General features: G+C 40.8%; 1 protein-coding gene and 1 long non-coding RNA gene across 2 annotated transcripts; one reads left to right on the top strand and one right to left on the bottom strand.

The window, feature by feature from the left end:
* Positions 1 to 42,230: 42,230 nt before the first annotated feature.
* Positions 42,231 to 104,307, top strand: LOC132393222 (uncharacterized). The gene is made up of 6 exons (XM_059968206.1): positions 42,231 to 42,279; positions 49,608 to 49,940; positions 89,197 to 89,277; positions 92,080 to 92,163; positions 94,136 to 94,211; positions 101,310 to 104,307. Coding segments are annotated over exons 1-6 (624 nt in total). The 3' UTR covers positions 101,311 to 104,307.
* LOC132393223 (uncharacterized) lies at positions 97,136 to 121,879 on the bottom strand. The gene is made up of 3 exons (XR_009511799.1): positions 115,826 to 121,879; positions 115,116 to 115,141; positions 97,136 to 97,256 (listed from the first exon to the last, which is right to left on the bottom strand). It is a non-coding gene; the product is annotated as an uncharacterized LOC132393223 (long non-coding RNA).
* Positions 121,880 to 136,518: the final 14,639 nt, after the last annotated feature.

Genomic DNA, 136,518 nt, shown 5'->3' with positions numbered 1-136,518 from the left:
AGAATTGTCAGCATGGCTTTGTGAAAGACAAGTCATGCCTTACGAGCCTGATTGAATTTTTTGAGGCTGTGACTAAACATGTTGATGATGGTAGAGCAGTAAATGTAGTGTGTATGGATTTCAGCAAGACATTTGATAAGGTACCCCATGCAAGGCTTTTTGAGAAAGTAAGGAGGCATGAGATCCAAGGGGACATTGCTTTGTGGATCCAGAATTGGCTTGCCCACAAAGGCAAAGCGTGGTTGTAGACGGGTCATATTCTGAATGGACGTCAGTGCCCAGTGGTGTGCCTCAGGGTTCTGGTCTGGGACCCCTACTCTTTGTGATTTTTATAGATGACCTGGATGAAGAAGTGGAGGGATGGGTTACTAAATTTGCTGATGACACAAAGGTTGGAGGTGTCGTGGATAGTGTGGAGGCCTGTCAGAGGTTATAGCGGGATATTAATAGGATGAAAATATGGGCTGAGAAGTGGTAGATGGAGTTCAACCCAGATAAGTGTGAAGTGGTTCATTTTGGTAAGTCAAGTATGATGGCAAAATATAGTATGAATGGTAAGACTCCTGGCAGTGTGAAGGATCAGAGGGATCTTGGGGTCCGAGTCCATAGGACACTCAATGCTACTGCGCAGGTTGACACTGTGGTTAGGAAGGCATAAGGTGCATTGGGCTTCATCAATCATGGGATTGAGTTTAGGAAACGAGAGGTAATGTTGCAACTATATAGGACCCTGGTCAGACCCCATTTGGAGTACTGTGCTCAGTTCTGGTCACCTCACAATAGGAAGGATGTGGAAACCATAGAAAGGATGCAGAGGAAATTTACAAGGATGTTGCCTGGATTGGGAAGCATGCCTTATGAGAATAGGCTGAGTGAACTTGGCCTTTTTTCCTTGGATTGACGGAGGATGAGAGATGTATAAGATGATGAAAGGCATTGATCATGTGGATAGTCAGAGGCTTTTTCCCAGGGCTGAAATGGATAGCATGAAAGAGCACAGTTTTAAGGTGCTTAGAGGTAGGTGCAGAGGAGATATCAGGAGTAAGCTTTTTCTTTAGAAAAAGCAGAGTGGTGAGTGTGTGGAATGGGCTGCCAGCGATGGTGGTGGAGGCGGATACGATAGGGTCTTTTAAGAGGCTCCTGGACAGGTATATAGAACTCAGAAAAATAGAGGGCTATGGGTAACCCAATGTAATTTCTCAGATAAGGACATTCTCAACACAGCTTTGTGGGATGAAGAGCCTGTATTGTGCTGTAGGCTTTCTATGTTTCTATTTGCTGTGGCTCCCTGGAATGTGATACCAGGTGGCCAGGAAATTGAGAGTCAATGTGACTTTAACCTTCATACTAATAGCATTCCATGACAGGTTATGGTTGAAGGTTGACTCACAGGAGATCATATATCTCTGTGGTATGGTTTTCTTTCATAACCCGAACTAGTAAATAAACCTGATTAGCAAAGAGAAAGGATTCAGTGTATCTGTAGTCTTGTTAGAGCAATTTTTTGGATTAGCAAATAACTTTGATTTCAGTCACTTACCTTCAGATTCAAATATGCATTGAAGATTAAACTCTAAATGCAGCTTAGAACAGTAAGCTGTAGCCAGACAGACCAGGAAACAGGCACTTAACTAATTGTCTGCAAATGTATGAACCCAATCAACTTCCCATTGCATGGATACAACGCTAACTAACACTTAGTCAGGATGCGATGGTGGGAAGATCCAGGCATCTGAAACTGTTACATGTAGTTCAAAGGAAGCATTGTAAATATGAATATGTTTGAATTGTCCTAAATTTTTCTTTGACCTTTAGCACATAAAATGCTGTATCGTGCTGAGTCAGGCAGACACCTGGAATTTCCACTGTACTCCTAGAGTCTTCCACAGTGAAGACGGATGCAAAGTATTTGTTCAGTTTGCCACCATTTCCTTGACTCCCCCCCCCCTCCATTACTATCTCTCCAGCATAGTTTCCCCACTGGTCCAATATCCTCTCTTGCCTCTGTTACGAAATCCCGTAACTGGATCACTTACCAGCAAAGATAGAGAGGTCCATTGAAGTCTGATGGTACTATTTTTTAAAGTTTTTATTTATGAAGGGGCACAAAAATAAGATTAATACAAACATTCAGATAATATACGTTGTCACTACTCAATCTAAAAGCGTGAGTCTAATAATAACCATCAATAAGAAACAGCTCGATCGTTTGTCTAGGGGATAATATATTGTCCAATGGAAATATACAAGTCACTCAATTCCTGCAGGTTTCAGCCTTTTGTTGGGGGGGGGGACCGCTGGGTTTTCACTTGTTGGAGAAAGAGAGAGATTGGTGAGAAAAGAAACTTGCCCAGGTCTTTTATGAAGCAAATCTGTTGAATCAGGGGAGCGGGCTTCCCCGTTGTTAGCTAAAAGCGGTTTTCCGTGATTCCAGCCACGGATTCCAGGCACGGAATCCAACACACGTGGCTTCCTTCAAATGGCTTCCCGCTACTATGGGATCGTTAGCATTTCTTCTGGTGCGTCTAAAGGGGTTGTTCCCCCCAGACCCTCTTTTATACTTCCTCATGGGGTCTCAGATGTCAATCAGGTTGGGATGATGCAATCTCTCTCTCAACCAGCCCACTTTGCCCGAGGACAATGGTCAATGTCGCGTTATTTTCCATCACTGGGGAACGAGGCATCCGGCACATCTCTCTCCCATTTCCTGGGTCTACTGACCGCCCCACAACTAGTGCTCTTGCGATTCTCACAAAGGAGGGGGCTGCGGCCATAACACCTCTCATTTAGAGTTTATGTATGTGAAGAAACTTTTGGTATCCTTTTTAATATTAGCAGCAACCTTACTTTCGTATTCTATCTTTACCTTCTTAATGACTTCTTTAGTTGCCTTCTGTTGGTTTTTAAAATCTTCCCAATCCACTAACTTCCCACTAAGTTTCACTCCATTATATACCCTCTCTGGCTTGTATGTTGGCTTTGACTTCTCTTGTTAACCATGGTTGTGTCATCTTGGCTTTAGAATACTTCATCCTCTTTGCGACATATATATGCTGAGCCTTCCAAGTTGCTTCCAGCAATTCCAGGCATTGCTGCTCTGCTGTCATCCCTGCCAATGTTCTTTTCCAATCTATCTGGACCAACTCCTCTCTCACGCCTCTGCAATTCCCTTCATTCCACTGTAATACTGATACATCTGTCTTTAGTTTCTCCTCAAGTTTCCGGTGAATTCAATCATATTATGGTCACTTTCCTTTAAGAGTTCTTAACCTTAAGCTCTCTAATCAATTCAACACCTAATCCACAATAGCTGATCCTCTAGTGGGCTCAACCAACACTATCTAAAAAATCTTCTTGTAGGCACTCGAAAAAATTCCCTCTCCTGGAATCCAGAACCAGCCTGATTTTCCTCATCTACCTGCATATTGAAATCCCCCTAGTATTGTAACATTGCCCTTTTGGCATGCATTTTCTATCTCTCTTTGTAAATCACATTCTTACGAGTTTGTGGGTCTGTATACAACTCCCATCAGGGTCTTTTTACCCTTGCAGCTCCTTAGCTCTATCCACAATGATTCAACACCTTCCGACCCTATGTCACCTCTTTCCAATGATTAGATTTCATTTTTTTTTAAACCAACAGAGCAGCAACGATCCTTCTGCCTTCCTGTTTGTCCTTTTGATACAATGTGTATCTATGGGTATTAAACCCCCAGCTCTAATCCTCCTTCAGCCATGATTCAGCAATGCCTACAAGATCATACCTGGCAATCTGCAACCAGGCTTCAAGTTCATCCACCCTATTCCATATCTGTGCACATTCAAATCTAACACCCTCAGTCCTGTATTCATCCTTTCCACCTTTTACGTTGTGACCCATCCTGTTGACTGCAATTTTGTCCTATAAACAGTCACTTCTCACTACACATTGCTTCTGTTTGTAATCCAGCTCCCTCATCTTCAGCACTATCATTTGCCTTTGGGTTTGCATATCCCTCTTGGTTTCCTTTAATATTGCTGACAGATCAGTAGGTTGCTTTTTAGGTGGCTTGTGGTCTGTCTGTCTTTTAATTAGAGCTAATATAAAAACGTTCTGCATGAAAAGGTGACAGAGTGGAGCTACATCTCTACCAAAGGAGGTGTAAGGTGCTCCTTCCACATCTGGCCTGCAGTTCACCCTTGGGCAAGGTGTAGCACCTGCTAGCCCCCGATCAGGGTCAATCTCTACCAAAGGAGGTGTAAGGTGCTCCTTCCAAATCTGGCCTGCAGTTCACCCTTGGGCAAGGTGTAGCACCTGCTAGCCCCCGATCAGGGTCAATCTCTACCAAAGGAGGTGTAAGGTGCTCCTTCCAAATCTGGCCTGCAGTTCACCCTTGGGCAAGGTGTAGCACCTGCTAGCCCCCGATCAGGGTCACATGAAGCTATAGGAACAGGTGGTAGTTGGTTGTAGAGCAGCTGGTGCACATTACAAGTCCTGGTTATGTGATCACTGATGCCAGGCAGGCAATATCTGAAGAGCATTGATAATGGATCGGATCACCTGCCTTGTAACAACACTACCCAGAAGAAAACAATGGCAAAACACTTCTGTGGAAAAAATTGTCAAGAACAATAATGGTCAAGACCATGATCACCCTCATCATGACATGGCACGTAATGATGATGATGAATATAAAAATTCTGTACATGAAAAGGTGAGTGAGGAATGATGTGCTGGAGTAGGCTTTGGTTGATAGAGTTGGATTCAAATGGTACGCCCCGGTACACCTAAAAAATCACTTTTGCTCCTAATAGATTTATCTGCAATAAATTCCAGCTGAAATTGCCACAAAATTAGTCTGAATATCATTGTGATCTACATTTCTTGTCTGACCCTTACCCATTGTTAGACATACTGTATACCTAATCCACATTTCCACCAGATATTAAATTATTAAATGATAATCAGCTCATAAGTGAGGGACATAGGCCATGTATGCTGAATATCTAGTACTTTCCACACATTTTTCAGATTTCTAGTTTCCATAGTAATTTTGTTAAGGCTTGTTGCTCTGCTGTGATCCTCCAGATGGCAGTACAACTTTAAACTACATTTGATCAATAGGGTTTACTAGGAAATGTATGATAAACAATTGTTTTAATATATGCACAACAGCAGGTAAAGAATTTTGGACATGAATTCATAAAGCAAACATTGGCATTGGCAAACAACAAGATATTTCCTCCAAAGCAACTATTTGTCCAAACTGTTTCAATAAGAGCTTCAATTAGCAGTTAGTTTATTGAATTGACAAGTGAATTTGTTCATCTTGTTTAAAGAGCATGGGATTGCTTTGCATTTTCCCGCATCACTTTGTATTTTATTAATTCTACAATGTGTAAACAGAAGAATACAAGCTACTAAATACTGTCCTATCAGTATAATTTTCTTTAAAAAGTTTGGTAAAGTTGTACATTGCTGTGATCAGTGACATAAAATAACTTACAACTTCATTCTTTTAACATGTAGTCATATTTTCCAAATGAACCATCATGACAATGTAGGATTTTGTGATTAGAATACGTAAGAGTAATTTTATGTGCTTAACAAAAGCCGCAGCCCTTTATTTCTATTATGAGCACACCAAAAGCAGTTGCCTTACACTGGAATCTTTACATCAGACTCCATCGCTTAAAATTAATGTAACTAAATGATAGTGTTTGTGAATTATGTAAAGCAGTTTCTATTATAAAGAATATGTGTCATCTGTCACCCACTGCATTACCCTACAAAAGGATTTATGAACATTAGTGAAAATGTACTAATATGCATAAGTAGGAGTGTTCCACAGTGGAAACGTAAATAACATGTCCAAAATCCAAAATAACAAACACACTTGTATACCGTCCTCTCTAAACACAAGATGCTTAAAAGCACTTTCAGCCTATCATTCATTTATGAGCTGTAACTGTTATTATGGAGTGAAATGCTACAACAAAGAATAATCAATGGGTGATCAACCAGTCTGATGAAAAGACAAGCCAAAGTAATGACATAAATCATCATTTTTATAAATAACCATCTGGGTTCTTTTTTATCTGTGTGAGAAGGTAAAGTGAATCTCATCCAACGGCCATTGCAGCACTCAATAGGTAATGCATTCAAGCACCTACAGGGAAATGTGTCTAATATGTGGACTGTGAAATAAACCTAGAATCTTGAAAGTCTGATTCATTTTGTAGTTTGAAAACACACAAAAATTGAACAGAAGTGCCAATGTTACTTGTGGAGTGTATCAGCACTCTATGATCGCCAAATCTAAAACAAATTTAATGACCGTATTTTGGCAGATCAGACAGCAACAGCGAGGGAACAAAGTTAATGAATCTGATGCAGGGTGTTTCTCATTAGTCTTGAGGAGTGGTCACTGAGCTGGCAGGTTACTGCTGCTTCTCTCCTTTGCTGCTTCCTCACTTACTAAGTAGATGAAGCATTTTCCGTTCTTATAGCTGCCATAGTACTTTGCTTTCATAGAGCATGCAGGCAGCTCTAGTACTCCTTGTATGCCATTTACATTCCAAAATGATTTCCTTTATAGTTTGGTTACTTTGTTCTAAAACAGCTTGGATTGTTAAAAATGATATTTATTTCAAGTGTTTATTGGAATGACTAGAGCATGAAAACAATATGTGTACACATTGTGGCAGATGGTTTGTCTTGATATTTGGTGATCAGGCTTCAGCTAAGCACAATCTGCAAGATATGAACACTTGATTTGCTGATGAGCATCATACCCATTGCAGCTGCTCTGCTGAACTGTACTAGCAGAGATGTTAAAAACCTGTGGTGACTGCAGATTGCAGGTGGTGGATTATAAAAATAATAAGTAAGCCATGGTTTCTAGATTGAGGAACAATATGGATATTCCAGTTTGAAAAAAGAACTTTTGAATTCCCGTTACCGGACAATTTCAATATTCCAGTTGGACTTCCACTTGAGCAATGGAAGGGACTAGTGAGGATTCTTGATAGATGATCTTGAGTGGTGATTTCCTCAGTGAAGCCGATTCTGATGTCAAGGAACTAAGCAGTGAAGGACCTTTTAATTGTAAGTTCCATCTTGCCTCTTGACATTCACAGATATTCAGCACCTTCTATCAATTAAACATATTAAATGCTAAGCTATGATAAAGAAACTAAAATGCTTACAAATACTAAATAACACTTAAACAATTGGATGCATTTCAATTAGCTTAGTTAAATAAGAAATTGCCTCTCTGCCTGGCAGTTGTTCCTCTTTGTCAAAACAAATAGAGTTGTGAATCTTGCAATAGATTAGCACATTTCTCAGTGATATAGTAGAAATTTACCCTGCACCATTGTTGAGCTACAACAGAGTTGAGGGGTCTGGGGAGAGGGTAGGAAACTGGTAATGATGCCCAATTAGGACCAGTCATGATTCTTATTAAAGGGTGGAGCAGTTACGAATGACAAATTACCCACCCCCCCCCCCCATACCTGTTTCTTATTCTTTAATGTTCCATTTTATATGCCATTTTTATGTGGATGGAATGGGAATACTGGTAAGAATCCACAGGGGCAATCTACAAACTCAACACAAACCATACTAGAAGTCAAAATTGAATCCACGTTGCTGGAGCTGGGAGGTGGCAGCTCTTCTCCCCATTCTCCCCATGGATTTCCACTTGATCCGAATTCTAGCCTAATCCAAAACCACTTGATGTTGAAAGTAAACAATCTGGCCCAGACATCAAAAACACAGCAGCTCTACTGCAGGAAGAGCTGAAAGCAAAGCTTGCCTGCCTTGCTGAGCTCTGTTCATTTTGCATGCATTCTGATTCTCTCCAGACCCATGTGAACTGGTTTGAGGTAGAATTTGCATCAAATATCTAATGTTAACAAGGTTTACATCAGCTAAGAGGCAACACTTTGGTGCTAAATTGTGATCAATCCCTACAATCAGTATGATGCCACTAGAAAAACCTGAAGAAACATGGACTTCAGTGCACATAGAATATCTTCCACTAAGACTCTGATCATAATATCACTATACGACAGTCATCTGATAAATGCAGGCAGTCAAGACTGTTAATCTACATTGTACTATTATCTTTCTGGCATTTTTGCTGAATTGTTTTAATTTCATTTCACTTTTCCCCCCTCCAACATCAGAATGGTCAATGAAATCCATGAACACAAACTCATTATTCCCCTACTTTACACTATTCATTCTTAGTCATCTTCTATCTTTGCACTTTACTGTGGTGCAAAACAACAAACTTCATGGCACAAGTCAGTGTAAGTAAATCTGATTCTTTCTCAGAAGTTTTGCATGTATGTTAGTAACCTTCACGCTAAAGTAAATACACAAACTGTAAATCCTGACAGTGATGATTATACAAAACTATTGGAATAAAATCCATATTTCCTTTGTTCAAAATAAGCAGAAGTTTCTTTACTGCAGGTAGAAGTTTAAACTTATTTATCCCCATTCTTGGTTGGTGATGTTAAGATTATGCTTTGCTTCCATTAATAGTTTCACAAAGAGAAATTTATTTAAAGAGCAATGTAACAAAACATTAAATGCTAGAAGAGCAGAAAAATCTATCTTCATATTACTTACAAATTAACGTCTCTAGCATTTGTAAATTGGCAGCAAAAGTATTCAACATCAATGTATCAGTCTTTGTGAACAACTTGATTATCAAAAAAACATTTGCCAATTCCTTCATTTAGTCACTATCTGAGGAGACTATTGTTCAAGCCATCTATTCAAAGAGTTATTTTTAATCTCCAATGAGTGTGTTAACAGATGGACAATTTTTTGAAGTTCGCCTTTCTTCCTTTAACTTTTGTTTACTTGCTGTCCATTTTAAGATTCCTTCTCAGTTTGTTCAATTTACACTTTCATTACCTTCCAATTAGCTTGTCTTCCCCTCTTCCTGCCTCTTTCTGAATCTACACATCTTTCAATCTTATAGCTGAAGTATCAAACATTTTCAACTTGTATCCTGCTTCTTTTAATCTGTATTATTTTCTCTTTCACAGTTTCTCATTTGATACTTTTATTCTTAAAGGCACCCAAATGTTAGTTAGGAAAGCACTTTCACTTTTGTGCAGTTGGTGAGTCTCAGATAAGTTCATCAAGTAACTAGAGATGAATACAAAATAAAACTACTGCAGATGTAGTTGCTGGAAATATTTTGCAGGTCAGGTACCTTCTCTGAAGAGAGCAGTGTTAATACTTTAGATCAGCCTTTCTCAAACGTTTTATCCTGGAGGAATCCTTGAAATAATTTTCAGGTCCAGGGAATGCCTATGTAAAAATTATATCTACAACTCACGGTAGTTAGTGTGATCAGTAAGTTAGAGATAATAATCCAAAAATAATTGTCAAAGCTCTTTTGAGTGGAGAATGAATTCTTAGCCAACCTTTCTTAAAAAAAGTAGTTAAACTTGGCTTACCTTTCTTGAAATTCATCTCTTTCTTTCCCTTTCATACATTTTAAAAGATCATCAGGCAAACATAATAAATTTCTGTTAAATAACTGGCTTAAGCCAAAAGGTGATTTAATTGTTTTAAAGCTAGGCTCAATAGATACAATCTAAATAAAGGTTGCAAGTTGTTTTTAATTAATGCTATTTACAGCATGAACACTTATTGACAACGTTGAAGCAGTGTGTTGTGATAACAATCCAAATTTTGTTTTACAAGAGAAACAAAACCTCTCATACAGCCAACCATTGATGGGGCACCATCAGTACAGATGCCAACACAGATCCTCAAAGACAGACCTTTTGTTTCCAGATATGAAGACAAAGTATTAGATATATCTTGGCCATTGCTTGTTTTGCAACAGAAAAAGTTTTCTTGAATTTCACCATTATTTACAAATCTTACAATTGCTACAACATGACATTTATTGGTGAAATCTGTTGACTGATCAACCTGAATAGAGAAGCAAACACGAGGAAATCTGCAGATACTGGAAATTCAAACAACACACACAAAATGCTGGTGGAACACAGCAGGCCAGGCAGCATCTATAAGAAGCACTGTCGACATTTCGGGTCGAGACCCTTCATCAGGACCAGCATTTTGTGTGTGTTGTTTGAACAGAGAAGCTGTGGTTTTTCAATTTATTGCACAAAACCTTCTCAGCGTCATCTAACATCAAAATGTTGACTTATCATACTATTTCAGAGTAAAATATTTTCCCCATTTCTCATACAACATCTTGCCCTAGCATTTTACCCACTATAATTTTATATGCTGGCATCATTAGGTTCTCACCAACTGTGTGACTTATCATTTTCTACGTAATAACTTCTGCAACTAAATAGCTTGCTTCTGAATTCTTTTACTGTGACTTTATTAACAAAAGCTTTACTCTGTTTGTTTTGAGATTTCAATAGCCGTTTAAATTAATCAGCACTTTTATGTGTCATATGGCTGTGATATGTAGCTAAGTGTCTTTTCAATTGTGCTGGAGCCATTGCTGCATTTGTAATTTGTCTGTCACAATGGAATAGGACAACTTGGATCCCCAGTCCTTGTAAAACACATTGATAAGTAGCTTTCGTTGTAAAGTCGGCTTTTTTTTTGTGTCTGTTTGTTGCAGAATAAGAATTGCATAACAAATAACTAAATGAGAAAACCACAAAAAGATACAAAAAGCTCATAGTACAGTTCACTTCTAACCTACCTAATCCACCTTTTGCAACGCTTACAACAATATCAAAGTGGAAGCCGAGCAGTTGAGTTGGGTCACATAAAAATTCCTTCTTTAGAATGAAAATTTCTCTCCAATTTTCTACCTCACTGGTAGTTAGTTTGCTCCCATAAGTCAGTCAGTGGCACATCAGGGGAAGTTGGAGGAAGGTGATTCAGGAGGGAGAGGTTGATGTCATAGCCCAAGTTGGGCAAGTCCCTTCAATGTTCAGAAAATGCACTCCTCAGTCTGCCGCCTTCCACTCTGTGCAATACAGCAAACACCAATTATCATCCTCCACCTCGAGCAATACAGCACTCATCGATTATCACCGGCCTCCCCTATATTGCATCAAAACTGAGAATGGACTCAAACAAGTAAGCACAGTTCTACTGTGCGCTGCCATACTGGGCTGAGAGACCCCTTACAAGATTGCTAATCGGGCTGCTCGGTTACTGTCGACCACTGGTTAGCATCTCGCAATGCATGAAGTTCAAAATACAATGTTTTTTTTAAACTCACAGTCTCTTGCAGAACCATACAGTTCCAGGGAGTCATGATTGAGAAACCCTGCTTTAGATCAATCACCTTTAAGGGCTTGTGCTAAAGCATCATTGACCTAAAAGAATAAGCCCACAGATTAGTGCCCGAGTTGCAGACTATTTGCTGATTTTTCTATTTTTGTCTGTCACCAAGCACCTTTAACCTGGAGTGTACAAAGCTACTCATGACATCTTGAATCAGTTATAGAACTAGTCATAGAACTCTACAGCACAGATTCAGGCCACTTGGCCTATCTAGTCATGCTGAGCCATTAATCCCATCAACCTGGAGCCGGACCGTAGACTCCATATCCCTCCCATCCATGGACTTATCCAAACAAGAGAAAATCTGCAGATGCTGGATATCCAAGCAACACACACAAAATGCTGGAGGAACTCAGCAGCATCTACGGTAAAAAAAAGTCAACATTTCGGGCCAAGACCCTTTGGTAGGACATATCCAAATTTCTTCAAAATATTGAAATTTAATCCACATCCACCACTTCCACTGGCTGCTCATTCCGCACAGTCAGAATCACTGGACTGTAATTTCCTGGCTTATTCTAGGATCCTTTCTTAAACAATGGAACAACATTATGTTTTCCGACTTCAAAACATTGAACCAATTCAAAGGAAGACACGGGAGTCCGAAATGTGAGTCTAACTTCCTATTTACATTAAGTGAGGCACACAGGTATCTCATGACAGTGTGATGACATATGCTTTCACATATTTATACATATAACCCAAAATGAACTATTGAAATGAAGAATGCTTTATCAGACAATATATTTACAAGATTATTGAAATAGACAACAGTCCTCCCTGCTTAGCTATAAATCCCTGGAGCGTAGAAGAATGAGAGGAGACTTGATAGAGGTATATAAAATGATGATGGTAATAGATAGAGTGAATGCAAGCAGGCTTTTTCCAGAGGCTAGGGGAGGAAAAAAAAGAGGACATAGGTTAAGGATGAAGGGGGAAAAGTTTAAAGGGAACATTGGGAGGGGGGCTTCTTCACACAGAGAGTGGTGGGAGTGTGGAATGAGCTGCCAGATGAAGTTGTAAATGTGGGCTCACTTTTAACATTTAAGAAAAACTTGGACAGGTACATGGATGAGAGGTGTATGGAGGGATATGGGCCAGGTGCAGAAAAATGGCTCAGCACAGCCAAGAAGGGCCAAAAGGCCTGTTTCTGTGCTGTAATGTTCTATGGTTCTATGGTAAATTCCAACTCAGTAGAGATTACATCTCAACTATATGCAGAGCAATATAACAAGTATATACAGACATTACAACATCATAAAATTTAAATTGCCCATTCAGGCCTAATAAAGATTTAATTGTTGTGGTGATTTCTTACTCTTGTGGGATAATGTCTTTCCTGCCAAGAGGGATGACTCTGCTTGCCTGGTGAGACTTGTGGCTGTGAAACAATCTTAGGTTCTGGGGCCTCCTCCATGATAATTGTAGGAGTTGACTCCGAGTCTGCAAGAAGTGGTTCTGACAGTTCTGGACACCTTACTACTCCTTCTTTTTTCTTCTTTAGATTGTGTATCTTGTTCTTGGAAGGTGCATTTAATTCACTGGAGTATTCTCTTATTAATCCTTATATTGCTCGCTTTATGAATCAATCTCTCCTCTTGGTTTCCATATTCACAAGATCATCTGATGTATCCATCGTTTTCATATCTTCATCGACTCTTTTCTTGTTGACCTTCTTTCCATGCAGTTGGGTTTGGTGTTTGCATACATTTTTACAAGTAGCCTTTTTGTCTCCCATTTGAAGTTCATAAAATAACCTCAATACACACAGAATAGATTCTGGTTCTTCATACTCAAAAAAGCCAAATGCTTTCAACTTTCCTGAAGCTGCTTGAACTCTCTAGCAGCTTAAAGACAAGCCACATTTTGCAAATAACTGACTGATTAACATATCAGAAGCTTGTGTAACCAACACAAACTATTGTAGTCAGACTAGTGTTTTCATCACATTAGTGACTCCTCTGAGCAGCGTTTTCCTTCCTTGGTCCAATATACTTTCCAGCCAGAGGCACAGAGGTTGGCACTAACACCTCTTTAACCTCCCTTTGTTAATGGTTCGTGGTACATAGCATGAAGACATTTGTGGCATCATCTACTACCTTTCTTAATTCACTTTTGATTGGCTCTATTTCAGGTGATGTGGCATGCAAATAGTGGATGAACCTCCAATCAGTTTGGAGTTGTCTCAGTTAAACATGCCCCACAATGCTGGTCATCCTGTTTCTGCCACATAGAAGCTGAATATGGCTTGTTGTTGTTACATTTCACTTTTACAAACGTTATTACCATAGGAGTTACCTTTTCTCCAGTATAAGTTCTTAGTTAGATATCTACAGGCTTTAGTTCAGTATCTTTGAAATGGCATTGAAACTCATTTTGTGGAATGACAGGAACAACTGCGCTAGTGTCCGATCTATTTTAAGTAATTTCCCATTCAGTTTTGGTGTAAACCATATTGCTTGTCTATTAAAACACACAAAATGCTGGTGGGATGCAGCAGGCCAGGCAGCATCTATAGGAAGAAGTACAGTCGATGTTTCGGGCCGAGACCCTTCATCTCCTGTTGTGTTCCACCAGCATTTTATGTGTGTTGCCTGAATTTCCAGCATCTGCAGATTTCCTCGTGTTTGCTTGTCTATTGTTAATTTTCACACTATGACGGTCCTGTGTCTCTCCCATCATTATCAGAATTTTCATCAACAGCATCCAGATTACTGCTCTTTTTGAAACTGAAACTTGACTTCATAAACTTTTTCTCTTCTCTGCGCAGTCTGTGTATTTTTGTCTGCCCAACATGTTTTTTATAAGTGTCCTACTTTGTTGCATTTTCTGCAAGTTTTGCCTTTAAATCTGCACTGATCCAGTGTATGTAAGTTCCTGCCACAATGGTAACACAATTTGTTTGGCTAGGCAGGTTTCTGTTCAGACACTGCAATTTTCTTCAAACTCACTTTCATTTCTGACTGCAACTCAATTGCGCCTCTGTCTGCTGTTTCCATTGTTACAGCAATTTTAACTGCTTTTTTAATACTGAATTGACTTTATTACATACGTCCTTCATATACATGAGTAAAAATCTTCATGTTACATCTCCGTTCAAATGTGCAATGTGCAATTATAGTAATTAACAATAAATATTATGTACAACAGGATAGTCAATATGACAGAAATACTGTTGCATCAGCATGAGTTAATCAGTCTGATGGCCTGGTGGAAGAAGATGCCCCAGAGCCCATTAATCCTGGCTTTTATGTTGTGGTGCTGTTTCCCAAAAGGTAGCAGCTGGAACAGTTTGTGGTTGGGGTGACCCCGGTCTCCAATGGTCCTTTGAGCCCTTTTTACACACTTGTCTTTGTAAATGTCCTGAAGAATGCGAAGTTCACATCTACAGATGCACTGGGCTGTCTGCACCACTCTCTGCAGAGTCCTGCAAATGAGGGAAGTGCAGTTTCCATACCAAGCGGTGATGCAGCTAGTCAGCATGCTCTTAATTGCACCCATATAGGAGCTTCTTAGAATTTGGGGGCCATACCAGACTTCTTCAACCACCTGAGGTGAAAGAGTTGTGCCTTTTTCACCACACAGCTGGTATGTACAGACCATGTGAGATACTCGGTGATGTTTATACCAAGGAAGTTTAAAGCTGCTCACCCTCTCAGCCCCAGATCTATTGATGTCTATAAGGGTTAGCCTGTCTCCATTTCTTCAGTAGTCCACAGCCAGCTCCTTTGTTTTTGTGACGTTGAGGGAGAGGTTGTTTTCTTGAAACCACTGTGTCAGGGTGATGACTTCCTCTCTGCAGGCTAACTCATTATTATTTGGAATTAGGCCAATCAGTGTAGTGTTGTCAGCAAAGTTAATTAGCAGGTTGGAGCTGTGGGTGTCGACACAGTCATAGGTATACAGAGAGTAAATGAGGGGGCTTAATACACAGCCCTGAGGTGCACCTGTATTGAGGGTCAGAGGGGCAGAGGTGATCTGACAGGAAGTCCAGGATCCAGCCACGCAAGGCAGGGTGAAGGCCAAGGACTCTGAGCTTCTTGTCAAGCCTGGAGGAAATTATGGTTTTGACTGTAGTCCAAGAACAGCACTCTCACATAAGCATCCCTCTTCTCCAGATGTATGTAGACCTATGGCTATTGCGTCATCTGTCGATCAGTTGTGTCAGTAGGTGAATTGTAGGGGTCCAGTATGGATAGCAGCATGCTGCAGATGTAGCCCTCGACAGCCTCTCAAAGCATTTGCTTATTATTGAGTTGAGTGCGACAGGACAGCAGTCATTCAGGCATGTTACCTTGGTCTTTTTAGGTTCAGGGACAATGGTGGATGTTTTGAAACAGGAGGGCACCCTACACTGGGAGAGGGAGTGATTAAAAATGTCTTAAACACACTTGCCAGTTGTGCTGCACACATCCTGGGTACCCGCCCTGGGATGCCATCCAGTCCCACACCCTTGCGACTGTCAACCCGTTGGAAACACCTGCGTACTTTGGCCTCAGAGATGACCAAGCTGCCAGTCGCATCATCTGCAGATCTCCTCAGGGGCTCCGTATTGATGACATTGAATCGAGTGTGAAAAAAGATTTAGCTTGTCTGGAAGAGAGGCATCGATGTTGGTAATTCCACTGCGTTTAGCTTTCAAGTCTGCAATGGTGTGCAGTTCTTATCAATAATCTGCATGTGCTGTTGGTGAAAGTTGAGTCTGAATCTTGTGTCTGTTTTGTTGTTTTGCTGCTTTGATGACTTTCCACAGATCGTAGCTGTATTTCTGGAGTTCGTATGAGTTGTACTTCAGTTAGTAGCCATTTTGAATGCTTTCTTGTATGATTCCATGAACTAATTAAGCCATATCTTCAATTCAGCCATGTACACTTAAATGGACTCCCCTTTATTTTGATTCAGCTTATGAAACCTAAAGTGTTCTGCAATCACATGGGCTTTTGTTCTAAATGTTCTTTCACCATTTCAGTAAAGCTTATTTCTGCTGCTTTGGTTGGAGCAGTTAAGCTTCGAAATATACTATTTGCCTTTAAATCCAATGCACTCAGCAAAATTAATACTCATTTCTCATTGGCTATTTCATTTTCTTCAAAATACTGTTCAATTAGTTCAGTATACATGAACCAGTTATTTCTTACAGAATCAAATGAGCCAAATGTTCCAATGTAGCCAGCCTTTCCTGCTCTGTTTTTATGATTATTATCACTCAGTACTCACTCAATATGAAGTGAAGAGTGAGTTCTTTCATTTTCTGATTTATTTATTTTATAAACTTGATTGTGTCTTCCTTTCTGAGGAACATCTGCTGCACTGCCTTTTTTAAACTCAACATGTGCAGTGCTGCATATTTTTTTTAGTTTGAACACCTTGCTATGCTTCACCACTGTTATGTTTTGTAACTTCAAAACATTAAACTATTCAAACGGAAACATGGGAGTCCGCAATGTGAGTTTAACTTTGTGCTTGCTTTGAGTGAGGCATATGTGTATATCATGGTAGCATGACGACATATGCAATACTTATAATCTGTAATGGAATATTGAAACAAATAAGAATGTTTAATGAAACAACATATTTACAAAAATATTCTTCCTGATGGCTGCAATGAGAAGAGAGCATGGTCTGGATGGTGGGGGCCCTTGATGATAGCTGCTGGTTTCCTGCGACAGCACTCTGTGTGGATGAGTTCAGTGGTGAGGAGAATTTATCCATGATGAACTGGCCCATAGCCATTACTTTTTATAGGCTTTTCCATACAAGGGAATTGGTGTTTCCATACCAAGCCATGATACAACTGGTCAATATACTCTCAATCACACATCTTTAGAAGTTTGTCAAAGTTTTAGATGACATACTGAATCTTCGCAAACTTCTAAGGAAGTAAAGGCACTGCTGTGCTTTGTTTGTAATGGCCCTTATGTACTGGATCCAGGAAAGATCCTCTGAAATGATAACACCAAGGAATTTAAAGATGCTGGCCCTCTTGACCTCTGATCCCCTAATGAGGTCTGACACGTGGACCTTCAGTTTCTTCGTCCTGAAGTCAATAATCATAGAAAGGATGTGCTGAAGCTGGAGAGGGTTCAAAGGAGGTTCACTAAAATGAGTCCAGGATTGAATGGCTTGTCATATGAAGAGTAGTTGATGGTTCTAGACCTCTATTCACTGGAATTCAGAAGAATGGGGGTGACCTCATTGAAACCTATTTAATAGTGAAAGGCCTTAATAGAGTGGATGTGGAGTGGATGTTTCCTATGGTGAGAGAGTCTAAGACCAAAGTACATAGCCTCAGAATAGAGGGATGTCCTTTTAGAGCAGAGACTAGGAAGAATTCCTTTAGCCAGAGAGTGATGAATCTGTAGAATGTTTTGCCACAGGCAGCCGTGGAGGCCAAGTCTTTATGTATATTTAAGGAAGAGGTTGATAAATTCTTGATTTGTCAGGGCATGAAGAGATATGGACAGAAGGCAGATTGCAGGCTGAGAGGAAGATTGGGTCAGCAATGATGAAATGGCAGAGCAGACTCAATGGGCCAAATGATCTCTTTCTGCTCCTATATCTTATGGTCTTATTATCATCTCCTTGATCTTGCTGACATTGAGTGAGAGGTTGTTGTTGTGGCACCACTCAACCAGATTTTCTGTCTCTATTCTAAATGCTGATTTTTCAGCACCCTTGATTTAGCCAACAACAGTGGTATCATCGACAAACTTAAATATAATACTGGAGCTGAGCTTGGCCTCATAGTCACAAGTACAAATCAATTAGCGCAGGGGGATAAGCACAAAGCCTTGTGGTGCACCTGTGTTGAGAGAGATTGTGGAGATGTTGTTGCCAATTTGATCTGACTGAGGTCTGCAGTGAGAAATTGAGGATCCACAAGGATTCGAAGCATATTGATTAGTTTTGAGGGGATGATAGTATGGAATGCTGAGCTGTATTCAATGAAAAGCATCCTGATGTATAGATCTTCGCTTTCTAGATGTTCCAGTATTGGGTGAAGAGCCAATGAAATGGCATCTGCTGTTGAGCTGTTGTGACAGTAGGCAAATTGGAGCAGATCTAAGGAGTTGATTTGTTTCATCACTGACCTCCCAAAGCACTTCATGATAGTGGATGTAACTGCTGCTGAACAATAGTCATTGAGCCAGGTTACCAGGTTCTTCTTTGGCATTATGGAAACTTTCCTGAACACATTTGACAACCTTACCCATCCAGTCCTTTTATAGTATGGGATTTCCAGTTAATATGGGGAAAAAGTTAAAATCACCGATTTTTAGAACCCTATTTTTCTTGCAACAGTCTGCAACCTCTCGTCAAATTTGCTCATCTAAATCCCACGGACCATTAAGGTAGTCTGTCATCTAATCCTATTAACATCATTATACCCTTCTTAGTCCTCAGTTCTATCCATAAAGCCTCACTAGATGAGCTCTCCAATCTGTCCTGGTGGAGAACTGCCATGACATTTTTCCTGACTAGTAGTGCCACTCCTCCCCCATTTAATCTGTCCTGCTCTATCATATCTGAAACTACAGGACACGGAACACTGAGCTGTCAGTCCTGCCCCTCCTACAACCAAGTTTCACTAATGCCTGCAATGTTATAATTCCATGTACTGATCCATGCCCCAAGCTTATCCACCTTTTGTACAATATTCCTTAAATTGAAATATAGGCACATCAATTATGTATATGTATTTAAATTATGAAACTTGTTTTCATTTTCAGACATAATTACTGTATACTTCAGAAAAGAATGAGGAACAAGTTCCATAAACACGACTACTGCTTCTGAAAAGCTTAAAAAATTTACTATCAATCAGCATGAGTTAATAGTTTCCAGTAATACATTCTGTAATATAACTTTTTTTTTGATAGAATGTCACATTAGTAATCAACAAATGACATCTGTATTAAAATCATACAAGAATTACTCTATCAAAGTTAGAGAATAGGATATACTAGAGTTTAAAACATATTGCATGTCTGGCATATCTAAACTTTTGATCAATGTTGACTGTATAGTTCATAATACTCTTGACTGAATTGGGGGTGGGGTGGTTTATTTTATAGATAGATAGATAGATAGATTGATACTTTATTCATCCCCAAGGGGAAATTCAACATTTTTCCAGTGTCCCATACACTTATTGTAGCAAAACTAATTACATACAGTATTTAACTCAGTATAAATATGATATGCATCTAAAATCACCCTCCCAAAAAGCATTAATAAATAGCTTTTAAAAAGTTCTTAAATAGTTTACTAAAGTGCATTGAGTGGTAACTTAAGCTCAGTCCTAACCCCGGCACTTTAACATGTCTTGTCCCTGGTGGTTGAATTGCAGAGCCGAATGGCGTTGGGGAGTAATGATCTCTTCATCCTGTCTGAGGAGCATTGCATTGACAGCAACCTGCCGCTGAAGCTGCTTCTCTGTCTCTGGATGGTGCTGTGCAGAGGATGTTCAGGGTTTTCCATGATTGACCGTAGCCTACTCAGCGCCCTCCGCTCTGCCACCGATGTCATACTCTCCAGTTCTGTGTTGGCAGTCCAGTCTAGCTTCTCGTCTAACTGCACTCCCAGATACTTGTAGGTCTTAACCTGCTCCACACATTCTCCATTAATGATCACTGGCTCCATATGAGGCCTAGGTCTCCTAAAGTCCACCACCATCTCCTTGGTCTTGGTGATATTGAGACGCAGGTAGTTTGAGTTGTACCATATCACTAAGTCCTGTATCAGTTTCCTATACTCTTCCTCCTGACCATTCCTGACACACCCCACTATGGCCGTGTCATCAGCGAACTTCTGCACATGGCAGGACTCCGAGTTATATTGGAAGTCTGATGTGTACAGGGTGAACAGGACCAGAGAAAGCATGGTCCCCTGTGGCGCTCCTGTGCTGCTGACCACCGTGTCATTATGGTATAATCCTGGAAACTGTGTGCATAAATCTAAGCAGATGCACATTACGGTCCTGATGGAAGGATAACTTTTAGGTGAGATATTATGTTAAAGATCCTAGCTGCTTTCTTGAATGGTTATGAAATATCTGCTAGCACTATTTTTATAAAGAATGTGTCTGCTAACCACTGTCTTCTATCCTTCAGTTAACCACCGTAAGTCATTTATTGGTTCCCAGAAGCCTGTTAGAGAGTTGATACTATAGGAAAATTTAATGATCCTCAATATCGAGAGCTGTTAAGTAGCTTCTGCAGTGTTTTCTTCAAGTACAACAGCATTCCAGAGTGTGTGATGGAAAACGTCAGGCCAGAACTGGATGCAAAGTGCAAAAGTTGTTGGGGTGAGGGAGAAGAGTCGGGGCTAGGCAGATAAGGTGTGATCACATGATCAGCCTCAGTGTTGAGGCCATTGGGTGGCAAGCTTGAAGTTTCAGGTGTAATCTATACCATGGTAAGAAGCTCCAAATGAAAAGACACAAGTAAGGAAACTTACCTGAGTGGGATTCCCATCCCTGGATTTGGACCTGCTCAGGAAGCAGTACCATTACGGTTACCCTGAGAATATCCATTCAGGACAATGAGACCTAATTTCCAAGTCGGTATTCTAAAAAGACATTATACATGGAGCCTCTTATAACTTTGATTTAGAAACTGTCATAAGCACAAGTTAAATTCCTGGACTGATGTGATTCACACAAGTTCTTCTTTAAAAAGTAACTAATTCCAATGCACACCAGAGTGAGGGAGAAGAGGTTTTGCAGATGAGGAGGGTAGAAACCAACACATTGATGACCATCCAAACTAGACCAGTTGGTATTGTCACACTCATGTTTTTGAATGCTGTCCACAAATTAACTATTGTGTTTTCTAACATTCTAACAGTGAGTACACATCAAGACTTAATAGGACTATCAAAATATTTTTGAGACTTCTTAGAATGACTCCTTTCACTTCCATTTCAATTTACACTTATTTTTAAACTGTACAGCAAAATGGAGGAAAGTCCTTGCCAAAAAAATTGATTTCTTAATTACTGTACAGGGGCTGAATAAAGACATTGGGACAATAATGGGACAATGAATACTGAATACAATACTCCAAATGCTGTCCAACTAGAGTTTTATGAAGCTGCAACATTATTTCCCGACACGAACTCAGTTCTCCGACTAATAAAGATAAGCATTCAATATGCCTTTCTTTTTTAGTCACTTTCAAGGAGATGTAAACTTGGACCACAAGATCCATCTGCATATCACACTTTTAAGTGTCTAGCCATTAGTTTTGATCTAAAGTGCAACACTTCACATTTGGCAGGAAAGAAACTCCATTTGTCATTTCTCTGGCCATTTCAGCAACTGATCTATATCTCATTGTATCCTTTGATGGTCTTCGACACTATCCACAACACCACCAATCTTTGTATTGTTTTTAAATTTACTAATCCACTCATCTACGCTTTCATCCAGGTGTAACACTTACCCAACAGGCTGGTATATTTCTAGGGGAAAAGGAGATCCAGCCACTCACCAACTCCACCTCCCGTACACGCAGGTACCATGAGAATCAAGTTTATGCCGCGCGTACACACACAATATCAAACTCACACCAAATACCGTTATGGAATACACTTTAAAGATTTTACTAAAACTAAAAGAGTACTAGGCAATACAGTATATATGAAGGAAAAGACAATAAAGTAAAAGGTGCTAACTTATCAAAGTTCAGTCAGTTTAGTGCACATCGTTGGAGCTCAACCATTGAACCATTCGACCCCTCGTCACTTTCCTCCGACCTCCATGTCCTCCCACCTGGAACCAACCGGGTGGTCGATCGAGCAGTGCAGTGCACGTCCACCTTCTTCGGCGTCTCCTTCCCGCCTTCCCTGAAAAGACAGTGAAACCCCCAAGCTCCCAGCCTCACAAGACAAAATAACATTCCCCATTGGTCAACAAATGAATACAATCCCCATATCAGCAAGTCCAAAGCTAAACAACTGCGAGAGAAAACACTTATCAAATATAAAAGCATTCCTACTCTAGCAAACCAAAGAAGCCATTTTGATTAACATACACAGTACACTGTACATTCTCCCCCCACCAGCAAATGTCATGCCCTCATGATATTACCAGAGTTCCCCAAGGCTTCTTGCAACACACAAAACCCAACCCAGGTGCAGAAAGCAGCAACATAACTACCCAAAGCAGTAGAAATCACACTCGGTTCACCTGGCACCACATATGTCAACCGCTCTGGGGGGGCGCCTACTCCTCTGAGATCTCCATACTCCTTCTGCCCCACTGGGCTCCCTCTTCATCTGCGAACCCTCTGCCTCGGACACCCCAGGTATACCTGTCAGATCCTCACTCACTCCCTCACGGGGTTCCCCCCTCTCTCCCCCCAATGCTGGCCGTCTCTCCATCTGACCATCAACACCTTCCCTCCTCTCGCCCAATTCAGTAGGGGAAGGGCCAGGAGCCTCCTCTTCTGGTATTGAAACGCCAGCGAATGGGAGCAGGGGCCACTCATCTGAGCTATCATCTTCCGAATCGGTATCCATTCCCGGGTTAAGGACCCGTCCCGTCTCTTCAGCAGTGGGCTCTTCCCTCGCTCCATGCCCTCGCTGAGTCCTTGCACTAGGCACAACCTCCCACTCTGGCTCCCTGTCCATCCACACCACTTGATCCAGGGGCAGCAGGTGATTCTGATGGAGTACTTTGATAGGCCCATTCCCATCCTCAGGTTTCACCTGGTTAACTGGTAGATTCGGCATCTGACTCTCTATTACATAGGGGCTGGCCGCCCATCGATCTGCCAACTTGTGCTTACCAGGGAGTCCCAAATTCCGTAAAAGGACCTGGTCACCCGGCAATAATTGGGCAATCTTCACCTTTTGATCATATCTCATCTTATTCCTCTGATTTTGTTTGGTAGCTGCCGCCTCGGCCAACTTGTACGCCTTCTGTAACTCCCTCTTCATATCGGACACATACTTTAGATAGGGCTTCCCGGATAATTCACCCACTTCAGCCCCAAAACAGAAGTCAATGGGCAACCTCGCTTCCCGCCCGAAAATCAGATAATAGGGCGAGTACCCTGTAGCATCATTGCGAGTACAATTGCAACAGCGAACCAATTGTCCAATATGACGACTCCACTTACTTTTCTGCCCGATCTCCAGCATCCCGAGCATATCCAACAGGGTCTGGTTAAACCTCTCTGGCTGAGGATCCCCCTGCGGGTGATAAGGGGTAGTCCTGGATTTCTGAACCCAAAGCATAGTCAGTAATTCATGGATAAGCCGGCTCTCAAAGTCCCGCCCCTGATCACTATAGACCCGCCTGGGAAGGCCATAATGAACAAAATACTTCTCCCATAACACCTTCGCCACTGTCTTCGCCTTCTGATCCTTAGTGGGAAATGCCTGAACATAGCGAGTGTAATGATTGGTGATGACTAAGACACATTTGCGGTGTTGTTGGTGTCAGGTGCAATCAACAGAAAATCCATACATACCAGGTCCAGAGGTCCCGCACTCTGCAAGTGCGACAGTGGAGCCGCCAACGCTGGCAGGGTCTTCCTCCGGATGCAACGATGGCATCCCCTACAGTATTCTTCGACCTCCCCCCTCATCCGGGGCCAGTAGAATCGGTCTTTGAGTAATCCATAGGTCTCTTCCACCCCCAAGTGTTCGGAATCACCATGCAAGGCCTGGAGTACAGTCTGCTGATACTTCTCCAGCAGGACCAGTTGCCAACGGCGGGGTTGGTCCGGAGGCGTCGTTACCCGGCACAAGATTTGGTTCTTTAACTTCAACCGAGACCACTCCTTCAACAACAGAGGCACGCATGGGTGTTTCGCCTTCTCAGCCAACGCCCCATCCCCCTTCTCGACCGCTCTCCACACTGTGCCAAGACCCGGGTCATTTAGCTGAGCAGCTGCCACTTCCCCCGGACTCAGTTCCGGCAACTGTTTAGTCCGCAGTGCGGTCAGGTCACAGTAAACTAGGGGTATGGTGTCGTCAAAAACCCCCAAAAGGTCCATGGCTCGCTCCAGCCTTCCTCTTCCCTCAGCCTTCACGGTGATAGCAAACTGACACATAGCCTTCACTCCAGGGGCAGGGACACTCTCCCACTCCTCGTCCCTCTCCTCCTCCCCCGGCTCCCGACGAGACAATGCATCCGCATCGACATTCTTGCTTCCTGGGCGGTACCTCAGGCTGAAATCATATACAGACAAGGCCGCCAACCACCGATGTCCTGTGGCATCCAGCTTAGCCAAAGTCAGAATATAAGCGAGTTATCCGTTCTCACCTTAAACTTGGCTCCGTATAGGTAATCACGCAGCTTGTCCACTACCGCCCACTTCAGCGCCAGGAACTCCAACTTGTGAGTGGGATAGTTTCTGTCAGATGGTGACAAGCTTCGGCTGACAAAGACTACCGGTCTCAATGCTTTGCCATGCTCCTGGTACAGAACAGCCCCGAGACCCTCTCGGCTGGCATCCGTGTGCAGCACATATGGCTTCTGGGGATCGGCAGAAGCCAACACCAAGGACTGGATAAGCGCCCTTTTCAAAGATTGGAATACCTCTTCACATCAATCATCCCATCTCGAGCCAAAAGGCTCCGCCGGGTTCTAGTATCCTCCAGCGTCTTGCCTCCGGTCCCCCTTCCTTTTCTTCCCCACCGGGGGATAGCCACACAACAGCTGAGTCAACGGGTGACACATTCTGGCATATCCTTTCATGAATCGGCAGTAATACCCACAGAACCCCAAAAATGAACGCAGAGCACCCACTTTCTGGGGTCTCGGCCAGGTGGTCACGGCCTCTATCTTGGTTGGATCAGTAGCCACTCCCTCTTGCGAAATGATATGGCCAAAGTAGCTGACCGACGACTTGCAGAACTGGCATTTGTCCAGGGAAAGCTTCAGCCCTTCTTCATTAAGCCGGCTTAACACCTTTAACAGCCGCTCTGCATGTTCCTCCAAAGTCAATCCGAACACTATCAAATTGTCCAGGTACACCAGCACCTCCAACAGATTCATATCCCCCACAGTCCTCTCCATGAGCTTCTGGAAGGTGGCTGGGGCCCCAATATGCCTTGGGGCATTCATTCAAACTGGAAGAACCCCAGCAGGCAGATAAAGGCCGTCTTCTCTTTATCGCCCTCTCTCATCGGGATCTGGTAATACCCACTTCTTAAGTCCAGCACACTGAAGCACTTCGCTCCACTGAGGCAGGCCAATGCATCCTCAACCCGCGTGACATTATATTGATCAGGGACAGTTCGCTGATTCAAAATCCTGTAGTCAACACACATGCGCACCCTCCCATTCTTCTTCCATGCCACCACTATTGGGGACGCATAAGGACTTCGAGACTCAGCTATGATTCTGGCTTCCTTCAACATGCACAAGTGCTACCGCACGTCCTCAACATCTGCCAGGGCCAGTCGCCATGATCTCTTTCTGAACGAGGTGTCCTCCGTCACCTGGATGGTGTGGCGAGTGCTTTTGCAGCAGCCCACATCAAACTCGCCCCGAGAAAAAACAGCTTCCATCTTCAGCATCTTCTCCTCTAGCCTGCGTTTCCACTCCGGCAACACAGGGGAATCTCCGAAGTTAAAGGCTTCAGCGGTCAGCTCCCTTTGATGCTCCGATCCCTCCCCGTTAGGGGTCCTCACTGGTGCGCTAGACATTACCGTCACCGGGAACAGATGTGCCAGAGGCATTCCACTCTTAAAGGTGATTTCTCTTGCCGTAGTGTTCCTGACACTTACGGCTATACGCCTCGCATGTATCACCCCTGGTCTCTGCACTTCGGACCTCACCAGCACCCCAGCTGGAAACTGTGTCTCCCCCGAAGATCGTCTGGGGAGTCTACTATCAGGGCTTCACCCGCCAGCACCCCGGGGAATCTGGGGGGTCCCCATCACGAGTGTTACTTCCCCTGGTCAGATCACCTTAGGCCTCGCCTGCGTACACCACACTGTCCCTCGTTTACACTCCGAGTCCAGCCCTTGGGGGGGCACCCCCTTCTTTTGAATACCGCTCGAAACACTGGATACACCGAGAGGGTCTCCAGAAAGTGTTCCCCCCCTTTCTCCTTACAAGCTCCCAGGAACCGTCGCACAACAGGGGAGTTAGTCCCCTCCAGGAGGGCAACACCATCGGTTTCCACCGGGTCCGGACACACCAACACCAATGTCTCAATGGCTTTGGACAATCCCACATCACCCTCCGAGAACTCCAATCTCACCGATAGGAACCCATCGTACGGGTAATCACCCTCACTCACACCCCAAATTTGCAGGGCATCAAATGGGGTTACGGGCAAATGCTTTAGATATTGGTTGTTGAAAGACCGATACAATAAGGTCACCTGCGATCCCGTATCAAGAACGGCTTTTGCGTAAACTCCCTGTATCTGTAGACACACATGGGCACGGGGTCCTACCAACCCATCTGGAATAAAGGCTTGGGCACCCGGTGGTCCCCTGGCTGATTTCTGGGAATGTGTTCCTCCAGAGGCTCCAGTCTGTTCTCTCACTGAGCCTCTCCTAGGTTTTCCGACACCTCTCCCTCCTTAGTCGCGAGGGGGGGGGCTTGCCCTCCGCGGGACACCTTGTCTCTCACAATCCCACCGCAAATGTCCCTCCTCTCCATGGCTATAGCACACCCTTGGCCACCCACAGTCCCGCCTGAAATGCCCCTCTTTCCCACAGTTAAAGCACATGCTGACCGCCGCCCCTCCTCTCCCAGGATGACCCTCACTCCCAGCCCCCTGCACGGGCCGCCCACGGGAGTGAGTACCTTCCCTGTTCTTCCCCTCCAGGGGGGGGGGTCCCTACTCTCCTGGGGGTTTTCAGTCCTCCACCCAGCCACTACTTCCGGTATCGCTGAGGATCGCTCCCAGTGGCCCAAGCCCCTTTTCCGCCCCAACGCACTCTCTTCCTCCTGCACCTCTCTGATCAGTTGCCCGAACGATGGAGGGGGGCCCTACCTATAACCCTGCTGGATAGTCCACGCCACCTTGTCCTCCTCCAGAAAGCCATTGAATATCTGACTCATCCTCGCTCTAGCCACGACAGGTGCCTTCACTACCCCCCTGGCGCTGCAACCCCGTTAGCATCCCCTCCATCTGAAATATGTACTCGGAGAGTTTTTCCCCTCTCCATTGTTCCAGGCGTTGGAACTCTGCTAAAAGCAGCCAGGGTTCCCCTGACAACCCAAACGCTCACTCGAAAACTTCTATACAGTCCTCCACTGAAGCCCCGGGCTTTTCAGCTTTCAACTCCCGGACGGTTTTGGCTGCCGAACCCCTCAAACTTCCCACCAATCGCTGCCTCTTCTCCTCCTCCGAGCCTGGCCACTCCTCTAACATCAAAGACGTATGCTCGATCCAGGTCTCATAGTCCACCTCCCCGTCCGGGGTAGGCTTGGGTCCTGAGAACACCCCCAGCTTCAGCCGTGGCCTCTCGGCCACTCCCACCGGAGTTAAGTGCGGCTGCCAGCTTTGAGGCTTCTCCCCTACCTGGGGAGTGGGGCTTAGTCACGACACCCTCTTCCCACCCCCCTTTACTAGTGATGGACATCTCTCTGGGGGCCACCCCTAGCTCTAGCTCCTCCTCCGGTGTCTCGTCATCCTCATCCTCGGAGAGCCCCCACGGCCCTGCCTCCCCCGGAACACTGACCATCGCTGGCAGTTCCAACGTCATGACGTCAGAACCAACACCCAGCTAGACTCCACCTCTTTACCACACTGTCTAGCTACCAATTCTACCTGCCCAATACCTTTTACCAAACTTAACCCCCACACTAACGTGTCTCCTGAAATTCGAAAATCCACTCCGCTCACCACACACGCACACACTGCACCGGTACATCTTCCAAATCACACCGGCTAACAATCTTGTCTCTGTCCATCTCTGCTCTTCTGCTCTGCTGCCTGCGCAATTCCACAGCCCCTGACAATCCAATCTGGGACGAGCACCCCACAAATGTAACACTTACCCAACAGGCTAGTATATTTCTAGGGGAAAAGGAGATCCAGCCACTCACCAACCCCACCTCCCATACACGCAGGTGCTGTGAGAATCAAGTTTATGCTGCGCCTGCACACACAATATCAAACTCCCACCAGATACCGTTATGGAATACACTTTAAAGATTTTACTAAAACTAAAAGAGTACTAGGCAATACAGTATATATGAAGGAAAAGAAAATAAAGTAAAAGGCGCCAACTTATCAAAGTTCAGTCAGTTTAGTGCACATCGTTGGAGCTCAACCATCGAACCATTCGACCCCTCGTCACTTTCCTCCGACCTCCACTTCCTCGCACCTGCGACCACCCCAGGTGGTCGACCAAGCAGTGCAGCGCACGTCCACCTTCTTCGGCGCCTCCTTCCCACCTTCCCTGAAAAGACCGTGAAACCCCCAAGCTCCCAGCCTCACAAGACAAAATAACATTCCCCATTGGTCAACAAATGAATACAATCCCCATATCAGCAAGTCCAAAGCTAAACAACTGCGAGAGAAAACACTTATCAAACATAAAAGCATTCCTACTCTAGCAAACCAAAGAAGCCATTTTGATTAACATACACAGTACATTGTACACAGGCATTTATATAAATCTCAAAGAACGGAGTTCCCTGTATATTACTCTGCAGAACTCCGTTAGTCACAATCCTCCATCCAGAATAAGTCCCATCTACAACTACACTCTATAGGCAAGCTAATTCTGAAACCAAATAGTTAATTCACAAAGGAACCCATGCATTTTAATGATCTGGATGAGCCTTTCATGAGCAACCTTGTCAAATGCATCATTAAAATCTATGTAGACATGGATGAAGGCTCTTACTTCATCAATCACTATCATCAATTTCTCATAAAACTCACTCAAACTAGAAGAAAGCCACTTAGAAAGCAATGCTTGCTGTCGCTAATTAGGCCATGGTTTTCCAAATGTTAATAAATCCTATCCCTGAGAGCCCTCTCCAGTAACTTTCCTACCACTGTTGTAAGACTCACTGGTCGGTAGTTTCCAGGATTATGGAACATTAACAACTTGCCAGACCGCCAGGATCTCACCTATGGCTAGAGAGGACATACAGGTATTGGTCAAGGCCGCAGCAATATTATCCATTCAAATCTCAAAAACCTGAGGACATATCCTCCTTAATATTTAACTGACCTAGCAGTACCTTACACTTGTCCTAGTATAATAGTATGCTTCATACTGAATTCCCTATCCTCCTCCTCCTTGGTAAATACCAATGCAAAGTACTTATTTAGGATCTCACTTCCATTTTCTATCTCCAAGCACGTTTCCTCCTTTATCCTCGAGTGGTCCTGCCCACTCTCCAGTTATCTTCTTTCTCTTATGTACATTTAGAATGCCTTAGAGTTCTGATTAATCCTCCCTACCAAGAACATTTCATGACTTCTCCTGGTTCTCCTAACTCACTTCTTGAGTTCTTTCCTGGGTTCTTTGGAGTGGAAGCTCTGGTAGCTCATGTGGTTAGTGCAGTTTTATAAAAGAGACAGCAGGAGACAGGATAAATTCAATAATACCCTTAACTATGGAGGGAGACAAAAATATGTGTGACTGTCAGATCTCCACTGTGTTCTTTCTAGGTTCATAAGAAACTATTATACCAACATTCAAATAAATTGATTTCAGTTCCAAATTCTAGACTGCACTATTATTGTAGGCTAGCCATTTATATTTATCCTGTCCTATCCTATTAACTGTTGACATCCTATTAATATTTCTCATTATACACTAGAAAGAGCTGGAGGCAAAGCTTCTTCATTTCAGTGACTTCAACTGCACACCACTTGTGTAATAGCTGGGATTTTTATTGTAGAGGTTGCATCAGGAGATGATACAACATGGTTTTACACACTGTCCAAGAATGTACTTCCTTGGGTAGATATGGAAGCAGCAAGAATGCCTCCTATGAGTTCCCTGTAGCTGCGTTTTGAATGCTCTTTAATCCTGCTTCTGTTCTTTATGAGCATAGAGAACGTCATGAAGTCAAACAACATGGAAGAAGACCTTTTGGCTCACCATATCCATGCCAGCCATCAAACATTTATTGAGGCAAGCACCAAAAGAGAGAGGAATGCAGTGATGGAATCTCAAAAAACTCAGGTCAGGAAGAAATTCATCATTGATCATGAGTGTTCAATCTATTCCAAGAATCATCCATAACTGTTTCCATTGTATCTTGTAATATGTGGAGGTAAAGTAACAGTCAAATTCTTGCATTTATCTGGAGTTAGCGATCCAAGATAAATTTACAGCAGCAACATATACTTCTGAAAATGTCTAATTAGCGAATCCCACTACTTGATTCAACAACTCATCCTTCAAAACAAAATCTTGAGCATTCATTTTAAATGACTTAGGAAACAACAGCTACATAATCTTTAAGGTCTGCATTCAAAATTAATGGCAACAATGGCACTCCAAGAGAAAAATGTAAATTATCCATTTAATAAGCCTGTGGGCACTGCCAGCAAGAGCTTACCCAAGCAGATTGAAACCCAAACTGATTGAAACCCAACCCAAAGATGAGAGCAAGAAAAAAACAAATCTGACCTACCATCAGAGTTAGAATTCTGATAGCAAATATTAGGTGGAGTAGCAAATTGGAAACCATTGCTTTTGGCTGCAAACTATAGGCTACTATTGTAAAGGTAGCTAATATTTATATCCAACTTGGGACTACATAAGGTCATAAATTTTCACTGTAAAAGATTCAAAAATAAATAGGAATTATTTTGTTAAGTGTGATGATTTTGTCTAAATTACAGTAATTTATAGAAATTTGTGGTGAATAAAATAATGCATTGCTTGCAAGAGACTGTCTTTAGTTCCTTGTCAATATGGTGGTGCCTAGTAGCTTGCTTGTGCTTGTGGTTACTTGTTACTTAGGTTTTTGCTCAGTGAACACCTTTTGAACTGTAGCAAGCTGTTACCTTGTGGTTGAAACTTACATGGAAGCAACTATAGAAGTTACAGATAATGTTTAAGTAAGATTGTATAAGAATATGCAACTGATGAGTACTAAAATAATGTAGTTAATATCAAAAGTCTTTGAAATGTTAAAGCTCCAAACACAAAAATATACAGCCAACAAAATATTAATTGGATAAAAGTATTTTTTGTATATCTGATTGCCATTTTAACAAATACCTTAAAGGAACTTACTTTGTAAGAGCATTCTGTAGTTTCACAAATATCCAGGGCAAATATCAAATGGGTGTAAGATTAATGGAGCTAGGAGAGGTCATGGCATAAAGAGTTCCAATCACAGCGAGGTGTCACATTTGTGGAGATGCAGCCAATTAAGGATGGGAGTCTGAAATTTCGTGGGCTTCATTTACAGCATGTGACCATTGGCTGTGAGGGCAATTTGCAATAATGATTGGAAGCGGTTGTTCTATCTATCTCAGTGGTGTTCAAGAGGAGCAGAAGATGAAATAGTTGCTGCTGGTGAAGGGTTTCAAGATTTATTTAATGGTGTGCTAAAAACTGCAGCTTTTCATATACTGCAGGCAATATTATAAAAGTATTAAACTTGGACTTCACCCTTTCCATTCCCCTTCACCAACAAGGAGAAGAAAAATTTAAAGTGGCCTAAGAAAGAAAAACTGAAGGTTGAGAACAATTTAATATTCAGCAAAAAAAAAGGGGCATAAAAGTTGGTTTAGTGAGCATGAATATAGAGTAGGAGACAAAACTTGCTAGGGACATAAAGGCAAACTTTCAAAGTGTCTGCAAGGGTTAGTGACAACAAATATAGGTCTTTTAGAGTGAGAACAAGAAATATTTATAATGGAGAAGCTAAGAAGATGCAGGGCTGTTGAATAAATACTTTGTTTTAATTTAGAGAAGAAAATAGTTTCCAAGAAATATGAGAAAATTAAGAAACCTATGTTAAGAGGGAATAAAAGGAAATTAGTATTACCTTGGAAATATACTGAAGAAAGCAATAGGATCAAGAGCTGAACAGTCCCCAGGGCCTGTGTCCTAAGATTTAAAGGATAGCCATGAAAAACGTGGATGTATTTCTTATCCAAAATTCCATATCTACCAGGCAATAGTTCCTGCAAATTGGATGGTTGGAAGTGGAACCCACTATTTAAAGTTCAAAGATCTAAGTAAATCTTATTATCAATGTACATAGATGCCAGCATATACAGCCCTAAGAATCATTTTCCTGTGGGCATACTCAACAAATCTATAGAACACACACAAATTGCTGAAGGAACTCAACAGGCCAGGCAGCATCTATGAAAAAGAATGCAGTCGACGTTTCAAGCCAAAACCCTTCAGCAGGACTGGAGAATAAAAGCTGAGGAGTAGATTTGAAAAGTGAGGAGAGGGAAGAGAGAAAGGCGATAGGTGAAACTTGGAGGAGGAGGGATGAAGCAAAGAGCTAGGAAGTTGATTGTTAAAAGAGACAGAAGGCCATGGAAGAGAGAAGACAGGGTGTGGAGGAGCATCAGAGGGAGGGGTTAGGCAGGCAAGGAGATAACATGAGAGAGGAACAATGGGCTGGGTAATTGTGAAGTGGTGGGGGACATTACTAGAAGTTTGAGAAATCAGTGTTCATGCCATCAGGTTGGAGGCTACCCAAACAGAATTTAAAGTTTTATTCCTCCACCCTAAGTGTAGCCTTATCTCAACAGTGGAGGAAGCCATTGATGGACATATCACAATGGCAATGGGAAGTGGAATTAAAATGGGTGGCCACTGGGAGATCCCGTTTATTCTAGTGGATGGACAGTAGATGCTTGGTGAAATGGTCTCCCAATCTATGTGAGGTTTCACCCATGTACAAGAGACCACACCGGGAACACCAAACATGGTTAATGACCCCAAAAGACTCACAAGTGAAGTGTCACCTCACCTGGAAGGACTGTTTGGAGCCCAGAATGGTAGTGAGGGTAGAGGTGTAGAGGCAGGTATAGCACTTGTTCTGCTTGCAAGGATAAGTGCATGGAGGGAAATCAGTGAAGAGGGACGAATGGACAAGGAGTCACATAGGGAGCAATTGCAGTGGAAAGCAGAAAGTGGAGTGTGAGGGGAGGGAAAGATATGTTTGGTGGTGGGATTGAGTTGGAGGTGGCAGAAGTTTTGGAGAATTATGTGCTGGACAAGAATGTTGGTGGGGTGGTATGTGAGGACAAGAAGAACCCTCTTCCTGGTAGGGTGGTGAGAGGATTGAGTAAGAGCAGACGTGCCTGACAAGCAGGCATAGCTGGGACCCATGCAAACACCCATAGCTATCCCTATTGTTTGAAGGAAGTGAGAGGACCCAAAGGAGAATTTAGTTAGAGTGAGGACAAGTTCTGATAAGGCAGAGGAGAATGGTGGTGGGGGGGAACTGGTTGGGTCTAGTGTCCAGAAAGAAATGGAGAGCTTTGAAGCCCTGCTGGGGGTTGGAGGTATATGGGGACTGGACATCCATCGTAGAAATAAGATGATGGGGGCCAGGGAACCTGAAATCATTCAAAAGACCAAAAGTGTGTGAGGTGTAATGGATGTATTTGGGAAGGGACTGAACCAGGGGGGATAAAACAGAGACAAGGTATGTACACGTTTGTAGATGTGAGTCAGTGTGGCAGGAACAAGCTGAAACAATGGGACTACCTAAGCAAACCAGTTTGTGGATTTGGGTAGGAGGTAGAAACGGGAGGTGCGAGGTGCAGGAACTATGAGGTTGGTGACTGTGGATGGAAGATCAAAGCTCTCCATTTCTTTCTGGACACCAGACCCAACCAGTTCCACTCCACCGTCACTCTCCTCCGCCTAGTGGAACTTGGCCTCACTCTAAGTAATTTCTCCTTTGGATCCTCTCACTTTCTTCAAACAAGAGGAGTAGTGATAGGCACTCGCATGGGTCCCAGCTATGGGTGCCTGTTTGTCTGCTATGTGGAACAGTCTATGTTCAAAGCCTATGCTGGTGACTGTCCAGCATATGATGATTAAAGAAGAAGAAGTACTGGAGCTTTTAAAGAATATAAAAGTGGATAAGTCTCCAGATCCTGACAGGATATTCCTTAGGACCTTGAGGGAAGTTAGTGTAGAAATAGCAGGGGCTCTGACAGAAATATTTCAAATGTCATTAGAGACGGGGATGGTGCCGGAGGATTGGTGTATTGCTCATGTGGTTTCATTGTTTAAAGGAAGTTCTAAGAGTAAACATATCAATTATTGGCCTGTAAGTTTGATGTCAGTGGTGGGTAAATTAACAGAAAGTATTCTTAGAGATGGTATATATAATTATCTGGATAGACAGAGTCTGATTAGGAGCTGTCAACATGGATTTGTGCGTGGAAAGTCATGTTTGACAAATTAAATTTTTTGAAGAGGTTACTAGGAAAGTTGACGAGGGTAAAGCAGTGGGTGTTGTCATATGGACTTCAGTAAGGCCTTTGACAAGGTTCCACACGGAAGGTTAGTTAGGAAGATTCAATCGTTAGGTATTAATATTGAAATAGTAGAATAGTTTCAACAGTGGCTGGATGGGAGATGCCAGAGAGTAGTGGTGGATAACTGTTTGTCAGGTTGGAGGCCAGTGACTAGTGGTGTGCCTCAGGGATCTGTACTGGGTCCAATGTTGTTTGTTATATACATTAATGATCTGGATGATGTGGTGGTAAATTGGATTAGTAAATATGCAGATGATGCTAAGTTAGATGGTGTTGTGGATAATGAAGTAGGTTTTCAAAGCTTGCAGAGAGATTTAGGCCAGTTAGAAGAGTGGGCTGAAAGATGGCAGATGGAGTTTAATGCTGATAAGTGTGAGGTGCTACATTTTGGTAGGAATAATCAAAATAGGACATACATAGTAAATGGTAGGGTATTGAGGAATATAGTAGAACAGAGTGATCTAGAAATAATGGGTCTCTGAAGGTGGAATCTCATGTGGATAGGGTAGTGAAGAAAGCTTTTGGTATGCTGGCCTTTATAAATCAGAACATTGAGTATAGGAGTTAGGATGTAATGTTAAAATTGTACAAGGCATTGGTGAGGCCAAACGTAGAGTATTGTGTACAGTTCTGGTCATCAAATTATAGGAAAGATGTCAACAAAATAGAGAAAGTACAGAGGAGATTTACTAGAATGTTACCTGGGTTTCAGCACCTAAGTTACAGAGAAAGGTTGAACAAATTAGGTCTTTATTTTTTGGAGCGTAGAAGGTTGAGGGGGGACTTGATAGAGGTATTTAAAATTATGAGGGGGATAGATAGAGTTGATGTGGATAGGCTTTTTCCATTGAGAGTAGAGGAGATTCAAACAGAAGGACATGAGTTGAGAGTTAAGGGACTAAAGTTTAGGGGTAACACAAGGAGGAACTTCTTTTCTCAAAGAGTGGTAACTGTGTGGAACGAGCTTCCAGTTGAAGTGATAGAGACAGATTCGATTTTGTCATTTAAAAAAAAATTGGTTAGGTATATGGACAGGAATGGAATGGAGGGCTATGGTTTGAGTGCAGGTCGGTGGGACTAGGTGTGAGTAAGTGTTTGGCACAGACTGGAAGGGCTGAGATGGCCTATTTCTGTGCTGTAATTGTTATATGCTTATATGGTTACAGCGATGACTCTATTGGTTCTGCTTCCTGCACCCGTGCTCAATCTCACTGTCTATCTCCAGAGATAGCATTGATGTCTATTATAGACCAACAGACTCTCAAGCTACCTGGACTATACCTCATCCCATCCTGCTATTTGTAAAACCGCCATCGTCTTCTCTCAATTCCTCCATCTCCATCACGTCTGCCCTCAGGGTGATGCTTTTCATTCCAGAACAATTAAGATGACCTCCTTTTTCAAAGAAAGAGGCTTCCCTTCCTCCATCTTCAACGCTGCCCTCAACTGCATCTTTTCCATTTCACACACGTCTGTTTTTGCACCATCCTCCTGCCACCCTACCAGGGATGGGGTTCATCTTGCCCTCACCTACCACTCCACCAGCCTCCGCATCCAGCACCTTATTCTCCGAAACTTCCGCTACCTCCAACTGGATCCCATCACCAAACACATCTTTCCTTCCCCCCGCACCCCACTTTTTGCTTTCCACAGGGATCACTCCCTTGTCCATTTATCCCTCCCCACTGATCTCCCTCCTGACACTTATCCTTACAAGCAGAACAAATGCTACACCTGCCCCTACACCTCCTCCCTCACTACCATTCAGGGCCCCAAACAGTCCTTCCAGGTGAGGTGACACTACACCTGTGAGTCTGTTGGGGTCGTATACCGTGTTCAGTGCTCCCAGTGTGGCCTCTTATATATCAATGAGACCTAACTTAGATTGGGAGACCATTTCACTAAGCATCCACACTCTGTCCGCCAGAACAAGTGGGACCTCCCAATGGCCACCCATTTTAATTTTGCTTCCCATTCCCATTCTGATATGTCCATCCATGGCCTCCTCCACAGGATAAGGCCACACTTCAGATGGAGGAATAACTTCTTATATTCCATTTGGGTAGCCTCCAACCTGATGGTATGAATATCAATTTCCGAAACCTCCAGTAATCGCTACCCCCCCCCACTTCACCTTTCCCCTTGTCCCTCTCACATGTTAACTCCTTGTCCATCCATCACCTCTCTCTGGTGCTCCTCCACTCATCCCCCCCTTTTTTTATGGCCTTCTTTCTCTTTCAAATCCCTAACTCTTTGCTTCACCCCTCCCCCTCTAAGTTTCATCTATTGTCTGCCGTTGCTCTCTCCCCTCCTCCCACCTTTCAAATCTGCTCCTCAGCTTTTATTTCTCTGGTCCTGCTGAAGGGTCTTGACTTGAAACGTTGACAGGACTTTTTTTACATTGATGCTGCCTGGCCTGCTGAGTTCCTCCAGCATGTTGTGTGTGTTGCTTGGATTTCCAGCACCTGCAGATTTTCTCTTGTTTGTGAAATCTATAGAATAATAACTATAACAGAATCGATGAAAGTCCACCCAATTAGGACACTCAACCAGAGTGCAGAAGGTACCAAACTGCGCAAATGCAAAAAGTAAGAAACAGTAATATAAATAAATAAACAATAAATATGGAGAACATGAGATGAAATGTCCTTGAAAGTGAATCCATTGGTTGTGAGAACATTTCAAAGATGGGGCAAGTGAAGTTGAGTGAAGTTATCTCCTGATAACTTCAAGAGCCTGATTGCTGAGGGTTTGTAACTGTTCCTGAACCTGGTGGTGTGAGTCCTGAGGCTCCTGTACCTTCTTCCTGTTGGCAGCAGCAAGAAGAGAACATGACCTGACTGGTGGAGGTCCCTGATGATGGATGTGGCTTTCCTGCAAAAGCATTTCATGTAGATGTGCTCAATGGTTGAGAGTGCTTTACCCTTGATGAACTGGGCCATATCTGTTACTTATTGTGGGATTTTCCATTCAAGGGCATTGGTATTTGCACACCAGGCTGTGATGCAGCCAGTCAATATTCACTGCTCCACATACCTATAGAAGTTGTCTACATTTTAGTGTCATGCCAGATCTCTGCAGTCCCAAGGAAATAGAGGTGCTACTGTGATTTTCTTGTAATTGCTCTTATGTTCTGGGTACTAGATAGGTCCTTTAAGCTAGCAACAACTAAGAATTTAAATTTTCTGACCCTCTCCAACCCTGATCCTCTGATGAAGATTGGTTCATGGACCTCTTATTTCCTGAAGTCCATAACCAGTTCCTTAGTCTTGCTGACATCGACGTGTTGATATGATACCACTCAGTCAGATTTTGAATCTCCCTCCTACATGCTGATTCAGCACCACCTTTGATTCTGCCTATAACATCAGCAAACTTGAATACAGCATTGGAACTGTACTTAGTCACACATTCTTAAGTGTAAAGCTGGTGGAGCAGGGCACTAAGCATACATCCTTGTGGTGCACCTGTGATGATAGACACCATAGAGGAGATGTTGTTGCCAACACAAATTGACTAGGGTCTGCAAGTGAGGAAGTCGGGGATCCAATTACACATGGAGGTATTGAGGCCAAGGTCTTGGAGCTTATTGATTAGTTTTGAGGGGATGGTGGTATGGAATGCTGAACAATAGTCAATAAGAAGCATCCTGATATATACAACTTTGCTGTCCAGATGTTCCAGGGTTGAGTAAAGAACCAATGAGATGGCATTTTCTGTTGACCTGTTGCTCGAGTAGGAAAATTGGAGAGGATCTAAGTTACTTCTCAGGCAGGAATTGATACGTTTCATCACCAATCTCACTAAACATTTCACTTGCCTTGATTTCATTGGTCTTGATAGTGTTTTGGAAACTGTGACATGCATTTTGGAGTTTGATCAAAAGATCTAGCACTCTGCCTACCAGGAAGAGGAACAAGAACTGTCTGGAGAAGATCAGAGACAGGGTGTAGGGCCACGATTGACTCCATTTCAAAATGTCGTGGAACATTGAAGCATTGAGGCAATTGTGGAGGAGATGGGCAGTCGCTCTCCACAGAGGCCATGGTTGAAGGGTTGGTAGCCATGTTGGCAGTGTTTGTAAGGCCACAGGTTGATGGCATGGTGGTCGCTCTTCAGGGAAACACTGAGTTCGATTCTGACGGGAAGATTTTTTTAATTCTAAGATTTATGCGATTATTGGACTGTAGTTTAAATTGCTCTCCTCCACTTTGCTGTGTTTTCATTCTCACTGAGGATTAGTGGGTTGACATTCAGGGTGGGTGATAAAATAGTTTTTATGAGGGGAGTGTTTGGGAATCTGGGGTCTAACGTTCTTGGTTTTTCTGTTTGGGCGATCTGTTAGTTTTTGTGTCCGAGAGAGGGTGCTGGATGTTTGATGCTATTGTCGCTTTTCTTTTTTGCAAGGGAGGAGGTTGTGGATTTTAGTTATTGTTGCATTTCTTTTTGTGAGAGAAGGAGTTGAGGGTTAGATGTTATTACCTCAGCCACCATTTTCCATCTGGGTGATCTGTTAGCTTCTGTGTGAGGGAGGGGGATGGGTGTTTGGGGGTTTGTGAGTTTTGTTTCCGTTTCTTTTTCATGCAGGGAAGGCGTTGATGTCTTTTCTCTTTTCTGTATTTCATGACTATTTGGAGAAGATGAATATCTGAGTTGTGTTGCACCTGCATACTTTGACAATGAAATGAACCTTTGATCATTGTGGATCTAGGTGCTCTCTTCTTGGGCACCAGGATAACTGAAGCTTTTTTGAGGCAGGTGGGTAACACAGACTGCTGAAGTGAGAGGTTAAAGGTCTCAGTGAACACACCAGCCAATTGGTCAGCAGAGGTCTTTAGTACGTGGCCAGGTACCCTGAGAGAGAAAATGAGAGCTGTAGATGGTCGACTAAATGAGTATAGTGTGTTATAAAGATTCTTACCTAGTACCCTGAGACAGTGCCCTCTAATCCTAGACATCACCAGCCGCGAGAAACCTCCTTCATGCTTGCAGCCCCAACAAAATTTTGTTTCAACCAGATTTCCTCTCATTCATCAAAATTGCATTGAATGTATTCTAAACAACACAATCACAGTCCTGTCACACCAGAAATTAATTTGGAGAATAATAGTTGCACTCCCTCCATGTCAATTGTTCCCTTTCTTATATAAAGGAAACCAAAACTGCATGTAATACTTCAGGTGTGGTCTTAACAAGGCCTTGTATAAAGTAGCAAGACTTCCATGCTCCTATGACCTCTAGCAATGGATGCCAGTTGATCATTTGCCTTCTTAATTGTTTGTTGCACCTGCATATATACTTGTACATTCATTTGCACATCAACACTTAAATAAATAATCTACCAACATGTTTGTCCTACTGAAATGGATAATATCATTATCATTCTAAGGGTGTTGAACCAGTTGAAGAGAGAGATACTAGACAAAACAGGAGTCAAGCAGTATGGGAGAGTAAGAGCATATGTGTCATGACCATATTAAATGGCAGCATAAGTTTAAAGTGCAAACCGGCCTATTTCTACTCTTTTTATGTTTTCTTAAAATCAGATTTAATTAGTTTTGAGGCAACTTGAATACTTGTTTTCGATAATTTTTTTGAATTTTAGATTCAGCTCCAATATGATTCATTAATATGACCAAACCATCTTGATCTGAGAGTGCTTTAGAACCAATTTATTCAATTACCCCAACCATGTGTTTTAACTAAGCAGGTACAATACTCGAGGTAATTCAGCCTTAAAAGACCTGATTTCAAACTGAATCAAAGAACTGACTGTCTTCTGAGTTTTCCACCATTTCATCTTCTGATACACAGGTGTTTTTGCAAAGAGGTTCTCCATCAGTTAGTCACTTTACGGATTTCTCAGTGGTTTCTTAGGGTAAGTTTTGACCAGAAGATTGCATACCAAACAGGTGGACTTTATTTTTATTTAGTATAAAAACCGTCTTGTTTAGATGTTCCTCTAAGCGCTTATTCGTGTAGTGTCAAAGAGAACTACAGCAAAGAAACAGGCCCTTCAGCCGATTTAGTTCATAACAGTCTGGTTTGCCTTGTCCCATTTACCTGCATCCGGACCATTGTTGGTTTTGCATTTCAAATCTTTTTGTAAGATTTCACAAATCCCTACTTGTAAATAAAATATTCAAGTATGGCAAACTATCTTTTTGATCACTAACTTACCCACACACAACCCCCCACCATTGCAACTATACTGATAACTTTTGGGATATATGTCACAAACTGCCTATCAATTCAATTCCATGTGTTTTCCAGTTTAGTTACTCTTTTGCTACCAGTGTGCATAATTATAATGTGATGGGAAATAAATTCACAATTTTTATCTTTCGCTATTTCCTCCGGAATGAGTAAACCATTATTTTCACTGGAACGAGTAGTTCTATAGAATTCCTCAGAATCTGAAACTTCTTGCCTCCGCATTTCAAAGCCAAACTAGGCCAGCTTTTACCCATCAATTCTCCTTCTATTATTTTAATACTTTTATATTCCTCCATTAAAGATGTTCTAAATTTCTCAAGAAATACATTGCTATCTTTATATAGTCATACATACCACTGAAAGGTAGTGGTATAATGAAGATATGCCTTGATCTTTGCGTTAACCACTAATTACCCACATTTTATCTCTAAGGACATTTTGTTGCACTAGAATGTTGGGAGTTAAGCTTCATTCCATGATTAAATACAGCACAGAACGAATGGGTCCACATAGCCCAGTTGTCCAAACACAAATACATCAGAAGGGCTTGACACAACTTTCAATTAGATTATTTTTATAGGCACTTCATCTTCCATTTAAATAGAAAGTGTAAACTTCTTTATTAACATCCCAGCTATCATTTTTGGAACTTCAATGGGACCCACTCCTTCAACTGAAATTAAGCATTAATGAAGGGATAGGATAGATGTTACAAGGGTTCAATTTGGTTTAATACTTATGTTCTAGTGAAATAGATTTGTAATACACAAAAGGGTGCAGTTTCTATCTTCTCCTTCCTTCCTTTCTAATTTTGATGAAAGGTCTCAGCCTGAAATGTCGTTTTCATTCCCCTCCATAGATACTGCCTGTGAGTTACACCAGCATTTTGTGTCTTACTTTGGATTTCCAGCATCTGCAAGATCTCTTGTGTTTAATACTGACTTGGTAACAGGTAAGAAGAAAATTATTGTGTCTTGTACATTAACTTAACCATTGTGCATAGTTCTGCTCATTAAATATTTATAATCTAAAAATAGTCTTTATACAAGTCAATGGAACTGTGAAAATATGAGAGGTACAATAGCAAGCATTTGTTGAAGTCGTATTTAAATTCAAAGTAAATATTATTTGAAAGGTGTAAATTGGATAAGTAGGTGGGTGGTTTAGTGGTTAGCAGCAGATGTAGCAAGGACTGCAAAGATAACACCCATTTCACAATGATTGTCTCTAAACTAACACTTCCGTCTGTAAAATTTACATGAAGTCCATGAAATACTGTCGCTGAAATTGCCAAAATGTGTTTGATTCTGCATGCAACTGTTCTTTTGGCACTTGGCATGAATGGTAAGTGTTTTGTACTGTAGATTATGTTATTTCCTATATTAGGGTAAAAAATTAAAATCACTGTAAGCTAAGAAAGAATCCAAACTAAAGCCATTAAATATATAGCTCTAAGGAACTTGCCGAGACTATGTAGAACAAAAACTGAAGAGAACCTACTCCCTTATTTTTGTTTTTTGATACTAAATTATTTTGGATAATTAGGAAATCCTAACCCGATTTCTAACTACACATCAGAAAAATTGAGTGATCAATTCTGGTGGATACCTCAATGCTACTTTAACTTCAGATCAAATCTAATGTAAATTCGGCATGATGCAAAGCAAAATCCTAAAGTGTCTGGTTGTCCATTTTATCTCTTGGGATATTTTTGAACTTAGATTCTGTTTGAAAAAGCTATGCAATCCAGATAAAGTTTTATTTGCCCAAGATAACAATCTAGCATGTTTAACTGAAGCAGAGAATAGCTAACATATTGATTGAAAGGTGATTTTAATGGGAATTTTTTTTAAACTAATTGATCAAACCAGAAAAGTATTTATGAATTCCAATTATTGGGACCAAAATAGGATTATGTTATATAATGCCACTCTGAATTTGTCTGAGATCAATATCTCAACTGAACTTCAAATGCAAGTAGCAAATGTAGAGTCAGTTCTTACATAGAACATGCCTTATTTAGGTTGTTGAATCATATTAAATCAAATTAGCTGTTAAAAATCTTCAAAAGGCAGTGCCTTAAGAAGATGGCATCCATTGGTTAGGACACTCACCATCTAGGATATGCCTTTTTGTTAATACCATCAGGTATGAGGTACAGGAGCCTGAAGACCCACATTTAGTGTTTTAGGAACAGCTTCCTTTCTAAACGGTCCATGAACATGATTTTCTTATTCCTCTTCTGCACTATTTATTTATTGTAATTTATATTACTTTTTTATGTTTTGCAATGTGCTGGTATTGGAGAGGATCCAGAGGAGGTTCACAAAAATGATTCCAGGAATGAAAAAGGTTAATGTATGAGGAGCATTTGATGGCTCTGGGCCTGTACTCACTGGAGTTTAGAAGAATGGGGGGGGGGGGAGTGAAATCTCATTTAAGCCTATCAAATATTGAAAGGCCTAGATTGAGTGGATGTAGAGAAGATGTTTTCTACAGTGGGTGAGTCTAGGACTGGAGGGTACAGACTCAATTAGAAAGATATCCATTTAGAACAGAGATGAGAGAGAATCTCTTTAGCCAGAGGGTGGTGAATCTATGGAACTCATTGCCATAGAAGGCTGTGGAGGCCAAGTCAATGAATATACTTAAAGTGGGGTTGATATGTTGCTAGTTAGTCAGCGCATCAAAAGTTACAGGAAGAAGGCAGGAGAATAGGATTGAGAGGGATGATAAATCAGCCATGAATTGTGGAGCAGACTGAATGGGCTGAGTAGCCTGTTCTGTCCCTATGTCTTATGGTCGTATGATATTGCTGTCCCAAAGCAACAAATTTCATGACATATCTCAGTGATAATGATCCTGATTCTGATTCTGAAAACATGCTGGAAACCTTCAGCATGCCAGTCAGTATCCTTATGGAAAGAGAAACAATTAACATTCCTGGATCTTTCATTTGAACTGGGGAAAGTTATTGCTCATAATCTATGATGTCATTGTTCATACAGTAGGCTGATCAACCTATGATTCTTTTTCTGTGGGTTTCAGATGAAGGCTGAATTATTTTCATACTGTATGACATAAGGTCCCTGCAACCTGTTCACAACATGCATTGATGCTTGAGTGTGAATTTAGTTTGGGCTCTTTCCAACCATGTTACTGACATGTGTTTGCTTCATATATGGGTTGAAAATTAGCACTTGCCTTTTAAAGTGACCATAACCTATTAATTTTGAGCTGTAATGTAGGTGATAAATAAGTCTCACCACTAGTTTCTTCTGAACTAGCTCTCATTTTGCACATGGGAAGAAGAGTTGATATAAATGCTTTTCATTTGAAGTAGCTCTTTCATTGTTCCAACATTTGCAATGATGTGACTCAATGGATCTTGGCATCGTTTCAGTCAGAATCCTATACAGTTGAGGAGAAGGGAGAGTAAAATTCTAGGATATTTTCTGATTTACTTTTCAAATCTGACAGGATAAGACCCTGAGGCAGGAATTATGTTTAATCTTCAATATGATAATGGAAGCAGAACTAACTGTATAGTCCTCTCTGCATTGTATGTTAAGCATTAGTTAATTGAGGATGACTATCTTTACTGCTTTCTATTATACCACCACATGTGTTTTTTTAAGAACCAGTGTAACCATGCAATGAAGCAATAAAACCTTCTGTCTTTTAAGGATGTGGGGACATTGGCTTATCATCTTCTATTTATTACTAATAGCTAATGACTTGCATTCATTTCTCTGAGTAAATATTGTCCATAAAATCTGTTAAATTAAAATCCCCATAAAATAGCCAGTTTTATTACATTGTTCACATGTTTGTTGGCCACTAGGGTTGAATCAAAAAGGTTCCAAATACCAATATGTGAGCTCTAGCCTGGATTTTAATTAGCCAAATGTTCACATGCATTAGCAGAGGTTTGACAGTCATGTCAGCAAATATTTGTTTTTTGGTCAGGTGCATTGGTCAATAGCAAAGTCACCCAAATCAACTTATTAATTAAGCAAGATAGCTCCCTTGTATAAAGTCCTGCTTGTGCGATTTATTTTAAATCCTACTAAAACAACTCACATCTGGTCTCATGCTAATTTTGAGAAAAATATACACTGAAGGAAGGTGGGAGTTTACATTTTTCACTGTAGAAGTCATGGAGTCATGGTCATGCAAAATGAAAACAGACTCTAAGATCCAACTATTCCATGTTGACCAAGATTCCCATCTAAGGTAGTCCCATTTACTTGAGTTTGGCTCATTTCCTCCAGGGTTTCCCAACCTGAGGTGCACAGTCCTCTTGGTTAATGGTTGGGGTCCATGGCATAAAAAAACTTTGGGGATCCCTACAACCTTTCCTACCCATGTACCTGTCCAAGTATTTTTTTCAATGGCAGTAATGTATCTCTCTCAACTACATTTTCAGGCAACTCACTGCATACAGAGACTACACACTGGGTGAAAATGTTTCCCCTTTGATTCCTGTTAAATCTCTCCCCCTTTCACTTTAAATTTAGGCTGATTTATTCCTGGTTCCCCAAGAAATAAATTTCTTTCTAAAGAAATAAAATCTATGTATCTTGCATACAGCTCAGAACTACAGAATCTTGCCTGTTTAGTGAGCAAACTCACTGGAATTTAGAATTTAGAATTTAGAAGATTGAGGGGGAATCTTATTGAAACGTATAAAATTCTAAAGGGGTTGGACAGGCTAGATGCAGGAAGATTGTTTCCAATGTTGGGGAAGTACAGAACGAGGGGTCATAGTTTAAGGATAAAGGGGAAGCCTTTTAAGACTGAGATGAGGAAACACTTCTTCACACAGAGAGTGGTGAATCTATAGAATTCTCTGCCACAGGAAACAGTTGAAGCCAGTTCATTGGCTATATTTAAGAGGAAGTTAGATATGGCCCTTGTGGCTAAAGGGATCGGGGGTATGGAGGGAACGCAGGAACAGAGTTTTGAGTTGGATGATCAGCCATGATCATACTGAATGACGGTGCAGGCTCGAAGGGCCGAATGGCCTACTCCTGCACCAATTTTCTATGTTTCTATGTTTCAAAGGTGAATGTCCTAAACTCCTGTTGAACCTAGGCATTGAATTTGGGTCTGTGTTCTCCTGCTGAAGACTCATGAAGTTTGAAGGAACAGGAGTTTCCTGGTTCCATACCGAAGGGCAAGGCCAAGATCCCTTTGTCTGATTTAATGGAGTTGGTTTAAATATATAGTTTAATTAATCGTGTTCAATGTTTTATTTAATTAACAGTATTTAATATTCACAAATTATTTCTGAAGGGCTTTTCAAAGTTCAAAAATTTCAGAAGTTCTACGTAAATTTGATGTTCAATGTTTGTCAATGGCATAGCATTGCAAACATTCAAGTTCAAGGACAATTTTGATAACTGGTAACATGGCCTGAGAAGGCAATTTTACATGCAAAAGCCTTATGCTCCCTCTCACTGCTGGGAGTCAGTTTTCCTGAAGGAAACTGCACATAAGGCTATACTGGGCAATAAAGTAGATTTTGTGGGCAAATGATCGGTGAGCTCTAGTGAGGTGCCAGTTTGCAGAAAATCCAGTCTAAGCCATTATAGGCCAGGTTTCTATTTCTTTGTTTTTTAGGATTAATAAATACATTTTCAAAGATGTGAGCGATTTCAGAAATTTTGAAAAAGGGACCTGAGTATTACATTTTATCTTCTACAGTTATTTTTATGCATTTATTCTAATTGGATTTGTTTTCACTTTACTAGAACTTCCAAACCGTTTGAAATGTAAACATGTCAAAATCAGTGTTTTATCTGCTTCTGGCTCAAACATTGTTTTGCACAGCTTGGGTGTGAAAAATATTCTGAGGTTGATCATGCAATGATAGGTACAGATACAGTTAATTTACGCAAGGAGTAAAACAACTTGTAATACAAAACTTGGGGTTGGATGTGCACTTACCTTGCGTAGATTGGGCTCAGTAAAAAAGACAGACCTGTCCATTCAGAAATGCTACGTTCATGAATCCCACAGAAAAAAAAACATAGTTCTTATGTAATGGGGTACCCAGTTCCCAAATAAAACAAGAATTGGGATGTTCGTGCATTTAGCCCCTGTGGTTCCTATTGTTTGCCAGTTGGAATGAGTTTGATTCTTAATAGTTTCACAAAGAAATCTAGCAAAATATTTATAAGCATGTTTATGAATTATCCTCTTTGGGTCCTAAATAATTTAACTGGCTAGCTATCACTCATTCTGTGCAGGTTCTGGAGGGAATGGCATAATCACAATGATCCTGCAGCAGTAAACTAGTTTTGTATATGAAGATGAAGGTCTAGAATACAAGAGCAGGGATGTACTGCTCAGGGTTTATAAGGCACTTGTGTCACCTAACCTTGAATATCATGAACAGTTTTGGGTTCTTCATCTAAGAAAAGATATCCTGGCATTGGATAGAGTTCAGAGGAGGTACACAAAGATGATTCTGTGAATGAAAAGGAACGTTTGATAACTCCGTGTCTGTATTCTCTGTAATTTAGAAGGATAAAGGGGGATCTCATTGAATCCCTTCAAATGTTGAAAAGATATTTCCCATAGTGGAGGAGTCTAGGACAAGATAGAGAGGCATGCATTTAAAACAGAGATGCAGAGAGATTTCTTCAGCCAGATGGTAGTGAATTTGTGGAATTGTTTGCACAAACAGTGGTGGAGGCCAGATCGCTGGGTGTGCTTAAGGCAGAGCTTGATAGGTTATTGATGGCATCAAAAGTTACAATAAGGCTGGGGAGTGGGGCTGAGGAGGGGAAAAAAGGATCACCCGTGATTGAATACTGGAGCAGACTCAATTCTGCTACTATGTCTTATGGTTTTATGGCCTTATAACTTTAGCCAGATGGAAATAACTCAGTTCCTCTAAAAAAACATTAACATGTTCCTGTCATAATTAGTAACAAAAAAGACTAGTTCCCTATTTATGATTAATTGTATATTTATTCAAACACACTGCTGGTCAATTAAAATCTTACAACCCTGCAAACTTAGTCTTCATATCTGCAACTCTGACCTTATGTACCTCCTCTACCCAACACTGGCAAATCTCCATTCAGCATTGTGGAGTTTGCTTTCCCCACCACTCGAATCTCTTCTAAGATCCTATTAAAATCCCATCCCAATGATTCCTTTTTCTTTGGCTTATGGTTCATTGGGACATAATCTTGTGAGGAAGGTTGTTACATACTATAAGTTAAATGTTTTGATGTTGTAATATGTGAATCATGTTGTCCATTGAGCATCTAATCTGCTGTTCACTTCCAGCATTGTAATAATAGGTTTGCTGGCCTCGAGTAAACATCAGAGCTTATATAAATTGTTCATGTCATAAAGGATTGGAATTTGTATGGAAGGTCCCAAGACTGCTGGGAATCCTAAAAACATGAATAAGAAGCAATTGCAAGAATAGTTACTATTGTAATGTGAAAGCTTGGTGGGCGATAATGGATCAGCCTAAAGGCTGATTTATACTTGTGCATATGGGCTATGCCGCAGCCCTGTCCATAGCCCTGATTTTCACTTCTGCATCGCTCTACACCGTAGCGAGCATGTGTTGGTGTGCGCCAAAACACTAGTTGGCAGTGGGATTTCCATGGCGCTGTGTTGAATTTCTTCATGAGAGACATGGACGTAGAAATGCATTTCAAGCATTTTTGCATGTCGGCAGGTAGACTTGACAATTTGGTTCATCTATTTCGCATTGGTGTACAGACACGGCGGAGAAGAAGCAACCGAAAATGCGATGCTACCAAGCAGATCAATCACAGTTGTTGCGGTCTACGTCTCGAGGATGCATGAGATACTTTTTTGAGGAGGTGCACGTCACCCTACGGCATAGGGTACACAGTACCTGCAGCGTAGATGTGACGCACAAGTATAAATCAGCCTTAAGATTGCTTCGGAGAATAGGAAAATCATCTGGGAGGGGCAACCCATTACCAACTATTTAATGTCTTGATGAAATTTCCTTGATTATAAAATTTCCCTCTTAGAATTAGTTTGAAGGGTTTTAAAATAAAAATGGACTACACAGTAGTATAGTGCTTAGCAAGACCCTTTACAGTACTAGCAACCTGGGTTCAATTCTTGCCGCTGTCTGAAAAGAGTTGGTACATTCTCTCCATGACTGCATGGGTTTCCTCCTGGTACTCCAGTTTCCACTCACAATCCAAAGACATACCAGTTGGTAAGTTAATTTGTCATTGTACATTGTTGTGTGATGTAGTTCAAAGGTCCAGAAAGGCCTCTTCTGTGCTGTATCTCAATACATATAAACATAGGTAAATAAAAGGGTCATAATGAACCTCAGGGTGCAATGTATAAGTGGTATCAATAACAAAGTTAATGCATTATAAATAACAAAGATTCTTGTTTCCAACTCAGATATTTTATGAATTAGAATAAATGCAAGTTAGATCTGCAAACATAAATAGTTTACTCTGGGCTGAGTTCAGAAAATCACCACACCCTGTATCTGTAGGATTGTTTCCCCATTCCTAAGAGCACCACCATACTTTCCGAAATTCCCCATTGAGTGCATGTTACTTTTTACTTGTAAGTCAACAAATTAAGTTTATTCATATCTAGTCCTTACAAACACCATGTCTGATTATTATATATTTCATCCACAGTGCTTCCATGTGTAAATAAGTCAAGTAAAAACGCCACTGTTGGAGAAGCCGTACTCCTAGACCCAGACTGCACAGACTGTAATGCATCTTCAGTTGAATGGAAATTTTCTTCAAACTTGATGAGCAGCTGCATTTCTTCTTATATTGCAATTGAAGAGCCAATTTCTAAAACTATTTTTGGCGTATTTAAGGGTAAAGTGAGCATTCTAAACAAAGGACTTCATTTAAGGCTTTCATCTGTTCGTTTCAACAACACAGGGGACTACACCAGAATTCTTACAACAAGGAATGGAATGGAGCACTGTGTTACCATAACAGTCAATGTACATGAAGGTAAGGATTAAGTACTAAGCTGGAAAGGGCGAATCAATATAATATTATTAACAATAATAATTATTTTTGCAATCAGTGCTTGTTTGCAATTGTTTTATAACAATGAGGCATTTTGAAGTACAGTTTTTGTTGTATTGTGACAAACCCCAATTTATATCATACATCATATTTTTCCGGATAAACGTTTAATGCCTTAAAGACTTATTGGTTTGATAAAACTTTGGCACAGATTTCGGCTGAATTTTGCTATCTTTAACATCAATGAAAACGGGAGAATGTGGTAAAATTCTTCTTTTAATGGTAATTTTTCCATTTTGAGTTATTTCCAAACAATGTGTTATTTATTGATCACAAAGGCTGATGTTTGGCCCTTCCAGCAACCCCCAGACCTTTTACTTTGCTGTCTGCTCGTCAGTGAGAGCAATTCAAGGTGACTCATCTTCTTAAATTTCTTCACCTTTTTGCCCACACCAGGAAATCCCCACACAAAAATATCTAGGTCACAATGCTTAAGCATTCTAATCATTTAGTGCTTGAAATATACTTTGACTGTAATTAAAATACATTGAAATGAGTTAACATTAAAATTTAACCTTGATTAAGTGAACCTTGATTAAGATATACTTGAACCCTTTGTAAATGCTTGCTTAACTGTTATATAAAATAAGGTATCACTTTTCTGTGTCTCCCCTTTCCTTGTAGCAGTCTAGAGCTTTTCCTATTTACTAGACAGTCTTGCATCTCTTTCAGTGCATGTAAAGACTTGTGTTTCTCTCAGCAGCTCTTTTTACAATACCTTTATTGTCTTCCTCATTTGCTCATAGTTAAAATGACAATCTCTGTTCTCTCTCTCACTTTGCATTCCATCCACAAACCCCTCTTTTCCATCTCCTCATTTATTTATGTGATCACTCAGGGCAGGGTTTAAAATGCTAAGATATCTTTTAAATCTTTCTTCACCGAAATTTCTCATTTCTGGATGTTTCACAATCAGAATCAGGTTTGATATTACTGGCATATATTGTGAAATTTGTTAACTTTATGGAACAATGAAATACATGATAAATAATCATATAGAAAAGCATATATATGTCTATTTAAAGTTGGCACTTGGCCAAGTGGTTAAGGCATTGGTCTAGTGATCTGAGGCTCGCTAGTTCGAGCCTCAGCTGTTGTGTCCTTTGTTACGAAATTCCCGTAACTAGATCACTTACCAGCAAAGATAGAGAGGTCCGTTGAAGTCTGATGGTACTATTTTTAAAAGTATTTATTGATAAAGGGCACAAAAAGAAGATTAATGCAAACATACAGATAATATACGTCGTCAATACTAAATCTAATAATAACCGATAAGAAACAACTATCGTTGTCTAGGGGTTACTGTATTGTCCAATGGAAAGATAAGTCACTATCAGTTTGTTCAAGCTGCAGCATTGTTGGGTTTAAAAGTGATGCGGTTTAAACTTGCCCAAGTCTTTTATGATGTCAATCCGTTGAGTCAGGGGAGCAGGTTTCCCTGCTGTTAGCTAAAAAGCCGTTTTCCGTGGTTTCAGCCACCAATTCCAGCCACGGAATTGAACACACGTGGCTTGGTTTCCAATGATCGTCTGCTGTTACGTGGTCACTTAATGTTTCTTCTGGTGCATCTGAGGGGTTGTTCCTACAGCCCCTCTTTTATTCTGACTCGCAGGGTCATAGATGTCAATCAGGCTGGGGGTGATGCAATCTCTCCCTCAACCAGCCCACTTTGCCCGAGGGCATTCACGTAGCAGAGCATCTCAATCCACAAATCTGTCTCCAAGAGACAATGGCCATGTACCGTAGCTTTACATCGCTATGGGGGGGAGAAACATGACATCCTGCACGTCTCCCCCTCATGTCTTGGGCCCCCCTTTTGACTCAACCCAACAGTGATCTGGCGATTCTCACAAAGGAGGGGGCTATGGACATAACACCTTGAACAAGGCACTTAACCACACATTGCTCTGCGACAACACCGGTGCCAAGCTGTATCAGCCCTAGTGCCCTTCCCTTGGAAAACATCGGTGGCATGGAGAGGCGAGACTTGCAGCATGGGCAACTGCTGGTCTCCCATACAACCTTGCCCAGGCCTGCGCCCTGGAAACCTTCAAAAGGCTCAAATCCATGGTCTTGCGAGACTAACGGATGCCTATTTAAAGTTAAATTAAAATAAGTAGTGCAAAAAAAAAACCAGAAATAAAAAAGTAGTGAGGTAGTGTTCATGGGTTCAATGTCCATTTAGAAATCGGATGGCAGAGGGAACTGTTCCTGAATCATTGAGTGTGTGCCTTCTGGCTTCTTTACCTCCCCTCCAATTGTAGCAATGAGAAGAGGGCATGTCCTGGGTGGTGGGGATCCTTAATGATGGATGCCACCTTTCTAAGGAACCACTCCTTAAAGATGTCTTAGATACTACGGAGGCTAGTACTCATGATGAAGGTGACTGCTTTTACAACTTTCTGTAGCTTCTTTCAGTGCTGTGCAGTAGTAACCCCCGCCCCCATACCAAATGGTGAAGCAGCCAACCAAAACGTAGTAGTATTCAAGTGTTTTGATTTTAAATCAAATCTCCTCAAACTCCAAATGAAATTTGCCTTCTTTATAGCTGCATCAATATGTTGCATCCAGGTTAGGTCCTCAGTGATATTGACACTCGGGAACTCTCCATTTCTGATCCCTGTATGGGGAGTCATTTGTGTTCCCTTGCCTTATCCTTTCCGAAGTCCATAATCAGCTCTTTGGTCTTGCTGATGTTGAATGCAAGGTTGTTGCTGCAGCGCCACTCAAAAATCTGATATATCTCATTCCTGGACTCTCCGACCCACTTTTTAACATGACGTTTCTCTAGATCAGGTGTTCACGACCATTCTTATGCCATGGATCCTGACCATTAACTGATGTTTCAGTGGACCCCAGGCTGGAAGCCCAGCTCTAACTGCTCATCCTTTAAGTCCATCACTTCTGAGTAATTTCTCATTTATCAAATCCAATATACTGTTGAACTTGTTTACCATGGTGTATATTTTAATCTTTCTCCCTTTAACTCCAAGAGATAAAGAGAGTAATTTTAATGAAAAATTGGTCCAACCATTGTTTTGCTGGATTTTCTAGACCACACTAAGCATTACCTGATCCCATGTTAGCTTGTTCATCAACAGTTCAAAGATTATCTGATAAAGCAAAGATAATGCCTGGTTTCTTTTTCCGTCCCCACCATTCACTTCATAGCTCTTTTTTTTGTGTCTTCTCTTCCAAATGGTGTATAGAGTAACGAAATGATTGCTCACTATCCTAGCAGTTCTTCACAATGTCCATCCCCTCCCCTTGCTGACTAGTGCAATATTCTCCCACATTCCTTCAGTTCAAAATCATGTCTTCCTCTGGATTTGATTCATCTCCTTTCTTGCTTCTTCAAAACTCATCCTGTCCTACCTCCTGTTCATTTGAAACTAGCATAACTAATCGTTGGTGAACCAACTTCTCTTCCTGGGTATAACAGCTTCTGTTATTAAGTATCACTTCCCTCCCTGTATTGTTTCTCTGCTTCCAAATATGCATCATTGCCACTCTTCAAAAATTCAACCCCACTGTCTTGATAAATTGCTGTGCATCTTCATAAAATCTTTTCTATCCAGTTATAAACTTTGTCAGCTCCCCACTTTCCCCAGAGTTTCATGCTTGAACTTCACCTGGTTTGCACTCGTGCCACAGTACAAATGACTCTGAAGACCCATCTCTATCTATCTTTTGAATACCCAGTCCTCCTCCACCGTATCTCCTCTTTATTCAGATTGGCCAAATTCTTCTTCTACTCCCATTCTTATGTGTGTCCACTAAATCAGTTGGAAATGTTACTTTTCCCACTCCTACGGTTGCCTGTCTCCAATGATATTTTCTCTGCACTGCTAATATCATCTGTTGTCGGAATATTAAATTTTACATGAAAGTAAGTTTTACATGAAAGTAAGTTTTACTTGAATTCAAGTTTTACATAAAAGTAAATGTTGCATGAATGTACAGTAAATATTTAGGTTCATTCTATTTTGATCAAATATCACACTGTGCTGGTGAACGAGCAGGAATTTCCTGTAACTAAATGTTGAGAAGACTGAAGGCATCCTTTTTGTAGCAGAGGGCTGATTGCAGACTGGTAACTGAAGACGTGGTGTTGTGGGTGCATTTTAACTTCCCTTACTGAGCATGTTATTGACAGACTGTTGTTCTCACCTCAATAACTCAGTTGCAAGAATATAATCTAATCTAATGTACATTGGAGGTTTAATCCCTTAATAACATTGTGTTATTTTCTCACAATCATCAACAATTATTACCCCATAAACTTCAGTGATTATTTTATATGTCAGTAAGGCTGTCATCGTGTGAGCAGTACAATTGAAAACTAAAATGAAATTTAAATTGCTCTTGCAAATGCCTCTCCTAATGTGACAATGAAATAAATAACCACACATCCTAAGTACCCACATCTGGCCTTTTTCAACAAAAGAGTAAAGCAATACAAACTTCCAGTGTAGTAGATTTGGTCTTTGGATGACAGTGAGATGGTAAACTGCCTCAGTGACTATCATCTACTGTGATGAAGTGCTTTGACCATTGGTCTGGAAGTATATCAACTCCTGTCTGAGGAGTGACCTGGATCCACTCCAATTTGTCTACCTTCACAAAAGGTCAAAGCAAACACCATTTCACTGGCCGTACACCAGCTCTGAAACATTTGGTCAATGAAGGTGCAGACATCAGGATGTTTTTCACTGACCACAGATCAGAATTCAACCCTATCATCCTGTCTGAACTTATTCCTAAGCTCTAAGAACTAGGCCTTGATACCTTTCTGTACAACTGGATCCATGATTTCCTCACTAACAGACCCTGTTAGGTACAAGATTATCAACATCTCCTCCACACTCCCCATCAGCGCAGGTGTACCACAGGACTTTGTACTTAGCCCGCTGCTCTATCACATTACATTTGTGATTGTATGGCTAAATACAGCTCTAATGCCATATTTAAGGTTGCTGACAACACTACAGTTGATGGCTGAATCAAAGTTGGTGACATATCTGCCTGTAGGATGGAGGATGAAAATCTGATTGAGTGGTGCAACAACTTCTCACTCGACCTCAGTAAAACTGAAGAGCAGGTATCAATTGCAGAAGGAAAAAGCCAGAGTTCCATGAGCCAGTCCTCATTAGGGGATAGACAATAGACAATAGACAATAGGAGCAGAAGTAGACCATTCGGCCCCTCGAGTCTGCACCGCCATTCTGAGATCATGGCTGATCATTCGCTATCAATACCCAGTCCCTGCCTTGTCCCCATATCCCTTGATTCCCCTATCCATCAGATATCTATCTAGCTCCTTCTTGAAAGCATCCAGAGAATTGGCCTCCACCGTCTTCCGAGGCAGTGCATTCCACACCTCCACAACTCTCTGGGAGAAGAAGTTCTTCCTCAACTCTGTTTTAAATAACTGACCTCTTATTCTCAATCCATGCCCTCTGGTACTGAACTCTCCCAACATCTGGAACATATCTCCTGCCTCAATCCTATCAAATCGTTTAATTATCTTAAACGTTTCAATCAGATCCCCTCTCAATCTCCTCAATTCCAGTGTGAACATGCCCAATCTCTCCAATCTCTCTGCGTAAGACAGCCCTACCATCCCAGGAATCAACCTAGTGAATCTACGCTGCACTTCCTCAATTGCCAGAATGTCCTTCCTTAAACCTGGAGACCAAAACTGTACACAATATTCCAGGTGTGGTCTCACCAGGGCCCTGTACAAATGCAAAGGGACATCCTTGCTCTTGTATTCAATTCCCCTTGTAACAAAGGCCAACATTCCATTTGCCCTCTTCACTGTCTGTTGCACTTGCTAATTCACCTTCATTGACTGATGAACTAGGACTCCTAGGTCTCTTTGCATTTCTCCCTTACCTCCCTTACCTAACTCTACACCGTTCAGACAATACTCTGCCCTCTTGTTCCTGATTCCAAAGTGGATAACTTAACATTTATTCACATTGAATGACATCTGCCAAGTATCTGCCCACTCACCCAGCCTATCCAAGTCTCCCTGTATTCTCCTAACGTCCTCTTTGCATGTCACACTGCCACCCAGTTTAGTATCGTCAGCAAACTTGCTGATATCATTTTCAATGCCCTCATCTAAATCGTTGACATAAATCATAAAGAGCTGTGGTCCCAATACAGAGCCCTGTGGTACCCCACTAGTCACCTCCAGCCAGTCCGAGAAACACCCATTCACTGCTACCCTTTGCTTTCTATCTGCCAACCAGTTTTCTATCCATGTTGAAACCCTGCCCCCAATGCCATGAGCTCTGATTTTACTCACCAATCTCCTATGTGGCACCTTATTGAATGCCTTCTGAAAATCTAGGTACACAACATCCACTGGCTTACCCTCGTCTAACATCCCTGTTACACTCTCAAAAAACTCCAACAGATTAGTCAAGCATGATTTGCCCTTGGTAAATCCATGCTGGCTCGGCCTAATTCTATTACTGCCATCAAGATGTGCCACTATTTCGTCCTTAATAATGGACTCAAGCATCTTCCCCACGACTGACGTTAGGCTAACAGGGCGATAGTTCTCTGTTTTCTCCTTCCCTCCCTTCTTGAAAAGTGGGATAACATTAGCCACTCTCCAATCCTCAGGAACTGATCCTGAATCTAAGGAACATTGGAAAATGATTACCAATGCATCCGCAATTTCCTGAGCCACCTCTTTTAGAACCCTCAGATGCAGACCATCTGGACCCGGGGATTTATTAGCCTTCAGTCCTACCAGTCTACTCATCACAGTTTCTTTCCTAATGTCGATCTGTCTCAATTCCTCTGATATCTTATGACCCTGGCCCATCCATACATCTGGGAGATTGCTTGTGTCCTCCCTGGTGAAGGGAGGGATCAGAGGTTGACAGGGATCAGAGGTGAACGGGGTCAGTAGCTTTAAATATCTTACCATACCAAAGTATCTGTCCTGGGACCAACACTTAACTGCCATCACAAAGAAAGCACAGCAGTGCCTTTGCTTTCTTAAAAATTTGTGTGGATTCAGCATATCCCCAAAAACTTTGACAAATTTCTATAGCTGCATAGTATAATCTAACTGGTTACATCACAGTCTGGTATAGAAACATCAATGTTGAGGAATGGAAAAGACTATAGAAAGTAGTGGATACAGCCCATTTGATCACAGACAAATCACAGGCGTACATCCAGCATCAAGGACCACCATTTAGTCCATTCTCTCTTTCTGCTACTGCCCTCGCAGAGTAGATAGCGAATACTTAGGTCTTCACCACCAACTTCAGGAACAGTTATTACCCTCTAAGCATCAGGCTTCTGAACTGGCATTACATAAATCACCATTGTAATGTATGGACTTATTTCTTTTAAAGCCGTGACCACTCCTTCCCCCTTAGCACTACGCATTGATATGTTGTTTGTACATGTACTGTCTATACATGTGCATTCTCTCCCTCTCTATCATTTGTTTCGAATTCCCGTAACTGGATCACTTAGCGAAAAGCTGTTTTCCCGTGGTTCCAGCCACCAATTCCAGCCACGGAACTGAATGCACGTGGCTTGCTTCAGATGACTTCCTGCTGTTACGTGGTCGCTTAACGTTTCTTCTGGTGCGTCTGAAGGGGTTGTTCCGCAGACCTTCTTTTATACTTCCTCACAGGGTCTCAGATGTCAATCAGGTTGGGATGATGCAATCCCTCAACCAGCCCACTCTGGTTGTCCCCTGAGGGGCTTCAATGAATAGTACAGTACTCAATACACAACTTGGTCTTGTGGAGACAATGGCCATGTCCTGTAGCTTTACCTCACCGGGGAAACGAGCCAGCCTGCACGTCTCTTTTCCCCTTTCCTGGTCCCCTTTTCCCAACCCAACAAGTGATCTTGCGATTCTCACAAAGGAGAGGGCTACGGACGTAACACATTGCAATGTGAATACACCAGTTAAAGCCATCTCCCACATCCATGCTTTTATTTAATTGATATGTAGTTGTGCACAGATACAACAAATTGGCGACGGGTACGAACCTGGATGTCAGAAAGTATCAGCAACTGCACCAAACAGTTATGGATGAAATAGCGAGAGTTAAGCAGCACAAGAAGGCCATCACAGATGCTAACAAACATGTGGGTACAGCGTAGAAATAGTGAAAGATACGCTGAATTTAAAGTGAAAACAACCTGGTGACAGCTTCAGTGGGAAAGTTGACAAATTTGATAGCGCTAATGAAGGCTGAGAGTGGTATATTGAGAGGGTTGAACTGTATTGTAACGCAAACAATGTGGAGGAGCAAATGAAAGCCCCTACACTTCTTAGTTTAATGGTTACAAGGACACATAGTCTCAGTAATCCCTGAAAAACCAGCAAGCAAGATGTCAGACAAAGTTGCTACAATTTTACAAAATCACTTGAGCCCTAAATTTCTGACAATGGCTGAGAGATTTAGATTTTACAAAAAGAGTCAAATTTTACAAAACCAGTCAAAAGATGAAAGCCTTTCTGAATATATTGCAGAACTATGCAAACCTTCCCTGCACTGTGACTTTAAAGGTGAATTTTCTGATGCATTAAGAGTCAGGCTTGTATGTGGCTTGCATAGTGAAAGCATTCAAAGCAGGCTATTATCCAAAAGAGACCTAACCTCAGAACAGGCACTAGTGATTACAATATCATTAGAGACTTCAGCAGAGCTACAGAAAAGGAGGTTAGACTGTGAAGTTCACAAAATGTCCCTGAATGGTGCAAAAAGCCAAAGATGTTATCATAACACCATAACCATAAGGCATTTGAGCATCATTAAGCCATTTGGCCCATCGAGTCTTCGCTGCCATTCAATCATGGCTGATCCTTTTCTTTTCCTCCTCAGCCATGCTCCCCAACCTTCTCCCCATAACCTTTGATGCCATGGCCAATCAAGAACCTATCAATCTCTGTCTTAAATACATCCAACGACCTGGCCTCCATGCCTGTCTGTGGTAAGCAACTCCACAAATTCATCATCATCTGGCTAAGCATCTCCGCATCTCTGTTTTATATGGACACTCCTCTGCAGGATATCCCAGGAACACAGTGTTACCTTAATGATATCATTGTGACTGGCAAGAATGATGAATAGCACCAATAGAACCATGGTAAAATGCTTACCAGGCTGAGTGAGTATGGTCTGTGCGCAAACAGAGAGAAATGGGAGTTTTTCAAGAATGATATTTTATATTGTGGACATGTCATTGACAATCATGGCTTACGTGTCACAGGAGAGGACTAAAGCAGTTCTACAGGCTCCCAAATGAGAAAATGTGTCACCAGCCAAGTCAATCTCGGGCCTTGGAAACTTCTACCACCGGTTTCTCACATACATTGCTACAGTGCTGCACACATTGAATGCACTGTTACAGACAGGAGCAAAGTGGGAATGGTAGGAAAGATGTGCAAAGACCTTCAAGGAAACAAAGAGATTCATAACATAACTGAACTGCGTACTGTTATGACCCATCCCTGCCCACCAGACTGGCTTGTGATGTGTCCTCTTATGGCATTGGAGTCATTTTGTCACACATTATGAAAATGGATCTGAATACCCAAATGTATTTGCTTCAAGATCACTGACTAGCACCAGGCACAACTGTGCACAGATTGACTGAGAAGCCCTTAGTCTAGTATGGGGAATAACGTCGTTCTACACACTACCTCTGTGGGCAAAAGTTTATGATAGTGACAGACCACCAGCTCCCTGGTGTCTATTTATAATCTTGGAAAGGGAATTTCAGTAATGACTGCTACCTGGCTACAATGTTGGGCACTATTCCTAGGAGCCCACTATTATGATGTAGAGTTCAAGGGTACCAAACAACACAGCAATGCTGATGGCTTATCACGTCTTCCACTACTGCCAATTGAAGAAGAAAAGTTCTCATATTGTGACCCAGCAGAACTGTTCCATATCACATTGGTAGACAAATTCCAGAATAGAAAAGGAAACAAAGAATAACCCAATATTGTCAAAAGTCTATGAAATCACCATGCACGGATGACCAGCTCATATTAACCCCCTATGTTTCCAGAGTTCTCAGCAAGATGAGTCCAACTATCAGTATGTCAGAGAATGCTGAAGTATGGATCCTATGCTTTTTGTTCCCTCTAAACTGCACACCAGAGTGGTAGAGAATCTGCATGGAGGACACCTGCGTACAGTCAAGATGAAGAGCCACATGTGCTGGCTGGGAATAGATAAACCGAATGAAGACTTGGTCAAAAGCTGTTCAGGATGTCAAAAAGTTTGAAGTGCACCCCACAGGCACCATTACACCCAAGGAAGTGGTCATCGCCACCTCGTCAAAGAGATTGACTTCGCTGGGCACATCATAGACTCCATGTTTCTGATTACTGTGGATGCTCATTTGAAATGGTCAGAGGTTATACCAATGAAGTCAACCACCTCAGCAAAGACTGTTTCCACCCTGAGGACTATCTTCACCAAAAGTGGCTTACCAGAACAAACTGTGAGTGACAACGGACCACAATACATGTCAGAAGAATTCTGACTGTTCATGAAGAAAAGTGGTATCGGACATTTCAGGTCTTCACCACCCAGCAACAAATGGGTTAGCTGAAAGTTTTATCCAAACCTTCAAGAAGTCCATTAAAGCGATGGACAAGGAGGACATTTCTCTACAGCACAAGATGGACAATTTTGTTTTTGTGTATTGGAACTCTGCTCATGCGACATCAAATCAAACACCTGAGATCTTGCATAGACCTCCTGAATCCAGACACCTGGAAGGAAGTACAGATTAAACAGTTCAGCCAGTTGCCAGGTGAAGCAACGAGGAGGTTCTAGATTGGACAGGAAGTCCTATAGTGATTATTGAGAAGACAAGTGGGCATCCAGTAGGATAGCTATAAGAACTGGATCACTGATGTATACTGTGGATGTCGGATATCAAACATGGAGATGTCATGTGGACTAGATACTGCATGCTCAACTGAAGAACACACCTGAGTCGATTGCATCCAACATATGGATCCAGTACAGGGACCAGAGTTACCTCTCAGTGATGCTCATGTCACTGACAGAAAAGTGATACGGGAAACCATGAACGTTATCTTCGACAAGACACCTGCCAAACCTGATGCCACTCTACAGGTGCAGAGGCACTCTCCTGAAAGAATCAGAGGGCCAATTGAAAGTCTGAGCCTTTAGAACTGTGAAGTTAGTTAATGGACTGTTATTGTGAAAACATGTTTATTTAGAATGTAGATTTATGAAAGAGAAATTGATTTTTTTTGTACATATACAGTTTCATGTTGCATTGGTCTAAAGGGGGAGGAAGTGTAATGTATGGATCTTTTTCTTTTTGAGCAATGACTCTCCTTAGCACTGCGTATTGATCTGTTGTCTGTGCATGCATATTGTTCTTTCTCTCTCTCTCTCTCATTGCAATGTGATTATAAATACACTAGTTAAAATCATCTCCCACATGTGTGCTTTTATTTAATCAATATGTAATTGTACACAGACACAACAACCACAACTCTAAACTGATTCTACAACTTAGAGACTCACTTTCAAGGACATTTAACAACTCATGTTCTCAGTATTTTTTTTACTTGTACAATTTGTCTTGTATCTAACACAAAGTGTAGTATCTAGCACGCAGTATAAGGAATAAAGTAGATGAGGCTCAGTTGGAAATTGGCAAGTACAATGTTGTGGAAATAACAGAGACATGGCTTCAAGCAGACAGGGCCTGGGAAATGAATATTCAAGGATATATTTCTTATCAAAAGGATAGACTGATGGGCAGATGGGGTGGGGTGGCTCTGTTGGTGAGGAATGATACTCAGTCCCTTGCGAGGGAGAACATAGAATCAGGGGATGTAGAGTCAGTATGGATAGAACTGAGAAATTCTAAGGGTAGAAAGACCCTAAAGGGTGTTATCTACAGGCCCCCAAATAATAGTCTGGATGTAGGGTGTATGTTGAATGAAGAGTTAAAATTGGCATGATACAGTTGTCATGGGGGATTTCAACATGCAAGTAGACTGGGAGAATCAGAATGGTACTGAACCCCAAGAAAGGCAGTTTGTGGAGTGCCTCCGAGATGGATTCTTAGAACAGCTTGTACAGGAGCCTACCAGGGAGAAGGCAATTCTAGATTTAGAGTTGTACAGTGAACCAGATTTGATCAGGGACCTCGAGGTAAAGAAGCCATTAGGAGGTAATGACCATAATATGATGTTTTAACCTACAATTTGAGAAGAAGAAGGGAAAATCGGATGTGTCAGTATTACAGTTGAACAAAGGGAACTATGGAGCTATGAGGGAGGAGCTGGCCAAAGTTCAATGGAACAACACCCTAGCAGGGAAGACAGTGAACAACAATGGCAGGTATTTCTGGGAATAATGCAGAAGGTGCAGGATCAGTTCATTCCAAAGAGGAAGGAAGATCCTAAGGGGAGTAAGGGGCAGTCGTGGCTGATGAGGGAACTAAAGGACAGTATAAAAATAAAAGAGAAGTATAACATAGCAAAGTTGAGCGGGAAACCGGAGGACTGAGAAGCTTTTAAAGAGCAACAGAAGATAACTAAAAAGGCCGAGAAAAAATGAGGTACGAAGGTAAACTAGCGAAGAATATAAAGGAGGATAGTAAAAGCTTCTTTAGGTATGTGAATAGCAAAAAAATAGTTAAGACCAAAATTGGGCCATTGAAGACAGAAACGGGTGACTTTATTATGGGGAACAAGAAAATGGCAGATGAGTTGAACAGGTACTTTGGATCTGTCTTACTTGGGAAGACATAAACGATCTCCCAGATGTAATAGTGGCCAAAGGAACTAGGGTAATAGATGAACTGAAGGAAATTTATATTAGGCAAGAAATGGTGTTAGATAGACTGTTGAGTCTGAAGGCTGATAGGTCCCCGGGACCTGTGGTTTGCATCCCAGGGTACTTAAGGAGGTGGCTCTAGAAATCGTGGATGCATTGGTAATCATTTTCCAATGTTCTATAGATTCAGGAACAGTTCCTGTGGATTGGAGGGTGGCTAATGTTGTCCTACTTTTCAAGAAAGGAGGGAGAGAGAAAACAGGGATTTATAGACCGGTTAGCTTGACGTCAGTGGTGGGAAAGATGCTGGAGTCAATTATAAAAGAGGAAATTACGACACATTTGGAGAGCAGTAGAAGGATCAGTCCAAGTCAGCATGGATTTATGAAGGGGAAATCATTCTTGGCTAATCTTCTGGAATTTTTTGAGGATGTAACTATGAAAATTAACAAGTGGATGTCGTGTACCTGGACTTTCAGAAAGCCTTCAATAAAGTCCCACATAGGAGTTTAGTGGGCAAAATTAGGGCACGTGGTATTGGGGGCAGAGTACTGACATGGATTGAAAGTTGGCTGGCTGACAGGAAACAAAGAGTAGTGATTAACAGGTCCTTTTCAGAATGGCAGGCTGTGACCAGTGGGGTACCACAAGGTTCGGTGCTGGGACCGCAGCTGTTTACAATATACATTAATGATTTAGATGAAGGGATTAAAAGTAACATTAGCAAATGTTATGAGAATGCAGGGTGACTTGGACAGGCTAGGTGAGTGGGCGAATGTATGGCAGATGCAGTTTAATGTGGATAAATGTGAGGTTATCCACTTTGGTAGCAAGAACAGGAAGGCAGATTACTATTTAAATGGAGTCAAGTTAGGAAAAGGGGAAGTACAACAAGATCTAGGTTTTCTTGTACATCAGTCAATGAAAGCAAGCATGCAGGTACAGCAGGCAGTGAAGAAAACTAATGGCATGCTGGCCTTTATAACAAAAGGAATTGAGTATAGGAGTAAAGAGGTCCTTCTGCAGCTGTACAGGGCCCTGGTGAGACCCCACCTGGAGTATTGTGTGCAGTTTTGGTCTCCAAATTTGAGGAAGGACATTTTTGCTATTGAGGGAGTGCAGCATAGGTTCACAAGGTTAATTCCTGGAATGATGAGACTGTCATATGTTGAAAGATTGGAGCAACTGGACTTGTATACACCTGAATTTAGAAGAATGAGAGGGGATCTGATTGAAGCATATAAGATTATTAAGGGACTGGACACACTGGAGGCAGGAAGCATGTACCTGCTGATGGGTGAGTCCAGAGCTAGAGGCCACAGCTTAAGAATAAGGGGTAGGCCATTTAGAACAGAGATGCGGAAAAACTTTTTCACCCAGAGTGTGGTGGATATGTGGAATGCTCTGCCCCAGAAGGCAGTGGAGGCCAAGTCTCTGGATGCATTCAAGAGAGAGTTAGATAGAGCTCTTATAGATAGCAGGGTCAAGGGATATGGGGAGAGGGCAGGAACGGGGTACTGATTGTATATGATCAGCCATGATCACAGTGAATGGCGGTGCTGGCTAGAAGGGCCGAATGGCCTACTCCTGTACCTACTGCCTATTGTCTATTGTCTTCTTTTGCACATTGGCTGTTGGTCAATTATTGTTTATATGTAATATTTTTATAAATTCTATTTCTTCATTTTCCTGTAAATCCCTGAAAGAAAATATTGCATACTTGCATACTTTGATAATTTTTTTCTATTTATATAGTGCCTTTAGATAGCAAAAATAGTAAATAGTCAATGATCCTGAGACTTTAGGTTGTTTAACTTTTATACATAATTCATAGTTCTTAGTTTTATAAAAAGGGGGAGCAGAATATTGAAGCAGTTTGTTTCTAGTAATTCAGGTGTCGCAACCAAGAGTCAAGGACACGAGGCTTCATACGAAAAATGTTTAGCACTGTAACCCTATTGTTCATAGGCTGCCTACAGATGCCTTCTGGTAGGGAATGAGGATAGTCAGAACAACCTGGAAGCGAAAAAATGCTTTGATAGAATTTATTGTGCACTGTTAATAAATAGCATTGACTAGAGGACTTCAGAATTTCTCAGATATTAGAGACTATAACTTGATGGTTTTCCTGGATGCAAACAAAATTAATAAACCTGCACAGGTCTATCAGACTGTGTGAGATGAAATACACCAAGTGACATTGGACAGTCATACATGGTGTAGAGTTTTGGAAGAACCACTGCACAGGCAGGGACAAAATGCCAGCTTGAGTGTAGATTAGGTTTACATGCAATCTGAGGGTGAACAGATGAGCGTGTGATTCCGTTGCTGTAAGTATTGAGAGAATTACCACCAATCATATTCTCAAAGTAGAGGATCAAATTGCAGACTGTAGGAAATATGTATGTTGCCTGAGATGGTTTCTGGAGCTTATTATGTGGAATCTGATCAAGTAACCTCGTAGGAAGTCAGAAATATTCCACCCACAGACCGTAAAGAAATAGCCCTTGTCTTGGTGCATCTGCATTACAGATTGACTGGTGGTTTTCAGATAAATCAGACCCCGAGAAAAATTATGGTTTCTGGTTTGGTTTGCAACTTGTGATAGGTGAATGTGATGACCACAGGGACAGTGCTGGGCCAGCAACTGTTCATGATATACAGCACATTAATGAAATGGAAGAGGGGACCGAGTGTAGTGTATCTAAGTTTGCTGCTGATACTGAGTGGGAAAGCAGATTGTGCAGAAGATACAGAGAGTCTGCAGAGAGGTATAGACAGGTTATGTGAGTGGGTACATGTCTGGCAGATGGAGTACAATGTTGGTAAATGCGAGGTCATCCACTTTTGAAGGAAAAATGAAAGAGCAGATTATTATTTACATGGTAAACAATTGCAGGATGCTGCTGTGCAGAGCGACTTGGGAGTGCTTGTGCATGAATCACAAAAGGTTGGTTTGCAAGAAGGCTATCAAGAAGGCAAATGGAATGTTGGCCTTCATTGCTAGAGTGATTGAATTTAAGAGCAGGGAGGTCATGCTGCAACTGTACAGGGTACTGGTGAGGCTGCACCTGGAGTACTGCATGCAGTTCTGGTCTCCTTACTTGAGGAAAGATATACTGACTTTGGAGGCAGTGCACGGGAGGTTCACCAGGTTGATTCCAGAGGGGAGATTAAGTCACCTGAGACTGTACTTGCTGGAATTCAAAGGAATTAGAGGAGATCTTATAGAAACATATAAAATTATGAAAGGGCTAGATAAGAAAGTTGTTTCCCCTGGCAGGTGATACTAGAACTAGGGAACATAACCTCAAGAATCGGGGGAGTAGATTTAGGATGGAGATGAGGGGGAACGACTTTACCCAGAAAGTAGTGATTGTGTGGAATTCTCTGCCCAATGAAGCAGTGGAGGCTACCTCAGTAAATATATTTAAGACAAAGTTGGATAAATTTTTGCATAGTAGTGGAATTAAGGGTTATGGGGAAAAGGCAGGTAGGTGGAGATGAGTCTCTGGCCAGATCTGCCATGATATTGAATGACAGAGTAGGCTTGATGGGCCAAATGGCCTACTCCTGCTCCTATTTCTTATGTCCTTATGTTCTAGGCCAAGGCTTTGATGAGACCATGTTAGGCAGTTTTTGATTTTTTTTTAACCAAGTCAACATATAGCTGGAAGCAGTGCAAATACTTGATAGTTTCCTAAGTTGAGATTCAAAACTTAAGAAGAGTGTTTATTTTTTGTAGTTTAAAATAATTATTCATAACTTCATTGAATATTAGAAAACCTTCAAAGGTATTGACACATTCAATGTTGATAAATTGTTTCTTCCGGTTGGAGAGTCTAGAAATAGAGGTAAGGGTCTCACAATGAGGAATTGGGCATTGAAGATTGAATTGAGAATGTTTTTTCACTTGTTACTGTAGGCTTTTTGGTGCCTTTGTTAATTAAGGCAAATAACAGTAACAGCTACTGATAAACTATACTTTATTGAAGTTGGTGAATTTTCAACCAATAATGGTGGTGCTATTAACAATATGTTGTAAGTTATATAGTATCAAATAACAAGTTCTTGAAGGAAAAGGAATTATTATATGTACTATAAAACATCTAATTTTTTGGTGTTTTCTATACTTCAATGTTTTCAAAAGTAGGTTTGATAGGTTTTTGAGCACTAAAGGAAATGAGGATGTGGGAAAAAGGGCAGAATATAGGATTAACCATCAGCTTAATGAATGTTAAGCAAGATCAACAAATCTTTGTGTTCTTTTAAGGCAACATGCTTTGGAGTTATGGAAGTTATTTTCAAGGTAAAGATAGAGGAATAGGTACAGTAATTTTTCTTCAGAAAAGTGGAGTTGATAAATTAAATAATTTGTGTTGAAAAAAATTACTTCATATGTGGCTTTAGCTTGACAGATTAACATTGTTTCTTTTATTTTGTGGAAGTTTCCTCCATTTTTCCTAAGCGAAATAAAAGAACAGAATCAGATATCACTAGCCCATGTCAGGAAATTCGTAGTTTTGCGATAACAGTATATTGCAATATATAAGAAAAAAGAAAAATAAAGTGTAATAAGACATACATACATGAGTTTACTGTCCATTCAGAAATCTGATGGTAATAGGGAAGAAGCTGTTTTTAAAATGTTGAGAATGCATCTTCACGTTTTTATATGTCCTCCTCATTGAGAAGAGGGTGATTGGGTGATTGGGGTCATTAAAGATGGATGGCACCTTTTTGAGGCATCACCTTTTGAAAATGTCCTTGATGTTGGGGAGGCTAGTGCTCATGATGGAGCTGCTGAGTTTGCAACTTTCTGCAGCTGTTTTCTGATCCTGTGCATTGGTCACTCTATACCAGATGCGATGTAACTAGTTAGAATGCATTTCATGGTATGTTTTTAGAAATTTGTGAGTTTCTTTGGTGACACAAGAAGTCTCTTCGAACTCCTAACAAAATATAGCTGCTATTGTATCTTCATTGTAATTGCATCAATATGTTGGCCCAGGATAGGTCTTCAGACATCCAGGAACTTGACATCCAGGAACGAAACTGCTCACCCTTTCCACTGCTGATCCCTTTATGAGCACTAGTGTATTGTTCTCTCAACTTCCCTTCCTGAAGTCCTTGGTCTTACTAACTTTGAGTGCTTGGTTGTCGCTTTGATACCATTCAACCAGCTAATCTACCTTACTCCTGTACATCTCCTCATCTGCATCTAACATTCTGCCAACAATAGTTGTGTCATCAGCAAATTTATTGATGGTATCTGAACTACACAGTCATGGGTGTAGAGAGAGTAGAGCAGTGGACTCGAGGTGCAGTGTCCTTGAGGTGCTGCACTGTTGATTATTAGCAAGGACGAAAGGTTATTTCTTAGCTGAACTGACTGTGGTCTCCTGGTGTGAAAGTCAAGGATTCAGTTGCAGAGAGAGGTACAGAGACCCAGCTTATTTAACATGCACATTATACATTTCCTCTACCTTTTTCATGACCACGTGATATTATTTCTAGCAAGGGACTTTGGAACTATACTTAGAGATGTTCTTTGATGCTGAGATGCATGGAAATATGCAACAAATTTGCTACTGCTTTGATAATCTGTTTTATGTGTTTGAGAGTTAAATGTTGACAAAGACTTCTTCAGCTAGGGTCATGAAATACTATCAACTATCATCTAATACGTGATGCAGTATGCCTTAAATAGCACAGAGATTTCCATCCCAAATGAATTACTCAGATCTTTGGATTGGTCTCAGATTCTGGGCTTTCTGACCAAAGGATCAGTGTGTTTACTGAGCCAGATTTTTCTGGTATTTGGAGACATTTACAGTAAACCTGTTAAACCTCAAATAAACAAAATCAATTTAAAAGTAACTAAAACCAGCTTATGCTCATAAAGACTTGAATATCTTAATGAAGTAACTTCTTGACATGAAGTAACTTCTTGACATAAAGTAACTTGTACGGTTTTTTTTTTGCCTCCTTATCACTTGTCTGAGATCTCCATGAAATTGAAGGAATCTGAAATGCTGCTTTAGGTCTTACAGATTCAGCCACAGAATGTCAAGTATGACTTTGCTTCCTCTCTGCCATCATCCAGCTGCATGATACTGCATTTGTCTAGTTTCGTTCTTTCTTGTACACTTACAGCCCCAGACTTACCTACTATAGCTTTCTTCCTTGGAGGGGTGGGGGTGGCAGTGAAGTGACAGAAGGCTCTCATGGATCTACTTTGGACCTGTACCTATTTCTCATTGACATGTTAACCCTCAATGGTATCGTCCCCATGAAGCCATGAACACTATATCACTGTTCCATTTTGGCAAATAGATTACTTTTCTCTTTGTAACTTCTAGTAACTTTTTAATGTTCTGCATTGTACTGCAGGCACAAAATAACTAATTTCAAGATGTGTGTCAGTAATAATAAATCTGGTTCTGGATTTTACGATTATTTCAATGACTCCAAGCTTTGCATTTCATCATCCCTCCAGAACCCTCCATCCTTTCTTGATAGTCAGTCTGTTGTTCCACCATTCATTTCTGTACAAGTAGCAATCAATGCCTGGCCTTTCTTGACCCCGAGATGAACTTCCAGTTACATAGCTGCATGATCACAAGGTATCAGCCATTCTGCCCTGCAGCAGGCTGCCTGCCTTCCCTGAAGTCCTTTACTCTGCATTTTTTACCACTAGTTTTCATTGTCATCTGAAGCTTTGGTATCGCTGTTCTAACTCACCGATCATTTCAGTGTTTGGCAATATTTTTTATTGGATCTGGCTTTAGAATTTCTTCCTATTTACCCATGACTTTCCTTTTTCTAAAGTCCCAGAATGCTCCCATGATCCGGGTATTTTAAGCAATCTCTATTTTGTTGTATTTACCTATTAGCTGGTACATGCCAAAACCTGTCTGGAATTCCTTTCACAACCTCTTCCTCGAAAATACTCCTTAAAATATTCCTCTTCAGTTGAGTCAAGTATATTCTGATATGGTTCAGTGAAGAATTCTGTTTGCTATTTCTAAAATGTACCCCCCCCCCCCCCGGCTTGCTTTTCAGAGTCTTAAAAAAATGAGGTAGCTATTATCATTGTCAGGCATCTGTGGAAAGGAATAAAGTGTTAACATTTTAGGCTGAGAAGGGTTGTTCCTAATCTGATGAGCTCCTCCAGCATTTTGTGTGTGTTACATTTGATTTTCAGTATCTGCAGAAGCTCTTGTATTTTTTATTATTGTCATTGTGTTTTTTTTTGCTGTTCCTCCTTTGCAATGTGACAAACATTAGATTATAGCGCATGAGTGTTAAAAGTTCTCAAGGAATAGAGCAGAGTAGTTTCTCATGATTTTGTCAGGATGTTGAAAGTTTCCCAGCATGTCCACTTTACAAATGGAGAGTGTGGGACTTGGTGCCACCACGTTTCAATTCACATGAAAGAAAAGAGCGTTCCTATGGTTTCATTCCATAACCACAATGTTGAAAACTGGTCACTAAAAGCAAGAAAACAAAGCAAAATAAGAACAAGCTATTCAATTTTCTTAAGTAAAAATTTGCTGAAGGTGCTTAGAAAGAAGCTTCAATAAAATTAAGCCATTCACTCAAGGCCTGCTAAATTTTGGAAACACAGGTGGATGCACTTGCCCTGCATTACTGGAACAAAGGATGGCTTCTACATAATTAACCTTGTTCCCATTATCATTAAATATTGTCAGTCGTTCACTATGAATCTTTGATCCTGACATTAATGCTAGCATTGGCCGTCCTATTGTAGCAAACCCTCTAGCTCCCCGTGTGCAATCTGGTATTTTTTGGATATGTTTGACATTTAAGAGCTTTATGTCCTCTCATTTCTTTTATTTTGCTTTAGATGGCAGTGTAACTGTTCTCAGCCCTCTTGCTAAAATTGCCATTTGAGGTTCAAATATGAGCCTCCAGGTGGCAGTGCATATGTTTAGATGATTTCGGAAAAATGGAGAGATTAAACATTTTTTAAAATTCATATTTACTTTTGAAGATAGCATGCCTGTTGGATATATTAAAACATATACTTTCTGGTCTCTTAGTCTTCTCTTTGTTAATTCTAATGAAAGGCAAAGATTTTTAGTTCCAATAATAGAGGCTATGTGTGAAGGTAAAAGTAAGATAGAGTAATGTATTTCATTATTCTAGTCTTAAAAATAAATGGTTTAATGGTGAACCTTTAAAAGCATGTTACCTGAATAGTAAATCTCTTATTTAAGTTGCATTTCATCTTTTTTTAAGCAAAACTGCTGACCCCTTTTACCTATTCAATGAGGCAGACTGGTGCTGTTATGCCAAGTCCCAATGCATCCTTGCTTCCTGTTCCCAGTACAGTCACACATAAGTGAGGTGAGTGTTCTGAATGAAAAGAGCTCACTTATGAAAAATCTGCTAGCAGAAACAGCTGATCTGCCAATCTGAAGCATTATAGATAAACAAATAGTCTTGCCAAATTCTCCGGCTAAGATATGCATCTTTCTTCTGTCACCTCCTATTTGGTCCCTGTTTGAAATCCCTTCAGCTGCTGGTAAACCCTAAGTGACAACTGAATCTTATCAATTAGAAAAATAAATTGTACATATTATTTTCATCTAATTCTTAAAATTATATATTGTCTCTAAATTTTAACTACCTCCAAGAGATGCAGACTAGACTAGGGCACTGCAAGCTCTCTTTCTAAACTGCTTCAACAACTGTAATTTTAAATTTGTCAGCTTCCTTGTGTCCTCTTGAAAAAACATGAAGCTTTGGGAATTGTTTTGAGAATGTGCCTGTGGTGGTCAAGTAGTTAAAATTAAATATGGTCAAGTGTGCATTGCCAATGTGATCTGAGGGGAAGGTACAGAAATGAGGGAGGTAGAAAGTATACTACAATAATAGGAGAGTGACAGAAAATGAAGAGGTGATCAGTAAAGAGTTTTGTGAATGCTGAGGCTGCAGAGATTATTTCTATCCTGAAAAACCGGTGAAAAGTTGTGTAATATTCAAGCATTGTGTGCCTGTCCTAACAGTAGGTTTCCTACCAACAACCTCAGCCATCACTTCCTATGGTTCCCACTAATGCCAGAGGATTTTCCTGCAGAGGTTTCAGAATAAGTTGTCACTTGCCACCACCAGAACTGGCATCTCTAGAGGAGTATGGACAAATCCAGTGGTAGATCTTGTCACAGATTTTCAGCTTTACAGCTATCTCCCTGTGGCTAGAATGCACAAACCCTTTGGAGCATGGACTGCTTTTAAGTGATGCTAAGGAATCCCAAGTTCTTCTCCCTACATTTCTTGTTCCATTCATTGTATACCCTACAGAAGTAGCATGATAGTGGATAGATATGAGCTCATAACTATGACTGGAGAAATTAAATCTAAAAGGATATCTCTTGGACCTAACCAGTTCATGCTCAATTTGATCAGCCAAATGCATACTTCCAACATGATATTCGCATAATGACACCTTTTGTTGATCTGTGGGATTATCAGACCAGAATCCACTGAAATGGGTCCTGAGGGATGACTAGACTTCAGATAGTGGACCATGAGTTTCCATTTTTGAACCATCCTGAAAGTGAGAGATGGTCAAAAACCATTTAAATAGAAAAAAGTAAATGATGAATTTTATTGAAGTTCTTAGAATCGATTAAGAATGTAAATCAAAACAAGGAAATTTTTTCCAAAATATATTCGTTGCACTTACCTTGTTAACCCCATTTAGCTGAACTGGGTCATGCTGAGAGTGCAAGTAAGAAGTCCTCAGCTGTCAATGTCCCAAACCTGGGCTTCAACACCATGTCCAGTAGCAGAGTGGAAGGGCAGATGTTTGTTCTTTATGCAGCAGTCAAGATGAGTGGGTCTGCAAGTAAGATATGGTCAGTCGTTCTTTATACAAAATTAGCCATCATCTTCAGTGCACCAGCAAAGTCTTAGGATGGAATAGAATACTTAGTGGTCAAGCCCTCAGGGCTAGCACAAAATTCGTAATCTCCAAATGGTAATGCTTGCTGGACTCCTAAGTGCCTTTAAGATCTGGAGCACCAATATCAGGCACCCCAAGGAACTGGTAAAATACCATTAATGCTGCATCTGCAAAGTCCTCCAAATTAATTTGGTGGATGAATAATTAAATGCCAATGTTCTTTCCCAGGCCAACATTCCCATTACCAAGGTACCAGTGCCCTCTATCTTTAAATTTAGCCAGCCACACTACCCAAATGTCCAGCACAAGGCTCCTGAAGCCCTATCACTGGAAAAGATTCAAGGAAAAGCTACTCCCACCACCACCATTCTGGCTTCTACTCTCCCCGTTTCCAGTCCTGATAAAGGGTCTTGGCCTGAAGCGTCAACTGTTTATTTCCCTCTATAGATGCTGTCTGACCTGCTAAGATTTTCCAGTATTTTGTGTATGTATTAATCAAAAAAGAATTCAAAGCTTATTGCATACTGATGCAATTACAAAGAAGGCACGGCTGCAGCTATATTTCATTAGGAGTTTGAGGAGATTTTGTATGTCAGAAAAAACTCACATATTTCTACAGATATACCATGGAGAACATTATAACTGGTTGCATCATCATCTGGTATGGAGGGGCCACTGCACATGATCAGAAAAAAGCTGCAGAGAGTTGCAAACTCAACCATCTCTATCATGGGCATGAATCACCCTAGCATCAAGGATATCTTCAAAAGGCGATACTTCAAAAAGATGGCAACTGCCATTAAAGGCCTCCATCAGCTAGGACATGCCCTCTTCTCATTGTTGCCATCAAGAAAGAGGTACAGGTTCCTGAAGATACACTCTCAACATTTTAGGAACACCTTCTTCCCCACAACCAACATATTCTGAATGGCCAGTGAACCCATGTACACTATTTTATTTTTGCTTTCTTTGATAGTAAATCTGATTCTGATTCTCATTCTGATTCTGGAAGAGCAACGTCCCCGCTGACTCCTAAAAATTTCTAGTCCATCACTGTTCAAGTGGAGGAGTAACATTTTGGGATGGTATCAAGTTCCTAGACTGCATTGTAAAAAGTACAAAGCAGACACAAATTCCAAGTAAGCTGCTGAGGGAGCATAGATTTTAATTCCATCCACCATCCATGCTGTCAGACATATCCAATTCCAAGAGACATGTGAAGAAACAGAAAGAAATACTGGTCAAAGATGAAAGCAGTTTGGCTTGTGACGCTTGTAGAGCATTTCAACCTTGATTTGTCCTGTAAAACATCTTGTCACTGGAAAAACTAAATAATAGCAATTTACTAAGCAATATATTCACTTTGATTTATTTTATTTATTTTGAAGTTGGCAAGCACAAGATGCTTTTTATTTGCTGTGAGTGTCAAATATTTGCCTGTCAGGTGTGGCATGGCTCTGAACAATTTAAGGTCCTTCTACAATACCTCAGTAATTTCCCTAATTTAACTTTAAAATACCACTTTCCTGTGCTTGTATTATTTTGCTTCTTATTTTCTAAAGCAGTTATGTGCGAAGAATGATCATTCTGTACATAGTTGCGTTGTCTGCCAAGTTATTTTAGGATGTAACACCATCTACCAGTAACTCTATTGGCACTGTTGGAACCCACTTGGACATAAATGACAGGAAAATCTTGGAATTTGTCAGCCTAATATGGATCAAATCTAATTTTCGAAGTGAAAATATAAAACCTAAATGCCTTTTTCTTTTAAAGAAGAATCAATATTGTGAAAATTAACATATAGTTGTTACTGTATGTTCCACTAAAGCATGTCTCAGATTACCACAAGGTCAGAGATGTTGACATTGTTTTGAAATAAATTATGCAGTTATGAAACTTTTATATTTGCTATAAATTTGGTTTGAAGCATGATATTAAGAGTTCAAAAAATCTACATGGGTGATTATTCTTGATATATCACTGTTACTATTTACAATTTAAGTACAATCCCCTTAAACCTTTATTTCATTCTACATCACAAAAGTCAGCAATGCCAATATTTACATAAATATGAATTTTCAATTTGTCTTCGTACTTCCTTACAAGGAAGAAGCAAAAATAACCTCCAAGATTCACCCAGAGACCATATTGCACTTTTAAAAACAAGTAAAATGTTTTAATTATTGTGAAGCTAATATCAATGATATAGAACACATGTTTATTGAAAAATCTCTTGTATCACCCTTTCATACCGCAACATAACAGGATTTCCTCCTTTACCCCCACAACCTTTGCAACTCCCACTCTATCTTCAAGATCTTTTTAACACAAGCCTTTTCACGCAAACTTTTAGTTACCCTTCCTCGTGTTATTTAGTTTAACATTCATTTTAGTTTGATTATACATTTTCTGAAGCGCCTTGAGTTTTTTTTTAATCTGTTAAAGATGCTCCATATATTTAGTCTGTTTGTGTTGGTAGTTTTCATCACATGCATTTTAAATCCCTTCCTTACTTCAACCATTGCAATATTTTGTACTACTGTAGTAATAATATTTAATCCTGTCAGTTTGAGGTTTCCAGTTGGGTTAAACAGTTTCTTTGGTTTTCCCTAACCTTTTGCCACCCAAGCAGCTTCTAGCCAATCGAAATACTTTTCTCAGCTGCTGCTACTAACCACCTAGCTGCTGTTGTGTTGTCAAGGAAACCGCACAAAAACAAATAGCAGTTGTCATGGAAATGTTAGAAAACAACCAGCTGTAGTGTTAATGCAAATGGCACTTTTTTGGTATTTGACTGTAATTAGAATGCACCAAAATGGTTTATTTTACTAACGAAGGAGGCTAAAATATAAACAGGAAATTGTTTATTGGTTACAAAAATGCTCTGACACTGATGGAGTGAAGTCAGGTGTGAAAAGCAGTGGGAAGAATGCCAGTGGATCTAGTTGCCAGTTGACTCCTTATGTGTGCTGAATGGAAATGTTTACTTTTGTGAGAAAGACAAATGAGCAATATCCCTGAAGAAGATTCCTAGACTACGGTATTTCTGCGTATTCAGTATTTTAGCAGAGTGTAAAATGGTAGATCATTTGGAGGGGGAATCAGAGTTACCATTACGGATTTAATGACCTTTGCAATAAATTGTAATTTTAAAAGCACCTGTTTTCTGTCAGGAGAAATGGTTTCTGTGGTGGCACCGATCTGTAATATCTGTCAATGGTGTCAGACAGGGTTTCGGCCCGAAACGTCTTCACTACCTCCTCCCATAGATGCTGTCTGGCCTGCTGAGTTCTGCCAGCATTTTGTGTTTTTATTTTTGTCAGACTTAGTTCTGGTTTTAGGTTTGTAGGGATGGTTCTGGGGATAGTGCAGGAGCTAGGGGTCGGGCTAGGCTTTAGGAATAGAAATGAGGAGAAGATGGATGCCTGGCGCAGTAGATGAGAAGTCTAGGTAGGAGTTCGAATCCAGGTCGTGAGCAGTGCGGTCAACGATCAGCGATCCTGGAGGTCAGGTCAGCAGTTGCTACCCAGGTTTGGCCAGTCCCAGTCCTGGCAATGGGAGTCATGAGGACCAGTGACCCCCCCCCCCCCCACCCCAGGTTACTGGGGTTTGGAAGTTAGGGCCCAAACGTCAAACCTGTGATCAGGTCAATACCCAGACAACAGGGAAGCCTGGAAGGCAAAGCTGAGTCCAGAGCACTGCAAGCTTGGAGCTGGAGGCCTGAAGGTCAAATCCCAAAGTGGCAAGTTCGGAGATAGAGGGCCTGGGTCACTGAGATCAGAGGTCCATGTGAATCCAGAAGTCAAAGCCAGAAGGTCAAGCCCATAATTGGTGAGTTCTGGGGTGCAGGTTCAATGGTCAAACTCATCATCAGCCAGTCCTGGGATCTAAGCACAAATGTCAAATCTGTGATCAGCAGGCCCTGGGGTGAAGTCCAAAATCAGAGAGATATCTGTGAGTATAAGAGCCTGGAGGTGACCTGTGCTGGGGCTGGAAGATTTGTGTGTGCGTGAGTGGGTGAGAGAAAAGGAAAGGAGCTTGTTTTGCTGAAGTTGTCAGTTGTGGCTTTTGTTGTTGTTGATGCTGCTTGTGTTGTTATACCAAACTTTGTGAGTATGTTATGCTGACATCTGAATTTGTAACAACACTTGCAGTCTACTCCCCAGCATATCCTTGGGTGTGTCTGGTGATAACACAAAATGACACTGATCTCTGTAAGCTTCAATGTACATGTAACAAATGTACAAAGCTGCATCTGCATTTAGTGTTGGCGACTATTATAACAAAGTTGATATTAGCTCATGGAAATCGGACTGCCCAAAACAAGCACTGTGAGGTGTATTCTCGCAGCCTTTGCTACCATTGATATGACCTCAACCAAAGAAAAATATTAAAACCCTTTATTTTGTACCACAGGACCCCTAATAACCAGCAGGATACTGAGGAACAGATATACGATCAGATTGAGGAATTGTGCAAGAATAATGGGGCTGTTGTCATGGCACTCCTTAATATAAACTGGGACCTTCTTAGTGCAAGGGGTTTAGATGGGGCCGAATTTGTTAAGTGTATCTATGAAGATTTTGTAAATCAATATATGAATGGTCCACTGAGAGGAGGGGCCATATTGGACCTGCTGTTGGGTAATGAGCCTGGCCAGGTGACTGACCTTCCAGTGGGTGAGCAGATAGAGGACAGTGACTGAACTCCTTAACTTTCAGGATAGCAATAGGTAAGGATAGGTATGGTCCTTGAGGGACAGTTTTGAATTGGAGTAGGGCAAATAATGCGGACATAAAGCAGGAGTAAAGAAGCGTTAATTGGGAACACCTTTTCTCAGACATGTTCACATCAGACATGGATAGGGTGTTTAAAGATCAATTGCACAGAGTCCAGGAAAGATATGTTCTTGTTAGAAGGAAGGACTGGGATGGAAAGATAGGGAAACCTTGGATGTCCAGAGGGGTGATGAATTTAGTCAAGAAGAAAAAGAAAAAGTATGTAAAGCTTTGGAAGTTGGGATCAAACAAGACACATGAGGAGTGTAAAGAAGCCAGAAAAGAATTAAAGAAAGGAATTAGGAAAGCCAAGAGGGGCCATGAAAAGACCTTGGCAAGTAGAATTAAGGTGAATCCCAAGGCATTCTATACATACATGAAGAATAAGAGGATAACCAGGGAGAGGGTGGGACCCTCAAGGAAAAGGGGGAAACATTTCCTTGGACACAGAGGATATAAGTGAGATACTCAATGAGTACTGTGCTTCAGTATTTATCAAGGAAAAGGATATGGACGACAAGGAGATCAGTGCTGAATGTATAAATACATTGGACCTCCTGATGAGTATTAAGGCGAGAAAGTCCCCAGGCCCTGGTGGGTTTACTCCAGGTTATTAAAGGAGGCAAGAGACAAGATTTCTGGGCCTTTGACCAATACTTTTGTGTCCTCTCTAGCCACGGGCAAAGTCCCGGAGGACTGGCGAGTGGCTAATATTGTACCTCTGTTTAAGAAGGAACAAGGGAAAATCCTGGGCATTATAGTCTGGCGAGTCTCACATCAGCTGTAGGGAAATTCTTAGGGATAGGACATATGAACATTTGGAAACCCATGACTGAATTAGGGAGAGCCAGCAAGGCAGATCATGCCTTACCAACTAGATTGTTTTTTTTGGACGAGGTGTTAAGAGAGATTGATGAGGGTCAGGCAGTGGATGTTGTCTATGTGGAGTTTAGTAAGGCATTGGACAGAGTCCCTCATGGGAGGCTAACCCTGAAGGTTAAGATGCATGGGATCTGCAGTGAATTGGCTGTTTGAATTCTGAACGGGCTTGCACACCGCCACATGTACTGGCAAGAACAAACTGGTAAAGGAGAGGCCTGCATACTTCAAAGGACCTCAGGAAGTAGAGGTGACTCTAGCTCTTCTTGTGCAACACCTCTGTGTTGGTGCTCCACTGAAGTTTGTCATCCAGCGGTAACCCCCAGGTACTTGTAGGTCCTCACCACATCCACATCCTCACCATCAATAGTAACAGGAGCAGTGCAGGTTTTCTCTTCCTAAAGTCCATCACCATCTCCTTTGTCATACTTGTGTTGAGCTGCAGATGATTCAGTTGCACCATTTAACGGACTCCTCCACCAGGGCTCTGTATTCATCTTCCCTTCCTCCCTTTATACATCAGCTGTTGCTGAGTCATTAGAGGATTTCTGCAGAAGACATGACTCAATGTTGTACCTAAAGTGCAAGATATACAGGGTAAACAGGAAGGGATCCAATTCAGTCCCCTGTAGGGCCCCAGTGCTGCTTATAGCCATGCCTCTGAATACCTCTGAAGCTTCACAAACAGTGGTCTGCCAATCAGGCAGTCCATTATCCAGATACAATGGAGATGCCAACCTGTATTAAACAGAGTTTCCTCAGCAATACAGGCTGCATGGTTTTGAAAGCACTTGAGAAATCAAAAAGCATGATCCTCACAGTGCTGCCCTGCTTCTCCAAATCGGAGTAGGCTCTATTCAGCAGGTAGATGACAGCATCATTGACTCCAATGTGCGCCTGGTGGGCAAATTGTAGAGAATCGAGGGCTGATCTGACCAGGGGTCAGAGGTGAGCCCGGACCAGCCTCTGTAAGGTCTTCAAGATGTGTGAGGCCAGGGCCATTGGATGGTAGTCATTCTAAACTTTTGGTTGTCCCTTCGTGGGTACTGGGACCACACATGATGTTTTCCACACAGTCAGGCCACTTTCCAGGCTGAGGCTCGGGTTGAAAATGTGCTGGAGAGTTCCACACGGCTGCTCCACTCCTTCAGGACCGTGGGATCGACACCAGTCGGTCCCAATGTTTTGCCAAGTCTGAGTTTCCCCAGAGACCTTCTCACCTGCTCAAGAGTGAAAATGAGTCCATGCTGACTGAGGAGTTGGTGGAAAGTGGGGGCTGGGTGAGGTGAAGGTCGGGACAATAGTAGTTGGTATGTGGAGGTGTGGATGGTTGGTGCAAGGCAAAGAGGGGATGTAGACAGTGGTAACCTGTGTCATTCATCCACATGTTGAATTGGAGGGGGGGAGGAGGGAAGAGAGGAGGCATAGGTGCTGACAGAGCATTGGGTGCCTTGGCACCTGGACTGGTTTGCTGAGGGATGTGTGACCAGAAGGGCAATTGTCAAACCCATTGGTTAGTTTAACTTATTAGCACATGAAAAGGCTTATGGAATGCTAGCTTTTAGTAGTTGAGGCACTGAGTTCAAAAGTCAGGAGGTTATGTTGCATCCTTATAAAACTCTGGTTAGGCCACATCTGGAGTGTTGCATACAGTTGTGGGTGCCCTGCTAAAGAAAGAAGATCGAGGCATTAGAGAGGGTGCAGCTGAGGTCTACCGGGATGCTGCCTGGTTTAGAGGGAGTGTGCTATCACAAGAGGCTGGATAAATTTGGGTTGTTTTCTCTGGAATATCAGAGGCTGAAGGGAGATCAAATAGAGGTTTCAAAGATTATAAGAGGAATAGATAGAGTGGACAGAGAGAATCTGTTTTCCAGGGTTGAAATGTCTAATGCCAGATGGCATGCATTGAAGATGAGAGGGGGTAGATTCAAGGGGAATCTGAAGGGTAAGTTTTTTACTGAGAGATTGGGGAATGCCTGCAATGCACTTCCTGGTATGCTGGTAGAGGCAAATATATTAGAGGCTTTTAAGAGATGTTTTGATAGGCACATGGACGTAAGGAAGATAGTGTAGTTAGGAGGGATTAGTGTTTGGGTGTTTTTGATTTGCTTTTTAGCTCATTCAGCACAACATTATGGGCCAAATGGCCTGTTCCTGTGCTCTACTCTTTTACGTTCTAAATTCAAGTGCGGAGCCAGGAGAAGGGGAGTGCCCTTTCTGTCTCTGTCATGATCCAGCCTGTTGGCTAGGCCAACTGCTGCCCAACCCAGCAGAGAACAGAACTGAAGCCAGTGCTACAGAAGCAACAGCCCAAACCAATCTTGAAGGATGGTGATGGGAAATAGCAGTTCACAAACTCCAGTTAAACATAGACATTTCTAACACTCTACTGTATGTCATTACATATCCTTAGTGTGGACTTGGTTAAGTGCCTCCTGTATCTAATGCAGTGGCTACTGAATGTATTCAAGGTTGAATGCTTTGTTGTGCGAAGAAAGCATGACAGGACCTCTACTTCCTCGAGAGTCTGCGGAGATTCAGCATGTCATCAAAAACCTTGGCAAACCTCTATAGATGTGTGGTGGAAAATGTGGGAACACCAATGCCTTTGAACAGAAAATCCGACAAAGGTAATGGATTTGGCCCAGTACACACGGGTAAATCCCTCCTAACCAATAAACTCATCTATATGAAACATTGCCATAGAAAAGCAGCATTCATCATTAAAGATCCTCACCACCCAGGCCATGCTCTTTTCTTGCTGCTGCCATCAGGTAAAAGGTAAAAATGCCTCAGTACTCACACCACCAAGTTCAAGACAGTTACTATCAATCAACCATCAGGCTCTTGAACAAAAGGGGATAGCTACACTCATTCTATTTCTGGTGTTCCTGTGACCGATTTTCTCATTTTAAGGACTCTTTATCTTGTTACTTGATGCTCTCGTTATTTATTGCGATTTATTTTATTTGCATTTGCAAGGCTTGTTTTTCATTGATCCTGTTTACAGTAACTGTTTTACTGTGTATGCCTGCAGGAAAAAGAATCTCAGGTTGTGTGTGGTGACATGTATGTATCCAGATAATTAATTTTATTTGTAACATTGAACTTTATTTTGTGCTTTCAGAGATGCAGATGAACTTTATTTTGTGCTTTCAGATGCTCTTCTGTATGACACTGTTGTAACACAAGGTTATTTAAATTGCACTCACCTTCCAGTCAACTTGATCCAGTCTGTCCATTCTCCTCTAACTTCTGTCATTAACAAGGCTTTTTCACCCGCAGAACTGTCACACACTGGACTTTTTTTTTGTTTTTTCACTATTCCTTGTAAACTCTAAAAGTGTTGTGCATGTAAATCCCATGGTATCAGCAGTTTCCAAGATACTCTAAGCACCCTAGAATCAACAATTACTCCTCAGTCAGTCGTCACCCTTAGATCACATAGATCATTCTCATATTTGGTCTAAACAACAACTTGACTATGTCTGCATGCTTTTATGCATTGGGTTGCTGTTGCATAATTGGTTGATTATATATTTGCATTAACGAGCAGGTGTACCTAATAAAGTGGCCACTGAGTGTAAATTACATTTTTAGATCAATCTGATAATTTTTCCTACTACTTACTTGCAAAATCATGACAATTTTGTGTCAGTGCAATGTTTCCTTTTAATAAATGCCCATTCCTATCATGTGATTTGTGTGAGGGCAATCAGTAGCTAATATATCAGGTTTTGCACATAGCTGTGTTCCCTTTGAACAAAGTGAACGTTTGTCTGCAACTCACTGTCCATTAGCTTGCCTGAACTGCTGCCTTTCAATCACTGGGCAAACCAGCTCCATTACTTTAACCTTTATGGACAGAGCCCAGAAGAAGATTCTAGAACCTGCAGTGCCTGCTCAAGCTTATAATGCTTGACTGTAGAACATACACTTTCCTCTAGTCCAGGTCCATTCTACTTTGTCATTGTAGTGTTCTCGCACAGGTGTTAAAAGAACTCTAAACTAAACACTGAGGTAAACCGTAGTCAATGAAGACAGGATCGCAGTAAAATTAACTGTTTACTGTTCACTTTTCCACATTAACATATGGTGAAAACTGTTGATAAAACAGTACAAGATATATACAGTGTTTGTTTCCTTCTTGATATCACATTTACATCATAAATACTTGCAAAAGTAAAACTGCAACAACTACTTTACATTAAAGTGCAACATACAGTCAGAATCTACCTACGCCATCGACTGCTTTAAATATACTTCAACACAAACTATCTGCAACTCTTTAAATAACAAAAACATAAACCTTATCAACCGTCATTACTTTTAACAGAATCAGCGTTAACATTTTTAATTCAACATATCGATTATCTCATGAACTTACGGCATTGCTTCACTGATGCTTCTAGTGTGTAGAAAGACAACTTTTCTCGCGCTGATCCTGCACATGTGAGCCCCCTCCTTCCCGTTTCTCCAAACCGGTATTTTCCTATAAGACGCAGTGAATCCAGGTGTGACGTCATCGCATGCCACGATATATCACAGACAACGAATTTACTTTAAGCAATCTTAACTTTAACTAGAAAATGATAACAAACAAATTACTGAAGTGAAAATATTATAACCTAAACAAATGCCATAAAGGCAACACAGGCATGAAAGCAGTTTATTGTATACCGATACGCCTACGCACCTCCAATGCCAATGCCATCCTACTGTGTTTGCACCAATACTTCTAAACAGGGATTGTCTCAATTGTTCTATAATCATCTGAGTGCTAAAATAATGTCTTAAAATGGCCATAAGACCCTATGACATAGGAGCAGAATTTGGCCATTTGACCCATCAAGAGTGCTCAGCCATTCCATCAAGGCAAATTTATCATCCCTCACAACCCCATTTTCCTGCCCTCTCCCTGTAACCTTTGACACTCTTCCTAATCCAGAAAAATTCCACTAAAATGCTGACATTCCATTGACTTTTTCTGTATTGGAATATGGAAATTTATTGTTCAAACATGGAAGACCCAGACTTTCACACAAATGATTTCTGGCGTTGTTCTAACTGTATCCCAAAGGGTCTAATGTTAGAGTAACAGATTCAGCTGTTCCCCAGTAATCTTGTGGGCAAATATGTTGTTGATTCAGCCACATAATTACATATTTCAGATATTTATATTTCTTTTTTTCAATCTAATTGAAGTATAATTGCTTTCAAAAGTGCACTGGTTTCTAAATAATTTCATTTTTTTACATTTTAAGTGTTATTAAATTATTTTTAAAAGTTTAAAATGGAGATAGTCTCAATTGTTCAAGTTCTTTGATAGCCTTAGCAGTCGCTTCAGCCTCAACTGTCAAAACATTTCTGTACGCTTGACAATTGGCCAACTTGATTGGCCTGTTTTAGGAAGGAGGATTGCAAGATTCATAAGGACTAATTACCCTGCTTTCATGGTTTTGGCCAAATGAGTTAAAATTGCTCATGCAACCTACTCACACCAACCTTGTTGCCTTCCTGTGACTATTGTTTTACTTGCCCTTCTAAACTAGCGTGACAAATATTCTCTTGAATGCAAACAAAACACATAAGGAAATCTTGTATCTATCTACTCTTTCCTTAGTTATTCTTTACAAAACCCCCTGCCCCAACTCTCCAAACAAATCTGCAAAAGAAAGCTCTTGACCAACACACTAACAGAAAGAGGGATAATGAGCTCACTCAAACCTCCTGCGTGACCTCCTGTCACTCAGCATGCCACTCCTTTCTCTACCCACCCACCATTTGCTGTCAAGTGGGAGATTGATGGGGCATATGCAGAGGAAGTTGACATTTTTTTAAGCTTCACATTACAAACAGCAGTCTGTCTTGCATTTCAACAAGTTGACATGAACTCTAATTCAGGTTAAAATTACTCAATCTGATGTTTTGAATGGTAAGCAACATTATCTGTATTTTTTAGATTTTAATTTTTCAGGGGATGTAGCCATTGCTGGCATAGTCCATATTTATTGCTATACATAATTGCCCTTGAGATGATAGGGTTAAGACAGCTTCACTGTTGTCCCACTGGTGAAGATAATTTCACTCTGTTGTTGAGTGCAGTGTTGAAAGACTTAGATCCCGTAGTATGAAAGAACAATGATATTCCTAGGTAATAACTGAACTTTGAAGGAAAACTGCAGGTATAAATATTTCTATGATACAGTCACTGTCATCCATCAGTACAGGTGGCAGTTTGGGGTATTCTGTCAGTGAGTGATACAATGCATTTTGTAGATGTTTCAGACTGTAGTCATTACGGTGGAGGAATGAGAATTTAAAAAAATTTCAAATATAGAAAAACACTCAAATAATTCACAGGTTAAAACAAATGAAAAATTTTGCATAAGTTCATTTCTAATCAGAGAACCACTTTCTTTCTCCTAACAGCTAAAACTATGAAGACTATTCCTATATTCACATACATATTTACAGGCACTACATCTCAGGTTTCCTCAAGGGATCTAGTACTAATTAAAAGTATTATTCTGTATTATTCTAAACAAATCTCTCTGCATTTGTTGCACAGGACCATTTCAGAAATGTTTTATTAAGTTTTCGAACAAACAGATAAGAATCATTTCAGCTCTCCACTTGAAATATTTTCTAATTTTTTAAAATAGCAAATTGTTTCAAAAACAAAGGTATCAAGAGGAAATTTGGGATGAGGTAACACCTGTTTGCTAGGTGTTAGGTTGTTACCTAAAATGTGACCACGAGATTGGAACAGATGCACTTCTTTTTAGGGGTGTGCCTTTGTAAAGAGGCTATACATCTGTGGCTAACAGCTGCAAAAGCATGCAGGGTATGTGGGTTTAATGGCATTTGTGGGCAGTATTATTTTTGAACATAGAGTTTCAACCTACACCTCTCCTTAACCTTACACAACTGAAAAATCATTTAACTGCAATGAATGATCCACTGAACCTTTCGCGTTAATAAAGGAATCATGAAGGTCGATACCTTTTGGTGCTGGGCTGATTCTATATATTTGAGGCTTTCTAATACTTGGCTAATGTTGCAAAAGTAAGGAAGGGTGAGGTCTGGCTGATGCTGAATACAATTTCTATAAATTTAAAAGCTTGTGATGTATCAGGTTGTTTTTACAGCCAGAGTAGAGCACTGTCTGGAAATTGAGCAGACAGGGAAAATTAGGAGTGACCATGCAAAGTTGAGAGGATTAAAAAAGAGGAACAGGCTATTCTATTTGCTACTTCAAGGTGATCATGACTCTTGACATCTGTATCTGGCTCCTTCTAAGCTGGAGATATAATCAGCAAAATGGAATTGTACAAAAGAGGCCAGAGAGACTTTCAACACAATTAAACCTGTTTTGATCATATTCGTACTTGTCAAGATATATTACAGACAAACCTATGAATAATTTTGTAGTCAATTTCCTTAACAATCAGCACATCTTCATGAGGTGTGAAGAAACTGGAGCATCAGAGGAAACCCGTCCAGTCTCAAGAGGAGCATGCAAACTCCACATAGACAGCACTAGAGGTTACAATTGAACTCTGGTTGTTGAAGCTGACAGGTGGATGCATTACTTGAAGTTTCACTGTGCCATCTCACTTGTAAATCAGCCAAGACTATAGGATGAAAGAAAAGTATCATTATCTGCAACATCATTGGTAAATGTTGGGAGCCCTCACGCAGGATTCCTTTAAGGTTAGCTTATAGGTTGAGTCACTGATGAGGAAGAGAAATGCAATGTTAGCACTCACTTCAAGAAAACTAGAATATAAAAACAAGGATGTGTGCTGAGACTTGATAAGGAATTATTCAGACCGGACTTGCAGGGTTGTGTGCAGTTTTGAGCCCATTATCTAAGAAAGGATGTGCCGGTATTTGAAAGAGTCCAGAGGACATTCACAAGAATTATCCTGGGAGTGAAAGGGTTAATGTTTGATGGCTCTGAGCCTGTACTCGATTGGGTTTAGAAAGGAAGGTGTCATTGAGACCTATTGAATATTGAAAGACTTTGATAGACTGGATGTGGAGATGATGTTTCCTTTAGTGGGGGAGACTAGTACCAGAGGTCACAGCCTCAGAGTAGAAGGACATCCCTTTAGAACTGAGATAAAAAGGAATTTCTTTAGCTAGAGGATGGTGATGTTGTGGGGCCAAGTCACTGGGTCTATTTAAAATGGAGGTTGATAGGCTGTTAACTAGTAAAGGCATCAACAGTTAAGAGGAGGATGGGTAGAGAAAGATAATAAACAGACATGATGGAATAGCAGAGCAGACAATGGGCTGAATGGTCTATTTATGCTCCTATATCTTATGGTCTTAAATATTTTATTGCACTTTTCTGTGATATCAAGCAAAATCTCATCAATGAGAGTTAAAAGTATAGTTGATTCAAACACCTGACCCTCATCCTTTGCAGCTGACCTTTGTTAAGCACAATCTTGTCCTCTGGGAAAGAGAAAGATGTCATTGTCATTATGTGGGTGATAAAGTTGGAATGGTGAAGCACTGTGAAGTGATGCACATGACTTTAAAATTTGATTATTAATCGCAATAGTTGGTATGTGCCCAAAGAAGGTATGGATTACTGAACAGTGAACATGGCTTGTGATAGATTATACCATTTGAAAATTGAATTTGTACCCCTAGACAACTTAGGTCAGGTCATTAACCTACAGTGGATTCTGTTCTGGGACTTACATTTCCAATATGAACTGCTATTATTATAGTTTCTAAAACCTATGTTTTTTTTCTCATTTTATCAATGCCCCAATTTCAAGTTCTCACAGCGCTTTAGAATAATCAGTGTACAGAATCAATCATTTCTATTGCAGAATTTTAACAAACATGCTTTGAAAGGTCAGAATGATCCTTATAATTTTGCCTTATCTTCAGTAGAGAAGCAATTAATATCAGTGGTGGTTCCACAGAGTTTTTATTATAATGCAATGCAATAAAAGGTTAGGATCAATCAGTAATCGTATTACTCAAACAAAAGGGGAGTTGCTGTGCAACGGTTTAAGTGTTCAGGTATAAGTTCACTCACGTCAGCAGCACATGGGATATATTATCCAGTGTCATAGACCTAAAATGATGAAGTAATTAGCATTTTTAAGGAAGTTCAAAGTAAGTTTATTATCAAACTACATACGTCACTGTACTACGCTGTGATTCGTTAACACTGGATATGAGTTGCAGGGTTCTTGAAAGAGAGGGAGCAGACTGAGAAATTTTTGTTTATTTGTAAAATGTGAGGGAAGCTGCATTGCGATCTGATAGCAGGGAAACGTTTTAATGAAGCCAGGAACTAAATTTCATATTTAAACTATTATTAACAGATGTCCAAGTCTACCTTTTTAATAATTGAAATTAGGATGAATATTCTCCTTCAATGTTTGCATCCAGTAATACAGTGCCTATAAAAATTTAATTTGGCTTTCTTTGACACAGATCAACAGAAAAAAGACTCTATAGTATCAATGTCAAAGCAAATCTCTACAAAGTGATCTAAATTAATTCCAAATATAAAACACAAAATAGTTGATTGCACAAGTATTCACCCCCTTCAAGTCAGTACTTAGTAAATGCACCTTTGGCAGCAATTACAGACTACACTCTGTGTGGATAGGTCTCTATCAGCTTTGCACATCTGAATGCTGCAAATTTTCCCCATTCTTCTTTACAAAACTGCTGAAGCTCAGTCAGATTAGAAGGGAATTGTGAGTGAACAGCCCTTCTCAAGTCCAGCCACAATTTCTCAATAGAAATGAGGTCTGTATTTTGACTTGGCCACTCCAGGACACAAACTTTGTTGTAGTTCAGCCATCTCTGTTTGGCTTTGGCTTTCCACTTGGGGTCATTGTCTTGCTGGAAAACAAATCATCTCCCAGATTGCAGTTCTCTTGCAGACTGCATCAGCTTTTCCTCCAGGATTTCCCTGTATTTTGATGCATTCATTTCCCCTCTACTTTCACAAGCCTTCCAGGGCCTGCTACAGTGAAACATCTCCACAGGATGATCCATCACCATGCTTAACTGTAAGGTTGTTGTGTTTTTGATGACGTGCAGTGTTTGGCTTATGCTAAACATAGCATTTAGTCTGATGGCCAAAAAGCTCAACTTTGGTTTCATCAGACCATGGAACCTTCTTCCCGCTGACTTCAGAGTCTCGCACATGCCTGCTGCCAAACTCTAGCTGAGATTTCATGTGAGTTTTTTAAACAGTGGCTTTCTCTTTGCCACTCTCCCATAAAGCTGTGCCTAATGTGACAGCCTGCTCTAGGCAGATTTACAGCTGTGCCATATTCTTTCCATTTCCTGATGATTAACAACTGTACTTCAAGAGATATTCAGTGACTTGGAAATTTTCTTGTATCCATCTCCTGACTTGTGCTTTTTGATAACCTCAATAACCTTTTCACAGAGTTGCTTAAAGTTTTTTTTTTGTCTTCATGGTGTTGTTTTGGCTACGATACTGGTTCAACAGATGTTGGACCTTCTAGATACAGGTGTATTTTTACTACAGTCAATTGAAAGACCTTGAATGCACACAGGTGTCCAAAAACAGATTTCTGTTTAACTGATTACGTGACTTCTAAACGTTTTTAGAAAACTTTTTTTAGTTACTGTAGTCAGGATGGTTGTCCCTTTTTTTATCTCTCCAACAACGTGACAATGAAGAGCTTTCAGTCTTATCCACTATTAACATTGTGCATTTTAACATATTTCAGATTCCAAAAAAGCAGAAACTTTTGAGGTAAACCAGAAAAAAACAGAAGACAATAACATGATAACAACAATATGCACCTCAGGTAATACAACAGACTGCACATGAATTAAATTTTAGTCTCTTCTTTATACAATTCACAGACAATTAGATATCATTTGTCATTGTGCACTGCAGATATTCTTGCAGATATTCTTTTTAAGCTCCTGAACCAGCTATAAAAAATAAATCCAGCCAGTTTTGAAGCTTCAGTAGCACTGGAATACATTCAAAGAATGAGTCCAAGCATCGTTTTCTTGATATTTCCATATAGTTTCCGAGTGGGTGGGAGTGGGATTTGTGTAAAGAGCTTTCCACTATTTTCCAGCATTTGCTCACATTTCTAGGAATTCTGCCAAAATGACAGTAGGCTTTGAATATGGTCATCTGCATTTGAGTTACATTATGATTATGGGTTAATATATTTTCAGTTCTAAAAACCTCAACAGTTTTGGAAATCAGTAATAACTTCGTGTTTCTGCATTGGCAAGATAAATGAGACAAAGGGTAAAATTAAATACATGGTACTTTCTCACTGATTAAATTTGAGATTTAAAAGATTTAAAATCTTTAAAGATTATTATTGAATAGAGCAGATTTATAAATGACAATAAGATTTATGTAATTTCCATCAGATCTCGAGTTCCCTAGATACTTACAACTCAGTGTATTATTTAAAGACTTTACTTTGTAGAAGAAATACACAAAACTCTGAACACGGGAACCAGATTTTATGTAAAGCTAGAAACCTAGTTGAATAGAATACAAGTAAATCGTTTAACTGTCAAATCTGATCTATGATGGTTTCATCCCCAGAATTCTCAGCTAGATTGTTGCTAGAACTTTATTTGTGAACTCTCTGGAGTTTTCTGTTTCTGCATAAATATGATAAAAAATGTGATTAGATCTTCATGTAAGTCTTAAAACTAGATAAAGAGAACCCAATTAAATAAATAACATTTTACTTGTTCATTTACTTATTGAGAAAAAATAATCCAATATTACACGTGTTTGTTGGAAAAATTATGTGATCCTCTGGGGTAATGACTTCTACAAAAGCAATTTGGAGTCAGGTGTTCCAGTCAATGTGATGAAATTGGAGATGTGTGCTGTAGAGGTGCCCTGCCCTGTAAAAAAGACACTCAAATTCAGGTTACTGACTGAGTCTGTGCTTCTCAAGAAAGACCTTTTTATGTGCACCATGCCACAATAAAAAAAACTTCCAGAGGACCTTAGAAGAAGAATGTTAGAGATGCATGAAGCTGGAAAAGGCTACAAAAGCATTTCTAAAGACCTGAGTGTTCATCAGTCCACAGTAAGAGAAGTTGTCTACAAATGGAGGAAACAGTACTGTTGCTACTCTCCCTAGAAGTGGGCATCTTGCAAAGATCACACTAAGAGCACAATCTGCAATGCTGAAGGAGGTGAAAAAGAACTAATGGGTAACAAAAGACCTGCAGAAATCTCTAGAATTTGCTAAAATCACTGTTCATGTGTCCCCTGTAAGAAAAGCACTGAATAAGAGGGACACCACAGAGGAAACCAGTGCTCTGCATGTTTCAATTTTTCAAAAGACAACCTGGATGTTCTACAATGGTTCTAATACAATGTTCGGTGGACAGATGAGACAGAAGTTGAACTTTTCGACAGAAATGCACATTGTTATGTTTGGAGGAAAAGGGGCACTGCACACCAACACCAAATGTGAAACATGGTGGAGCTGCTTTGCTGCCTCAGGGCCTAGAGAGCTTGCAATCATTGAGAGAACAATGAATTCAAAATTGTACCAAGACATCTTACAGGAGAATGTCAGGGTAGCAGTCTGTCACCTGATGCTTAATAGAAGTTGGATAATACAACCAAGACAATGCTCTGAAAGACAAGAGTAAATCAACAACAAAATGGTTTAAAAAGACAAAAAAATTGTGTTTTGTATTGGCTGAGTCAATGTCCTGACCTGAAATCCAATAAAAAATGTTGTGGACAGACCTAAAGCAAGCAGCTCATGCAAGTAAGCCCACCAACATATCAGAGTTGAAGCAGTTTTGTAAGGAGGAATGGCCTAAAATTCCTCCAAGCTGATCTGCAGGCTGATCAACAGTTACCAGAAATGTTTGGTTGAAGTTACTGCTGTAGAAGGTGGTCACACCAGTTACTGAAAGCAAAGGTTTGCATAAGTTTTCCAACAAATATATGTAATATTGGATCATTTTTCTCAATAAATAAATGAATAAGTATAATGTTTTTGTGTTATTTATTTAATTTGGTTCTCTTTATATACGCTTTGGATTTACATGAAGATCTGATCACATTTTAGGTCATATTTATACAGAAATAGAGAAAATTCTGCAGAGTTCACAAACTTACTAGCACCACTGTAATTTTTCCAGCTCCCCGTTAGTCTGTCTACCCACAAATGACTACATTAAGCTTTATATAGACTGTGAGCAACAAAATTTACTCACACTCATTGACATAAGGATAAGATAAACAATGATACTCAAGGGAGCTTTACTTTATTGCCTTCTGTCATAAACAGTTAGAACTTTAATGGTTTCCTGTACTGAGAGCCTTTGGCTTTCATCTTTGATCTTTCGATATTAATATTCAGGAGCCTACTATTAGATGAGTTTACATTGCTATTGGCATTTTCTCCAGCCACAGTGTACATCAACTTGACTGATTTTGTTACATTTTTTTGAATTAACTTAGATGTGCTTAAGATCATATGATAAATGAAAACTATCTGATACAAGCAGTATTTGTTTAGTAATCTATCTTTTCTCCAATTGTTATTTGTAAATTAATAAATGAGCAATATTGTTATTTTGTTGTTTTTTTATAATAGTATCAATCATGGGAGTCATTTTAGGATTAACAATAATACTACTTTGGATTAAAAGAAAATCAGTTGGAAGAAGAGTATCATCAGGTAAGAAACTACAGCTATACAAAAAAATGTATGTGTGACACAGTTTGAAAAGTAATTCCAAATTTTTCACATTTGAAATACTATTCCTTAGTCACTAACTTATCTGTAAGATGTAATTAGAAAATCTACCTTTTCCCTCAGAAATCTCCTTGAAATGATGAATTGAGGAAAAAGTAGAAGGAAAACTCTTTGCTAATGAACCCATCTGGAGAAGAGGGGTCTGATTATCTGTCATGAGATGAGGGGATATTGTTAAAGGATACTTCAAGAGTTTCAAGTTCACATTCAGATTTAAATTTAATTGTCGTTGAACCATATATGGATATTATACATGGTAATAGGCTCTTCCATTTTTTTCTGGACACTATGAGATGTTGTTGTTAAAGGAAGATCATAACTGCTAAAAGAACAGTTTATAACTTTGTCAAAAATTTATGTTTAGTTGCAGGTTAAAATTCTTTCTACAATTTTCTCTGCTTATTATTTCTTATTGAGCTAGTGAATCAAAGGACGTCAACAGGCTATGTATTAACAATATCGTAAGCAGAACAGTAACACTTGTTTATCAAATATATCTGCTAAAGTAATGAAGCTGCATTTTTCTAATACTTCTATAATTTCATGGACAAAAAAATCAAAACATGGAAAATTCTGTTCACAGGAAGGTACATACAGATATATAGTGACCCTGCTTTGCTTGAGGACTGACCTATGTTATTTTGTATCATGTAGAGTCCAGTGATAATACACCTTCTATGATCCTATACCAGCCAGACCTGACGAATCATTGAGATAACAATTCATTTAAATAGGGTTTCTATACCAAGGATTAGGAAGAAAAGTTGCAGTTGTTTACATTCTACTTTAAACTACAATTTCAAAATTTAGTTATTTTCATGTACTTCATTAAAATATGGTTGTTTTAATTAAATAATGTAATATTAATAGTTTCATTGTCTCTATGCAAAAGTTGTCAAAAATTGCTTTCTAGCTCTATCCCAGCTTTGGCCTCTTGTAGAAAACTTTCAGATACAGCAAGATGTAACCCAATGGTGTGCTACTTGATGTCAGGTTGTCACTGAGGACTTCCTGTCCTTGTCCATCTATGATTTCAGGAACTCCAGATTAATTGGATCCACTTGTCTGCACCAGGATAGTATAGGTAGATGTAGGGAGACTGCTAGGTGTGAATACTGATAGTTGATCAAATTGAGTTGTACGTGTTTTTAATGTTGCTAACAGGAAGGCAGCGAAGGAAAACTTTCCTCATTTACTTTAGCTTTAACCTTAGGTTTTATGCAGACATAACATTCATGTTTCCTCATTACTGCACAAACAACACTTAAATTTGTCAATTATGTTTGTATAAAAGGTAATTATTATTTGCATTTAAACAACACTGCTATGTTAAAACATCTCAGTTCTTCATTGTTGCCCTGGATTGGCTGAGTAGGTCCCATTGCACATTTTACATAACCAGGTTCAGATAAAAAAAAACTGATCTTTCCAACCAAGAGTATCCCATTTGCATGATTTTGAAAGGTGACAAGACTTACTGTTCTGTTATCCAAAGACATGGCTGAGCCAGAACAAACCCTAGGCATGAAATTGTTGTGAAAATCTATGACAGATAGCAAAGTTGCCCCTAGCTTCATTTTACTCTCAATCTTTGAATGGTTCTAAAAATCTTTGATATTCGGGTACATTAAATAATAATTAAATATGACACAATCAAATAAAATTAATATTTTTAAAGTAAAATCCTTTCTAAGTCAAACAATAAAAGCATCAAAGTAAAACGTAAAAATATAAGTTGTATTCTTACAATAAACAAAAATATATTCAGGTAACTTGACTTCCATTTTGGCATCTGAAGAACATTGAATTTTAGCTTGTGCCTTTATTATGACTTATGGCTTTTTGAAATATGTTGATAATATTCTTGCTTAGCTCTCATTTTTTTTCCCTGAAGCAAATAGATTTTCACTCTCAACCATGTCTAAGGAAGATCCAGTTTATGGCAATTTGAATCACCGAAGATATATCTGGTAAGTAACTTACAAAGTGTGTTTTAAATGGTGGATTTTAGAGTCAAAATCAAAGTTAATGTGGATGTGTAAGTGATGGATAAAAATGGGGAGTAAAGTATGCAGCAAAGTACAAAGAGAAACCATACACGTGTCATAGATCTGTGCACTCTCTTAGCTCCTGTAAAAATCCCCAAAGGATCATATTACATCCTTGGTAAGAGTGACATAATTATGGCATTATATTCCAAATTATTAGGATTTTACACTATTTGTTTTTGTGGATCAGTTTTGTTCATTAACACAAGAGATTCTGCAGATGCTGGAAATCCAGATATAGTTAATCAGTAACTAGGTATTTACTGTTTATCTCACTTTTACTGCAGCAGGATATTTCTAGGAAAGGTATTTACTCTCTTTTACCAATTAGCAATAATAAGATTTAGCACATGTTATTAAGAATCATTTTCACATAAGGCTGTATTTAAGTTTTTAAAAAATCAGTGATAAAGGAACCGGGACCAAAATCAGTTGGCCAAATTTATAACAGCTTTTACATATTTGGAATCCTTATATTCTATGAAACATTTTTTTCAGAAAGGGTAGTTAGCCTTTAGAAGTTTGTGATCCTCTGTATGTGGATGTGATATTTAATCTCTCCTGCATCTATTATTTCTGGGTAGATCCACTTCAGATTCTGTAGGTACAACCATATACTCTTTATTCTAAAAGCAACTACCGGCATGCCTAAGATTCACCATCTATGTTTGTTATCCAGTGTTTTTTACATAGACTGTAACACAGTTCTGTTTCTAACCATTCTTTCTTATCTACATTGGTTCCTTGGGTTTGAATTAGCTTGCTTGTCAGTTCCTATTCGTTGCTGTGCCACTGTGTTACGAGTTTAGCTATTCCTGCAAAAGGCTGTGCTTTGAATGTGAAACATGTCTTAGGCACACATTCTCTGTTTTCAGGTTTAACATAGCAGATGTATCCCTTGGTTTGTACCTTTATGTTGGCAAAGCTAAAGAACTATTTAACGTGCCATTTTCAAAATAGATTTATGTAAATAACTCCTTTGTTCTCTAGTGGCACAGCATCTTTGGAGGGGCTAAATCATACTGAAACCTGAAGCCTAAGAAAAACAACAAATTCCACTGTTTTGCTGTGAAGATGTTTGCTTAGTCTGTCGGGGGTCCATTGAATCTATGGCAAGGATTGAATGAGCTATGTGTATTGTTCCTTTGAATGTTGAGAAAGGACTCAATTCTAGTGCCTTTGTGAGTATCATAAATCAGCTTCAGGCTGATTCTCTGGCACTGCAGTCTTTCTTAAGCTCATACTGCTATGTCTTCCCCTTACCTTTCAAAGGACTGGCATTGGGAACAGTTGCCCGTGTTTAGATGAAGTGGTGGCTGTTTATAGCTGGAAATTCAGTATATCTGAACTTCTTAGCATTATTTGAATACCACCGTTCATAGCTGGCCACAGAATGCAGTTGTAACTCATGCAGTACAAAAAAATGCTGGAGGAACTCAGCTATTCAGGCAACATCTATGGACTGAAATAAATAATTAGCTGACACTCATGCCGGAGTTGCTGAGTTCTTCCAACATTGTATATTGCTCAAGACTTCCAGCATCTGTAGAATCACTTGTGTGTAAGTTTTGCCTCCTGCAATGAGGTGGTCAGGCAAACCGAAGAGACCAATCATCACCATTATGTCACTATGACAAGAAATGAGCGCGCCAGCTTGTTCACTACTCCAGTTTCTCATATTGAGTGTTTCAATAGTTAAATGCTGAACAAAATACTTCCTATTATTTTCAATACATTCCATGGACTTCAGAAGGTATGAATAACCTGTGGCAAATTTTCAAGCTACCTAGTCAAATCTCCCTACTCCAGCAAAATGATTCTCCAAATAGTGCAAAAAAGGCAACAAAACAAAGGAATATGTGTGTCTGGACTTTTCTATAGCATTGATAGTTCATAGATTTTAGCTCCAATTTTTGTTAGTATGAATGATGTCGTAAATCAGGCACTATCAAAATATTCAATCCAATTTGATGATTAGCACAATTTCACTCAGGGAAAATCAAGTATCTTTTCTTTTGATGATATGTAAGTGATCCAATATCTAGGTTAAGTAAGTTTTTTTTAAATTGTGGTTAAATTTAACCTCAGTGTGTTTATGTGCATAAACCGATGTTTGTAAGTGACAGAATGTTTTGAGAAAGTATTTAATAAATCGTGGAATTTATAAAAAGAGGCAGAATACAAAAGCAAGGAAGTTAGGTTGAAATATGACAGATTGACTAGGTCTCACCAATTCTTTTTTTAAAAAATTTGCTGAGTTAACTCTTTAAACACATGTGGAAGGCCTAGAGCAGAAACAATATTTTTTTCTGGAATTGTCCCAAGAAAGAGGATTTCAGCTAAAGTTAGCCTGCACAAGGTGGGCTGCTCAAGTCAAGTCAACTTTTATTGTCATTTTGACCATAACTGCTGGTACAGTGCATAGTAAAAACGAGACAACGTTTTTCAGGACCATGGTTTACATGACACAATACAAAAACTAGACTGAACTACGTAATTTAAAAAAACACAGAGAAAGCTACACTAGACTACAGACCTACACTGGACTGCATAAAGTGCACAAAAACAGTGCAGGCATTACAATAAATAATAAACAGGACCGTAGGGCAAGGTGTCAGTCCAGGCTTCGGGTATTGAGGAGACTGATAGCTTGGGGGAAGAAACTGGTATATAGTCTGGTCGTGAGAGCCTGAATGCTTCGGAGCCTTTTCCATGACGGCAGGAGGGAGAAGAGTTTGTATGAGGGGTGCATGGGGTCCTTCATAATGCTGTTTCCTTTGTGGATGCAGCGTGTAGTATAAACGTCCATGATGGCAGGAAGAGAGACCCCGACGATCTTCTCAGCTGACCTCACTATCCGCTGCAGGGTCTAATCCGAGATGGTACAATTTCCGAACCAGGCAGTGATGCAGCTGCTCAGGATGCTCTCAATACAACCCCTGTAGAATGTGGTGAATTTGTTCTTTCCTTAGAACAAAGAAAGTTGAGAAAAGGTTTAATAAAGCAATCAGGAGGGGAAACTTACAGTTCAAGGGACAGATCTTACATTTTGGGCAAAAGCATAGAAAAGGCATTTGAGCTAAAACTCTTCTTTCAAAAAGCTCTGCAGTAGTTATCAATTAGATCTTGCTGTTTGTAATGATTGTGTAAGCAAAATCAATCTGGGATTTCCTGTGCCTGTCCCATTCTGTTCTGAGAGATGAGTTGCTACGCTACAGCAAAAGGCTGGAGAATGGAGCCTATTAGATTTCTACAGTCAAAAACAGCACAGACACGATGGGTTGCACCATCTCCTTTTGAGCAATAAAACTTCTATGATTTTATTTATAGTCATAAGAAAACATGCTTTTGCACAGTGAATGTAGACTGTAAACTGCATGACCTTCTGATTTAGAACCAAGGAAAGTATCCCAGGCGGTAAGATTTAAATTTCATGTTGGCCTAATATAATCTAATCCCTCAATCTGTAAACTCAAATTCACTTGCTGTGTAGTTCTCCAAAGGTTGCTAGCCTAACTACAAAAAAAAACACTTAGCATAGAAAACATAGAAAACCTACAGCACGATACAGGCCCTTTGGCCCACAAAGCTGTGCGGAATGTGTCCATACCTTAGAAATTACCTTGGGTTACCCATAGTCCTCTATTTTTCTAAGCTCCATACACCATCCAGGAGTCTCTTAAAAGACTCAATTATCACCGGCAGCCCATTCCACACACTCACCACTCTCTGCATAAAAAACTTACCACTGACATCTCCTCTGTAACTACTTCCAAGCACTTTAAAACTGTGTCCTCTCATGCTAGCCATTTCAACCCTGGGAAAAGGTGTCTGACTATCCACACAATCAATGTCTCTCATCAACTTGTACACCTCTATCGGGTCACCTCTCACCCTCCGTCATTCCAAGGAGAAAAGGCCATGATCACTCATCCTGTTCTCATAAGGCATGCTCCCCAATCCAGGCAACATCCTTGTAAATCTCCTCTGCACCTTTTCTATGGCTTCAACATCATTCCTGTAGTGAGGCGACCAGAACTGAGCACAATACTCCAAGTGGGGTCTGACCGGGGTCCTATGTAGCTGCAACATTACCTATTGGCTCATAAATTCAATTCCACGGTTGATGAAGGCCAATGCACCATATGCCTTCAGATATATTCAGTTTATTGAAATATAATCATTAAATTTCTTTTCTTTTGGGATGGCTGAATTGTGTATGGATTTCTGTCTTTCTTTTCGGTGTTAAGTGCTGAGCATTTTTTATGATACTCTCTGCAGTTTGTTTTCTCATATAATTGAAAATGGAACAGCAATTTAAAGAGCGACATGATTTTTATCTTATTGGCATTGAATTTACTACACCCTGTGCTGCTTTTGTTAAGAACAAAGATGCATTCTGTCCTCCAGAGTGCCCTCCAAAGTTGAATTGGAACCACCTAGACAGGTATAGGGATTATTGGATAGAGGGTTCGGGTTTAGAGGTGATGGACTTCTAATTCTTAACTCTTTAAATTCCATATAGATGCTTCTCAAAATTAACCCACAATTTATATTTTTCATTTATAATAAATTATGGACCAGATCACCTTACTGATGGACAAATTCAAACATTTGACTTCACGTATTTTCCACACAGGATAGCAGTTACCTGGAATAAGCAGCCAGAGGTGATAGGCATTAATATAAGGGTTTGGATAGGAAAGAAATGCTAAGGGCCAAATGCAGGCATATGGAATTAGTACAGAAAGGGATCACTGCCAGCCCAAAGGGCACCAAAGGGCACGTTTTGTTTGGCACAATTCTACTTTTGTTTTACTACTGTTCACACAATTACTAAGCTTTATAGAAAAAAATAAAACTTCTGTGCTGTACTATTTTACCTTGTTTTCCCAAATGATTAATAATATTTACCTGATGATAAAAAATAATTGAAAAAGATTTACGTTCTCCCTGGACATAAAAAAGGTCAGAGATGTTTTAAAAGGTGAATGACCGACAGTCCACGATGCTAAATTTATTTCAAAATGACAAGTTGAAAACACAAGATATTCTGCAGATACTGGAAATCCGAAGCAACACACGTAAAATGCTGGAGGAACTCAGCAGGTCAAGCAGTATCTATGCAAATGAATAAATAGTCAATATTTCGGGCCACAACATCTTTCATCACACATATTTGCACATTAAACTCTACTGCATAATCTCCAAAGCACGCAATATCTACAAATGAAGACCTTGGTATTCTTTTGTACTGACACTCGTGTAAAATAGATCAGATACATATATTGTTTGGGATGGTGGTGAATATTCATAGCTTGGGTGAGGCATTTGATGTTGCACTGTTTGCCAAACTTGGCAATTAGCTTGCAAATGTTTCATCACCAGTTGTGGTGACATCTTCAACACACAGTTATTAGTGTTTCTCTCTGGGAGTGCTTGCATTTATATTGGCCTCCACTCATTTCTCAGTCCTGATTGACTACCCCTTCAGATGACCTTTCAATTCTACTGGCTCATGTTTTGTTGGCTCGAAGGGATTTGCAGATGACATCTATTTTGATATGTTTGTTTGCAGAGTTTAAGAGGCTCCTGGGTAGGTACATGGAGGTTAGAAAAATAGAGGGCTATGGATAAACCTAGGTAACTTCTAAAGTATGTACATGTTTGGCACAGCATTGTGGGCTGAATGGCCTGTATTGTGCTGTAGGATTTCTATGTTTCTTTGTTAGTTTTACCACCAGTTTGTGTTCCTGTAAACGAGTTGAGTATTTACCTCCTGTCTGGCCAATGTAGTTCTTGTTACTGTCTCCACTAAGGAGAGAAAGTTGAGTAGATCTTACTAAGTGCTCAATCATGCCCTACATCGAGGATATCTCAGAAAAGACAGCTCGAACTTCACAGCATCACAATCGTTCACAAACCAACAGCAACTTTAAGGAAGCTTGCCTCAAGAACCAAGATACCAGTAAAAACAACCGAAAAAGTAATGTGGAGTGCAGGATCACCTGTGGAAACTGCAACAAGAACTATGTTGGCCAGACAGGAAATAAATTCTTAACTCAGTTACAGGAACACTTACTGGCGGAATGGAGGCATGATCCATTGTTACTGATCTTAGTACACGAAAACCAAGAAGGACATTACTTTAAAGGCAACACGAGTGAATCTGCAGATGCTGGAAATAAATAAAAAACACAAAATGCTGGCAGAATTCAGCAGGCCAGACAGCATCTATGGGAGGAGGTAATAACAACATTTTGGGCCAAAACCCTTCATCAGGGGGGTTTCTCCTGATGAAGGGTTTCAGCCCAAAACATCATTAGTACCTCCTCCCATAGATGCTGTCTGGCCTGCTGAGTTCTGCCAGCATTTTGTGTTTTTTATTTAGGACACTACTTTAATTGGGGCACCGCGGAGGTTCTGGCACTGGAAAACACCAAACAGGCAAGAGAATTTTTAGAAGTGTGGTTCTCTTCTGATAACTCTGTGACCAAACTTATCAAAACAGACACCATCTACAAACCCCTGAGAGCCGAAGGAACTCGAGCCAATAGAATTCAAAGGTCAACTGAAGGGGTAGCCAATCAGGACCGAGGCAAGCAAATGGGGGCCCTATGTAATAAACGGGAGCCCTCCCAGAGAGAAACACCAACAACCGTGTATTGTGGATATCACCTCAACTGGTGATGAAACATCTGCAAGCTAATTGCCAAGCTCGGCAAAAGCCACAACATCAAACGTACACTATTAACAGCAAAACCAGATTAAAAACTGACCTCAGATACACTCACAATAAAATTGCTCTCTTAGTGTTGAGAGGTTCTGTTATCTAATATCTTAACAAAGATATTTCTCATTATCTGCTTTTGTCATCAAATTAAACTATATGATTTCCTGTACTAGAATTTTACTTCATACATAAAATATAGAATAAATTGACATAGAATGTGTTATGAATAGCAGGTGCTATTACATTAGATTTCAAAAGAAGTAAATTTCATTACTATATTTTCACAGAAAAGAAGAACTGAGAAGATACCACAATGTCCCAGGTGATTCCGCTTATCAGAAGTGTCAAATAACAAGGACATACATAAAGAGAATACTCTGTAGACTGAACTTGCTGTCTGATGAAATGCTCAGATCTGTCTATCTCCACAATAATGTTTGGAACCTTCCCTAGCTGCAAGTTTACATCACGGCTGAATTTCATTTAAGCAACTTGCTGTGAACCACTAAATTTATTAAACATTTGCTCATGTTTTGTTTCAAGAAGAGACCAGAATTTTCAGAAATCATCTGTTTCAACCACAGTAATGATGGTTGCCTAAAACAAACTACTCAATGAAAAAAATTATGTCCATTGAATTCAGTACATGCTCTAATCCATTACTGTGTAAATTGACTGAAATCACTGTAAAATGTTATGTTTAAGGGCTGGTTTATTTCCAAGTTCCTGCCTGGCTGGATATGATTCTTGGTCTGCACTTTGCTTTCTGGCACTTTCTAAAACCATTAAATATCTGGGCAGGGGGTTCAAACCCTATATCGCTTATCAAATAACTTGAGTATCTATTTCAACTTCAAAGGGGAATTGGGGAAATAGGGGCCAAAGGAATATTAAGCCACCTTATCAGTGAAACATAAAACCTGGAGATCTTAATGGACAAGCCCTCTTCAACCATTCCAGCTCCAATTTCCACCCATATGTGGAGGGGACTGTTAATTCCCAACCAGAGATGTTGCCTGCCATGCTGATTTCTTCTAGCATTTTGTGTATTTTGCTCATGATTTCCAACATCTTCATGATCTCTTGTGTTTTGGAATTACTACTGTACTGCTGGGTGAGTGTCAATATTTATGGACGGGCAAAACAATTCTGGTGCCAACAGAGGAGATGAAAGGTTTTACCTGATTATAACTCAAATACATTTTTTAAGGTGTAAGTGAAAGTTCACCTGCATTAAGTTAGTAAATAAAGTGTGGATTGAGAAAAATAAATTTAAAGTTTTAACTAATACATTCACTATTATAACACATTCCCTTTGCCTTGTTCTTCACTTTGAATTAAGAGTTACTGGTAGTTTTTAAAAAATGAAGCTTTAACAAAATTGTATTCCATTTCACAAAATTCACCATTGAACTTATTTTGTCTGCATTTAAAAATGCTCTAACTTGTTTGTAGAAAAAGTCCTTCAGAAGACCAAATCTGCCTTTTTTACTTTGACTTAAATGTGAATCTAGATACACAGCCCTGTGGTTAATTTGAATGCACCTTCTGACATGCCCAGCAAACAAGCTGTTTCATAGCCACAATATTAAAACAGAATGCAGATAAAACCAGATGGAGCACCTGACATGAACCTTGGCACTAAATTCAGACCCCACACAGACACTTCTAAACCAGTCAGTCTTGTAAATTTCTTCTTCACAAAACACAAAAGATTCTGAAGATGCTGAAAGTCTTAGGTCAAAATATTGACTGTTTATTACCCTCCAAAGATACTGCATGATTTGCTGAGTTCCTCCAGCATTTTACGTGTCTTTCTCTTCAAAAAGTCCTGGAGTGTGACGTCTAACTTGGAGATCTGTCCCACCAACTACTTTCACATATGTTATAGATCACAGCCTGCAACAAGTCTACATAGCCATTTCCTTCAGATGTTGCTAGACTCCTCCATCACAACCTATGGACAGGCAACATCCCACCAATAGGCTGTGCACTTAACCTCCAAACAGTTGCTTGCAGAATCCCACATTGGCATCCCAAACTTACAGTCACAGAATATTTCAAATCTCATTCCCAGAGTGACCTTCCCATCATTGGCACTTAACTACTGCCAGGATGAAGCCCAAGGCATACTGGAGGAGCAACACTTTATATTACCCCTATAATCCTAAAGCAAGAATATTGAGTTTAGGTAAATCGTACCCATACTTGTTCCTACCCCCCACATCATCAACACCCCCCCCCAATCTCCTTCTGGTATTTTGGTCATCACATTTTTGTCCCTTCCCATCTCCCCCAGCTGCCTGCATCCATTTGTCCTATTCTCCCGCACTCCTGGCTCAATCCACCCATTTCACACACAGGTTCCTCTCAACCTAGTTCCAATCTCATCACCCCTCTCATCTTCTCTGGTGGTTCTTTCTCACCAACAGAACCCAGCTCCAATAGCACCATGTGTTCCTGCTGGTATCCCTTCAGAAGCTGTGTCCCATCTTCACATCACTCTACTTTACTCAGAACCAGAATCAGGTTTATTATAAAGACAAGAGATTCTGCAGATGCTGGAAATCCAGAATGCCACACACAAGATGCTGGTGGAACTCAGCAGGCCATGCAGCAGACTTGAGAGGACTAAACAGTTGATGTTGTTATCCACCTATATGGACTACATAATCCCTACCCCCAACAATGACCTTTCCCCTCACCTGGCTTCACCTATCACCTATCACCTGCCAGCTTTTTCTCCTTCCCTCCCCCCACCTCCCTGTTCTGGCTTCTTCCCCATTCCTTTCCAGTCCTGATGAACGGTCTGAGACTGAGACATTGAATAATTATTCCTCTCCATAGATGCTGTCTGATTTGCTGTGTTCCTCCAGCATTGTGTGTGGGTCTCTCAGGTTTATTATCACTGACCTTGCAATACATAATTTTTTCTATAAGTTACAACATGAAATATGTAAACAAATAAATAAATATTTCAAAAAGACTGTTCACCGGTTAATGGACTGATTAGAAATCTGATGGTGGAGGGAAGGGACTGTTCATAAAATGTTGAATATATTTCAGGTTCCAGTACCTACTCCTCGATGGTGGTCATGAGAAGAACATATGTCCTAAATGGAGAGAAACCTCAGTGATGGATGCTGCCTTCTTCAGGCACCACCCTTCAAAGATGCCCTCGATGCTGTGGTGCTTGTGCTCTTGACAGAGTTGGCTGACAAATCTCGGCAGCATTTTTCGATCCTGTGCTTTGGAGCCTCCATACCACACAGTGATGCACACACAAAGTACACTGCAGATGCTGTGGTTAAAACAACATGTACAAACAAGCTGGAGGAACTCAGCAGGTCAGGCAGCATCCGTGTAAACAAACAGTCAACGTTTCGGGTCGAGACCCTTCGTCAGGACTGAAGAAGGAGGGGGCAGGGGCCCCATAAAGAAGGTGGGGGGAGGGGGAAGGTGCCAGGTGAAAAACCAATCAGAGGAAAGATCAAGGGGTGGGGGAGGGGAAGCAGGGAGGGAATAGGCAGGAAATGTGAAGAAGGAATATAAGAGGAAAACACTACGGGTAGTAGAAGAAGGCAGAATCATCTTTCCCTCTCTACCCCTCTCCGCTTTTCACAGGGATCGTTCCCTCTGTGACTGCCTGGTCCACATGTCCCTCCCCACAGATCTCCCACCTGGTACTTATCCCTGCAAGCGTAAGTGCTACCCCTGTCCCTACACCTCCTCTCTTACCACCATTCAGGGCCCCAGACAGTCATTCCAGGTGAGGCAACACTTCACTTGTGGGTCTGTTGGGGTCATCTATTGCATCCGGTGCGGCCTCCTCTACATCAGTGAGACCCGACGCAGATTGGGGGACCGCTTCGTCGAGCACCTCCACTCCACTGCCACAGCAGATAGGATCTCCTGGTTGCCACCCACTTCAACTCTGCTTCACATTCCCATTCAAATATGTCCATACATGGCCTCTTCTACTGCCATGATGAGGCCAAACTCAGGTTGGAGGAGCAACACCTCATCTACCGTCTGGGTAGTCTCCAGCCCCTTGGTATGAACATCGAATTCTCCAACTTCCGGTAATTCCCTTCCTCTCCCTTCCCCCATCCCACTTTCACTCTGCCTCCTCCTCCAGCTGCCCATCATCTCACTTATGTCTCTGACTTCTTCTAATACCCATAGTGCTTTCCCCGTACATTCCTTCTTCACCTTTCCTGCCTATCCCCTCCCTGCTTCCCCTCCCCCACCCCTTGATCTTTCCTCTGATTGGTTTTTCACCTGGCACATTCCACCCTCCCCACACCTTCCTTATAGGGCCCCTGCCCCTTCCTTCTTCAGTCTTGACGAAGGGTCTCGGCCCGAAACGGATACTGCCCGACCTGCTGAGTTCCTCCAGCTTGTTTGTACGTGTTGATTCACACAGTGATGCAACCAGTCAGAATGTTCTTCATGGTCCAGCTGTAGAAGTTTGCTAGAGTCTTTGGTGAGATACTCTACAAGTTCCTAGTGCTTTCTTTGTGATTGCATCAATATGTTGGGCCCAAGGGAGATTCTCTGAGATGCTGACACCCAGGAACTTGAAGCTGCCCACCCTTTCCACTGCTCAAAGATGACAGGGGTGTGTTCTCCTGATTCCTGGCTCCATTTTTGTCTTCTCCTTCTCCTTTCTTTTTCTCTCTCTCTTTGTCTACCACCATCTATAATTCACCTGCCACTGTCTTCCAACTCTACCCTCACTTACCTTTCCTAATTGACACCACCTGCTTGTCATCTTACACCCTTCAGCCTACAAATCATTTTGGAATCCTTTTTTGCCCTTTCCTTCTCTCTGCTTTGGTCTTCTTACTTCTCCAGTTGCAGTCCTGATGTAAGGTTTTGACTTGAAATGTTGACAGTTTATTTCCTTCCACAGATGCTGCTTGACCCTCTGAGTTCCTCCAGCAGATTGTTTGTTTGTTGCTCCTGATTCAGCATCTTGAGCCTTCACTGAAACCCAATTTAGGCTTTGGAACAAGCACTCAGCTCCAGATCCAATCACAGCTTTGGGCCACACATTGACCAAAGAGCTGAATTCCTGAGGTGAGGTGATAAAGGCCTTTGACCTCAATGATGCAGCAAGGAGTCATGGAACTGAAGTCAATGGTAATCAAAAGGAAAATAGTACAAAAGTTGCTATCATATCTTTCATAAAATTAGTTATTTATAATAAAAACCAAGGAACATTATTGTTGGAGACTTATCCAAGGAACTAACAGAGTTGTCCAGTGCCTTGGACAACAGTATCATAGAACATATAACACATCATTAGAACATTATTAATAAGCAAATCTATGAAAGAAAAGTAAATGATTTTACTTCCCATTGGCAAAAGGACATGACCATAAACCCAACCTATGATGGTGATCTTTAATTCCTAGTTTCCCAGCTTCAAAAATTTTCCAATATAGAAATTTCTTTACCTCAAACACTTTCTGTGACCAGGCTTCACTCCGAGATAACAGCATGAAGACTTTTTACCAACCCTCAGTTTCACACAACCAGTGTAACTTTTATCCTCACTCATTTAATCATATTCATAAACATATTTTTAAACTTTAATTATATTTCTTTCAGGCTTCACTTTAGCCCAAGAAGTAACCCCAGTATTTCAACTTAATTGATACTTTCCATCATCTACACCATAAGCTTCAATGTCTTTTCGATAATAACACACACACAACTGAACATAACACTTAAACATTCTGGATTAATTTATTTGTTCTACAGAGAAATGTTAAAGTGTAAAAAGTTACTTCTACTTTTCGTAATGACATGAACATGTGAATTTAAAAGACAATGGTGTGGAATCTCTGAGCCACTTCAGACAATGCAATAAAACTTTAAGTTAAGTTTTCATTTAAACATGTGTTTTAGAAAGCCTTGAATATCTTACATCCTTTGAAATTGATTGTGTGGATAGCCAGAGGCACTTTCCCAGAGCTGAAATGGCTAATACGAGGGGACATGGTTTTAAAGTGCTTGGAAGTAAGTACAAGGGGGATGTCCGAGATATGTTTTTCACACAGTGTGGTAAACTATGTATACCTGTCTGGGCACACCCCTCAGCTGACTGCTCCTGTGGCTCCTCCCACAGACCCCTGGATAAAGGTGATTGAGGCACTGCTCCTCCTCCCTCAGTCTTCAACATGGCCGTGCTCCCTTTTTCGCTGTTAATAAAAGCCTATTGTTCACTTCCAGTCTCCTCGAGTTATTGATGGTGCATCAATTTTATTAACAGTGATTTTAAAACATGGAATCCATTTTACAACCTGACAAATTGGATATCGACCCTCAATCCCAGGAAGCCGGCAATGCTTTCGAATTCTGGCTAGCATACTTCGAATCGTACCTGGAGGAGATTCAAGTGACCGAGCTTGCCATGATGCACAGAGTCCTCCTCTCCAGGGTCAGTCCACAGGTCTACTCGATGATCACGGAACAACCGAGCTACCAGGGCACGATGGACGCCCTCAAACGACAATACTGGCGGCCGGTGAACACCGTCTACGCAAGACATCGCTTAGCGACACGGCAGCAGCAGGCAGGAGAATCGAGCGCTGAGTTTGTCCAGGCCCTACAGACACTCATGTGGGCCTGCGATTGCCGGCGGGCTGATGGCCGAATAGCATGCGGAACTCCTAGTAAGAGACGTCTTTGTCACAGGGATCAGATCAGTGTACGTGCGCCAGCGGCTGCTGGAACATGCAGATCTTACCTTACATTCGATGATTGAGCTGGCCGACACACTGGAGGCCGTTCTGCACAACTCTGACGCTCTCCAGGCACACGATCTCCTGTCGGCCTCGTGAACGCCGCAGACCCCGCAACCTGCCGGCGAATCAACCATGGCTTCTGTCAGTTGCGAGTCCGTGAAAACCCCGCAACCTGCCGGCGAATTAACCATGGCTGCTGCCACTCGCAAGTCAGCGAAGTGTTACTTCTGAGGACTTGAGAAGCACCCCCGAAAATGCTGCCAGGCCCGAGAAGCGACCTGCTCCAGCTGCGGAAAGAAGGGCCACGTCGCCAAGGCCTGTAAGTCCAAACCGCGAGCGAGGTTGAGCAGTGCCGCGTGCGAGGCATGAGGGTGGCCATCTTGGTCGCTGCCATCTTGCCTGCCCGCAGCGTGCGAGATATGGGGGCGGCCATCTTGGTCGGCGCCACCTCACACAGCCTCCAACCCACGGGTGCTTACCGGACACCCCACCGTGCTGGACCAAAATGGCGATTCAACTCTGGCCTCCATAACCCTCGACCAAAGCGCTCCACACCAGCTTACAAGGTCAATGATGGACATCCTGATGGAGGGGCACAGGACTAGCTGCCTGTTTGACATGGGCAGCACAGAGGGTTTTATTCACCCGGACACGGTGCAACGCAGCAGACTCGTGACGCAGCCGGTAAGCCAAAGGGTCGCTATGGCTTCTTGGTCGCATACAACAGACATCCGGGGGGGGGGGGGGGGGGGTTGTGTAGCGACACTAGTGGTACAGGGCACAGAATATCAGGACTTCATCTTACTGGTCATGCCTCAACTGTGTGCCCCTGTGCTATTGGGGCTTGACTTCCAGAGCCACCTGCAAAGTGTGACAGTGGAGTATGACAGGCCTCTCCCACCAATCACTGTCAGAAATCCCCAGTTCTGTAGGACTTCATCACATACCCCGCTAGTAACCACACACACACACCGATCTGCACATCCCACCCAACGCCATGCCAACAGTCGCGCTACTGACACCACTTGCAGCCTCTTCACCCTCAAGATCCCTTCCCCACCGCTGTTCGCCAACCTGACCTCTGACTGTAAACCTGTGGCAACTAAAAGCAGGAGGTACAGCGCGGGGGACAGGGCCTTCATTCAGTCAGAGGCGCAGCGCCTGCTTGGGGGGCGGGGGGGATCATTGAGCCAAGCACAAGTCTTTGGAGGGCCCAGGTGATTGTTGTTCAGAACAGGGAGAAAAATAGGATGGTTGTGGACTATAGCCAGACCATCAATAGGTTCACGCAGCTTGACACATACCCCCTACCCTACATCGCAGATATGGTCAATCAGATAGCTCAGTACAAGGTGTACTCGACCATAGACCTAAAATCTGCTTACCATCAGCTCCCCATCTGCCCGGAGGACCGCCCCTACACTGCCTTCAAGGTGGGCGGCAGGCTCTATCACTTTCTGTGTGTTCCCTTCGGTGTCACGAATGGTGTCTCTGTCTTCCAGAGGGAAATGGACCGGATGGTGGACCAGTGCCAACTGAAGGCCACATTCCCATATCTGGATAACATCACCATCTGCGGTCATGACTGGCAGGATCACGACACCAACCTCCAACAATTTTTCCAAGCAGCCAAAGCTCTTAACCTTACCTATAACAGGGACAAGTGTGTGTTTGGAACCACCCGACTTGCTAGCCTTGGGTATGTTGTGAAGAGCAGAGTTATTGGCCCCGACCCCGACCACATGCTGGAACTGTTGGAACTCCCTCTTCCCACCACCCTCAGAGCCCTCAAACGGTGCCTGGGCTTCTTTTCCTAATATGCCCAATGGGTCCCACTACACAGACAAGGCCCGCCCCCTGGTCAAGTCCACCACATTTCCCCTCTCAGCAGAGGCCCGCGCGGCCTTCAGCTGCGTTAAAGGGGACATTGCCAAAGCAACGATGCATGCGGTGGACAAGACCATTCCCTTCCAAGTAGAGAGTGACGCCTCCAACTTTGTGCTGGCTGCTACCCTCAATCATGCAGGAAAGCCAGTAGCATTCTTCTCTTGTACCCTTCAAGGCTCTGAAATTCAGCACTCCGCGGTGGAGAAAGAAGCCCAGGCTATAGTGGAAGCTATTAGGCACTGGAGGCACTATCTCACCAGCAAAAAGTTCACCCTGCTGACCGACCAGCACTCAGTTGTGTTCATGTCTAGCAACCAACAGCGGGGCAAAATCAAAAATAATAAAATTTTGAGGTGAAGAATCAAACTCTCCACCTACAACTATGACATCCTGTACCGGCCTGGAAGGCTCAATGAGCCCCCGATGCCCTATCCCGGGGAACATGTGCCAGCACACAGATTAACCAGCTGTACGCCCTCCATGCAGATCTTTGCCACCTGTGGGTCACCTGATTTTTCCATTTCGTGAAAGCCCGGAACATGCCTTACTCCCTTGAGGACATCAGGACGATGACCAGGGACTGCCAAGTCTGCACTGAGTGCAAACCGCACCTCTACCGTCCTGAAAAGGCGCAACTTATCAAGGCCACCCGCCCCTTTGAGCGACTGAGTGTTGACTTTAAGGGACCCCATCCCTCCACCAACCGCAATGTGTGCTTTCTTAACATAATCGATGAATACTCACGATTCCCCTTTGCCATCCCCTGCCCCAATACCACTGCCACGTCAGTCATAAAGGCCCAGCGCCAGCTCTTCACTCTGTTCGGATATCCCTGCTATATTCACAGTGACAGAGGGTCCTCGTTTATGAGTGACGAGCTGCGCCAGTACCTGCTGGCTAGGGGTATTGCTACTAGTAGGACCACGAGCTATAATCCCTGACGGAATGGACAGGTGAGAGGGAGAATGCCACGGTGTGGAAGGCCACACTCTTAGCCCTTAGGTCAAAGGGACTGCTGATCTCTCGCTGGCAGGAGGTCCTCCCTGAGGCACTCCACTCTATCCGCTCTCTGTTATGCACGTCCACCAATGCCACCCCTCATGAACGACTCTTTTCTTTTCCCAGGAAGTCTGCCACCGGGACCACCCTACCAGCTTGGCTGACGTCCCCGGGGCCAGTGCTGCTCCAGAAATATGCGAGGAGCAATAAATACTCCCCAATGGTCGAGAGGGTTCACCTACTACATGCAAACCCCCAGTATGCCTACGTAGTCTTACCTGATGGGCGGGAGGACACGGTCTCCATCCACGACCTGATGCCCGCAGGAGCACCAGACCCCTACCCTGAACACACCACGGTGACTATGAACCCCGTACCCACCTATGTATATACCCACAAGACACCGCGCACGCCAAGCCCCACACAGACTCCTCACGACACTCCCATACCTGGCACCATGCACACGCATGAGGGATCACTGATGCCTAATGGGCTGACACCTCAAGTCAGGCCGGAGCCAGCACAACCACCGTCACCAGTGCAATCACCACCGGTGCTACGTAGATCGCAGCGATGGACTCGACGGCCTGATAGACTTGACCTGTAAATATACTTGTAAGAAACTTCGCACTGTGGGGACTCTCTTTTAAAACAAAGGAGGGGTGAATGTGATAAACTATGTATACCTGTCAGGACACGCCTCTCTGCTGACTGCTCCTGTGGTTCCTCCCACAGACCCCTGGATAAAGCCAACTGGGGCACTGCTCCCCCCTCAGTCTCGAAGATGCCGTGCTCCCTTTTCGCTGTTAATAAAAGCCTATCGTTCACTTCCAGTCTCCTAGAGTTATTGATGGTGCATCACAGAGTACTGGGTGTGTGGAATGCACTGCCAGCGACGATGGTGGAGGCGGATACAACAGGGTCTTTTAAGAGACTCTTAGATAGGTACACGGAGCTTAGAAAAATGGAAGGTTATTCAGCAGGGTGATTCTGGACAGTTTCTAGAGTCGGTTACATGGCCAGCACAACATTGGGGGCTGAAGGGCCTGTAATGCTCTGTAGATTTCTATGATCCTATGTATGTATGATTCTTTCTCTTCACCATCTGCACCTCAGACTTCAACCACTGCACAGAGTCTTGCCATCTTCTGATGACTCTGCCATAGTTGGATGCATCAGCAAGGGAGATGAGGTGGAGTACAGGGCTAAGGTGGGAAACTTTGTCACATGGTGTGAGCAGAATGTGAAAAAGACTAAGAAGTTGGTGGTGGACCTGAGGAGGGCTAAGGCACCGGTGACCCCTGTTTCCATCCAAGGGGTCAGTGTGGACATGGTGGAGGATTACAAATACCTGGGGGATACGAATTGACAATAAACTGGACTGGTCAAAGAACACTGAGGCTGTCTACGAGGAGGGTCTGAGCCGTCTCTATTTCCTGAGGAGACTGAGGTCCTTTAACATCTGCTGGATGATGATGAGGATGTTCTACGAGTCTGTGATGGCCAGGGCTATCATGTTTGCTGTTGTATGTTGTGGCAGCAGGCTGAGGGTAGCAGACACCAGCAGAATCAACAAGCTCACTCTTAAGGCCAGTGATGTTGTGGGGGTGGAACTGGACTTTCTGACGGTGGTGTCTGAAAAGAGGATGCTGTCCAAGTTGCATGTCATCTTGGACAATGTCTCCCATCCACTCCATAATGTACTGGTTAGGCACAGGAGTACATTCAGCCAGAGACTCATTCCACCGAGATGCAACACTGAGCGTCATAGGAAGTCATTCCTGCCTGTGGCCATCAAACTTTACAACTCCTCCCTCGGAGTGTTAGACACCCTGAGCCAATAGGCTGGTCCTGGACTTACTTCCACTTGGAATAATTTACTTATTATTATTTAATTAGTTATGGTTTTATATTGTTATATTTCTACACTATTCCTTCTTGGTGCAACTGTAACAAAACCCAATTTCCCTCAGGATGAATAAAGTCTGTCTGTCTGGATCACCGAGGATTGTTTTTAAGGCACAATGCCACTGGATCTCAGTGTGTCAATGAAAATATGCAAACATTCTAGAAGAAAGTCAATTGTCATGACCTGACACCCTAACTTGACCTCCAGCTGGACTTGCAATGCCACATCAAGAGATCTGAATTGGCAATTACAGTCATGGTACAGAGCATAAGATGTGGATACTTGCACAGGTTCATGATAATAAACCATAGTGCTGATTTTCAGCTCTGCCTCCAGACTTGGATCATTGTTTTCTGCTAAAACTTTATGGTGTTCCCTTCAGAAAAGGTTTGACATTTAAAATACTCACCCAATTAACACTTAGTTCTGCAGTCAAAGTAAAATATCAAAGTCAACTTGCTGCAGAAAGCACAACAGGCTGCTGCAAGTTCCCTTTTCAACTTAGGTGAGGTGCGATGCCGTTTCCCCACTTGCTGTCATTTTGCCAGGAACTAGTCACTAATGCCCCACGCACTAATCAAGGGCGTCCCTTAGCATTTATTATGTAGGCTGCAGCTGCAAGTCAAGCAAGAGAGGTGCCCAGGGGCTCCTAAGGAAGAGAAGAACTCTTCAGCTTGCAGGCCCCACTCCCCAAATAAGTTCAAGAAGTCAAGCTGCTTTCTCCAGTTTTTCAAAGAGCTATGGTTTTTTGACTCAGTGTTGACAGAGATCTGAGATGTTTTGCAGGCAGAACTAGGGCTACACACCCATGATTGTGTGAAGATGGTTGATTAATACTGTATTATTGTAATTCTTGACATACCTTGCATGTTCACAGCTATTTATTTCAGCATTAAGTTGCCCATGATTCCATCTGCTTTTCCAATGACTTTCTCAACATGATCTGCCATCTTGAAAGACAACACATCAATACATGCGGATCCGAATGCTTCTGACCATATTCCAGAACATTGCCGTTTGATTATATGTCAATGTTGCAGAATATCCTCATCCTTTATGACAAAAGATAGAATTTTATTTTTCTCTGTATTAAATTTCATTTACCTGTTCTTCCAGCCTTCTATTTTCCTGTGGAGGATATTATACTTTTGCAGTCACTTCACTTTCTGGAACTGGCCCTTGGGGAGGCAGCACTATCCACCATCCCACAATCTGACGCAAAAATTAACTGCTTTATTTCCTTAAGCCTATTCCTTACCCATTTTACAATTTACCCCTTTACTCTCGGAGTCTATGCTTTGCTAACCAGTTTTTTATGTGGAAATTGTAATCAACATCAATATTCAGTGAATATTTGATAACAACGGCATTCCTTTCATCAGCTTCCTCCATTAACTTATTCAGAACATTAAATAGGATTAGTCAAATACAATTTTCCTCTGACATATCAGTTTTGACAGGAGTTTATTAACTCAGGCTTCTTCAAGTGTCTGCTTTTTCCTTCATCTTTGTTGCTAAAGACTTCCTTATAAATATAATTCATTGTTAGGTAACTGAATGTTTAAGTTCTCTTTGTCAGCCTCATGTTCAAAACTGAAAGAACTATCAAATATGTCCTTCCTGACTAGTTTACAATTTGCAATATACGTCCCTTACTGAAAATGAAGTTTAGAAATAAAGTACTTTTGCTATAAAAAGTGACATAAAACTCAAAAATGTTTGAAATTAACTGAGACTGGTTATTTTACAAAATGTTTCCATATAATACGCTTCCAGCTGCTAATGAGAACTGTATTTCCACACCAGTTTTGTGGTTCATTTGTGTGTGTACATATGACAAGTCCAACATTTCTGCAGGAAAAATTGTCACAAGTATTTCCATTTTGCATATTCCAGTTTATTAGCCATGCAACCATCAAAAAGAACACCCAACTATGTTTTGAAATGCTATATGTCAATATTTAAATAATAATTGATATCAATTGGATTTGCGATAAGGGATACATAAAATCAAATGGAGAGGGTTATTTTACGGGTGGGGGCAGGGTTGCACTTTTCAAAAGTATAGAACATAGAACAGTACAGCATAGTACAGGCCCTTCAGCCCACAATGTTGTGCTGACCCTTAAACCCTGCCTCCCATATAACCCCACCAAACTTAAATTTCTCCATATACCTCTCCAGTAGTCTCTTAAATTTCACTAGTGTATCTGCCTCCACCACTGACTCAGGCAGTACATTCCATGTACCAACCATTCTTTGAGTGAAAAACCTTCTAATATCCCCCTTGAACTTCCCTCCCCTTACCTTAAAACCATGTCCTCTTGTACTGAGCAGTGGTGCCCTAGGGAAGAGGCACTGGCTGTCCTCTCTGTCTATTCCTCTTAATATCTTGTACACCTCTATCATGTCTTCTCTCATCCTCTTTCTCTCCAGAGAGTAAAACCCTAGCTCCCTTAATCTCCAAAGTATACAGATGGAATATAAAATTGGGCAGGATATAAAACAGGCTTCACTTCACAAAGATGGTTTTCATCCCCTACCTGTTTTCATTGTTCAACATCATTTCCTAAAACATGAAAAAAAAGACAGGAATTTTGAAATGGTCAAGATAGTGACCTGCATCTGGATTTACTCAAAATTTTTATTAAAATTTCAGATCAGAGTCCATTGTTCCCAATTAGTATAAAATACCACGAATCAGATGAAATAGAACGCATGCAGCCAGCATTTGCAATCACTTGATTTATGATGGTTTGTTTTTGTACTTAGTGGTTATCAAACTACAAAAACAAAATGTCCCTGGTTCAAAACAAGTAGAAACATTGCAATTTCCCCTTCTTCGCAGACAGCGGTGCAACCAGTAGAGCCACTGCCTCACAGATCCAGAGACTGTCGTGAACTTGGGTCATACGTGTGTGGTGTTTATATGTTCTTTCTGTGATGTGTGTGTGCCAGTTTTCTCCAGTGTCTGAAAGATGTACAAATCAGTAGGTTAATTGGCCACTGTACATTGGCCCAAGTGTGTAAGTAAGTAGTAATTTACTGGAGAGTTGGGAGGGGGGGGGGAGAATGGTGGGAATGTGGATGGTGGGCTGAAGGGCCTGTTTCTGGTATCTATATCTCCATGGCTCAGTGATCATAACCTCACTTAACCCAGCCAAGTGTCCAAAGATGCTTCTGGTTGGAACTATTCCACTGAGACTATTAACAAAGTTAAAATCAGGTCTGAAAACAACAGACATCATCATACCTTATTTCTGCTTTCCACCTGAGGTTTCTTATTCCATTGCTCTGCAATATTTATAAAATTAATCAGTGCAGCACATACAGCCAAAAATCACTTCATTTGTTATTATAGAGCAGGTCATTAAATTGAACAAAATCCAGAAAAATACACCGATTATCCCAGACTATGAGTTTTGTGCACACTCGTGTGGGGCAACAATTTCTCCAAAACAGTTGCACAAGGGAGTTCATTCCCCAGTCAGGCACTCTGTTGAAGGCCGATGTTTGCTGAAGTATTGCAAGGCTGCAGTACCTAATTTTCTGCTCATTAATTTAAGTTGACAGAAAAATCACGCTTTGTGAGACTAAGGTTTACAAACTAGTGCTCCCTGGAAACATTGCTCTATGCCAAGAGTGCTTGATCAAGCAACCAGTCTTGACAGTTCTTTGCATGCAATTTAAAAGCACTTCACAAAAAAAGAGCCATGGAAACTCTGAAAATAAAGAGAAAATGATGTTTACGTTACATTCATGTGATTTCAAAAGCTGTTCAGTTAGAATTATGTGGATAAGCAGGGGCTTCTGAAATGAAGTGAATTTCCAACAAATATTTTCTCTAGATGCGCCAAACCTTTTCTCTAAATGTTTATCCACCTTCCTGTGTGATCACTGAATCATTTTGTATCTACAGAATATTATTAATTTGCAAATACTTATCCAGAGTTACCTGACTCACTGTAGTTTTTCACAATGAGTTCCATTTACATTACCCTTCTAATTTAATAAATCATCCCAATGTGCTTCATACGAGTTCAATCAGACGTTTACAAAACATCATTACATTTTGAGCAAAGGATTTTAACAGCACCTTAAAGGGGGAGACGTGCTTGGAGTGGTTAAGGCAGGGAACTTCCTGGACAGCTGAAGACATGGTTGCTATAGAATCATGCACAGGTATTTGCATACCAAAACGATCAGAATTAAGGAAGCCTAGTGGTCTCAGATACCTGCAGTGCAGTAAGTTATTGATTTTAAAAAGAGCAAGTACACAGACCACAATATTTGTGTTTAACCTTTCTGTATTGGCTATAGGAAGAATTAGCCAGAAAAGCTTTTAATTATTTAGATACAGTTTGCTTCAATCCAAATCACAAGACACTAAGTTCAAAGTTCAAAGATTAAAGTAAATGCATTAACAAAATTCGGATATGTCACCATATACAACCTGGAGACTGGTTTTCTGGTGGGCGCACACAGTAAATTCAAGAGACACAATAGAATCAATGGAAGACCACACCTAACAGGATGGACAAACATCTAACGTGCAAAAGACAACAAACTGTGCAGATACAAAAGAGACAAAAATTGTAATGCTAATAAATAAATTAGCAATGAATATCTAGAACTTTAAATGAAGAGCCCTTGAAAGTGAGCTCATACTCCCTAATGTACCGGTTAGGCACAGGAGTACATTCAGCCAGAGACTCATTCCACCGAGATGCAACACAGAACGTCATAGGAAGTCATTCCTGCCTGTGGCCATCAAACTTTACAACTCCTCCCTCGGAATGTCAGACACCCTGAGCCAATAGGCTGGTCCTGGACATTTCCACTTGGCATAATTTACCTATTTTTATTTAATTATTTATGGTTTTATATTGCTATATTTCTACACTTTTCTTGTTGGCGTGACTGTAACAAAACCCAATTTCCCTCGGGATCAACAAAGTATGTCTGTCTGTCTGTCCGTCTGTCTAGTTCTGGCAACAGTTCAGTGATGGGGCAATTGAACGTGAGTGACGTTATCCCTTCTTGCTGAAGGGTAATAACAGATCCTGACCTGGTGGAATGAGTCCTAAGGCTCCTGCAGGTCTTTCTGACAGCAGCAGTGAGAAGAGAGCATGGCCTGGGTGTTGGGGGTCCTTGATGATGGATGCTGCTTTCCTGTGAAGTGCAGGCACATGGTGTCAGCCAGTAGAGTGCGAAAGGTTTAAAAAGGCAAGGAATCTTCAATGGTTTTTGACTCGGAGCAAGAAGGTTGCGAGTGAACTGCTGATTTTTCGGAGCGAAGGGAGATTTTTTTTACTACTCGGGTTAAAGAGGTGTGAGACTGCACAGGCGCATTTCGTCAGTCAGTTGAGCGCAAAAGGTTTAAAAAGAAGGCAGCCATAACCAGCAGGCAGCATCGGAATGGGCAGCAGAGTGGTAGGGCTTTGGCTCAATGGTCTTAGGTGGTAACGGGATGAGGCGAGGTAGGAAGTATGTGTATGAGGCCAGTTTTCTGTGCTCAGTGTCAGATGCAGGAGATCCTAGAGTCTCCCAGCTTCCCAGACGGCCATATCTGCACCAGGTGTGTCGAGCTGCAGCTCCTGAGGTACCAAGTCAGAGAACTGGAGATGCAGATCAATGACCTTCGCCTAGTCGGGGAGAACGAGGAGGTGTTAGAGAAGAGTTATAGGCAGTTGCTCACACCAGGGTATCGGGAGACAGACAAGTGGGTCACAGTCAGGAGGGGGAGGGGGAAAATCAGGTACTAGAGGGTACCTCTGTGGCTGTACCCCTTGACAATAAGCACTCCTGTTTAAGTATTTTTGGAAGGGACAGCCTACTTGTGGCTCAGAAGGGTAGGGAAGGCAAGACGAAGGCAGTAGTGATAGGGGACTCTATAGTTAGGGGGTCAGACAGGCGATTCTGTGGACGCAGGAAAGAAACTCGGATGGTAGTTTGCCTCCCAGGTACCAGGGTCTGGGATGTTTCTGATCGCGTCCAAGATATCCTGCAGTGGGAGGGAGAACAGCCAGAGGTTGTGGTGCATATTGGTACCAATCACATAGGTAGGAAAAGGGAAGAGATCCTGAAAAAAGACTACAGGGAGTTAGGAAGAAAGTTGAGAAACAGGACCACAAAGGTAGTAATCTCGGGATTACTGCCTGTTGCACGTGACAGTGAGACTAGGAATAGGATGAGGTGGAGGATAAATGCATGGCTGAGGGATTGGAGCAGGGGGCAGGGGTCAAGAATTCTGGATCATTGGGACCTCTTTTGGGGCAGATGTGACCTGCACAAAATGGATGGGTTGCACTTGAATCCTAGGGGGACCAATATCCTGGCGGGGAGGTTTGCTAAGGCTACTGGGGAAAGTTTAAACTAGAATTGTTTGGGGATGGGAACCGAACTGAAGAGACTGGGGAAGAGGAGGTTAGCTCACAAATAGAGAAAGCTTGTAGACAGTGCAAGAGGAAGGATAGGCAGGTGATAGAGAAGGGAGACGCTCAGACCGTAGACTTGAGATGTGTCTATTTTAATGCAAGCAGTGTTGTGAACAAAGCGGATGAGCTTAAAGCGTGGATGAGTACTTGGAGATATGACGTGGTGGCCATTACAGAGACTTGGATGGCTCAGGGACAGGACTGGTTACTTAAAGTGCTGGGTTTTAGATGTTTCAGAAAAGACAGGGAGGGAGGCAAAAGAGGTGGGGGCATAGCACTGTTGATCAGAGATAGTGTCACAGCTGCAGAAAAGGTGGACGCCATGGAGGGATTGTCTATGGAGTCTCTGTGTTTGAGGTTAGGAACAGGAAGTGGTCAATAACTTTACTGTGTGTTTTTAATAGGCCACCTAACAGTAACAGGGATATCGAGGAGCAGACAGGGAAACAGATCCTGGAAAGGTGTAGTAATAAAAGTTGTCTTGATGGGAGATTTTAATTTCCCAAATATTGATTGGTATCTCCCTAGAGCAAGGGGTTTAGATGGGGTGGAGTTTGTTAGGTGTGTTCAGGAAGGTTTCTTGACACAGTAAGTAGATAAGCCTACAAGAGGAGAGGCTGTACTTGATTTGGTATTGGGAAGTAAACTTGGTCAGATGTCAGATCTCTCAGTGGGAGAGCATTTTAGAGATAGTGATCACAATACTATCTCCTTTATAATAGCATTGGAGAGGGATAGGAACAAACAAGTGTAATTGGAGTAAAGGGAATTATGAGGCTATCAGGCAGGGAATTGGAGGCTTAAATTGGAAACAGATGTTCTTGGGGAAGAGTACAGAAGAAATGTGGCAAATATTCAGGGGATATTTGTGTACAGTTCTGTATAGGTACGTTCCAATGAGACAGGGAAGTTATGGTAGGGTACAGGAACTGTTGTTTACAAAGGCTGCAATAAATCTAGTCAAGAAGAAAAGAAAAGCTTACAAAAGGTTCCGAGAGCTAGGTAATGGTAGAGATCTAGAATATTATAAGGCTACTAGGAAGGAGCTTAAGAAGGAAATTAGGAAAACCAGAAGGCCTTGGCGGGCAGAATTAAAGAAAACCCCAAGGCATTCTACAAGTATGTGTAGAGCAAGAGGATAAGATGTGAAAGAATAAGACCTATCTTATGAACCTGATTGAATTTTTTAAGGATGTGACTAAACTCATTGATGAAGGAAGAGCAGTAGATGTAGTGTACTATATATGGTTCTATAGTTCTATGTAGTGTATATGGATTTCAGCAAGGCATCTGATAAGGTTCCCCATGCAAGGCTTATTGAGAAAGTATGACGGCATGGGATCCAAGGGGACATTGCTTTGTGGATCTAGAACTGGCTTGCCCACAGAAAGCAAAGTGTGGTCGTAGACGCGTCATATTCTGCATGGAGATCAGCCACCAGTGGAGTGCCTCAGGGATCTGTTCTGGGACCCTTACTCTTCATGATTTTTATAAATGACCTAATAAGGAAGTGGAGGGCTAAATCAGTAAGTTTGCTGATGACACAAAGGTTGGAGGTGTTATGGATAGTGTGGAGGGCTGTCAGAGGTTACAGCGGGACATTGATAGGATGCAAAACTGGCTTGAGAATTGGCAGATGGAGTTCAACCCAGATAAGTATGAAGTGGTTCTTTTTGGTAGGTCGAATATGATGGCAGAATATAGTATGAATGATAAGATTCTTGGCAGTGTGGAGGAGCAGAGGGATCTTGGGGTCTGAGTCCATAGGATGCTAAAAATTCCCCAGGCTGCTCCACAAGACAAGGAAAGAGATTGCTGAACCTCTGGCTAGGATTTTTATGTCCTCGTTGTCCACGGGAATGGTACCAGAGGATTGGAGGGAGACAAATGTTGTCCCCTTGTTCAAAAAATATAGTAGGGAAAGTCCACATAATTATAGACCAGCAAGCCTTATGTCTGTGGTGGGAAAGCTGTTGGAAAAGATTCTTAGAGATAGGATCTAAGGGCATTTTGAGAATCATGGTCAGATCAGGGACAGTCAGCATGGCTTTGTGAAGGGCAGATCATGCCTAACAAGCCTGATAGAGTTCTTTGAGGAGGTGACCAGGCATATAGATGAGGGTAGTGCAGTGGATGTGATCTACATGGATTTTAGTAAGGCATTTGACAAGGTTCCACACGGTAGGCTTATTCAGAAAGTCAGAAGGCATGGGATCCAGGGAGATTTGGACAGGTGGATTCAGAATTGGCTTGCCTGCAGAAGGCAGAGGGTCATGGTGGAGGGAGTACATTCAGATTGGAGGGTTGTGACTAGTCCACAAGGATCTGTTCTGGGACTTCTATTTTTTGTGATTTTTATTAACGACCTGGATGTGGGGGTAGAAGGGTGGGTTGGCAAGTTTGCAGACAACACAAAGATTGGTGTTGTTGTAGATAGTGTTGAGGATTGTCAAAAATTGCAGAGAGACATTCATAGGATTCATGAGAAGTGGCAGCTGGAGTTCAACCTGAAGAAGTATGACAAAGTCCAAGGCAGAGTACAAAGTAAATGGCAGGATACTTGGTAGTGTGGAGGAGCAGAGGGATCTGGGGGTACATATCCACAGATCCCTGAAAGTTGCCTCACAGGTAGATAGGGTAGTTAAGAAAGCTTATGGGGTGTCAGCTTTTATAAGCCGCTGGGATAGAGTTTAAGAGACGCGATGTAATGATGCAGCTCTATAAAACTCTAGTTAGGCTACACTTGGAGTACTGTGTCCAGTTCTGGTCACCTCAGTATAGGAAGGATGTGAAAGCATTGGAAAGGGTACAGAGGAGATTTACCAGGATGCTGCCTGGTTTAGAGAGTATGGATTATGATCAGAGATTAAGGGAGCTAGGGCTTTACTCTTCGGAGAGAAGGAGGATGAGAGAAGACATGATAGAGGTGTACAAGATATTAAGAGGAATAGACAGAGTGGACAGCCAGCGCCTCTTCCCCAGGGCACCACTGCTCAGTACAAGAGGACATGGCTTTAAGGTAAGGGGAGGGAAGTTCAAAGGGGATATTAGAGGAAGGTTTTTCACTCAGAGAGTAGTTGGTGCATGGAATACACTGCCTGAGTCAGTGGTGAAGGCAGATACACTAGTGAAGTTTAAGAGACTACTAGACAGGTACATGGAGGAATTTAAGTTGGGGGATTATATGGGAGGCAGGGTTTGTGGGTCGGCACAACATTGTGGGCCGAAAGGCCAGTAATGTGCTGTACTGCTCTATGTTAAAGCAGCTGCGCAGGTTGACTCTGTGGTTAAGAAGGCATATGGTGTATTGGCCTTCATCAATCGTGGAATTGAATTTATGCGCCGAGAGGTAATGTTGCAGATATATAGGACCCTGGTCAGACACCACTTGGAGTACTGTTCTCAATTCTGGTCGCCTCAATACAGGAAGAATGTAAAAGCCATAGAAAGGGTGCAGAGGAGATTTACAAGGATTTTGCCTGGATTGGGGAGCATGCCTTGTGAGAACAGAGTGAACTCAGCCTTTTTTCCTTGGAGCGACAGAGGATGAGAGGTGACCTGATAGAGATGTACAGGATGATGAGAGGCATTGATCACGTGAATAGTCAGAGGCTTTTTCCCAGGGCTGAAATGGGTGCCACAAGAGGACACAGGTTTAAGGTACTGGGGAGCAGGTACAGAGGAAATGTCAGGGGTAAGTTTGTTACTCAGAGAGTGGTGAGTGCGTGGAATGGGATGCCAGCAACAGTGGTGGAGGCGGATACAATAGGGTCTTTTAAGAGGCTTTTAGATAAATACATGGAGCTTAGTAGAATAGAGGGTAGAGGTAAGCCTAGTAATTTCTAAGGTAGGGACGTGTTTGGCACAACTTTGTGGGCTGAAGGGCCTGTATTGTGCTGTAGGTTTTCTATGTTTCTATGTTTCTATCAGAGGCAGGTTGCCATGTTCTTCTTTGGTACTGGTATGATTGAAGCCTACTTGAAACAGGTAGGTGCTTCAGACTGCCAAATTGAGAGGCTAAGTATATCAGTGAACACTCCAGCCAGTAAAAACAAGAGTTTTTATAAGGGACTTCCCACCCACAGAACTAAGACATGAATCAGAAGTGATAGTGGAGGAGTTACTTAAAATAACATGCAACACATAAATAAAGGCAAAACCTACACAACATCTTGATCTTTAGAAATTTATAATATTTTTATGTCTTTGTACTGTACTGCTGTTGCTTAACAACAAATTTCACCTCACATCTGATTATGGTATTAAACTTGATACTGATTCTGACTTTGTATGGGGGCACTTTATCCAGTGAGGCATGAAATCCAAGTGTAACAACGGGGCATCATTATTTTCTCCTGTTAATGATGCTCAGAGAGAGAATATTGAGGCAAGGGCATACTGCATATGATTTCTACATCACCTTATTTTAATAAATGGAAAGCCAATCGTGTGATTTTATCCTGGCCAGGTGGATACACTAGAATCACTGATGACCTCAAATGAACACTGTCGTAAGTGCTGGAATGAGCAAAATAGGTTTATATTGCTTCAAGTTCAAGTTCAGTTCATTGTTATTCAACTGAATGTATGTATACCGTCAAATGAAGCCATGCTGTCTGAACCAGTGTGCACATCATAGTGCATATGACTCACACATAAAGTAATATTACCACAAATAAATTAACAAATAATAAGGTGCATATATGATGCATGCTAAAAAGTAAACAGAATAACATTACCAGTGCTTCATATGTAATGAGACTGAATGAAAAGATTCATATGTGGTGGCAGGGAGTTCTTACAGCCTAGAGGAAGAAGCAGTTTCCCATTCTAACATTTCTTGTCCTATTGACAATGCTAAACACCCTACATATGCAGTGCTCTTGATAAACATCTCTAATGGATGGAAGAGAGACCCTGATTATTCTCTCAGTAGTCCTCACAATCCTTTGTAGTGACTTGTGGCCAGATACTTTGCAGTTCCGGTATTCAATGGTGATTCATCTGATCAGGATACTATGGATAGTGCTCCTGTAAAAATTACATAAAATAGAAGGGTAGGGTATTCTCGACGTATGGCATTTTTCGCACCCCCAAGAAAAGGAATATTCATATTTCTCTCAGGTTCATCATATGTACTCTCAGATTGACTACTTTTTTATAGATAGAAACTTGCTTCCACTGGTACGATCCTGGGATTATAAGGAGATTGCTTTGTCTGATCATGCACCTGTGCTTCTGGCTTTAAGATTACCTGTTTATTCTGTATCAAATAGAAGTTGGCATTTTAACTTATCATTGTTATCTGATAAAAAAATTTCTAAGGTTTTTGGAAAACCATATTACATTTTTCTTTAAAGAAATTTTTAAAGGAGATACTGCTGGTACTATAGTCTGGGATACTTTTAAAGCATATATTCGTGGAGAAATTATCTCCTACTCTACCTCAAGAAAAAAGTTGACAAAGAAAGGTCTGACCTAGCAGCGATATTAAAAGATCTTGATCGAAGGTATGCTCTATCTCCAGATCCAAGTATATATAATAAGCGGATTGAAATCCAATCCAAGTATAATCTTCTGCTGACTTACCCAATTGAACGACAGCTGTTGAGAGATAAAATTCAATTTTACTTTCACGGAGATAGAACAGGTAGTTTATTAGCCAACCGCTTAAAATCTTTTACAGTTAATCATCAAATCACAGAAATTTTTAAAGATAATGGTACTAAGATATCCAACCATTCTGAAATTAACAATGTATTTAAAGACTTTTACTTTAAGTTGTATCAATCTGATTCTTCTTCAGATGATACCTATATGAATGCTTTTTTCAGTAATATCAACATTCCTGCATTGTCTGCTGATAGCCTAATACAGTTAGATCAGCCTATTTCCAATGAAGAAGTGGCTGAGGCTAAACGTGCTTTACATTCTGGTAGGACCCCAGCACCTGATGGCTTTTCTGGGGAGTTTTATAAAACTTTCGCTATGTTACTTACACCTTATTTATCCTCTGTTTCATCAGAGTCCTTCAAATCAGGTAAACTCCCTCAATCTTTTTTTTTAAACTTTTTTTTATTGAGTTTTCAGATAATTACAGGAAGAAGAAGAAAAAAGAATACCCTTCCCCCCTCCCCTTAGCCCCTCCCCCTAGCATCCCTATTGAAAAAGAAAGAAAGAAAGAAAGAAAGAAAGAAAGAAAGAAAGAAAGAAAGAAAGAAAGAAAGAAAGAAAGAAAGAAAGAAAGAAAGAGTGCCTGGATATCGGAAGATCCCCACATGCTCCACAGAGTTCATAATAACTTTTGTATATATATTTATTTCTTTCCCCAAATAACCAATTATTTTATCTTCAGAGCACCTATATATTTAATCCTGTCTTTTGTAAATAAGGGTGCCAAATTTTCAAAATTGTTTCATATTTATCTCTTAAATTATAAGTAATTTTTTCAAGTGGAATCCAGCTGGAAATTTCATTCTTCCAGCGATCTATACTTAAGTATGCATCTGATTTCCAAGTAACTGCAATAGCCATTTTGGCTACTGCCAGTGCAATTTTTATAAATTCTTTCTGATATTTATTCAATTTGGGTTTCGATTTTATCCCTTCAATATCGCCTAATAAAAATAATATTGGATTATGTGGAAGTTATGTTCCAATAATTTGTTCCAATAAAACTCTTAAATTTGTCCAAAAAGGTTGAATTTTAGAACAAGACCTCAATCTTTTTATGAAGCTTTTATTTCTCTTATTCTTAAAAAAAATAAAAATCCTGCTGAATGTTCTTCATACAGACCAATTTCTTTATTAAATGTTGATGCAAAAATTTTATCCAAAATCTTAGCTCGAAAACTTGAAAATATTTTACCATCTATTATATCACATGACCAGACAAGATTCATTAAAAATCGTTACTCACATTTTAATAATATAATTATTGAATGTGATATATTCACCATCCAAAAAAATATCAGAGTGTATATTATCCTTAGATGCAGAAAAAGCCTTTGATAGGATTGGGTGGAATTATCTTTTTAAGACCTTAGAAAAGTTTAATTTTGGGCCTAATTTTATTCGTTGAGTTAAATTAATCTACTTGTCTCCTACCGCTCAGGTTATTACTAATTCCCAAATTTCTAAGCCCTTTAAATTACAGCGGGGAACTAGACAAGGTTGCCCTCTTAGTCCTTTACTTTTTGCTTTAGCTATAGAACCCTTAGCAATAGCACTTCGAGAATCTAAGGACATTTCTGGTTTACTAAGGGGAGGTATGACTCATGAAATTTCATTATACGCTGATGATATTTTACCTTTTATCTCTAACACTAAAACTTCTTTATCTTCGGTTCTTTCTTTAATTTCCCAGTTTAGTTTTTTTTTTCAGAACATAAGCTGAAGTTACATAAAAATGAGCTATTTCCTTTAAATGACCTAATGTCATCAAATGCCAAATTTCCATTCCAAGTTGTTACAAGTCAATTTACATATCTAGGTGTAATAATTACTAAAAACTTCAAGAATTTATTTTAAAAAAAACTTAAACCCCTTATTGAATTATGTGAAAAAGAAGCTTTCTAAATGGTCTCCTCTTTCTTTATCCCTAATTGGCTGAATTAATTTGATTAAAATGAAGATTTTTCCTAAATTTTTATATTTTTTCAGGCTTTACCTATTTTTATTCCTAAGACCTACTTTGATTCTTTAGATTCAATTTTAACATCTTATATTTGGAATAATAAACAAGCTCATTTAAGTAAAGCTTACCTACAAAGAAATAAAGAGATGGGTGGATTAGCCTTACCCAATTTTAGGTTTTACTATTGGGCTGCCAATATAAGGAATATTACTTTTTGGTCCTATTATATTTATCATAAAGATTTCCCATCATGGGTCTCCTTAGAAGTTAATTCTGTAAAAAATTCCTCTATTGTCTCTCTTCTTGGATCATATTCTTCTTTTTCAGCAAAAAAACAACAGATAATATAATTGTTAAGCAAAGTTTAAGGATCTGATCTCAATTTAGAAAATTTTTTGGTTTAGCAAATTTTTCATTATCATCTCCCATTTGCCTTAATTATTTCTTTATCCCTTCCATGACTGACAAAGTCTTTAAGGATTGGGATGAACTAGGTATTAAGTGTTTTTGGGACCTGTTTATCTCAGGATCTCTTGCTTCGTTTGACCAATTCTCAACTAAATTTGCACTGCCAAAAACACATTTTCACAGATACCTTCAAATTAGAGATTTCTTACATTCCCAATTAACTACTTTTCCTATAGGTCCTGATAAAAATTTACTGGACGATCTTTAAACTTAAAACCTTTTGTTTATGGTTCTGTTACCGGTATCTATAACTTGTTAATTGATTCTGGACAAGACTTTTTAGATAAAATGAAAAAAGCTTGGGAGGATGATCTAAGTTGTCAGATTTCTGATGAAAGATGGAATAAAATTCTTAAATGGGTTAATAAATCATCTTTCTGTGCCTGTCATTCTCTTTTACAATTTACAATGGTTCACAGAGCTTACATTTCTAAACAGAAGCTGTCCAGTTTTTATCCGAATGTTTCTCCACTTTGTAATAAATGCAACTCTGCTGATGCCTCTTTAATTCATATGTTTTGGTTTTGCCCTAAAATTGAAAAGTTTTGGCGGGAAGTATTCCATACCTTCTCACAACTTTTTAGGGTCCAATTTGACCCAAATCCCTTTACTGCCTTGTTTGGTGTTATTGCAAATGAAGATATAACTTTAAATACTCCTAACCTACAGGTTTTAGTTTTTACCTCTCTTTTAGCAAGGAGAGCAATCTTGCTTAAATGGAAGGAGTCTACCCCTCCCACACATCTTCAATGGCTACGTGATATTATGTCTTATTTAAATTTAGAGAAGATCTGCTGCTCAGTCTTAAATTCGAAACAATCTTTTTATGATCTCTGGGGACCTTTCCTAAATTACTTTTCCAATTTATAAAGCTTAACAGTGCACAGACTTTTATGTATATTTCTATCTTCCCTTCTTAAGCGAATATGTTTTTTTTCTACTTATCCATTATCATCCATCAGCTTTTTTCTTTGGTAGTTGGTAGGGGGTTGACTTTTTTATATAAAAAATTTCTTTTATGATGTATGACCTATCTTTAAATTTTTTATTACAGAGTGGTATACCTTTATGTGATATGTTATAACATTTTGATCAATTTTATTACAATATATGAATGTACTCAATTTATGTTGAGATGTATCTATGTGTTGCACTCTGTAAATCTTGTTTTCACTTCTGAATAAAAATATTGTTAAAAAAAATAGAAGGGTAGGGAACCTCACTCACCTCAATATCCTCAGGAAATGGAGATACTGTGCTTTCTTAACCAAAGAGGTGGTGTTGAGGGACCAGGTGAGATAACCCGTTATGTTCACTCCTATAAACTTGGTGTACCTAACTCTTTCCATGGAGGAACTATGTATGTGCAGTGAGGAGTGGTCAATACTATTTGATCTCTATTATTCCTCCTACTATAAGGTTATTATTGTGGTTAGAGAGTATGATGAATTGATGCTACTCCATATAAACTAACTGAATGTGAGCTACAGTTGGAATAAATAGACTTCAGCTGCAGTTGTCCACCTATCGCATTGAAATTCTACTACTGTGGGACTGTCCCACCTGAGGTCTATCATTTCATATGGCAAAAAATAGTAGATTTCATGTGTTACCAAAAATTGGGATCTGGCTTGTTTTGTCTGATTACATCTCAGAATTCTAATCAAAATCTTTTCTTTCAATTCCTTGGCAGTTAGTGTAGATAATTAAAAAACCCAGTAATGGCTGCTTCACAATACAAGTGACAAGCTGTAACTGAAAAACAAGACAGTATTTACCATGCACTCCAAAGTCCTAACCTATCTCATTAAAATGTACCTTTATGTTCAGTTGTCACATTTCCAATAAATTATCAGCATATTTCACCTCATGATTACAAAAAAATATCATAAACATGGAACAGTAAAGCACAGTACAGGCAGGCCCTTTGGCCCAATATGTTATGCTGATCTATATTAACTCATTCCACAATCAATCTAACCCTTCCCTCCTACATAGCCCATTACTCTGCAATTTTCTTTCATCCTTGTGCCTAACTAAGAGTTTTTTAAATGTCCCTGCTATACCGCCCTCTCCCACCACCCCCCGGCAGTGCGTAACAGGCAGACACCATTCTTTGTGTAAAAAAAAAATTAAGTCTGACGTCTTCCATCAACGTCTTCCCCACAACTTGAACAGATGTCCTCTGATATCGGCCTTTGCCAGTCTGGAAAAATGTTCCTGATTGACCATTCCATTTATGCTTCTCGTAACCTTACTTTCAGTGATTCTATCAAGTTGCCTCTCATCCTCCTTCACTCCAAAGAGAAAAACCCTAGCTCACTCAATTCTCCAAACCAGGCAGCGTGCTGGTAAATCTCCTCTACACCCTCATTGAACCTTTTGCATCCTTCCTATAAAAAGGAAAGCATAACTGAACACGATATTCCAAGTGCGATCTAATCAAAGTTTTATGGAGCTGCAGCATTACCTTGCTGTCCTGAACATAAAGGGCAACACACCATACACCTCTGTAAACACCCTATCAACCTGATATGCAAAGAGTGGTTGTAGATGGGTCATATTCTGCATGGAGGTCGGTCACTAGTGGAGTGCCTCAGCAATCTGTTCTGGGAACCTTACTCTTTATGATTATTATAAATGACCTGGATGGGGAAGTGGACAGATGGGTTAGTAAGTTTGCTGATGACACAAAGGTTGCAGGTGCTGTGGATAGTGTGGAGGGCTGTCAGAGGTTACAGCAATGCATTGATAGGATGCAAAACTGGGCTGAGAAGTGGCAGATGGAGTTCAATCCAGAGAAGTGTGAAGTGGTTCATTCTGGTAGGTCAACTATGATGGCAGAATATAGTATTAATTGTAAGACTCTTGTAAGGCAGTGTGGAGGATCAGAAGGATCTTGGAGTCAATTTGTTTTGTCACCTCAAAAAACTCAGTTGGGCTTGTGAGCCATGACCTACCCCTAACAAAACCATGCAGTCATAACACTATGATTCTCTAAATGCTCATAAATCCTGTCCCAAACAATACTCTTCACTAGTTTGCCCACACTGAAGTAAGTCTCACTGCTCTATAATTCAAGGATTATCTGTATTAACATGAATCACAAAATCTAAAGGTGCGCTGGGAAATAATAATTAGTAGATATTGTGTTAATATGCTCTGCCTAACCACAATGAAAAAAAGAGCAATGCTAATTTTTTTTTTCACTTTTCATGTAACTGAACCGGAAGATCTATTTGCATTCTTGCTGATATTGGATACTGACATTACAAATTTGAATCAAGGTTTCAAATCATCACCTCTATCATTTCAGTGTAAAACTGTCATATTAAACATGAAAGTGACATGAAATAAAATTTGCCTCTCTGATGGCAGTTGCAGTCAGCTAAATTCAGATCATTGTAAAAAGAACTGTGCAGATTCCAATGCCTATTCTCCACAGTGAGTAAATTTATCTTTGGGTCCTAAAACCGAAGCTTCTTTGCCCATGTGCACAGGTCCTAAAATCTGTTAGAAGTACCAATCCAAGTACTTGAAAATTTACCAATGACCACATATATTTTGCCATGAATGTCTAATTAAAAAAGCTTCTTCTCCAATAATTTACGAATGACTTAGCCCTTGTTTTCCAACCAGAGCTGACTTTACATTGACAGCTTGAGATATTTTACTAGGTCTGATCATGAAATCGGCTTGCCTCCCAAGGAGCCAGCCTACACGTTCCATCAGGAAATAAAAATCTGTCCTACCCACACAAACAATCCCTTATTTGTGCATAAATTCATTGAGATGTGTAGTATGAATGCATTGGGAATGATTACCTATACATAGCTTGGAGTGAAATCATAAATGCTTGCATGAAAAATGCATTTCTCAGTCTGAAATTCATTCTTCATAGAATCATTCCCCATTGCCCTTATAAACAAATGATAGGAATGGTATCTGTAATTAAAATAAATGATATGGAAATATCTGCAAGCCTTTTGGATATCTCCCAACATTGTGATTTTTTTTTTACAAAGAAACTGTTATTAACATGCATTGTATAATAAAGTTAAATATCTCAGGAATCTTTCTTTGCAGTATGTCATATATCCGAAGAATAAATTAGATATTCCCACCTGAAATGAATTTATGGAATTTTGCTAATCATTTCTATCAAACTTCATTGGAAAGTGAACAGCCCTTAAGCATTTGGCACAGGATCAAGTGTTCTCTAGAGAAGCTCTTCCAGAGGCTGCGATTGAATCAAGACCTGCTTCAAAAGGGATGTCTTTGAATAAACAAAGGGCATTTCTTATGTGATACAACTGCAGGATAATACGTCTCTGTTTACACTGTGCATATTTTGATGGGATTAACAGGCTTTGCAGAGCTTTATGGGTTCTGGCCTGTCAATGGGACAAATTTACTAAATTAATTTAATGGTTTACTTCGTTCTTCACGGGGTTTACATGAAATTATATCAGAAAACACACAGTGTTCTTTTATATATTTTAATGCAGTCTTGCCTTATAGTTGCTCATAAAATTTGAGTACCTATTTAAAAGTCATTGCATTTATTGTGTAATTGTAGTTGCTGCAGATGCTGAAGTAAATAGAAAATATTTCTACTATGTGCTCACTTAAGGCACAAATAAAACCACCTGTTCTTTTGCATCTACCTAAGAGGACTAATGTATTAGCAGAATCATTGCAAACACAGCACTGCCTTAGTAAAGTACTGGAATTTCGGTATAAATTATAAAATTAGGCTAACTAACTGATACATATATTGAAGCCTCAATTATTTGGCCTAGAAGCATGAAGCTAAAGCAGTGGGGAGAAAAAAAATGTATTTAACATGTATTTGGTTTTGTGGGAGCAGGGCCATGACCAAAGTCATAAGACCATAAGACATAGGAGCAGAATTAGGCCATCTGGCCCATCGAGTCTGCTCCGCCATTCAGTCATGGCTGATCCTCTTTTTTAATCTGCTCCTCAACCCCAATTTCTGCCCTTCTCCTCGTAACTATTGATGCTGTGTCCAATCAAGAATCTATCAATCTCTGCCTTAAGTACACCTGACAACCTGTGCTCCACAGCTGCACGTGGTAACATATTCCGCAAATTCCCCAACCTCTGGCTTAAGAAATTTCCTGCATCTCTGTTTAGAGAGAGTGCCCCTCTATCCTGAGGCTGTACCCTCTTGTCCTAGACTTCCCCACCATGGGAAACATCCTTTCCACATCTACTCTGTCTAGGCCTTTCAACATTTGAAAGGTTTCAATGAGATCCCCCCTCATCCTTCTGAATTGCAGTGAGTACAGTCCCAGAGCCTAATAAAGCCTCAGCATCACATCCTTGCTCTTGTATTCTAGACATCTTGAAATGAATGCTAACATGGCATTTGCCTTCCTCACCACTGACTCAACCCACAAGATAACCTTCAGAGTGTTCTGCACAAGGACTCCGAAGTCCCTCTGCAACTCAGATTCCTGGATTTTCTCCCCATTTAGAAAAGAGTCCACACATTTATTTCTACTACCAAAGTACATGACCATGTATTTTCCAACATTGAATTTCATTTGCCACTTTCTGACCATTCTCCTAATCTGTCTAAGTCCTTCTGCATCCTACCTGTTTCCTCAACACTACCTGCCCCTCCACCAATCTTTGTATCATCTGCAAACTTAGCAACAAAGCCATCTATTTCATCATCTAAATCATTTATATACAGCATAAAAAGAAGTGGTCCCAACTCCTACCCTCGTGGAACACCACTAGTCACTGACCGCCAACCAGGAAAGGATCCTTTCATTCCCACTCACTACGTCCTATGAATCATTCAATTCTCTAACCATGTGAGTAACTTCCCTGTAATACCATGGGCTCTTAATTTGTTAAGTGGCCTCATGTCTGGCAACTTGTTAAAGGCCTTCTGAAAGTCCAAATATACAAAATCCACTGCATCCCATTTATCGATCCTACTTATAAACTTCTCAAAGAATTCCAACTGGTTCATTAGGCATGATTTTCCTTGAAGGAAACCATGCTGATTTTGTACTATCTTGTCCTGTGTCACCAAATTTTCCATCAACTTATCCTTAACAATTGAATCCAACATCTTGCCAATCTCTGAGTTCAGGCTAACTGGTCTACAATTTTCTTTCTGCTGCCTTCCTCCTTTCTTAAAGAGTGGAGTGACATTTGCAATTTTCCACCCCTCTGGCACAATGCCAGAGTCCAATGATTTTTGAAAGATCATTTCTAATGCCACCATAGTCTCTAGCGTTACATCTTTCAGAACCCTCAGGTGCAGCTCCTCTGGACCAGGTGACTTATGTACCATTAGGCCTTTTTGAGCACTTTCTCTCTTGTAACAATAACTGCACTCATTTCTCTTCCTTCACACGTTACAACATCAGACATACTGCTGATGTCTTCCACAGTGAAGATTGATGCAAAATACTCATTTCATTTATCAGTCATCTCCTTGTCCCTCATTATTATTTCTCCTGCCTCATTTTCTAGCGATCATATATCCACTCTCATTTCTTTTTTATTTTTAACATACCTGAAAAAACTTTTACTATCCACTTTGATATTATTTGCTGGCTTGCTTTCATATTTAATCTTTTCTCTTCTAATGATTTTTCAAGTGTTCTCGGTAGGTTTTTAAAAACTTCCCAGTCCTCTGTCTTCCCACTAATTTTTGCTTTGTTGTATGCCCTTTCTTTTGCTTTTACAATAGCTTTGACTTCCTTTATCAGCTATAGTTATATTATTTTACCAGTTGAGTATTCCTTCATTTTTGGAATACACATATCCTGCAGCTTCCTCATTTTCCCCAGAAACGCACGCCATTGCTACTTTGCTGACACCCCTGCTAGCAGCTCCTTCCAATTTACTTTGGCCATTTCCTCTCTCATATCACTGTAATTTCCCTAATTCCACTGAAATACTGCTACATCAGACTTTTCTTTCTCTCCTATCAAATTTCAAGTTGAACACAATCATATAGTGATTGCCGGTTCCTAAGGGTCCCCTCTGCAATGAATGCATTGAGTCTGCTATTTGTTACTCGTTCACTTGTTTTGGGCCAGTCTCAGGCTCATTGACACATGCACTTCCAAAGCATTTCAATTGCATGATGCCCACTTGCATTCTGACACAATTATTAAATCATGAAAAATAGTATGTTCCAGTGTCCAGAATGCCAACACATACGTTTCTATAATCTATATGATATTCAGTACACTGCACTCTCCCAAACAATGGAACTTTCTCTGGCCAGTCAAAACCAGAGTCCTAGGAAATGCCTCAAATGACCACTCACTTGGCAACAGTTAGGACCCTGACTGTCAGTTCTGTGTGTGCCACAAATTGATGGAAAGTATTGCCATTTCACATGCCTTGAGGCTCAGGCAGCATAGAAGTTTCTCTTAGTGGGGCCCTTGTGGGCTCAATATACTGAACAGTAATATGATATGACCTTTATAGTCCATAGTAATCTCAAAGTCATTGTTTCTATCAACTACTTATCCAATAAGTGCAGCACCTTGTGCACAAATTCTTCAACCTGCGGAATCTGGCATGTACTTAACAATTTTTCAGTCGATTGGTTAAGCGTAATGCAGACTCTTAACTGGAAAACCTCAGAATGTTAAATTTAATACCAAATGAAGCACAGAAACAAAAAGAAAATTGAGAATGAAATTTTGTGTTAAGAAACATCAAAAACAGTAACAAAATCTTGAGCACTTACAATAATTAAATGCTTATTTCTAAAGCTAAAGGGAGTGTTTTGGCATAATTAAGATTTATTATGCCATTGACAGAGCTGTTACACTGGAAGGTTCATCTGATCTTTCCTCGTAACTTCAGTTCATGCATAGGAGCTGTGTAAGACAACTTCACACTGTTCAATATATCCCAATGCCAGTTCTCTCCTTTGGGAGATGTACAATGCAGACTACAGCAAGCACAACTTTGTGTTTTTATCTGCATAATGTTATCACTGGCTGCTCCTCCATTATTATTACCATGAAATTTAAATCCAGTTAATTTTCCAAAAATTGTAATTTAGTCAGTTGTAAGGTATCAAGGAGTTTAAATATAATCAGGCTTTCAAGGCTTTATATGAGAAGGCATTAAAACATAATTAAAATTGAAGAGATGAGTTTTGAAGAAGCATTTTAAGATCAGTGCAGATGAGGCCATATTGCAAGAGATTGCTAAAGCAGGACCCTGTTAGCTGAAATCCTAATTACTGCTGGTGAAAAAGATAGAGGGAGAAGAAGAGATTATGATTCAGAGATAAATGACAGAGAGCTGAAAAGTTCTGTGACTGAAAGGAAAGCAACATATAAAATTACTTGTGTCTGATAGTGGAGCAAAGAGAGTAAAGGAGTATATTTGCTCATTATCAAAACATCATCAAAAATGTCTGCAAAACAATCACCTGATAATTGCTGTTCTACCCTAAGAGTCTGTTATAGAGTACAGTTCTTTTCCTCCGAGATATCTGTGAGCTTTTGTTCTGTGTTAGACATATGTTGCTTTTACTCAATCCAAGCTGTGGCTTTGACATAACAGTGCAAGAAATATCAGATATTTCTGCCAAGTGATGCAAAGCTCATTAATGAAGTTAAATGCCGTCAAATAGAAAGTCTACAGAATGATTATAGTTGTAGCCCCTATCTTTCTTTGCCTTAATGAAATTAGGTCTATTACGTGCAAAGAAGATTTCTGGTAATATATTGAGATACATTAACACACTGAAAGACATTGTTATTGGTATTTACAATAAATTCCAATTTTCTGAACAAAATCTTACATCTTAAAAATTAGCTTTTACTGAAGTCCTATTTTTTTTAAAGTTAGTCAATATACTGTCATGAATACTTCCCAATAAAGCATTAATGATGTTCACTTATTAGATATTAATTATTATGCTTTTGGTCTAGTATTTCTGTTTAGGTAGATGTTCCATTAGTAAGGTCTTCACTTCCTCTGGTGTTCTGTATCCTATGTTAAAAATATAATTTTAAAGTTGAATTGCTCATTTGGTCTCTCAAGCCTCTGTCATTCAATAGCTGATCTTGCTCGATCACAATTTTCTTGTATCATTATCTTTTCATCTCCTTTAAGTCAAAATGAAACAATCAATCTTATTCTCAAATACTGTCAGTGATTTGTGATGAGCTCAGGAACCAAAGTGAGAATCTTTATTACTGTATTTTGCACAGGATAGAAACTGATCATTTGCAGAAATTTACAAATGGGAGTTAGATTAGGATGGAAGAAAGGAAAAATAGAAGGAAACGCAGAGTGACACAGAGAGCATAGGAGGTAACAGGGATGCCTAGAATCACATAATATTAATTTGCTTTAATGGTTAAATCCTGTTTGTGAAATGTT

The sequence above is a fragment of the Hypanus sabinus genome, chromosome 4 (assembly GCF_030144855.1).
Source record: "Hypanus sabinus isolate sHypSab1 chromosome 4, sHypSab1.hap1, whole genome shotgun sequence".
NCBI lineage: Eukaryota > Metazoa > Chordata > Chondrichthyes > Myliobatiformes > Dasyatidae > Hypanus > Hypanus sabinus.
The sequence above is the reverse complement of the archived record's forward strand: the minus strand, read 5'-3'. Positions and strand labels throughout refer to the sequence as shown.

Excerpts from the sequence above, each read along its gene's own strand:
- LOC132393222 (XM_059968206.1), top strand. The coding sequence starts at position 42,231 with ATGTGTTTGATTCTGCATGCAACTGTTCTTTTGGCACTTGGCATGAAT. Across the intron at positions 89,278-92,079 it reads AACAACAATATGCACCTCAG|TATCAATCATGGGAGTCATT; the intron begins GTAATACAACAG and ends TTTTTATAATAG. Across the intron at positions 92,164-94,135 it reads TGGAAGAAGAGTATCATCAG|CAAATAGATTTTCACTCTCA; the intron begins GTAAGAAACTAC and ends TTTTCCCTGAAG.